The following is a 144,179-nucleotide window of genomic DNA, read 5'->3' on the forward strand; positions in this document are numbered from 1 at the left end:
TTGGACACATTTGCCAGGATATTAAGAGATGTGCCTGCCTGCCTGCCTGCCTGATGCGCAATTGATCATAGACAAACTGCGCATCAGACAAATGCTTTACCTGTACTTGGATACAGAGCCAGTACTGGGATGGGAACCCGGAAAGTTACACAGCTCATCTGAGTTATGGTGGGGCCTAGCTCTGTCATCCTCTGGGTTTTTTGTGGTTCATGTATAGGGTTACTTCCTATTTTATCCACTGTTCCATAATTGGTATATCAAAGGTTTGGAATATACTGTACTGTCTATGGGGAAATACTCATACAAGACCCATTGCTGTTAATTGGAAGTAGCAGCATGGGTTTGATTTTTTCTTATCTTTTTTTAAATATTCTAAACATAATACCTGCTATTTAAACAATGTGTTGGGATGTCATTAAATAAAATATCTTGTTATTTGGTAAAAAAAAAATAATAATAATAATAATAATAAAAAAAAATATATATATATATATATATATATATATATATATATATATATATATATATATATATATATATATATATATATATATATATATATATATATATATATATATATATATATATATATATATATATATAAAGATAACATTTTTATTGCATATGAACATTACACATATGGAACTGGAAGGAAATGTTTTATTTAACGATGCACTCAACACATTTTATTTACAGTTATATGGCGTCAGACATATGGAACTGGATGCAAAACATGTTATATGTATGTACAAACAAGACTCACACAAACATCATACTATCCTAATGGCTAAACAAGGACTAACTATTGGCAATACATGCTGTCTTGATTGTTTCAATTTGAATGCCCTGAAGAAGAGGAGGAGAGGGAGGAGGAAGAATGCCCCAATCTATGTACCCATTAAGCACTATTTTAATTATACACCAGTTCATTCAGTTTAAGGAGACCTTTACAGTAATTCACTGTCTTATTCAATATGAGACCCGCATCAAGAATAAACAGAAGCAGGACTAACAGGTACTGTTGAAGCCAGATAGCAATCATCTCTCCACACCAGGCAACACTGCTTTCACTTCCAGTAGTAAAGAACATTTATAATATATGGTCTTATCTGGCCATGCAGGTGCATCTAGGTACAGTTTTCACAAGCTTAGGCAGTTTTAAATCTTACGAGATCAACAGATCACTTCTTACTAGCAGGGACACAGAAATGTGTCAGTGCAACAGCATCCAAAGGTAAGGATGTCTGCTTCTTACAGACACATTCTTCGTCATGGCAATACAAAAATAATATTTTTTAACAGAACAGTCTCGTAGATCTTCAAATACAGAGATGACATACAGCCATGAAAATAAGCTATTATTACTTTAGCAAGGAGGTGTTAATTGCAGGTAGAAGTACAAGAAGCCCATGTGGGTTATTCTTTAAATAGGAAGGAAATGTTTTATTTAACGACACACTCAACACATTTTATTTACGGTCAGACATATGGTTAAGAACCACACTGATGAGAGAGGAAACCCGCTGTTGCCACTTCTTGCGCTACTCTTTTCGATTAGCAGCAAGGGATCTTTTATATGCACAATCCCATAGACAGGATAGCACATACCACAGCCTTTGATGTACCAGTTGTGGTCCACTGGCTGGAGCGAGAAATAGCCCAATAGGTCCATCAACAGGGATCGATCCTAGACCGACCGTGTATCAAGCGAACGCTTTACCACTGGGCTACATCCCACCCCGTTTTTAGACAGAATCTTTTATATGTACTATCCCACAGACAGGATAGCACATACCACAGCCTTTGATATACTAGTCATGGTGCACTGGCTGGAACAAGAAATAGCCCAATGGGCCCACTGATAGGGATCGATCCTAGACCGACTGCGCATCAGGCATGCACTTTACCACTGTCCCACCTGGCAGTGGAATGAATGGTTTAACCCAGCATGACATTACTAGTGGTGTTTATTTTTAACAACATATAAAAAAAAAAAAAATCTTATCTTTGCACAGAACTGAGTTCAACAAACAATTATTATACAATACATGTTTTATCACTATATACTCCTGCTATTGGCACTGCTCCAAATGTACCAGCATAACCCAGAAACATAAATATAAGAAGGCATCATCCACAGCCACACAGCTTACCTACAACAAATTCTCATTCACCATCTTGACCTTTTTTATAGACATACAGCGAGCTGGCATTTGATTTCTTTATTTTCTATACACACATGTTACATACAGAATTTATACCACGCTTTCCCAAAATGAAGATTAACACAACACATATGGATGGCAAACAATAAATGAATTACAGGTGCAGGGCTGATTATGTGGGATCAAATTAATGAACAACATGCACTTTGTTTTACATTGGATCAAATTAATGAACATCACGCAATTTGTTTTACATTTTTGTTGTTAGTCTGTGGTTTTAGTCAAACAAAAACATTTATTTTGTGGAGCAGACGTGATATTAGCCATGTTTCACACTGAATCTGTTCAGTACTGTAGCAAAAAAAGAAAGAAAAAAAGTTTGTTTTCTTTAATGACACCACTAGAACACATATGGTCATTTTGACAGAGTCAAAGAGATACATTTTCCTATGCACTATCCCAGACAGGATAGCACATACCACGGCCTTTGATATACCAGTTGTGGTGCACTGGCTAGAGCAAGAAATAGCCCAATAGGCCCACCGATGGGGGTACTGTAGCAAGTATCAATGATGAGGGATACAAATTAACAGAGAGCAAGTGACAATTGCCTCTCAAAACACACTATATGCTTTTTGATAATCAGTGTCACAAGCAGCTTTTGCATTCCATCATAAAACATTAATGTACAACTATTGAGATAAATAAATTAGGATGACTAATGTTAACTTAGATATCACAAAAAATAAAGAATAAGACTTTATGTAAAGATTACCAAATGTTTGACATCCAACAGCTGATGATTAAGGAATCAATGTGCTTTAATTGTGTCGTAAAACAAAATGAACTCTAACTTTAAAAATTATTTCTTTAAATTTACATAAAATGAGAGCAAAGTTTATACAAATACAAGTGATCAAGAATTGCAAAGTCTATTTTAGAGGGTATTTCCCCATTTCAATGTCATTGAGTCTTATTTCACTCTATTGTAACTTTACCCAGGTGTCTTACAGGTTTGAGGATCAACCAAACTCAAGTGTCCATTTTCAATGGTTTTTATACTTGAGATTATATGATAAAGATCATGTGTGTGTCAGCATTGTCAATGTCGTATGTTAGGAATACCAGTAAAAATAGTGTATTACCAGTATGCTTGCTAAATAGAGGCTTACATAGTATAATTTTTATTCTTAAAAGTGTAAATTTAATAAAATATTAGCAAAATCCAAATAAGTGACATATTAGTGTAATAGAACTTTAGCAAGGTCGGCATATCAGAAAAAAAAAGAAAAAAAAAAGCTTAAGTTGTAGGATCAGCTGAAATCATGTTGTTTGCTATCCTTTTGCTTTAATCAATAGTATGTAACTGTTAATCACAGACAAAACAATTGCTCAAACGTTTCTTGGAATAGTCTGTTGTATGTCTCTTTAAATTTAGTGTCATGACATACTACATCTTGTATGACCTTGCTAAATTAGCTAACATTTTATGCTTGCTATCATTTCTTGATTTACAGTATATGATAATGAAGATATATGAAAACACACTTATTCAAGATCCTAAAAAATCAACAAATTTTATCATTGACAGAGGATCTTCAGAACATCAAAGGATATTAAATCAAAACCATGAAGCAATGTTGTTAGCATTCTGATAACAATACCTAAAATAACACAACGTACAACAAACTCTGATACGACTGCAAGGAATATAGCATTTTGCCCATTCCCCTGTTGCAATAACTTAGAGCAATTCTTTTGTATTGTCTTCCACTGCACCGTGTGACTGCCAGTATCTAATAACATGCTTCATGCTCAGAGTACACTGGCATGTGTGTTTATGTCAACCACATCTAGCTAATAATTCTCACAGCCATGTCAGCAATGTTAATACAAATGAGACTCTTCTTAACCTGTCAGTTAGCTGATCTCTGCAGAAGACTAGTGTGCGTATTTACCAGACATCACGTCAAAATATGTCAGTGGATGCCACCAACAGGATCACGGAAGTGGAACATGAGAAAGACAACACCCAAGATATCATGGTATTGGAATTTGGATACTGGTTTCAGTAGTTTGTTACCATTGGGGTTTTGGGGTATAGTGCACCGATTAATCCAACAATGTGGATATGCATCTATGGAAACCACTCAACTTGTATGCACATGAAGTGAGGATTTCAGAACTAGCCATGCGGTACTATGGAACTGGAATGTAGATACTGGCATCAATATTCTGTTGTGGTTAGACCATTGGCTTTTTGCACTGATTGGGGCGAGACATAGCCCAGTGGTAAAGCGCTCGCTTGATGTGCAATCAGTTTGGGATCGATCCCTGTCGGTGGGCTTATTGGGATATTTCTTGCTCCAGCCAGTGCACCACGACTGGTACATCAAAGGTCATGGTGTGTGCTATCCTGTCTATGGGATGGTGCATATAAAAGATCCCTTGCTGCTAATTGAAAAGAGTAGCTCATAAAGTGGCGATAGCGGGTTTCCTCCCTCAATATCTGTGTGGTCCTTAACCATATGTCCGACACCATATAACCATAAATAAAATGTGTTGAGTGCATCATTAAATAAAACATTTCCTTCCTTCCTTCTGCACTGATCACTCCCAGTGTATGGACACACACACCTGGGATGCTTTTGTTACAGGATCAAATCTGATGGATCCATTTTCTGACCCTTTTTTTTCTGTCTCAACCAGTGCTTCATGACTGGTATATCAAAGGCTGTGTTATGTGCTATCCTGATGGTGCATAAACAAGAACACTTGCTACTAATGTAAAAATGTACTGGGTTTCCTCTCTAAGAGTATATGGGTGGGATTTAGCTCAGTCGGTTGAGTGTTTTCACTTCAGGTGCTTGCGTCACAGAATCGAACCACCTCAATTGATCCATTCAACTGATTGGGGTTTTTCTTGTTCCAACCAGTGCACCACAACTGGTCAAAGGCTGTGGTATATATTCTTTCCTGTCTGTGGGAAAGTGCATATAAAAGATCCCTTGCTGCATTAGAAAAAATGTAGCGGGTTTCCTCTGATGACTACAAGTCAGAATTACCAAGTGTTTGACATCCAATAGCCAGTGATTTATAAATCAATGTGCTCTAGAGGTGTTGCTAAACAAAACAAACTTTACTCTTCTTACATCAACTATTCTCTCAATAGCCACTAACAACAACCCATGTTCTGATAGACTGCTGAGGTATGTGTCAATGGGAGTGTGTTTGAACTTTAACAGGATATAAGCATGAAAATAAAGTAAAACTTTATTGAATTTGGCCTTTCACTAAGTGAGAAAAAACCCACTAAAACTAACTCATGCAAACTAGATCATTTGTTTTACAGTACTGCAGGAACATCAAAGATTTGCAACTAAAAATGATGTGCAACTGGGAATTGATCAACCATTTAAAAGACAGAAACATTAAAAGAGAAGTCAGCACTTTTTTTTTTTAACCAAGCCTTTTAAGACTAGAGTTTCAGTGAATATTAATCATTCATTTTTAATTTTTGTTTTAGGTTATTGACTGTATAACTTGCTAAAGTAGTCCATCTACTACATAAAGAAAGAAAGAAATGTTTTATTTAACGATGCACTCAACACATTTTATTTACGGTTATATGGCATCAGACATATGGTTAAGGAACACACAGATTGAGAGAGGAAACCCGCTGTCACCACTTCATGAGCTACTCTTTTCGATTACCAGCAAGGTTTCTTTTATATGCATCATCCCATAGACAGGGTAGTACATACCACAGCCATTGATATACCAGTCGTGGTGTACTGGCTGGAATGAGAAATAGCCCAATGGGCCCATAGATGGGGATTGATCCCAAACCAAGCACGCATCAAGCGAAGGCTTTACCACTGGACTACATCCCGCCCCTCAACAACATAAAGGATAATTGAATATTCATTTAATATATGGTCATCAGATAAACAGATTTTAGCTAATGACATTTTAAAGAAATATCACCTTTTACAGCTACATTAACAGCTTGACCTTACAAGTTTTTCATTTATGAATGAACAGTTGGTATCCTAAAAAAAGAAGAAGAAAAGAAAAAAAAGAACAAATGATCGAAGAGAAAAGTTTTGGATTTGATACTACATATACATTAATAAACAATAATAGATTGAAATGATCTTTAGTGCAAATAAGCAAAATGTACAGTCTTCTGTGAAAATAAGCAAAATGTACAGTCTTCTGTGAAAATAAGCAAAATGTACAGTCTTCTGTGAAAATAAGCAAAATGTACAGTCTTCTGTGAAAATAAGCAAAATTTAAGTAAGTCTGAAACAAATGAATAAATAAGCCAGAAATGTACTTAAACGTGTATGCAAATATGATTAAAAAACAATTCTTTAACCGTAAATGTAACTATACAATAGAAGAAAATGAAGATGGATATAGTAAAAGAATGAATTGGTATGACCAGCAGCAATCAAAAGGCACCTGGTAACCTCTTAGAGTGATAATTTAGTGCTATAATAAAGATGTTTCTGCCAGAGGGTAAAATGGGTATGGTGCCATACCCAAATATTTTTGCAGATTTAATTTCTTTAAGATGACCTTTTGACAAAATTAATAACTTATCGTTACTGTATGATTTTTTCTTAACCCTAACCCTAAACCTAACCCATTTTCTTTCTGGTGGAGGCCCTCCCCCCATACCCCCTGTCTACTGCAATTGCATTCAGCACACACAAATATTCAATTGCATAGCACCATACCCAAAAATGTCTTTCCAGCAGAAACCCTGAAAATATATTCTTGTTACGTAAGTGACATACTCATATAATTCTTTCACCATACCAATTAAAAATGTCTGAAAAAAAAGCCTTATTATTATAAAAACCATGTGAGCTGTACTAAAAAAACTAAAGTTCTCAGGAGAATAGTACATCATCCAACTGTCTTTGTTAAGAAGTACAACATTCCTTAAAAAACATAACTCATAACAAAAACAAATTAATTATTGTGACATAAAAATTAAAACAACTCTCTCAAATATATTCAGTGTTTTTGTTTTTTGTTTCTTTGTTTCTTTTTTTTTCTTTTATTGGTAAAAATATACTTATATCTATTTTTAGTCACACTGAACTATGTAAAATAATGAACAAGAACAGATATAGTATGAAAACCTATGCTATATCCTACCTTTATATCACACACCGTACTACCGTAGTGAAAAAATATTAGTTTTTATCTGCAGCCAGCCAAACCAAATGAGAGTGGTACTGTACGTGGTATTGCCCAAGTTCCTGTGGGCAGATCGCACGGGGAAGAACTGGCAATGTAATTAACCCTGGCAGGAAGGAATTGGGAAGCAACGTTTTATGGCAGCCAAATGACAGAAAGTGATGCCACTGACTTATCATGCAGGAAGCGGTAAAGAACATGGGTAGCTTTTGCAGGCAGAAGATACACGTGCCGGCAATTAATTTCCCTTTCCGCAGGCACTGGCCCGTGAGTGTGTGGTGCTCCAGGTAGAAAGTACAACCTACAGAATGCGTCTTCAGTTACAGACAAAACTTGTTTAAAATAGATTATCCTGGACACCTGTATTTCTTAAACTGTGCACTCCACTTTTATTTTCGACAATTTCTATTTTGTTTTTTCTTCCTGCTGTTTTTAAACCCATCATTTCTTACTCTCTCTTTTTTTATCCTAAGGCCTTGTAACCCCAACATTTTTCATACTCTATTTTGACCCAATTTATATCATCATATTATAAAATACAAGAAAAAATAGTGCCAAGTGAGCATTTTAAATTATACACATAATTTGACATCCAATAGCCGATGATTAATTAATTGATGTGCTCCAGTGGTGTCGTTAAACAAAATAAACTTTTTTTAAACACATAAAGAACAAATATAATTATTAGATCAAGAAAACATTCATTATAAATACAAAACCTAAACCCAGCCTGTGCAGATATTTTGTGCAAACGTATCCATGATTATTGGTTATTATTTGACAATCAGTTTAAGTTCTCTTTTTGTTTGTACACATCTTACTTATTCGTGTACATGCTGTATATGTTATCCATTTAATTTTGTTAATTTTTAATTTCTCACTCTCTTCCCTTTTTCTTTCTCTACCCACCCCCCTCTCTATCTCTCTCTCCCCTCTCTCTCTCTCTCTCCTCTCTCTTTCTTTCTTGTTCTCTCCCAACTATCTTTGTAATATTTACAAGCATAGACATAAACAGTCTATGATTCATCATCACTGTTGAATGCTTCATTGTTTATTTTAGTTTTATAAATAATCTATTTCATGATAAACTTGAGACAGTTACGTAACAAAACTTTCAAAGCTGATCTGGAGCTAAGGTAAATTCCTATATGCTGATTTTGCTGAATTAATATATAATATGGTTATCTTTCTACACACATGCTGAATGATTTGACACATACTGTTTATAAAAGTTGTAAATGCAAAGCCATGCTCTTGTAACCTTTAGGAATTCCTGTAGTTTACCATACACCTTTTAGACACATCTTGACTTGTCTGGCCAAGAATAATCTCAAAGGGCACAGTTTTATTTACCAATAGTTCAGGCTGGTGCTGACCAATATGTATGATATAACGTCCCATTTAATATTTTTCGTATTTAGTTCAAACCATTATTTAAATTTTCTTTTTCTCATCTCATACATGTATATCTTATACAAGTATATCATGTTATCATTTGCTCATTTTGATTATTAAGTTTGTTTTGTTTAACAACACCTCTAGAGCACATTGATTAATTAATCAACATTTGGTAATTCTGACTTGTAGTCATCAGAGGAAACCCGCAACATTTTTCCTAATGCAGAAAGGGATCTTTTATATGCACTTTCCCACAGACAGGAAAGCACACACCATGGCCTTTGTCCAGTTGTGGTGCATTGATTGGAATGAGAAAAACCCCAATCAGTTCAATGCATCCACCTAGTTGGTTCGAACCAGTGATGCAAACACTTCAAGCGAGCACTCAACCAACTGAGCTAAATCCCATCCCCATTTTTATGTGTTTTTTATGATGATTAATAAGGTTATTTAATGATGATTAATAAGGTTATTTAATGATGATTAATAAGGTTATTTAATGATGATTAATAAGGTTATTTAATGCAACTAATTTTAAAACAACTGGTTACTACAAACACAATAATTATAGGGTAAAGTGATCGAGAGTTGGACACCCTTGGCATATTAGATCACAGCTAATGTCTGTTTATTAATTTTGATGTGTTAAATGACTATCCACCGGACATACAGCTACTAGGTACTGGCTTCACAGCCAGGTACCAGCTCCCACCCAGAGCGAGTTTTAATGACTCAGTGGGTAGGTGTAAGACCACTACACCCTCTTCTCTCTCACTAACCACTAACAACTAACTTACTGTCCTGGACAGACAGCCCAGATAGCTGAGGTGTGTGCCTCAGGACAGCATGCTTGAACCTTAATTGGATATAAGCACGAAAATAAATTGAAATGAACTGGAAAAATTACTTGAACATATTTACATTACGTTGGGCAGTGTAAAGGGTATGTAAGTACCCATTTTCAAAGATTGTGTTCACATTTAGAGTAAACATAGCCCACATTATTAATCAAATTTAGATTAATTTAGTATGCAACATACAAGTTCACACAAAAGTATCTAAATAGATAATGTAATCAAATGCATAACAGTGGTGGACAAGAAGTCTGCATTGCACTGCCTTGGAGGTGTTGGCAAGGAAATTACTTTATATACTGAGTCAGACATTAACATTATAATCACAAGATAAATTTGAACTGTCTGACTTAAAGGTCTACATTTATGAAAAACGTAATTCACTATTGTTTGGTATTTACGTATACCTTTTACAATACATATGAAGTATCAATAAAATAAAATAATTTGTTTTACCCCTTTTTAATATATTCGCAATAAAAATCACGTTTTTCCCCCCATCGCTTGCCAAAAAATCTCTGAACTCCAAGAGTCAAGTCACGTGACCCCATGACGCGCTAAACAGCATAACATGAATGCGTGATTCGCAGCCTTTCGGTAATTTTACATGGAAGTGGAACACATGTATTTTTAAAATGCGAAAATGTTATTCTATTGAATTTAATTATATGTTTGGAATATTATTTTGAAGATATCTTTCAAATGTGAAACATGGTGAACCATTGGATGTACAAAAGCTGCAGTTAAAGGCAAAAGAAGTTTGCATATTTTTCTGAAAGATAAACTGACATTGTTTGCACGGAACCAGTTCTCAAACCGAACATGTGCATATTGGAAAGGACCGTCAAGGTGGGATTTGATTTGCAGTGACCACTTGACACCTGGGGATTACGACAATTATCTAAGATGGTCGATGGGAATGGCACTGAAACTTTTGTTAAAGAACTTGTCTGTTCCAAGCCTGTATTGCCCCTGTTCAGCCTATTTGCAGCCCGGAGCCCGAACGTCGCCTGGATACAAAAACAAAGCCCGAAAGTTTATGCCAAGGTTAACATTGTGCAATATTATTGGCACAAAGAAATACACCTCACACAATATTTATATATGTTTTTAACAAAATAAATGTATTAAAAATATTTTTTAGACAACATAGCATTTTTCATGTTCGGGCTGTACATGTTTCGTTTATCCCAAAATATGCCAAAAAGAAGATTTTATAGGCCTTCGAAGTTAATGCGATTTTTTAACTAAAGGCTTTTTTGCAAAATTTATACATTTCTACAGATTAGTCAGACATCGTTACAAGACCGTCATTACTATGACATTGACACAGTCCGACTCACTACAAGATCAACAAACATATATAAGTGTTATTGTGTGTACTTACAATGGAATTCACACCTATCTGATACTGACAATGTTGTTGTAAAGAGGTGCATCAGACGTCGGAAAACACCTCTTTACAACTAATTTGCTCTGTACAGTACCGTAGCATTGGCAGTACACACATTCACATTGTAATCTTGTAATGAGCCGACTGTGTATATGCTGTCTGCTACCGACGAAATCTGTAGACATGGTTGCTTGGTGTAAATAAGTCTTTAGTAATGACGGAACTTCGAACAATAAAATCTTCTATGACTATATTTTGTTAACAGGTAACAATGCAGAAGAAAAATATTTAATTTAGAAAAAAATCGCATTAACATATGTACGCCTATCTGTTTTTGTTTTCTTGCAATTTGGGATATATTTATGTACAGCCCGATCAGTTAAAAATTGCTTTGTTCCAAAAAAAATATTTTTCCTACATTTATTTTTTTAATATATATAAATGCATTGTGTTGAGGTGTATCTTTGTGCCAAATATGAACAATGTACACCTTGGCATTAACATTCGGGCTTTGTTTTTATCACCGGGCGACGTCCGGGCTCCGGGCTGCAAATAGTGTAACCGCATTTGGCTCGACGGATCATCATCAGTGTACTACAGTTCTCCTTCTTCCTTGCCAATCGAGGTAGCATTAGAATAAATAGACAAATGCGACAAGTCCAAAATAACGTCCGATAAGAATGAGCTATTTTCCGAAGAATCATTACATGCTGTGGCCATGCTAACCTACTAATGAATAAGTGGAATTCACCTGATGCTACGTCACAGGTCAGATCGACTGGATCGGTGTCCCCCCCCCCCCCCCCCCCCCCCCCCCCCCCCCCCCCCCCCACCCCCGAGTGTTTTACAAAAAGTTGCTTTATTAATAATTGGGGTGGTATTTTTGTTTTTTATGGTTAATAATGTAATCTTTATATATATTTTTTTATATACTGTGTATTAATAATGTGCCATGATTGTGGACCTTTAAGATCAGTAACATGGTGAATTTTACTTTAATTTGGTGGAAAAAAAATTCATGCAATAATTGATATTTGCTGGAAAATAACTGTGTTTTGCATTTTTGGAACTAATTTGGTGAAATGTTTTGCACACCCAGAGATAGCCCTGTGTATATAAATATATGTAAAATAATACAACTTTCATCTAAAATGTTTATTTAGTGTTCAAACATGTGTTCCTTTTAGGACACTGAACTACGTTTCTGATTATCTCTGGAGAAAGAGAAAGCAAACTTTTAAAGCGTATCTTATCTCATATTCAAAACTCTTGCTGTGGTGGCTTCCTTCTAGATTGCAATCAGGTAACGTTGAAACCAATGACAAATTGCACAAGTTCTTTAGCTAATCTTTGTAATTTATTTATTCTTTAATGCCTGTGTTATTGTAAAACCTTAGAAATAGCGCTTCAAAGTTGTGTGACTCACAATCGTCTGACTCTTGATCACTTTAGCCTACATTAAACAGGAATAGAAACTAATACTCATCCACCCACTCACCCAGGTGAATAGAAAATGCTTGGGGCGAGTACAATTAAAAGTTAAACTTAAACATTGTTTTGTTTTAACAATACTACTGGAACATATTGATTAACTAATCATTGGGTACTGGACGTCAAACATTGGGCATTTCTGACACATAGTCATCAGAGAAAACCCACTATATTTTGCTTCTATCAGCAAGGATCTTTTATATGCATTTTCCCCACAGAACAGCACATACCACAGCCTTTAATATACCAGTCGTGGAGCACTGATTGGGATGGGGGAAAAGCCAATTGGTTCACTGAGGAAATATTTATACATTTTTATTCCTGATTAATATGAATCTGCATACATGTTGTTATTAGTACTAGTGGGTGAGACGTAGTCCAGTAGTAAAGCGCTCATTTGATGTGCAGTCGATTTGGGATCGATCCCCATCAGTCGGCCCATTGGGCTATTTCTCGCTCAAGCCAGTGCACCATGCAGGCAGTGGTATGTGCTATCCTGTCTATTGGATGATGCATATAAAATATCCCTTGCTGCTAATCAAAAAGAGTAGCCGATGAAGTAGCAACAGCAGGTTTCCTCCCTCAATATCTGTATGGTCCTTAACCATATGTCTGACACCATGTAATCATAAATAAAATGTGTTGAGTGCGTCGTTAGATATACCATTTCCTTATTAGTACTATATATCATAACCCCAAGCCTAGTAAAGTATAATCATATTTTTAAGATTTTAAAATATTCTCGTTGCACATTTTCTACACATAAATCCAATCTTGGCAGGCTCGTCAATAAGATCCTTTTGATATTTGCACACCTGTATATGTTAAATAGTTGGCATCTTCTTTGGAAAATAAAATTTAGATGAAAAACACATTTTTGTCTGAAAATCTTTATTAACTAATAAAAGGTAAGTGCCTCCAGTACTGAAGCTAATAATTATCATGATTGTTTGGAATTCATGTGTATCAACATATTAAGTACAGCTGTATTGCTATTATTAGCAATTAAATTAAGTAGTAAAATATAGAATTTTAGACAGTCTGCATATGAAAATACTGCTTACATAGTATTTACATATATGCAATGTTTTAAATTGTATTCAACTATTAAACACATCCAGTTCTTTGTCAGATTCTCGTCTGTACAGTCTTGAATACTGGTTTTATTCAGTCAGTTGGTAAATAACCTTTTTGTTTTCCATCATTTACAGTATCAAATTTATATAGAAATAGCTCAGTAAGACTTTAAGTCACAGCAGACTTGCATATAATATACTTTGAATTTTGTATTTAGATTCTAGCATTCACCGATATGATGGGCAGGATGTACCCCAGTGGTAAAGCACTCTGTGATGCACAACTGATCTCGGGTCGATCCCTACTGGTGGACCCATTGCACTATTTTTCATTCCAGCCAGTGCCCCACAACTGGCTTTAATAAAGGTCATGGTATGTAGTATCCTGTCTGAAGGATGGTACATATAAAGATCCTTTGCTGTTAATCAAAAAGAGTAACACATGGAGTGACATTACCCACACAGCCAATCAGGATATCCACAAAAAGCTAAGCAAGATAATAAACAATTGTACATAGACATTTATGTGTCTAAAGATGAAAGAATTACAAATTTCACGACTGAAAACTAATGACGATACTGATATAGAATTAATTAATTCTGCTATGGAGCAGTAAAAATATCCTGGATGATTCATTAGTAATATTTAATATCCAAAGTCAATGTAATTTTCATTTATGATTCATTATTAGTAAAAATCAACCTTGACTCCATGTCACTATGACTTCAATAACGTAAGGGTGGGACATAACCCAGTGGTAAGTGCTTGCCTAATGCATGGTCAATCTAGGATCAATTCCTGTCAGTGGGCCCATGCACTGAGCCATTTCTCGTTCCAGCCAGTGCACCACAATTGGTATATCAAATGCGATGGTATGTACTATCCTGTCTGTGGCATAGTGTATATAAAATATCCCTTGCTACTAATGAAAAAATATAGCATGTTCTCTCTCTAAAATGATATGTCAGAATTACCAAAGGTTTGACATCCAATAGTCGATGATTAATAAATCAATGTGCTCTAGTGGTATCATTAAACAAAGCAAACTAACTTTAATAACTTAATAATGGTAACACTTCAATTGATCCCATCATTAATAACAATGTTTAGACTAGTAACAAACTGATAGCAGTTCTTGTAATACATATTAAATATTTTACCATTTACTGTTAACATAATTATTAAGATAATCATTTTAAAGTATTTATTTTTAGTTTCAAAGTGGTGTTATAATATTAACATTAACATGGAATATTCCAGTGGACTAATATCACGTACATCTCATACAGCATTATACTCCTAATTAACCACCATTTTTACTTTTTTATGTTCCAACAGGTGTAAATCTTACCCATAATACATCTTGAACATCATCCGCACAGATCTGGTAAGACATCGTACCGTCATGGTAACGGTGTGCCATCCCAAAATTCATTCTGTTATAATCCATTGCCATAAGCACAATACCTTTGATGATGAGAAAACTGGCAAATACTTCCAACTGACCAAACCCGGCGTTCACCCGTCTACTGGTGATTAACACACAACCTACTCAAACATGAATCATCATCATCATCCACAATACCATAGCTCCTACGAAATATTCAAACCATACACAGATGAAGAAAGATGGAGAGAGAAGAAACAAAAAAAAAGAAGAGGAGAAAGTTTGTAAAAATATATATATATAAATATATTTATATCTATACACAGTTCTAAACACTACATTCTATAATGGTGAGAGGCACCAGGAAAAAAAAGACAGCACATCCCACAGCAGACCGGGCTGGAAGATTTTGGTCTGGATCTCTGACAGGAAGGTGCGTGGTGATAGCCTCCCATTTTTGCCGGTGTTTACCACATGCGGAAAACAAAGCTGTGCTGGATGCATGTCAGTGGAAGGCACCGGCATGAAAGTGAAAGGTGCTCAATACGTCAGTCAGTCTCTCTCCTGTGTGTGTGTGTGTGTTTGTGTGTGCCATGAGCTGCTGCCAAGATGTTCCTCGATAATGATAATGTACATGATGAGGGAAAAATTCTAAAAGGGTTTTTGATTAAACAGCACCTCAGCACATTGTTTGACATACGTCCACACACCGGTAATAATAACGTAGATGATGAGGGAAAAGTTCTAAATGGGTTTTTTATTAAATAGCACCTCAGCATATTGTTTGATATTGCAATTAGACATACATCCACAGATTGGTAATTGTGATTCTTTGTCTACACACAAGAAAAGATTATTTATAATTACCAGATAGCACTAAGTAGGATTCCACAAATCAGGGCACAAATATTTCACGAGAACCATTGTTCTGTTCACGTGCCGGTTACACAACTTTAAAATCACGAGAACTGCCAATCGTGGTAAACAATTACATTCTAAAATTAAAAGTACCATACATCAATAATGAAAGTGAAAATCAGTTTATATTTTTGAACCACCAACGTAGCACAGAACCGTAGTTCAAGTGTTCTAGGATTACGAAGGCCTAACTCATCGGTTACAAGAACTATATTCACGTAGCCAAACAATCGGTTACCTAAATAAAACTCACGTGAACTGACTTCCAGTTACCTAAGATTTTGAAATATTGTCCCCTGCAAATCCACTAACCCTTGGACTGCATGGGCTAGTGAATTTGTGGTCTGGGCTGATGAAAATTATCAACTGTATTGTTGCTATATTACATCTGTCACGTGGGGGCTAGTGACTGTCTCAGACATTTAAGCACCAAAGTAGTAACTATTTGAAGGCATTAAAACATACATTCTTTTCAGGAAAGGTTTGTTTTGATTAAAAACACCATTAGAGCACATTGATTAATTAATCATCTACCAATTGATGTCAAACATTTGGTAATTTGGTAACGTAGTCATCAGAAAAAACCAACCACATTTTTCCATTAGTATCAAGGGATCTTTTATATGCACATTGCCAAAGACAAGACAGCACATACCACTGCCTGTGTCCATTTGTGGTGCACTGGTTGGAACGAGAAAACCCCCAATCAGTTGAATGAATCCACTGAAATGGTTTGATCCTGCGACACAAGCACCTTAGGCGAGAACTTGACCGACTAAGCTAATTACCCTCCCCTTGATTTAACAGCATCTCAGCACATTGCTTCACATTGCTATTAGAAATACTTACGCAAGGAATCTTTTATATGCACTTTCCCAAACGACCTTTGATATATCAATCATGGGGTACTGGCTAGGATGGGCAAAAATAATCAAAGCACCGGTCCACCAAGTGGGTTCAATCCCACAGGGGTGAGATGTAGCCTAGTGTTAAAGCACCGGTCCACCAAGTGGGTTCAATCCCACAGGGGCGGGATGTAGCCTAGTGTTAAAGCACCGGTCCACCAAGTGGGTTCAATCCCACAGGGGCGAGATGTAGCCTAGTGTTAAAGCACCGGTCCACCAAGTGGGTTCAATCCCACAGGGGCGGGATGTAGCCTAGTGTTAAAGCACCGGTCCACCAAGTGGGTTCAATCCCACAGGGGCGGGATGTAGCCTAGTGTTAAAGCACCGGTCCACCAAGTGGGTTCAATCCCACAGGGGCGAGATGTAGCCTAGTGTTAAAGCACCGGTCCACCAAGTGGGTTCAATCCCACAGGGGCGGGATGTAGCCTAGTGTTAAAGCACCGGTCCACCAAGTGGGTTCAATCCCACAGGGGCGAGATGTAGCCTAGTGTTAAAGCACCGGTCCACCAAGTGGGTTCAATCCCACAGGGGCGGGATGTAGCCTAGTGTTAAAGCACCGGTCCACCAAGTGGGTTCAATCCCACAGGGGCGAGATGTAGCCTAGTGTTAAAGCATCGGTCCACCAAGTGGGTTCAATCCCACAGGGGCGGGATGTAGCCTAGTGTTAAAGCACCGGTCCACCAAGTGGGTTCAATCCCACAGGGGCGAGATGTAGCCTAGTGTTAAAGCACCGGTCCACCAAGTGGGTTCAATCCCACAGGGGCGAGATGTAGCCTAGTGTTAAAGCATCGGTCCACCAAGTGGGTTCAATCCCACAAGGGCGGGATGTAGCCTAGTGTTAAAGCACCGGTCCACCAAGTGGGTTCAATCCCACAGGGGCGGGATGTAGCCTAGTGTTAAAGCACCGGTCCACCAAGTGGGTTCAATCCCACAGGGGCGGGATGTAGCCTAGTGTTAAAGCACCGGTCCACCAAGTGGGTTCAATCCCACAGGGGCGAGATGTAGCCTAGTGTTAAAGCACCGGTCCACCAAGTGGGTTCAATCCCACAGGGGCGGGATGTAGCCTAGTGTTAAAGCACCGGTCCACCAAGTGGGTTCAATCCCACAGGGGCGAGATGTAGCCTAGTGTTAAAGCATCGGTCCACCAAGTGGGTTCAATCCCACAGGGGCGGGATGTAGCCTAGTGTTAAAGCACCGGTCCACCAAGTGGGTTCAATCCCACAGGGGCGAGATGTAGCCTAGTGTTAAAGCACCGGTCCACCAAGTGGGTTCAATCCCACAGGGGCGAGATGTAGCCTAGTGTTAAAGCATCGGTCCACCAAGTGGGTTCAATCCCACAAGGGCGGGATGTAGCCTAGTGTTAAAGCACCGGTCCACCAAGTGGGTTCAATCCCACAGGGGCGGGATGTAGCCTAGTGTTAAAGCACCGGTCCACCAAGTGGGTTCAATCCCACAGGGGCGAGATGTAGCCTAGTGTTAAAGCACTCACTTGATGCAAAGTTGAAAAACATGTTTGTGGATCCATTGGGCTATTTCTCATTGCAGCCAGTATACCATGGTATGTGCTATCCTGTCTGTGAGATGGTGCATATAAAAGATCCCTTGCTACTAATGGTAAAATGTAATGGGTTTCCTCTCTAAGACTATGTCAAAATTACCAATTGTTTGACATCCAATAGCCGATTAATATATTAATGTGCTCTAGTGGTGTCATTAAACAAAACAAACTTTACTTTCAATCCTAATACATTGTTAATTGTGATCCTTTGTCTACACATACCAAAAGATGATTTATAATCAGGGAACATTTTGTTCAGTATTGCATTGCAGTTCTCTATGCAAGTTTCAGAGATTGCCACATAATTTTAAAACATTAAACAGTATAATTGCTAATACATTTTCAGTTGACTAGAAATATTGCTAATCAAGACTTGTAAAACAAAATGATCCCTGATAATTACCAGCTAGCAGGATTTGACAAATCCACTAACCCTTGGTCCAGGCGTAAGTTCAGTCAACCGCTTGCTGCTAACGTTCGCTAGACTGAATTTTATGCTACACAGTAAACCGAATTACAACTTCTGGGCTAGTGGAAATTATCAACTGTATTTTTATTACAATACATCTGGCACTGGAAGGCTAGTGACTTTCTCAGAGATTTGCCAAACACTGAGGTAGCAGTTGTTTGAAGGCAACAAAACGTACCGAGTATGGATGGGTATTATGCACATGTTTATATCATGATACATATGATTGATATATCGCAATAATAGTAATATATATATATGTATATGCTTTATAATAAATTATTTATGACAGCATTAGATCAACATTCTTTTGACACCATTAGAGCACATTGATTTATGAATCATTGGCTAGTAGAAGAAGGAAATGTTTTATTTAACAACGTACTCAACACATTTTTTATTTATGGTTATATGGCATCAGACAAACGGTTAAGGACCACACAGATATTGAGAGAAGAAACCCGCCATTGCCACTTCATGGGCTACTCTTTTCGATTAGCAGCAAGGGATCTTTTATATGTACCATCCCACAGACAGGATAATACATACCACTGCCTTTGATATAACAGTCATGATGCACTGTCTGGAATGAGAAATAGTCCAATGGGCCCACCGACGGGGATCGATCCCAAACTGACTGTGTATCAAGCAAGCACTTACCACTGGACTACGTCCTGCCCCTATTGGCTATTAGATGTCAAACATTTAATAATTTGACATAAGTGTTGGAGAAAACCCACTACATTTTCCCATTAGCAGCAAGGAATCTTTTATAAACAACTTTCCAAAGGCAGGACAGTGCATATACCACATCCTTTGATAGAAATATAGGGAACTGGATAGAATGGGGGGAAAAACAATCAAAGAACAGATCCACCAAGGTGGATTTGATTCTATACAACCCAAGCACACCAAGTAAACTAGAGAAAGAAATGTTTTATTTAACGACACACTCAACACATTTTAATTACGGTTATGTGGCATCAGACATATGGTTAAGGACCACACAGATATTGAGAGAGGAAACCAGCTTTCGACACTTCATGGGCTACTCTTTCCGATTAACAGCAAGGGATCTTTTATATGCACCATCCCACACCTTTGTTATACCAGTCATGGTGCACTGGCTGTGACGAGAAATAGCCCAATGGGCCCACCGATGGGGATCGATCCCGCGCATCAAGCAAGCACTGTACCACTGAGCTACATCCCGCCCCCTATCTTTTGAGAAAGGCATCTAACAACATAAGTTGAAGTTTATTATTTAAAACTTACAACATATGAGTCACCTCAGTGTTCTAAAGTTTATTAGAAAAGAAGGAAGGAGAAAATGTTTTATTACATAAATTTAGTGAAGTATCTTAAAATATCAGTGAAATAAAAGTGTTATCAGTCACTCAGTGAAGATAACACATTTAGAGTGAAATTTTCACTATTTCACTCTAAAATGTGTTATCGTTACTGTAGAAAGTGTTATCTTCACTGTAAGAAAGCCAGAACTATTTTGCTGCTGGCATTTTAAAAATAAAGGTAAATTGCCAAAAGTAATATAATAAATAGAAAATTTCATGTTTTTTGTCAAATATGATTTATATCTCATCTCGTGAAGTTTGCAATCATATCACACTCCATGAGATATAAATCCTATTTGACAAAAAACATGAAATATCCTCTATTTATTTAATGATGTACTTAACACATCTATTTATGGAGATATGATGTTGGATATATGGTTAAGAACCTCAGAAATAATGAAAAAGGAAACCCTCTGCCACCACACCATGGGACATGAAGTTATTAAATTTTAAAATAATCTTTGTTCAGTTGCACCTCAGCACCTGATTTTATCAGCAGCTATAATGAAGTCTATTTAACAATAACAAGAAGTCATGCTTAAAATAAAAATCTCATGTAATTAAATGTGTTGCAGTTTCTATTATGGCTCTTTTCTGGGCTTCCTCATCATCTTCATTCGGCATGCTGAAGTAACTTCGAAGGATTCGTCCAGTCTTTTCATGGAAAGTCACAATGTCATGTATCCCCTCACCTTCAGCTACAAATATCGAGTCTCCGTAGTGTTTCATCATTTGGGTCTTTAGATACTGATTCCCATAGACAACAGACTCGTTATTATTTAAATACTCCTTCATTTTATTTGCAAGGTCGCTAATAGTAAACTGTTCTTCATCATTGTCCTCAAAGAAAGCACACATCTTAAGAAATGCTTGTTCCTGGTCCGTGTCCCTTGGTCTCCCAACTTTCTTTTGTTTACTACCACTAGGATCTACTGCATAGGAATATCCCGAAAAGTGCGAAAATGTACATCACAAGAATGATGGTACAAACAGTCTGCTGCATGCAAATCTCCGCCATAATATTCAACGCGTCCTTTGACAGTAAATGCCCATTCATCACCACGTCTCGTACAGCTGACCAATATTTTATCTACAAATGAATCTGTTTTTACACAGCTATAGTCATCACAATTAGCAAGTTTGGTGCCCTGATTTAACTTCATAACTTTATTCCCACAGAATAAGCAGTCCGTTTTGCTATTGTAAGGGCCAACTGAAAGACGCGCTCTTCGTTTGAGAGATGGGGTGGAACACAACTTAGTTTTCTTGTGTATTGCAATATCTTTTTTATTGATGTAATTCAAACGACACGATTTGTACACTACAGTTCCATCTGCTACAATGATGTCATCACCTCTCTCGATACTTGAATTGTTAATACCTTCGGCTCCCTTTTTACCAATTTTAACGTAGTCTTCATTATCTAATTCCTTCTGGCATAAAGGACATTTTGCTTGATTTGTGCTCATTTTCAAGCCCTGAAATTGCAACGGCAGTATATGTCACTAGCTGTTGTTGTTCATCATATATGTACGTGGTCTATTCCTGCGAATGAAACTATAATGAAAACTTTACCTAAAATGATGCGGTTGGGGTAAGATCATCATCAATGCAGTATCACATTCAAAATCATAGAAGAAACTGTTCTATGGAGGTCGCAGCGATGACTGCGTGTGTCATCATTTCACGAATATGACTGAAGTGACGTCGTGGATGACGTCAGATTTGGATGTCACATTAGGATGACGTCACGTTTCTAGTTCAGCAATGATTTATATACTTTCTACTAATGCTAAAATATAGTTTGTGAACTTAAAAAGGTTGGAAACGGTAGAATCCATCAGCTAATAGTAGATATTTGCATTTTCCTCCCTTGGCAGCCATCTTTCTTTGACGTCATGTTTTGACCCTTTCCAGTGGTCCAATATCGTCCAACTTTTGATATGATGTACTCCAAATATAATAGTACAAAAAAACATCATAAAACGTTTTCTTGCAAATTTTTTAGGGTTTGGGGTATTTTCAGCTTATTTTGACCCTACTATTGCCAATACCATAAATGTATTTGATGTCACTGACAGTTGCATCCACTGATGTTTATCACAATAACTTAAAATTCAATTAAAATTTATTTTCATGTGAATTGTGATAAACCAAAATTTGAAAGTATTTCTTTAATAGTATGACAAACATTAATTTTACACGAGTCACAGATTTTAGGGTATTTTTCAATTAGTATATTAAATATACTTTGCCAATTATGAACTCAAACTGGTCAATATTATGTAATAAATTATATATACTCTCTGTATATTGCATATTGTTAGTGCCCTATCGAATATCTTACCTACATTTTTAGCCTTTTGTTTATTTGCATCTTTAAAGAAACAGAAAAAAATAGATACTCCCTGTCTCTGAAACCCTAGTAAAAATTGTCAAATTGATCCAGTGTTTTTCTTTTTCTCATTAAAAAAAAAACCCATCCTAAATAAAATCTGCAATCAGTAGGCCAGGGTTTACAGTATTCTTTCCTTTTCTGGAGAAATAGTAAAAACATTTTATTCTGTGTCAAAGTAGTTTAGTATATTTGTGACATTACTTCCATATTAGGCCAGCCTCTGTGGCATCGTGGCTGGTAGGTACTGGATTCAGATCCCAGTCGAGGCATGGGATTTTTAATCCAGATACCGACTCCAAACCCAAGGCTCAATGGGTAGGTGTAAACCACTTGCACAGACCAGTGATCCATAACTGGTTCAACAAAGGCCATGGTTTGTGCTATCCTGCCTGTGGGAACCGCAAATAAAAGATCCCTTGCTGCCTGTCGTAAAAGAGTAGCCTATGAGACGACAGTGGGTTTCCTCTAAATAACACTGTCAGAATGACCATATGTTTGACGTCCAACAGCCGATGATAAGATAAAAAATCAATGTGCTCTTGTGGTGTCGTTAAATAAAACAAACTTTACAAAACATTTTCTGATGATTAATACATAGAGTTGGTCACTGGCAATATCAGAGGTCAAACCCAGGATAGGCATGCCTGAACCTTAAGTAGACAGGGGCACGTTAAAAGAGTACATGTACCCATACCCGTGATTAATATATTTCACAATTTATAAGGTATAACAAAATACAACCCACCAGTGATTCCCTCTGTTGTACATTTCTATTTTTCCATAATTGCTTAAAGGTAGGGTCAACTCAAATAAGAGCCTTATGTGTTGGAAAGATGCATACGCGGACCACCAACACATACTGACACTTTAACAAATGAAAAATGTGTAATTTTAGAGTTAATTAAAAAAACATGATTATTCCTGCTAACTAGGGTGGCCATTTTGTTTCATTTTTGTGACGTCTGGTGGTATAGCTTGGGGCGAAGTGATGCCAGCTCTGTCCATCTCCATTATGCACAGTGTAAACACATGCTCTAATTTACGACAAGGCGCTTCGCTTTCATCAATCTGACTTGTAAAACAACATAAATGACTTGATAGTAAAATAAACTATTTAACTAAATATATTTCAATTTGCATCAATAGAACAAAATGGAGTTATAGTATTTTTCTTTTTTTAAAAATCCAAAGAAAAAATGCATATTATTAGGCCTATTGGTAGGGTAAGTTCGAGCAAAAACAACCACTCATGATACCCAAGTGATAATTTTCTTTTCTTTGGGACGACGTACATGTAATTGGTAAGTTTTGTGATTTTAGATGGGAAAGTCTATTTAATCAAGGGTTTTACAGAATTACTTACAGTAATAAAGCAGGATGGCTGATAATGTCCATTACGAGTTGAGGGGTATCTGTGCAGTTATCACACAATACCCTGTGATCTTAATAAAAGAGGCGCGTCTTTTTAGTGTGTCTAGACACAGTGTCTGGGGACTGTCTAAATATACACCTGCCAATCAGGAACCACAGGTACAGGCCACAGAAAGAAAAGACCAATTAACCAAGAAAACACTCCGATTATTATTTCAGTAAATGGGTTAATTTATGTACAAAAAATAATACAGTTATTACAACACTTTGACAATGGTGGTTCATTTTGTATTGAAAAATAATATATAATTGTTGCTGGCTTACTGGGATGGCTATTAATTATAGAACATTGCGATGCATCCGCAAAAATCAGTTATGTTTTGTTTCTTCAGTTCGAAGACTAATTCCTGACGTGACATGTTAGGTATTACGTAACCACCAGCTCGCCAGAGGGCATATTCACTGGGATGGTACAAAATGGCTGTGCCCATTATACATAATTACATATAACCGTTTTATTAATTAACTATACGATTATACTTGTTGATATTAAATGCCTTAATTGTCTCCTCCTTTAAGTAACCCACAGGTGATTCCCTCTGTTATACATTTCTATTTTTCCATAATTGCTTTAGTAACCCACAGGTGATTCCCTCTGTTATACATTTCTATTTTCCCATAATTGCTTAAATAGTTAAATTATGAATGAATCCATTGACATTTCTAAAAATATATTATGTTTGATACAGCAAAACACAAATAGAAATTCATCCTGCCAAATGGTTAGTTAATGTGCTGAGATTTGTTGTTAAAAGATGTCTGTTTCACATGCTTATTTTGGAACTCTTCAAGGGTAATAAATGAAAGAACTCTTACACTTCCTGGGTCTATTAATAGAACCTAATGTCAGCTTGCTGGCAGGCCAGTTTCACAAACCTGCTTCCTCAGTGTCTTGTCAGGTGGGTTTTATTACATCTTCAAACACATACCAGATACATTCAATATTGTTTAAAAATAACTCTACAGTGCTAAATGGACCAGTTTATTATGAGGAAGGAAGGAAATGTTTTATTTAATGATGCACTCAACACATTTTATTTTTGGTTATATGACATCAGATATATGGTTAAGAACCACACAAATATTGAGAAAGGAAACCCATTGTCGCTACTTTATGGGCTACTCTTTTCGATTAGCAGCAAGGGATCTTTTATATGCACTATCCCAAAGACAGGGCAGGACGTAGCCCAGTGGTACAGCGCTCGCTCGATGCGCGGTCGGTGTGGGATCGATCCCCATCGGTGGATCTATTGGGCTATTTCTCATTCCAGCCAGTATACTACGACTGGTATATCAAAGGCTGTGGTATGTGCTACCTTGTCTGTGGGATGGTGTATATAAAAGATCCCTTGCTGCTTATTGAAAAGAATAGCCCATGAAGTGGCGACAGCGGGTTTCCTCTCTCAATATATGTGTGGTCCTTAACCATATGTCTGATGCCATATAACCATAAATAAAATGTCTTGAGTGTGTCGTTAAATAAAACATTTCGTTCTTTTTCTTTCAATAGATCCACTGAAAGTGATTGATCTTATGACCTATAGCACCTCAGGTAAATGTTCAAGATGCTAGTGACATGAGGTTAAGAGATGACTGGATGTTGGTGGGTAACTGCCTGGCAAAACCCAGTGCTGAATATGTGTGTGACTATATGCCCGATATCTCAAAAGCAGTATGTATTATCCTTTATTACCTACCTGGTAAATATTTGTCATAAAAATATCCACCACTAAGTGCATATTAGAAGCTGTATTTTTGATTGGCTAACAATGAATGAAGACCATTTTGATTGGTTGGACAGTGACCTACTAGCTGAACAGGTCTATGTGTTTCATTCATATAAAATTGTATCATTAACATTCCACATTTATTATAAATGTCATTCAATGGAGTTGACATAAAACTCAGTGAGGCAAAAACTAATGAAAAGCTTACAAACAGTAATAAGGAATACCACAAATACTTCTCTTTTTATAAAGAAAAACATGTAATGTACTTCTTACAGGAATATACCAACTACATGTTATGATCAATGAGACTATGTGGTTTGGATGGTCCATACATCATCATACTAAGGCATAAATACAATTAGATATGTCATCCATCAGACACAATAAATGCAGTACGGTAGTTGCTTTAATTGACATATGTTTTTTCCAAATATCTGTAGCAAATGCTGAATAGTATATTTGTATAATGAAAGAACTTAATTAATTGTGGCAACATTTGGTGAAAATTTAGTCAACAGGCTTGTGTAACCAGTGCACCACCAGACATATCGCTGGGAACGATTATGGGTGGGGGGTGGGGTGGTGGGGTGTTAAACAGAATTCTATTTTAGGCAATTATATATATATTTTTTTCTACAGTTCTTCAATTTGGATAAACAAAAGTACCCTCAAATTTACCAGTTGATTATGAAACAATAACACCTTTCAAAAATGTCTTGTCATTTCCATGACCACAATCAACTTCTAGTATTGTTGTTGAGAGGTGGTTGGAGGAACCAAAAATGTTTGTTTTGCTTAACGACAACACTAGAGCTCATTGATTTATTCAACATCGGCTATTGGATGTCAAACTTATGGTAATTTAAAAGTTAGTCTTCGAAAGGAAACCTGCTACATTTTTCCATTAGTAGCAAGGGATCTTTTACATGTACCATCCCACAGGCAGGATAGCCTTTGATATATCAGTTGTGGTGCACTGGCTGGAGTGTTCAAGAAATTGGAGGAATCACAAAACATGTTTAATATTTTACTATTCATTCAATAGTGATGTCAACAATACTACAATTAACGTGATGTCACAATGTTATAAGACTAATATCTACATGTATAAACTGCACATAAATGACAAATATTTTATTCTTTGAAGCAGGATAATAATAAATAAAATATAACATTTGTTTTTATTACCCATATGGTTAAAACTATCTGGGTACATATCAAAGTGATATGTCCCAGTAGAATGCCAAGTGGAACATAACACTTCGAAGTCACACGATGACGTCATCGATTGGCGCACTACAACCTTACAGGAACGTCAACCAAACGAGTTGAGTGATATAAATTAACATTGAGTATGGGTAATAAATAGGATATTAAACTTGCCAACATTTTATATCATATTTATGCCCCTCGTGAAATCATTTTCATTATCACTGGCTAAATAAAGCTCAAGACAACTGAACATTATTTCACATGGGACATAAACACGATATATATGAAAGCTTGTTTAATATCCTATAATTATTAAATATTAATTTCATGAAACTCATTAACTTCCCTTGGTATCTAATCTCACATTCACTCCCTAAAGCCACAATAACCATTTGTTAGACACCAAAGAGCCACATTTTAAAATGTGCTGAGATGTCATTAAACAAATATTCTTTTCCTTTTCTTTCGGAAATCTGAAACTGTATGTTTTGTGCATCCGGGCCGAGCTGAATGAGAAGTGGTCTGTTAAACACTTTTGCACCTGCTCTACTTCTTTTTTTCACATTCAAGACTTCAGCAGCTAGTTTCTAAAACAAATTCTTTCTTTTTTTTCTCTCCTTTTCTGGCTTTTTCTTTAAGTGCTACTTTTTTTCTTTTTTTTAATGTGTGTTAACTGAGGTTGGCCTTGAAAGGACAACAAAAATTTAATTCAAGTTCAATCATTTTAATGGCCTGTGGGTGTGAGAAGGTGACTGGAGTTGTCTGATCAATCCTCTCAGTGAAAGACCTATCTGTTTATTCCTATTCCAACCAGTGATATGTCAATGGATGTGGTGCGTGCTGTCTTATCAGTGACAATGGTGTAAGTTATTTATAAGTGGAAAAGTCTATATCATAAGCGTGAGAATCACATCAAAGTGACATATCCATACAGGCAAAGATACAAGACTGTAAACAACAACTCTAAAGTAATGCTATAGTTATATTAACAAACAGTAATGGTAGATGAATAGATTTTAAACATTTCATCAAAATATTAAATATATAAATAAAAATAAAACTTATACAATCGCAAATGATTATACATGTTTATATTCATTAAAAAAGTATTTCTGTTCAGTACACTTATTTGTGCTTTAAAGCCACTTTATTACATGAAGTAAGAATTTAAGTACACCTCATTGTTTTCATGTTTTCTTTCTCATCATGACTAATATGTCACCTAAGTTAATAAAATCCATTTGTCAGTCCCTTGTAACACCACTAACCAAAATTTTTAACAAATCTTTCTCACTAGGTTGTGTGACACGGGACTGGAAGTGTGCCAATGTTACAGCCATATATAAAGGTAAAGGTGATATTAAAAGTCCTTCAAATTATAGACCAATTTCTGTAACAATTTACTTTGGCAAAATCTTAGAAAAAATTATATTTAAAAACCTTCATAATTATATCAATGATCATAATATTCTTACTAATAATCAATCAGGCTTCAGATCAAAAGATTCTACAACTAATCAGCTACTAATTATTTATGATATTATAATGAAAAACCTAGATAATGGCAAGGACATAAGATTTGTATTCTGTGATATTACTAAACCCTTTGATAGGGTATGGCATAAAGGTTTAATTTTCAAACTAATGAAATACGGTATCTGTGATAATCTTCTTAATTGGTTCAGCAGTTATTTGTCCGAAAGGAAACAAAGAGTAAAACTTGATGGTCACTTCTCAAATTGGAGGAATATCAATGCTGGAGTACCACAGGGATCTATACTTGGGCCATATCTTTTCTTAATATTCATAAATGATCTAGTAGACAATGTATCTAATAAAATAAAATTATTTGCTGATGATACTTCTCTTGATTGCATTGTCAATGACCACACTTCTACAGCCGAAACGCTAAATGAAGACTTAGAATCTATACATGAGTGGTCAATTAGCTGGGGAGTTGAATTTAGTATAACTAAAACCAAATCAATGTTATTCATAAGAAAACCACATATTGATATTCCTAAGCTAAGGAATTCCTCTTGATAATGTAACCTCCCACAAACATCTAGGGCTTACTTTAAACTCCAATGGTAGATGGACAGATCATATTAATGACATATATACTAAAGCTTGTAAATGACTTAACATTCTACGTATGTTAAAGTATAAATTAAATAGATATTCCCTAACTAAATTGTATGTTGCATTTATAAGACCAATCTTAGAATATGGTAATATAATTTGGGATAATTGTACAGCTGAAGAATCCAATACAATTGAGTCAGTGCAACTTGAAGCTGCCCGTATCATTACAGGACTTAGGAAAGGAACATCTCCAGACAAACTATATTATGAACTTGGTTGGGAACCTTTATATAAACGTTGCAAAAATAGTAAATTAATTATAATGCATAAAATACTTAAAGGCAAAACACCTCAATATCTACTGGATGAAATCTTGCCATATGTTAATCTCACTAATTGTTTTACACTCAGAAATCAACGTCCATTCACTCCACCAACATGCCATACTAATTCATATAAAAACAGCTTTATTCCTAATATTTTGGAGTTATGGAATAATCTTGACAGTTTAACTCAAAATGAACCATGTCTACATACCTATAAAAAATTAATAAAAAAGGGAAATCCCAATCCTTCATCTACTCTCTATCTTATGGAAATCGTAAATGTCAGCTTCGTAACTATGCTAGCAACTTAAACTATCATTTATTTTTAAGCCATCTTTCTGATAGCGCCAAGTTTGCATGTGGAGATAACTGTGAAGATAATTTTCATTATTTTTATGTCTGCCCTCTGTTCATCAGACAAAGATATGATTTATTTGCATCGTTACGGAATTACCTTGATATCTTAGACATTGATCTACTACTATCCGGGTCAATAAACCTATCAATTGAAGAAAACAATTTAATTTTTAACGCAGTACATAAACATATAGCTGAAAGAAAGAGATTCGAGTTGAACTAACTTATTATTCTGATCTTACTGCCCCATATAAGGTTAGCTCCAACAATAGGATCATTACTATCATATTTTTTCTCGACTATCCCATTTCTATTCTATCTACTCTCTACCTTTTATTACTATATACTAAAAAATATTAATTATGTTAAATATTTTATGCCATTAGACATTGTTATTATGCTTTAGATATATATGATTATGAATATTGTCTGATGTGCATCTTGTTTAGGAGAGCACTTATATAGGCTCTGCCTGTTGAGCAATCCTTTTGATTCTTTTTTGATCAATAAAATATCTCCAAAAAAAAAAAATTGTAAAAAACAAGATCAAGTAAAAAAGACATTAAACATCTATAATAAAAATATTTATTCTATAACTTACCCATGATATCCATGTCATAAACGCATGTGATAATTTAGTGTATTAATTTGTGTAATAATGGTATGCAAATTTAAAGTTATATGTATACACAAAGAAAAAAGTTAAGCACCCCTAGATGTAATTAGTACTGAAATAGCCCCATTCGTAAAAACTGCAAATTACATGATGAATATGTCAAGAATGGTGTTCCATCGAAATAATAGGAGAGTACAATAACAACTGTGACATCCCACAACAGAACAACATGCACATCCATCATGTCACCCATGCTTTGCTCAAAATGCAGTATCAATACACTGCAATTGTTGCCATTTAACATCACTGTCTTGCATTGTTGAAGTTTAATTGTTGAATATGGCACGTCGACGGTTATCAGAGGCCCAAAGATGGCGTATTATTGATATGCATGCGACTGGCATGAGCTTCAAAAGTATAGGACGTCAAATGGGGCATCATTACACCATAATCAGCAGACTGATACAAAAACACGGGCATATCAATGCTGTAAAGGATCTCCCATGGTCAGGGAGACCGCACATGACGTCACAGTGCGAGGACAGGGCCCTGCTTCGGCTCGTACGTCGTCAACCCTTTGCTACGTCTCCTGTTCTGAAGAACCAGTGGTTATCCAATAGACAGATGTCAGCCAGAACAGTGAGCAATCGTCTGAAATTTGTGGGATTGAAGGCCAGAAGGGTCATCAAGCGTCCCTTTCTTGCTGATCATCATGAAAGACGCCATTTAGCGTGGTGTTTGGCCCAGAGAGGTTGGAATCTGAGGTCCTGGCGAAGAGTCCATTGGTCCGACAAAAGCTGGTTCCTGCTCTATGTCACAATTGGCCAATTGAGAGTTTGGAGACATAAAAATGCTGCCTACTCACTCAGGAACATACGACCTATGACCTCGTATGGTGGAGGTTCAGTAATGGTTTAGGGTTGCCTATGATTGTAAGCTGGATCTTGTCACCATCCAAGGCAACCTCAATGGTGATCGGTACATTCGTAACGTCCTGCAAGCAGTTGTTGTCCCACATTTTGACAACCATCCACTCGCCACCAGACATGGATGACAAAGCTAGGCCACATCGTTCCCGAGCAGTAACAGCTTTACTCTAAACTAAAGCAGTGACGACCCTGCCCTGGCCAGCCAGGAGTCCTGACCTAAACCCACTAGAGCATGTTTGGGACATCTTGGGGCATGGAGTACAGGCACTGACCCCACCTGTACAGACTCTGGCACAATTAGAGGCAGCTCTTCATCGAGAATGGCAGCAGTTGCCCATGCAACAGATCAGACGACTTACTGGAGGGATGAGACGAAGGGTGGAAGCTGTCATCCGGGCACGTGGCGGGTTTACCTGCTATTGATGATTTGTGTCATGAATGTCATCTGTGAACTTCAAATGACATTTTTCATCATCGATCATGATGTTGACTTATGTTTCTGACTCTGCACCTCCATACTTATTGTGCCTCAGTTTTTGGTTCAAATACAGCATATTGGAATTCTTCTCAGAATAATGATTAAAATTTCAAAACTGGATACACTTGTTATGTTTTCTTACTGTCAAAGATATATTCTTGCAAAACACATTTGTTTTTCCGAGGTTATGTTATCAGGCTTTCAACGCCAAACCTCGTAAGACAAGTCATTGTGAAAAATACAGGGGGTGCTTAACTTGTTTCTTTGTGTATATATGCAAATTTGCAAGCTAGGTCTCTAGGTAATAATATATTAGTTGAAATGTGTGACATCAAACTAATTTGTGCTAAATATTATGATGTCATATTACCGATGGAGACGACTTTATACTGTCATTTACTAAATATTGGATGAAAATATTATTTTAGAAGTGTTATAGGATAACTAGAATTCGTTACTCATATTTTTTAATATATAAATATCAACCTCGTCAAATTAATCAATATATGTCTCAGCAGAGCCTTGACAAATACCAATTAGCATAGACTTGGTGGATATTTTCCATATTAAAAAACCACTCTATATATTTATACACACTCAAACAACACTTCTGTATCATTTTTTAAATTTAAAATATTTTTTCATGCACCACATCGGGTGAGATCACAAACACAAATCCCCAAGAATACTTAATGCTGACACACAGTTAAGCCTACTCATCCTTTGCTATAGATAGTGAATGATTCCACTTTGAAATAAAATCTATTAAATACATGGTGGTTTGTAATTAACTAAATTACATCCAATTACCATATACATCCTATACACATAGTTTTTGTTGGTGTTTTGCATGTGCAGTTTGACACTTTTATTCATAAACTGACATCATAAATACTCACCTCTAAGTGTCCTACCTTTACTTTTTATGTAACTATAGCAAAATCCCCGTAGTAGGTTGGGTTTTTTGGGTGTGTTTTTGTTTTTGGGGGGGGGGGGGGGTGTTATTGTTTTGGGGTTTTTTGGGGGGGTTTTCATTTTTTTTGGGGGGGGGCGATACCTGTGCAAGAACATAAAAACTAATTGCTTGCTGTATATATATATGGAATCTAACAAACCTCATACCGCATAAGCATGCCACATGAGCAAATTATGTTTACAAGCTTGCAGACTGTTGTCACAATTATATGAATCATAACACAGATGTAAGTTCAGCTTGTTAAAGGGAGATAAGTCATTAAATGGGAAAATAATAAAAACATTCACTGGTTGAAGAAAAAGATAAACACCGAACTGCATGGAAATCTCATCAAACACAGATCAAATTATCAAACAGAAAGTATGTAGACATCTCTCAGCCTGGCTCAGCCAGGCTTAACAGCTAAGCCTGGCTTCACTTGGAATAAACAACCCAGCAATATTTTGTCAGTAAAAATAACAAAGTACATGTCAAGTAGCCTTCAAAAAGGTGTTACAAATATATGTTTTTCATTCACTTCATCTAACTCAGTCAGTAGTGTGCTTGTCTGAGGTAACTTTGGTGACAGGATCACACCTTCGTGGTGAACCCATTCTCTGATTGGACTTTTTCCCCCATCCCATCTAGTGCCCCATGGCTGGTATATCAAAGGCCATGGTATGTGCTGTCCTGTTTGTGTGAAAGTGCATATAAAAGATTCTTTGCTGCTAATGAACTGAACAGAACAGAACAGAACTTTATTCACTCAGAACACCATCGTTGTTACATCTGAAGTGGTTTTGCGAACATGTAGCAGGTTTATTCCGAAGTGAAAATTACCAATAGCTGATGATTGATATACTCTTGTGGTGTCACTAAACGTTTAACAAACTTTAACTGTCCAGGTCAGAGGGTACTGATTAGCTGTCATGGTGAGTAGTACTCCACATTGGTAATAATTCTAAAAGTATTCCCTTAACTCTAATCCTATCTTGCTAAAGGTCATGTATGTGCTGTCCTTTCTGTGGGAAAGTGTGTTTCTCTGAAGACTACATGTCAGAAATTTAAACAAATGTTTGACATCCAATAACTAATGATTAATGAATCAATGTTAACAAAACAAACTCTACCCTCTCATACAATATTAGGCATTCTAAACAAATGTTTGACATCCAATAACTAATGATTAATGAATCAATGTTAACAAAACAAACTCTACCTCTCATACAATATTAGGCATTCTAAACAAATGTTTGACATCCAATAACTAATGATTAATGAATCAATGTTAACAAAACAAACTCTACCCTCTCATACAATATTAGGCATTCTAAACAAATGTTTGACATCCAATGACTAATGATTAATGAATCAATGTTAACAAAACAAACTCTACCCTCTCATACAATATTAGGCATTCTAAACAAATGTTTGACATCCAATGACTAATGATTAATGAATCAATGTTAACAAAACAAACTCTACCCTCTCATACAATATTAGGCATTCTAAACAAATGCAGATTAAATGGTGTCATAGGGCTCCCTTTTTGTAGAGAGGGGGCTGGTTTTGCCTGAATTAAATGAAAATCAACATTTATTCAGATTAGCATTACTACCAAACAGCTATATAGGGTTGCAAATGATTCACTATGCATTTTACATTTACATGGATTACAACTAATTTTGAGGGTAGAATGATGGAAATACATGGTAAAAAGGTATTAGGTTAGCACTTTTTTTATATATAATTTTTGCCCGAATTTGAGATTTTGCTCCAGTACTAGGGGAACAGTTGGCCCTCCTGACCCTGTCTCATATGCTTATGAATAGTGCGCTTCTGTGCTTATAGCCAATAAACAACCATTCCTTTCAATATTAAAAAAACAAACTATCAATGTTGTTACAGTAATTCAAACAAATAAAAGGGAAAATATTAATAAATTGGACACTAGTTAACATTACCAGTAAATAATCTCCGAAATATACTTCTTCCATTAGTGTGAAAATAGTCCAATAACGTTTCACTTTCACTGTATTGTAATTATCACACAAAAGGTATAAAGGCCAAACTCTTCTGATGAGTCCCAATAATAATACACTTTTATCTGTATTCGGGGAAGAGTCACTGCCTAAAGAAACGTGATATGGACATGGTGGATTGAGTTACCTCCACAGAATTGCTCAGGTCTATTCAGACAACGTAATGCTACCTGTCTGCATACCTGGTGCTTCATCAGTGGACAAGAAATGGGTGAGGACAGTGTAGGCAGTGACATCAAATGAAATTAATTGTAATTACGAGGGCAAACCAAGGCCAAAAATTCAAGATGCGAAAGAAGTGATTAAGAAAGAAAAGTTTGTTGATCAGGAGAGTCTAAGAGCACGGGCCCTTCTCATATTTTAAAAAACTATGGCCTGAAAGGCAATAATCTGGCATAGATCTACAGCACAAAATGGACACAAAAATGTTCTGCCATAAACATTAAAATGTGAAAAAGTTTAAATTTTAATAGAGAGAATAATACAACTACAATAAATATGTATCATAATGTAACCCTGCAAAATAACTGAATGCTTTTTGGAGTGATATGCAATACATTCAGTCACCGTCAGCATTATTTGTATTGGTACGAATTTCAAAATACTTTGAGCAAATAACTAAAATATGAAACATCCCAGTTATAAAACTGCATACAGTGGGTCATCTCCACTGCATATTTAAACACTGACTGTGTAAAGATCAAATCTGAATGACATAATCATATTTAAACACCGACTGTGTAAAGATCAAATCTGAATGACATAATCATATTTAAACACCGACTGTGTAAAGATCAAATCTGAATGACATAATCATATTTAAACACTGACTGTGTAAAGATCAAATCTGAATGACATAATCATATTTAAACACTGACTGTGTAAAGATCAAATCTGAATGACATAATCATATTTAAACACTGACTGTGTAAAGATCAAATCTGAATGACATAATCATATTTAAACACTGACTGTGTAAAGATCAAATCTGAATGACATAATCATATTTAAACACACTGACTGTGTAAAGATCAAATCTGAATGACATAATCATATTTGACTGTGTAAAGATCAAATCTGAATGACATAATCATATTTAAACACCGACTGTGTAAAGATCAAATCTGAATGACATAATCATATTTAAACACCGACTGTGTAAAGATCAAATCTGAATGACATAATCATATTTAAACACCGACTGTGTAAAGATCAAATCTGAATGACATAATCATATTTAAACACCGACTGTGTAAAGATCAAATCTGAATGACATAATCATATTTAAACACCGACTGTGTAAAGATCAAATCTGAATGACATAATCATATTTAAACACCGACTGTGTAAAGATCAAATCTGAATGACATAATCATATTTAAACACCGACTGTGTAAAGATCAAATCTGAATGACATAATCATATTCCGTGATCAAAATTATATCAGTGCAAAAGGCCGAGTTGAAAGAAAAAGAAAGAAAGAAATGTTTTATTTAACGACACACTCAACACATTTTATTTATGGTTATATATTATGGCGTCAAACATATGGTTAAAGACCACAGAGATAATGAGAGAGGAAACCCATTGTCGCCACTTCATGGACTACTCTTTTCGATTAGCAGCAAGGGATCTTTTATATGCACCATCCCACAGACAAGGTAGTACATACTACGGCCTTTGGTATACCAGTCATGGTGCACTGGCTGTAATGAGAAATAGCCCAATGGGTCCACCGATGGGGATCGATCCCACACTGACCATGCATCGAGTGAGCACTGTACCACTGGGCTACGTCCCGCCCCTGAGAGAAGGTTTTAGGTAAAGTTGTGATTGTTTCCATGATGCACTATTTTGCAGGTTGATATCTCTCATTTGAAAGATGAATCTGATTAATGACTCCCAGTCTCCACTGTTTCACCTCATGTGTGACAAATTTAATTACCAAGTATTCATTTCTTTGATTGTAACTAATTTGGAAATACATGTACATGTACATGCTCTAATATTTAAATGTTTGACTCTAATTGATTTTTTAAAATCAGTTTTCAATGACAAGCATGTACACATGTTGTGGTATACTTGAATTATTCTTCATACTGAATATCCTAAATTTATGTTTATATTAAAATGGGTAAAATATTGCACTATACATTCACTTGTATTAATTTAATATTTTTATTGTGTTAACAAAGCACAATTTTATGTTTCTGAAAGTCAATAAAAAATGTCCATATTTTACATTATATTATTTCAAATTGCACATCTCTTCCAGAGTTAAAACTCTGACATAAAAAAAGTCATTTAAAACAAGAATTTTGAGAAATTAAAAGTTTCACTTATCATAAAATATCATAAAGCATTTATAGATGCAACTATAAACCAAATTTCATTGACCTGGGATTTACAGTTTGTAAGAAACTGATGTACTGGTAAATGTAAAACTTTAAAATTAAACTTGAACACAGAAGTTGATAACCATCGTCACTGCCATTGCTGGTGTCAGAAAAGTAATACCTATATATGTAGTCTTTTTAATTCATAAAGGCGAGACTGTGATGAACATCCATAGGTGCAACTATAAACCAAGTTTCATTGACCCAGGACTTACAGTTTGTAAGAAATGTAAAACTTTAACATTAAACTTGAACACAGAAGTTGACACTGTTGCCACGGCCACTGCTGCTGTCAGAAAAAAAACCCTATATCTTCTCGTCTTTTTACATCACAAAGGCAAAACAAAAAAGCATGTTAACTGAAGGAAAGTTTAGCATGGTGATAGTGCTCAGTTCCATGTAATTTCACTGTATCAACAATCCGGCAGCCATGTCTATGAGAGGGTTACTCTCTTTTGTTATTTATGAAAGCAATGGCCTCATTCACAGACAGGTAAACAAAAATATACATCTTAGCACAATATGATCTTAAGCCTACAGGCAGAGTCAAAACATCTTGTTTGGTTTCATAATATTAATCAAATATTACCTACTTTCTCCAACTATTGCATATATGACTTGACTTCTAGAAAGGAGATTAGATCCATTTCTTTTATCAGTTCCACACAAACACTGCCTTGTAGTTTAATACTGAGCAGTAGACCTATATGCCACATGCAAACAGAATTTGAGATAAAGTGGACATCACTTTGCACACAGAGATATAGTGGAAGTATGCAAAAATTCCTCATGCAAATATATTAAAATACATGAGATGATTAAATATACAGAATAAATCAACCACAAAAAAAAGAAAATGATACCGTATGGATTATATCTGTATTTCTGTGTCAAATTTTTACAGCTTTCTACTTACTTTTATTACATGGAAACCATTTTCTAAAAGTAACTTTAAATTACACAAGATTACCATACTCACATTTCTACTCAGTCTGAACCCTGCTATATTAGATATACATGTATGTACCCAAAGAGTTGTTTCCCTTACCTAATACATGTATGTACAATAAATATTTAAGTAGAATTAATCAATTGTTCTCGGTGGCATCATGGTTAAGCCATAGGACATAAGGCTGGTAGGTACAGGGTTCGCAGCCCGGTACCGACTCCCACCCAGAGTGAGTTTTAAGGCCACTACACCCTTTTTTCTCTCACTAACCACTAACAATTAACAACGAATCCACTGTCCTGGACAGACAGCCTAGCTGAGGTGTGTGTGCCCTGGACAGTGTGCTTGAACCTTAACTGGATATAAGCACGAAAATAAGTTGAAATGAAATGAATTGTTTGATCTGGCCTCAGTGGTGTTGTGATTAAACTATCAGACATAAGGCTGGTAGGTACTGGGTCCACATCCTGGTACTGGCTCCCATCCAGAGCAAGTTTAACGACTCAAAGGGTAAGTGTAAGGCCACTACACCAACTTCTTTTTCACTAACCACTAACAACTAACCCACTGTCCTGGACTGACAACCAAATAGCTGAGGTGTGTGCACAGGACAGCATGCTTGAACCTTAATTGGATAGAAGCATGAAAATAACTATAAATGAATGAATTGTTCGATTCCTGTCTTGGACGAAGGAGCTGGCAGTGGTCAGAACTTATGTCCAAGACAGGCATGTGCTATAACAGTTTGTTCTAAATGTTAACATAAAACCAAATGATCTTAATTGCTTGATTAATTTTAAAGAAATTAATGAAAGAGATTGAATTAATAGAATGAATAAATGAGTAAATAAATGAATGGATGGATGTACAAATGTAGAAACGAATGAAGGAATAGTTTAGCAGTTATAATACTCAAAACCAATAACAACATCAGCTGCTGTTTGAACCTTACCTATAAATGGTTAGTAAATGAAGAGATTAAAGTACGTACCTCTTGATGCTTGGACGGAGCGACAACAGCAGACTTCTTGTTAGGAGTGGCAGACCCGTCACTCTGAAATATTGATAGTCATTCTCATCAGTGACTAGTGATTTCATATCAAACTCTGATACAGGCAACAAATTAACTACAACATTAATAATATATTAAAGTTTAGAGATACTTTAAACATACTGGCCTGGGCCCCATTCCACAAAGCGATCTTAGCCCTAAGATCAACTTAGTGCATAGGGTAGCTATGCGCCTAAGGTAATCTTAGGGATAAAATCGCTTCGTGGAACAGGTCCCTGGTGCTTATAAAACCTTTAAAAGTCTAGACTCAAGATTCTAATTCTAGGAGTGATATCCAAAGTGCATGTATGGGACAATCTCTAATGGAGGAGCCATCATAGTCTCTAGTACGGTGGGTAGGGTGGCATAAGCCACATTTTTACCTTTATTTATATAAAATAGAAAAAAACCCTCACATTTTCATCCTCAAGGAATCTCCCCACCCCCTCCCCCACATCGTACAGGCCTAAATAGTCTGAAACTTTATTGTTATGGCAATGCCATACAAATTGTAGGAAGCACTGGCCCAGGACTTATGGCTTATGAAAACGTATGTACCAGTAACGATGTGCTAGTAAATATAATCAAATCCATCTACTGAGCAGAAGTGAGAACTGATATAGCAAATACAAATAGATTGTTTAATTGTAAATTAAACAAAGAATACATGCTTCAAACCTCTTCAGTTAAGTGTCAATTCAGTTCAGGCTGCTCAACATACACATTCAGATCAAGCTGTTATAGTGCACACCTGTTATGGGTGCAAGATCCGACTACCGCCAGCTCTTCTGTCCCGGACAGGAAAGGGATGGGGTAGGGAGGAGAAGGCATGATTGCAGTAGCACAGGCAGCCCAACCAGTCTCAGAAGTCAGCAAGGGAGGTTTTTGGTAGTACAGAATTTGCACTGTTTTTGTTCAGGAATTATAGCTAAATATGAATGGTTTGGGTATAAATTTCTTAAGAAGATTGTGTGCTTAATTTGCAGTAGTTTAGCCTAATTGAAATAATCAAGGTGATATATTAAAAGTATTTGATGTCTGGAAATGTTAAGTGTAAGCCATTCTTGAATAAATCCACCCTGAGGCCAACAGCTAGCACCAGCTTTGGTGGAGTCGGGGTTTAGCCATTGGACTTAAGGCTGGTAGGTACAGGGTTCTCAGCCTGGTAACGCCTCACACCCAGAGCGAGTTTTAATGACTCAGTAGGTAGATGTAAGACCACTACACCCTCTTCTCTCTCACTAACAACTAACAAACTAACCTACTGTCCTGGATAGACAGCCCAGATAGCTGAGGTGTGTGCCAAGGACAGCATGCTTGAACCTTAATTGGATATAAACACAAAAATAAGTTGAATGAATGTGGCCATTCACGGGTATAGGCAGAGTGATCAAGAGGTTTCCAGTTTCTTTAATAAAAATGTGTTTATTCTATACACCCAAATAACCATTCTATACACCCAAATAACCATTCTATACACCCAAATAACCATTCTATACACCCAAATAACCATTCTATACACCCAAATAACCATTCTATTAGCGGTTATGTATTTCATTGTGTTTATACATGTTCACATGTTTTATTATTACACTGAAGAAAAGAAGTGGAATCAAATTTTAAAAAGACATGATAGCCTTGGTGGGTTAGGTTATTTCAAAGAAAATAGTTTTTAAATTAGCTTTACTTTGTACATAATATATTTACCAAAAGTTTACTTCAGTTAATGTTTTCCCAACTACATCTGTTTGTACTCTGAACATTTACTAATTATTTGCTGTAATTCTCTATTTGGGTTGTCTAGATCATTATTTTTAAATACATAGGTCACTAGTTTAAACTCTGGTGCTATTTCAGTTAATATCTTCGGGTTAATATCTAATCCACTGGTCTAGTGAAAAACAAAGCCACATATATATAACAACTAGCAAATGTTAATGATTTTTCAGACTTTGCTTTACTTTTTTTAGTCTATATTCTCAATAAGTAAAAACCTATCCATCTACACATTTACAATGTTTTCTTTTGCTGTCTGAATATAAAATAAATATACTTTTCCATCAAGCACAGTTTCTTATTTAGACAAGTAAATGTCTAGTTAACAACATTCTAAAATATCTAAATATGTTAACAATATGAAATTGGCAATTGCTAGTGTAACTGAACAAATGGAGAAACTCATATCAACATTTCATTATTATTACAAAATATTTGTTAAAGTTCCTTATTAAAAACTTATGGCCATAGTTCACAGACTATTGCCTTCTATCCTGTAATTCTAGAACCCTCCAACAAGAATTAACCTCAATGAACTGTGGCTGGATCTCAATAGCTGTCTCACAAGAGGCTGTCTGATATTTTATCAGATCCTTGACTGTGAAATACCACCAGTATATCACAGGGCACTTTGAAAGTAACAACCAGTCAAAACACTAATGAGCAACATTCAAAAGTCATAAAATATGAACAGTCACTCTTTATCTTATTCTCATGCAGTAAGACATATGTGCATATTATATACACACACATTAAAAATAAACATAAACCCTTTTTATTAAAAAAAAATGAAATAAAAATCAAGCCTTATTTAATAAAAAAAATTTAATGAAAATGTTACAGATTGGATGGATGGATGGATGGATGGATGGATGGATGGATGGATGGGTTGATAAGTAGATGGATATTTGGATGGAGATCACAAAATGGATTGATCGATGGATTAAAAATGAATGAACCAATGGATGAAAAATGAAATGAACAAATGGATAGATGGATGGATGGATGGATGGATGGATGGACAGATCGATGGATGGATCAATGGATGTGTTTGGGTTGATGGATGGTTGGGAAGATGGATGTACAGAAGGATGAAAGGACAGATTGATAGATTGAAGGATGGATGGATAGGTTTGGGTAGATGGATGAATGGATGGATGGATTGATGAAAACAGTGGTGCCATAATAATTGATATTGGTTTGATCTTCTATTTTTCAGGGGTATAATTTACATTATTATATAAACATATCAGGACTAGAATATTCATCTGGTGTTCAGTTTAGAGAAGTTTCTAGTTTAAAGGTATAGATTTTAGTGTTAAAAGATGAGTAAATCCTGGGACCGTGAAAAACATCAATTTTTTCAAGAAATTCTGTTTTACTGAGGGTCTGGTTTTGAGAGGTTTCACTGTACTAGACACATAACAGGATTTTTAAAAAAATTGGTCAGGTGTTGTTTAAAAAATCTCATCAGATTGTCTCCATTCACAAAGTTAAAAGTTTGTTTTGTTTTATTAATCATCAGCTATTGGATGTCAAACATTTGGTAATTCTTACATATAGTCTTAGAGAGGAAACCTGCTATACCTTTCCATTAGTAACAAAGGATCTTTTATATGCATCATCCCAAAGACATACCATGGTCTTTGTCGTGATACACTGGCGGAATGAAAAATAGCCCAGTGGGCCCACCGACAGAGATCGATCCCAGACTAACAATGCTATAGGTTGTATACTACCAAATCAAATTTCATAGACAAAAATAGTAACATATGTGGCTAAAACTCCCACCTGCAGTATATCAATCAACATAAACGACATGGATATAAATACTACCACCCCTCATCCTTAAAGTGAATCAGAAAAACTTGGGGGTCAATCTGCTCATTTCTGAGATAACGGGTAGCGTCTATGACTACCCTTGTTCCACACAAAATTTGAGTACTATAGGTACCCCATACATGTTCCAAGCACAAGGCTACTAGACACAATGGTACTAGATGAAATACAATTGCATACATTTTTTGCCCAGACGGAACTATTTTTTTTACAACCAACACACTCACATTTATCACCAATCACAGGACTTGTGGTGTTCTCTATCAAAAGTTCGGTGCACCTTGAACTTTGACCCAGCTGGAAGATATTTGGTTTAGTACTACCATCAGGTGAGTGCTTTAGCACTGGGCTACATCCCCCCACCCCCCACCCCCACCCACCATCTCAAAGCCGAGTGGATACCTTATTTTGAGTTAATGTTCATAAGTAGGAATGATACACAAACGTAGTTATTTTATCTTTCAGTCTTCAAATTAGCTTTTACTCCTTTTCATGTTTTACACAAAAGGGTTATGTTATGGCATGTACAAGTCAACTATAAATAAAACAAAACAAAAAAACAGAAAGAAGAAAAAAACCTCACACAAGCAAAAACGATCAACTCAGGATTGTACAATCTTCACCTGTTGCTGTGAGCTACAAAGCAAAGAGTTCAGGAAATGAATCTAATTTTTGGACACCCGAAGAGATGGCATCAAGTTTCCAGCCTTTGTAAAAGCCAGCCATTCTTATCTTCTTGAACATGTCAGTCACCTCTGCTAGGCCAGCTGTTCAAACTATTTTGCAGCACAACCACATGCCTGTTATCTTGACTTCTTTCTACATCTCTACCAACAGCCTATTAACAATGCACAAACAAGAGGCAGGAGACACTGTTTTCTCTCTTATGCTTTATGCTGTTTTCCATTCCAACGAGAGGAACAGGAATGCAGCCCAGTGGTACAGAGCTCATCTGAGGCACAATCTCTTTTGGTAAAGGAAAGCAGTATTTGTGTAATGGCATCTCAATACATTTTAATCCATGGTTACCCCTTGTTGAACTTGACATTTTTTTAATAGCAATCTGACACTTGGTCTAGAGTGTAAGAGAGAAATTTGCAACTAAGGATCTTTTATACACGGGTTTCTGAAGGCAGGACAGCACATACCATGGTCTTTCATATAGCAAATGTGGGGCATTAATTAGGATGGCAAAACAAAATAAAGTAAGTTTACCAAGGGGAATCAATCCCATGACCCATTGTACCTCGTGTGCTTGTTTTTACCAGGAAAATTACTCCTTAACTACTTGTTCCTTAACAAAGGTTGCAATATGGTTCGAAAAGATTGGATTGCATTGTACTGACTGGTTCCACATGCCTATGAAATCTGACGAAATTATTATATCTTGTAATGAGTAGGCAAAACCATGGAACCAAAGTCTGTTATTCATTAGTACATTGTATATAATATAATAAACCATTTACCATTAATAAATGAAAACAGTGTTTGATGGGTTCTGATATATAATCACATGGCATGGAATTGAAAAAGTGTTTACCATAAAACTTGAAATCCTAAGGCTTGTTTATAGCAAGTTATATCCTTCCCCCAAGTGTTTTTCTTTAAACCAAAACAACCATTAATCAGCACCTTCTAATACTGACGAATACTTCATATATCAAATACATGCACTGTGGTATGTACTTTCTTGCCTAATTGAAAAGTTTACCTGTTTGTTTAGTCTCACTGGGGGTTTTTCCTTCAATTCTCAGAAACTAAGTGAGTCACAAAATTAGTATTATTATCAACGATAAAATAATATACACAAAAGGCAACTAATTTATTGCCATATTTACTGATGGAAAGAAATAAGAGATCACACAAATAGTATCAGCAAAGAGTAACTGCAACCAAAACCCTCAATCCATAATGTAAGGAAAAATAAAATTTGTTTTGTTTAATGACACCACTAGAGCACATTGGTTTATTAATTGTTGGCTATTGGTTGTCAAACATTTGGTAATTTTGACATATAGTCTTAGAGAAGAAACCTGCTATATTTTTTCCCATTAGTACATGTAGCAAGGAATCTTTTATATGCACCATCCCAGACAGAATAGCACAATATACCAGTTGTGGTGCACTGGCTGGAATGAGAAATAGCTCAATGGGCCCACCGATGGGGATCAATCCCAAACCGAATGCACATTAAGCGAGAGCTTTACCACTGGACTACGTCCCACCCCATAGTATAATGAAGTTAACAGTATTACTGACATTTAGACCCACATTATAAGTCTGTATGTCATATAGACAATACTATGCTAATAGTTAATTAAATTTGATCTATGATACAAAGTGTTCCCTTATTTCTTTTATATCATGGAATATAATTATATTACTTTTGTTTGCATGTGTGCATGCTGATCATGAATGAAAATATTTAAAGACACCACAACACAAAAATACACATCGGCTATGTGTCACAAAAGGTAAGTAAGTGTACATTGCATGCATAATGGTCATATGAATGTACCAGGTATATAAAATTAAAGTAAATAATTTAATATTTAATCTTAACGTTTTGTTTTGTTACAATAGTACTATAGATTTTTACAATAATAATGGACTGAGACAATATAAAAAAAATCTTCCAAACATTAATGTATTTAAACATTTAGAAATAAAGTGATATACACAGATAAATCTCAGACCTACCTGGACAGTGAAAGAAACACTTGAAAGTGATATAGGGTCATAAACTGTTGGTAACTTGTATCTTAAACAACTACTCCTGACAAAATCAGTATAACATTGCAATTTACATGTAACATAAATGTCTAAAAATAATCATTACTTGAAATAGGCCATGGTGGTGCAGAGACTGATCCACCCTAGTACCAGGTAAACCTAGCTACAATTCTCTTGAACTTAAGTTTGCAAACCATTCACAATGACTATGTAAAAAATAACAATTAGAACAAAATCATATGCAAATTACTGAATAAAACATAATATATGGTTAACAACCCAATTATTACTAATAGGATGTATGTCAGTAGTTAGCCATCTAATAAATTATATTTGTCACTTAGTCTAACCTTGCATTAGAAATATCATTCCCAGTAGGAAGCTAGTTTAACAGTATATATGTATAGTTAGAGGACGGTGTATAATCTAATACTGCATAGAAACCTGACCAAAACGTAAACATTTAGGATCACAAATGGGGTTCCTACAGGTAGTACTAAACCAAATAACTTCCGGCTGGGTCAAAGTTCGAGGTGCACCGAAATTTTCATAGAGAAGTGAACACCACAAGTCCTGTGATTGGTTATAAATGTGAGTGTGTTGGTTGTAAAAAATAATAGTTTCATCTGGGTAAAAAAAAATTGCAATTTTATTTCATCTAGTACCAGTGTGTCAAGTAGCCTTGTGCTTGAAACATGTATGGGGTACCTGTAAAAAAAAAGTACTCGAATTTTGTGCGAAACTAGGGTAGTCATAGACGCTACCCGTTATCTCAGAAACGAGCAGCTTGACCCCCATTTTTTTCTGATTCACTTTAAGTGTAAGGGGTGGTAGTATTTATATCCGTGGCGTTTATGTCGGTTGATACGTTGCAGGTAGGAGTTTTAGCCACATATGTTACTATTGTCGTCTATGGGATTTGATTTGGTAGTATACACCCTACAGGCTTGAATATCATTTTTACATACACCAACACTTACCATTAAATTATACATTATTTACAATTTTTTCAGGCATGTGTGCATGTGTGCAGAATGTTATGCAGTGAGGGGTTTAGACTATGGCGAACAAAATTACAAACATTTTACTTGAGCTGCAAAGTGTTTTTCGACCTCTGAAACACACCCTCTGTACACATGCTTGTTCTTGCTTACTGGGCTTGAACTTAAGAGTATGTTACCTACCATACTACAATTTTTAAAAGGAACTGATGGGCCTCAGGGCTAACTCTGGCACTCACCACATTCGCCAATTGCGAATTTTGAAAGCAGTTGGTGAATTTTATTTTAATTTAGCGAAATAATTTCATGTAATAATTGACATTTTAAAGAAAATAACTGTTGATTTCTTCAATTTTTGAAGTTTAATAGACAATTTGGTGAAAATGTTTTGCATACCCAGAGCTAGCCCTGCCGCCTGATCTAAGACAATTCATATTTCAGCTTCGTTCCAACCAGTGCACCAAAACTGGTCAAAGACAATTCATATTTCAGCTTCGTTCCAACCAGTGCACCAAAACTGGTCAAAGACAATTCATATTTCAGCTTCGTTCCAACTAGTGCATTCGTTCCAACCAGTGCACCACAACTGGTCAAAGACAATTCATATTTCAGCTTCGTTCCAACCAGTGCACCAAAACTGGTCAAAGACAATTCACATTTTAGCTTCGTTCCAACCAGTGCATTCGTTCCAACCAGTGCACCACAACTGGTCAAAGACAATTCATATTTCAGCTTCATTCCAACCAGTGCACCACAACTGGTCAAAGACAATTCATATTTCAGCTTCGTTCCAACCAATGAACCACAATTCATATTTCAGCTTCGTTCCAACCAGTGCGCCACAACTGGTCAAAGACAATTCATATTTCAGCTTCGTTCCAACCAGTGCACCACAACTGGTCTAAGACAATTCATATTTCAGCTTCGTTCCAACCAGTGCACCACAACTGGTCAAAGACAATTCATATTTCAGCTTCGTTCCAACCAGTGCACCAAAACTGGTCAAAGACAATTCATATTTCAGCTTCGTTCCAACCAGTGCACCACAACTGGTCAAAGACAATTCATATTTCAGCTTCGTTCCAACCAGTGCACCACAACTGGTCAAAGACAATTCATATTTCAGCTTCGTTCCAACCAGTGCACCACAACTGGTCAAAGACAATTCATATTTCAGCTTCGTTCCAACCAGTGCACCAAAACTGGTCAAAGACAATTCATATTTCAGCTTCGTTCCAACCAGTGCACCACAACTGGTAAAAGACAATTCATATTTCAGCTTCGTTCCAACCAGTGCACCACAACTGGTCAAAGACAATTCATATTTCAGCTTCGTTCCAACCAGTGCACCACAACTGGTCAAAGACAATTCATATTTCAGCTTCGTTCCAACCAATGCACCACAACTGATCTAAGACAATTCATATTTCAGCTTCGTTCCAACCAATGCACCACAACTGGTCAAAGACAATTCATATTTCAGCTTCGTTCCAACCAGTGCACCACAACTGGTCAAAGACTGTGGTATGTGCTTTTCTGTCTGTGGGAAAGTGCATATAAAAGATCCCTTGCTGCATTAGGAAAAATGTAGTGGGTTTCTTCTGATGACTACAAGTCAGGATTACCAAATGTTTGACATCCAATAGCCGATGATTAATTAATCAATGTGCTTCAGTGGTGTCGTTAAACAAAACAAACTTTAACTTTCATCCTGGTCTTAGAAGTAGCTCCAAATACATTTTAATATTTGAGTCTTTTTAGTTAAACAAAAGTGGAGATAAGGAAGGAAATGTTTTATTTAATGACGCACTCAACACATTTTATTTATGGTTATAAGGTGTCGGACATATGGTTAAGAACCACACAGATACTGAGAGAAGAAACCCGCTGTCGCCACTTCGTAGGTTACTCTTTTCGATTAGCAGCAAGAGATATTTTATATGCACCATCCCACAGACAGAATAATACCAGTCAAGGTGCACTGGCTGGAATGAAAAATAGCCCAATGGGCCCACCGACAGGGATTGATCCCAGACTGACCGTGCATGCTTTACCACTGGGCTAAGTCCCACCCCTAAAGTGGAGATAAGATTTCAGTGTAAACATTCAGGTGAACATTGTTTACATCAGAGCCTTGTTTTTACTTAGTTATTTAGCATTGTGTCAATCATACCATATTTTTAAACTATTGCGTTGCTTATGAAATTATAACATGGGCAGAGGTGTTAATTTATTTTACATATGCTCTAAACTTTGTTATTTAATTAAAATAAAGTAGAACTTTTAAAGTAACAGACCCTAGTTTTTAAACACTACAACATATTTTTCACTATTAGAGTCATTTTAATAATTAAAATTAGAAGTTACTTATATTTTATCTATTACCCCCGGTATCTATTTTCATACATCCGAAGTGTTTCTGGTCAACCAGGTTTTTGTAATACCCCAAAATATATATTTCATAATTCTAAAATAGTATGTTCGTCTGATCTACACTCAACAAAAAATGTGAGGGAACTCTAATAAGAATTTACACTTGCCAAAATTGTAAGGTATATTAGCTGTGGGAAATGGTTATATGATAATAGTTAATTAACTGGGCAAACATTACAACTGGTAGTTCAGTATTACAGTAGGTTTTATGACCACCAAAGGTCTTGAAAGACGATTGGGGTCAGAAGTGAAATTTGAAAGTTGACATTTTTTTATCAGTAAATCGCAAATTCAAACAATAAAAATGACTAAAAACAAAACAATAACAACTGTATGATCAACAGAATGAAAAAGATTGACAGAAATAATGTTCCACAGTGATTATTTGACCTTCCTTGAAATTATCAAAATCAAGAATGACACCTCACACGTGTACGAAGCAACTGCGTGATGCATGTGCAAACTATGGAATGTGTTTCGGTGTGTTGATAAACAGACCTGAACATTCTTTACTAGGATGTCTGTGACCAAAACGTATGTTCGGTCTAATAGTTGGTATTAACATTAATATTTCAGGTTCCTCTACTTTTTTTGAAAAGTATATTTGTAGACATTATATTCCTGTTTAAACCTCACAGTCTTAAGTTTCACTCTATTAAACCTTTATCCCAATGTGTTACAGCTTTGTAGATTAACCAAACTTAGGGTCAATTTTCACAGGCTAAAATTTTTTACAGCTTTGTAGATTAACCAAACTTAGGGTAAATTTTCACAGGCTAAAATGTGTTACAGCTTTGTAGATTAACCAAACTTAGGGTCAATTTTCACAGGCTAAAAACTAGGGTCTGCACCTTTCAGTGTTTTTTCTTTGGGTAGTTTGTATTCAAAATCAATATTATTTTGTACCCCAAATTCTGTTCTAAAGGGTAATGACAAAAACACAAATATGGTGTTAAAACACAGGCGTTAAAAGTAAAAAAATAATTATAATTTTGTTTTTTAAATATGACTTACTAAACTGGTTTTAGGGTTTGTAAAGTTTTCTATCTAAATAGTTGTTTAAACTTTATTGTTGATGAAAATGCTTCTGAATTGTGAAGAAAAACGTTAATAATTAATTAACTACAAGCAGCCAGCAGAAAATCTGATGTTGATTGCACAAACCTTGCATGAGAAAATAAACCTCAGGGAATTTCAAGTATATCAGAATTAGGGGTATTGACAAATTTACAGGAGAATCCGAGAAATCCATTCAGGAACATTTGTGGCCTTTGGCCACATGTCATTGGTGCCCCCCCAACTTGATTTTCTGGATCCACCTCAGATTATATCCACTCACCCAAGGTCATGAACAGTAACACGGAAAAATATCCGCCCGGTCCCCCCTTCCCCTAACCCTAACCTTAACTCCAACCCTAACCCCAACCCTAGCCATAACCCCAGCCATAACCCCAACCCCAACCCCAACCCTAACCCTCAACCCTAACTAAAAATAATGGAGGGGACCGGGCGGATATTATACCAACATCTAACCCACTGTCCTGGACAGACAGCGCAGATAGCTGAGGTGTGTGCCCAGGACAGCGTGCTTGAACCTTAATTGATTATAAGCACAGAAATCAGTTAAGATGATGATTGAGGGTATGGGTCCCCTACCCTGCTGATCTGCCTCCTCAGAAAAAGTACCCAATAAACATACCACTAAAATATGATGCACGCCACATCCTACCCACTACCACCCCTATCCTGGAAAAGTTCCAGCAAACAACACTGACAAAATTGTTTTCATGATACACTCCCGAAGGTTTTTTCTTCTTCAATAACGTCCTTACAACCACACATGAACTTTATCTTACCAGAGTTTCCTCCCCCTTTGCTCCTGTCACTTCAGACTTCTTGATCTTGTATTCTTTGGACTGGCCCGACCCTCGGGAACCTTTCACGGGAGATTTTGTTTCAGTTTTGTTTCCATTCACCGTTTGATTTACATCATTTTTCTTGTCTTCTTCTTGCCAGCTTTCGCAGCAATCATCCGTTAAAGGATCGTTGTTCTAAAAAATATATACATAGGCCTAAACTAACATATAGATACTGAATAATCCACACATACACTATCATTCACGAAGTTGGGTTTTTTAAATCATTAAAAGTATATATTTATAACACATAAATAGGCTAACCCATTAGTGTAGGTCACGTACGAAAGACTGACTATACGGTAATGCTGAAAATGGGACAGTGATATTAGTTAGAACGAAGAAGAAAAAACCTTCTGTCAAACCTTATTTTTTGCACTCTGGAACTCTGGGTTCCCCACTTCCCCCATTCCCAGCACTCGTCTTTACCACTGACAGAAAACTATCACGTTCCCCAAATGGTTTCTTGCCTGTCAAAACATCCAAGAGCAAGCCGAAATGTTCAACTTAGCAGACGACACACATGGCACGTGCTATACAGCCAGCGCGGGATAATATTAACCAAATGTAATATAATGATGGAGAGTAAATATGTAACGTAACTGGTCCAGTTTCGTCTGGGACCAAAATATTGTTTCGCACCATTGCTGATAACAATACCATTCATATCACTTGGGAACTCATCAGGTTACATTAGTAATTACACAGCTTCAGCAAATAGCTTTACTTGTTATCACTGGTTTAGGATTGGGTTCCAAAGGCAGAACGTTTAATTCGTTTTGGGCATTCTAATTAATGCATCTGAATTCTATTATTCTAAATAATTAATAAAGCAAAGTTTAAAAGGGGTTACAGTACCATATGTAGGCCTAGCCTACGTTAATTAATACCACTACAGGCCCGTAGGAACGACTTTGGGAGTGTGTAGGGGGCACTGACGGATCGGGTACAAACTCTATATCAGGTTTTGGTTACAATGACAAACATTAATATGTAAAAAATAAAAGGGCTCACATGTCGGGGGGGGCAGCCCCCCCCCCCCCCCCCAGTTCCTATGTAACATTCTGACCGTGGAGATGGCAAACTATGAATTTAGAGGGTGGAAGAAAGAACCAGCAGCGACAATGCATACTATCTAAGATCTTTGCAATTATTTCTTTATATAGTCGTCCAAGATTAAAATCGTATATAAATATACGGGATTTCCCACATTAGTATTTTCTTTCGACTAACACAAATGCTGCCCTTTCGGATAGGGGTGTCGGATTTCTTCTTGTATCGTTTGTACTAGTCTCCAACATATTAGTTTCATGGTATGAATAAACTCGAAAAGGAACAAACATGAGTCTGTAGCGTGGTGTGGCGTATCATTTAGGAAAACGTGTAGGCCTATACATACTTTAGACACTGTAGGCCCCTACTTGAGACAATTTGGCTGTCTAAAGTTGACAGTTTTGTTAAAAAATTTTTTTTAACTAAGCGCGCTCTAGTACCGTTTTCACACATAAAAATACACACAGTAAATAAATAAATAAATAATTAAATACCCCCCCCCCCCCCACAAACAGCAACAGCAGAACTAAAACACAAAGCCAATTCCGTGGGGTGTTTTATTTTGACAAAAGTGGAAGGTCCCAGGCCCGTACGCAGAAATTTATATTGGGGGTGCGTAATCGATGGCCCATAGGGCCGGAGTTATTAAGGGGGGCCGGGGGCATGCCCCACCGAAAATGTTTTAATATGGAATGCAGGAGGTGCATTTTTCTGCATTCTGGGAAGTAAATTTGACTAATTTTTTTATATTTTTTTACACATCCACGGACGGACCTCGGCAGACTATGGGGGGTGCGTACGCACCCCTCGCACCCTCCCCCCACCTGCGTACGGGCCTGGGTCCACTGGTTCGTAATAAACGTCTAGTTAAACAAAAAAGTTAAACAATGTATAATCGAAATGATACCCTATCTAACTGGATTGAGATACATGTCCAGTTCTAACTGGACTGATATACATGTTCAGTTTGAAGACTAAATACTCGTTTGACGTCTGGTCCAGCTAAACCATCGGTGATATTCAAAGCATGCTCTGCTGGATTAAGGTCTGCTGATTTGGTAGATCATTCTATATGCAGTTGATGTTGTTAACCTGCAGAACATCATTCACGATACTAGTTCGAATTGAAAGGAAAATGTAGTGGGTTTCTCCTGACCGTGTCACAGCGACCAAATGTTTGACATCCAATAGCCGGTAATTTATTAATTAATCAATGTGCTCTAGTAGTGTCGTTAACTTAAAACAAAAACCTTTAAACTTTAACGACGTGGACGGACATTGTCATTAGTGAAGATGAAGAAACAAATATGTCGTTTTGTTTAACGACACCCCTGGAGCAGATTGATTTAATCATAGGCTCTCGGATATCCACCATTTGATAATTTTGACATAGTCTTAGAGAGGCAACCCGCACATTGTTCCATTAGTAGCAACAGATCCTTTATATGCACCATCCCACAGACAGGATATGCCAGTAGTGGTGCACTGGCTGGAACGAGAAATAGCCCAATTTCCCCACCGACGGGAATTGATCCCAGATGACATCGCAACAAGCGAGCGCTTTACTACTGGGCTACGTCCCCCCCCCCCCCCCCCTCCCCCGCCGTAATGATCAAATTAGGGCCATGTAACTGCTATATGGGTTGTCTGTCCAGGACAGTGGGTTAGTTGTTAGTAGTTAGTGAGAGAGAAGAGTGTTTAGTGGTCTTACACCTACCCACTGAGTCGTTAAAACTCGATCTTGGTTAGAGCCGGTACCAGGCTGCGAACCCTATACCTATCAGCCTTATGACCGATGGTTTAACCTCGACATCATCGAGGCCGGTTTATTATTGTCTAATTGGGTAAAGGGAGGTCATCGCTGATCTGAGAATATAGTTAGGAGTTGTCTCCCTTCCCTAAAAGTTCCACAGGCAGCCATTTTGAGAGTACCTGACCGGCCTCGGTGGCGCGTTGATTAAGTCATTGGACTAAAGGCTGGTAGGTACAGGGTTCGCAACCCAATACTGGCTCCAACCCAGAGCAAGTTCTTACGGGCTCATTAGGTAGGCAGTGTTTCTGTCAGAAAGAAATTTTTGGGTATGGCGCTATGAAATCGAATGCATCCACAGTCAACATGGAGTATAGGGGGCTTCCCCTAGAATGAAAATGGGTCAAGTTTAGGGTTAGGGTTAAGAAAATCATACAGTAATGATAAGAGTAATTAATTTTGTGAAAAAGTTGACTAGAAAAATTTAATTTGAATATGGCGCCATACCCGTTTTACCCTCTGGAAGAAACCCTGGTAGGTGTAAGGCCATTACACCCTCTTCTCTCTTACTAACCAACTAACAACTAACCCACTGTCCTGGACAGACAGCCCAAATAGCTGAAGTGTGTATCCAGGACAGCGTGCTTGAACCTTAATTGGATATAAGCACGAAAATAAGTTGAAATGAAATGAAAGTACATGTGATGTTTTGTAATCAGCCATGACATTGACAACTGAAAACGTAAGCTAATTTTTCATTGTTTTAAAGTGTTACTCTTGTTACTTAAAGTGTTACTTTTACGTCACAAAACATGTAGTCTGCTTTATAATATTATCTCAAAATCTAAACACCAGTTATTTGTGAAAAAGTGTTTTTGTATTTGCTGTGTCCCGAATGTGGAGGTTTTTTCATTATACTTACTGTATAGAAATTTTAATTTCTTTTGCAGAAAATTAAATGTTCATAAGATTTTAAGTATGTTAGAAGATGTCTGAGACTTTGAGGAAGGTTCAGTCTACATTAAACGACTTATGAGGACAGTGTGATGATGAAGTATCTTCATGTCAGTGACAATAGACATGTTCAATCGGATGACAAGATTAGTAAAGTCCGTCCCCTTCTGAGCATGCTCAATAAAACATTTCTGCATTACTTTGAGTTTCTTAAGACTCAGACGATGAGTACATATGAGTCCATGGTGCCTTACTACGGGCGGCATAGTACAATTTAACAAAGCAGTTTATACGTGGTAAACCCATCCGTTTTGGTTATAACTGTTCTGAAATTTGAGCCTTACCAAGGCATGGGAGGATCTAGATTGGCAACTCGTTTCATTTCACATTTGACAATCTTTGAGAATCTTTTCACATCTCTGAAGTTCGTGGACTGCTTCACTGTAGATGTAGCATGGACTGGAACTATACGTGACAACCGGATTGAAGATTGTCCTCTGAAATGTGTCACCGAGGCAGCTTTGATTACGCGACTGATACTAAGGCCTGGCTTGTGGTCGTGAGGTCGAATGACAACAGCCTCGTGAATGTGGTGTCAAACAAAGTTGGAATCCATCCCATGCAGAAAACGAGAGGGAAAACGAGTGGACATCGAACAACCGTTCCTCATAAAGCACTACAACAAGACGATGGGTGGAGTCGATCGCATGGACCAAAATGTTGAGAAGTACCGCATAGTCCGGTCAAAAACATGGTGGTGGCCATTGTTTTCTTACTGCGTGGATATGTGCGTGCAACAGGCGTGGCATCTGTACCGTGCTGTACAACAAGCCATCCTTTGCTGGAGTATTACTCGCTCGGGCTCCACGTCATGCTATTCCAGGCCACCCAAGAGGATTTGCTTAATCTGCCAATCGAGTTCTAGATCAGATTCGGTTCGACCGACTGGATCACCTTGTTCAGCCATGGGCCACACAGCTCAAATGTGCTTCTTGCAGAATGAAGGGTTGATTGTATTGATTAAAACTGCTTTATTCTGAATTGTTTAGTCTTGATTATCATTGTGAATATTGAAATAACCCCAACCGACTCGGGACCACGATCTCCTATTTATTTACAAAATCAACTTTTCCCATAAAATAATAAAAAATAAGTCCACTAGTGTATGAAGCGGGGGCAGCAGTGCCAGCGATGGTTTATATATGTGTGTGTTCCCTCCCCCTCCACACATTTTGGTACCTTCCTACGCCACTGATAACTATCTGATATGTTCATGTTACACTAAAAGTAATATACATTCAATAATTTTGATTGAAACAAAATGGGTTCCAAATGGGCATTTTCATATGTCCGTGAGTGTCCGCCACACGTCATCGGACTCCGTTTTTTTGCCTTTCTTTCCATATATACATCATCCGTCATATGTCATAGGCCTACGTCATCCATCAATATGAAAACACTTTCCATATACGATTTCAGCGACAGACGGACTATTCTAAAGGCACTGCAAAAATTGGGGGTAAGCTCGAGGTAACTGGTCGTTCCTAACTATTATTGATCGGCGTATGAGCAGGCTATGTTTCAGTGATCGTGTGTTCTGCACTCACGTGCATGTTTTTTTTGTGTTTCGTGTTTATTGCGTACGTTGCCCGTGCTGTGTGTAGAAATACTTGGCCAATGGCTGTTGACTTTGGGTTAGGTTGGGGTGTAAAAGGGGAGTGTGTTTTCTGTTTGCGCCCGAATTCCTCAATCAAACTTGCGCACCTTTTCTCTTTTGGCATAATTCTTGCTCCATTCAAAATTGCATAGCACCAGTACCCCCCCCCCCCCCCCCTCGCCTCCGCCTGCTACGGCCTTGCTCTGAATGTGCACGTAAAGCCCTATGACCTGACCTGAGGCCTTATTCACAAAGCACACTTAGCTGTTTACGCGCACCCGTAAAGTACACGTAAACTTGCGGCAGGTTCTAGATCTCCCGCAACAGATTGCGTGCACTTATTTGGGACACAATGGCGGCAATTTTTATTATACATCAGGCGATAAATAGGCGAGCTATCCGTCGTCAGCGAATATTTCGCGACCGTTTTAACCCACTGGATAGGTACGATGACCTAGAACTGCTAAAAAGATTCCGAATGCCTCGACATGTTATTCTACAAGTGATAAGACTTGATTGAAGGTGACTTGGTGCACCCAACACAAAGATCACGAGCTATACCCGCCCACTGCAACTGCTTTGTGCATTGAGATATTTTGCAACGGGAAATTTCCAACAAGTGGATGCAGACTTGTATGGTATCAGCCAGCCATCAGTTTCAAGAATTGTGACACGAGTGGCAAATGCACTTGAACAAAAATCTTCTCAAATAATTGTATTTCCAAAAAATCGTCAACCTCAAGATGTTTTTATCAAAATGGACAAAGGATTCCAAATGTCTTGGGATGTTTAGATGGAAGTCTTGTGCCAATAAAAATGCCATCTTACAATGAAGACGCATATGTATGCCGCAAGTTTTATCATGCGATCAATGTTCAAGGAATATGTTCCCATGACATGAAGTTTACTAACATCGTTGCCCGTTGGCCAGGCTGCACCCATGATGCTTTCATGTGGGAAAATTGCAATTTAAATGCTGCATTCAAAAATGGCTTTTGTGGTGATGATGCTCATCTTTTGGCTGACAGTGCCTACCCTCTGCGCCCTTGGATTTTAACCCCAGACAGAGGCTGAAGTACGTTACAATTCCCATCAACGCAGGACCCGACAAAAAATTGAATCAACATTTGGTCACTGGAAGATGAGATGGTTGTGTCTTCATAAATTTGGTAAGTAAATATTTTTTATTTATTTAAATATATTAAATTACAACTATGAGAAATAAAATTATTTAGAATTTTTAAATTGACTTATACTGTTTTAACCAAGCAATCCATGCCAATAATAAGTTTTGTTCATATTTAAATACTGTATAATATGATTGCTTAATTTTACATCCCTCTATTATATTATTTTCGCAGGGGGAGCCATGACTCTTCGACCTGAACTATGTTGTAAAATAATAATTGGAACTGCGGTCTTGCACAATATTTGTGAATAAAATGGTGTACCTATTCCACAAGATGTACCACAAAACGAAGATGATAACCCGGATGGAGACATAAACCCACCACAAATGCAAGATGAAATGAATGGTGTAATGAAAAGGGCCTCAGTTATTAGAGAACATTTCTCAGTGCAGTAGTAATATGTTAAATATAAATATGTATTGTAAAAAAAACAATGTTGAAACGTCAAAGATTTTATTGATTTGTTACGCCAGTATGTCATCATTTGTTTTGTTCACCTTGCAACAATTTTTCAAGGAAAAGCACGCCCTTCTCCAGTGACGTTGCTAACCTTTCTTCAACTTTTAGCCGTTTAGCCGCTATGTCTAACCTCTTTCTCTCAATATCAATAAGTTCAGTATTAATTTCTGATAGACTGGCTGATTCACTTGGAATAAGTGATTTGGTCTTGTTGATTTTGTTCTCCTTGTGTAAGGCTGAGGGTTCAATGGAGTCGATTGTAGACGCATTTAATTCTGAGGTACTTGGCATAATAGTTTCTTCATTATTTTCTGCTGCATACGGAAACGATTCTAGTTCTTTAATGGTACTTGTAGTATGGGCTGTTTCTCTCTCTACAGCTGACTTGCTAACTGTATCACTGGGTGTGTCCTTTGTGATCGTCTGAAAAACAATTTGAAAACATTAATAAAGTATTGTTAAAAATATTTGTGTTACATACGTTTTATTAAGTGTTCGAGATGAAATAAACAAAAACGTTAAAGTGTGTTTGTTTTAACATCTCTAGTGCAGATTGTTTTATCAATCATCGGCTATTTTGACAGGTATCCGAAGAATTCCGCTACATTTTACCATCAGTGGCAATGGATCATTTGCAGTGCCATATTAACCCATGGCAAGGCCCCTAGGCTTCGAGCTTCTTTGGGCCCTTCGACATCCCCCTCCCCCTTTCAGATAAATGGTTGCATGGACCTCATGCTTTTGGTGGGCCCCTGCTCTTGGTGGGCCCCTAGGCTTCAGCCTAGTCAGCCTTGTTGATAACACGGCATTTGAATGCATTTTCCCATATGCAGGACAATACATGCCACCGTATTTGATATGCCAATTGAGGGGCAGCGGGTGGGATGGAAAATAGCCCGTAACATTTTGTGGTCCATCGAACGGATTCGATCCTTCGAGCGACGCACCTCAGGCGAGCGCTCAACCGACTGAGATGGATCCTCCCCCATGAAACAAACAGTCAACCTATGAAACCTATACTGATTTTCGATGATTCACGATGTTTTAGGAGAGTAAACTCATAAAGACTTATTAAAATTTAACCTATACATTCTTTACACTGACTTGTACATACAAACACAACCACTCTCCCCCCCCCCCCCCCTTTGTGTGTGTCGCTTACACACATACATGTATACACACATACATACACCAATACATACACAAAAAGAAAGAAAGAAAGAAAGAAAGAAGTGTTTTATTTAACGACGGAATCAACACATTTTATTTACGATTATATTGGCGTCTCACATATGGTAAAGGACCACAAAGATCTAGAGAAGGAAACCCGTTGTCGCCACACGATGGGCTACTCTTTTCGATACGCAGCAAGGGATCTTTTATATGCACTTTTCCAGACAGAATAGTACATACCACTGCCTTTGTTGTACCAGTCGTGGTGCACTGGTTGGAACGGAAAAAAGACCAGTGTTAGACACCCGCCGAGGAGGATCGATCCTGCGACCTCAGCACCTCAAGCGAGCGCTCTATCGACTGAGCTAGATCCCGCTCCCACATACATACACAAATACATACATACACACAAACACAAACATACACATACATACATACATACATACATACACACACATACATACACACAGACACACACACATACATACATCACATACATACATACATCACACACATATATAAACGTCATAGTTATGTTGTTTAGTTTATTTTTACTTGTTTATTATTTATAAGACGTTATATTTATAATATCAATTGTGACCACACCACACCTCGTTATTTGGGAAAATTGTAACTAAAAGTAAAGTGTGTTTTATTTAACGACGCCTCTAGAGCACATTGATTTTCATCTTATCATCGGCTATTGGACGTCAAACATAATATGGTCATTCAAACATATGTATTTTAGAGGAAACCCGCTGCCGCCACATAGGCTTCTCTTTTCGATAAAGCAGCAAGGGATCTTTTATATGCACCATCCCATAGACAGGATAGTACATACCAAGGCCTTTGTTACACCAGTTGTGGAGCACTGGCTGGAACGAGAAAATTGTAACTAAAAACATAAAAAGAATTACCTTTGTGGATTTGGATGAGGTTGTGCTAGAGTCGTTAGGTCTGTCTGCTGTATGGGTATCCACACCACCTTCTATGCCAAACACCCTGGCAATTCCTAAGAGGCCAATGACACGTTGGTCAGCGTTTGTAAGATCGGCAGCCTGGCGGGGCGTGTTGCCAGTTTTGGAATATACTTGTTTTTCCTTATTAGCTTTTTTCTTAACTTTAGATTTCATATCTTCCCACTTTTTTAAAATTTCATCCACTGTTCGTAGACATGGCCAGGTGAAGTCGCGTTTATTTTTCTACATATTTCTTGCCACGCTTCTTGTTTTTTCTTGAGTGTAACAATGTCACTAAATTTGCCACTAATTACCTCATAGTCTTTCTCGATTAACTCCAAGAGACGTTTAATTTCATGTACTGTGAAATTTTGTTTCCGTTTCTTCTTGGGTGGTTCTTCAGACATATTTGATTGTGTTATGAATGTAACATTATGGTTAGACGCACGTGCAAAACCCACGTGCATGACCGATGCGTGTTCGTATCGTGCGAATTCGATAAGTGAACTCAGGTGTGCTTTGTGAATACCACTTAACGCAAATCTGACGTGTACGTAACTACATCGTAAGTGGTTACTTGCGTGTGCGCAACGCAAATATTTACGAACGCTTTGTGAATAAGGCCTCTGACCTGTTTGGTGAATGTTTATATTCTGGTTGGAGTTTGTTGTAATAATTGTTAAATATGAATTTTCAATGTAAACACTGTGAGATAAATAAGTAGTAACTGTTTATTTTGTTTGTTGTCTTTGTTAATCTAATCTTAATCAATGAACTTAATGAACCCAGTCGGTTTCATATGACTTGATCCCGGAGAATTCCAGGTCCTTCACCGAACGTCATCCGCAAAAACTCATCGAGTTACCGTTGCGTTTTAAAAAACGTTTGACGAACACTTTGGGACATATCGAAAGGATAGGTCTACAATAAGTTTAGCAAGTGAACGGATGATCGATGACGCCCAGAATCATATGGAAAGCCATATACATGCATTAAAATAACCCGTCAGTCCGTGAAATCGTAGGCTATATATATGGAAAGTGTTTTTACGTAGTAGCCTACGACAAATGTCACATATCGAACAGACAAGTTGGATGACGGATGACGTACATGTGGAAAGCCACCCTATGAATCCATGTGTATGCATTGTGCGCGTGATTCGTGGTGGCGTGCGTTTTGAAACGATCGGAGGAGTTCGGGAATTAACGTGTTACGCATCATGCCTTGCGTAGGCTACATATGGAAGCGCTTCAATCGATTTCTGTATAAACTACGCACTACGTACACGTGGAAGGAACTGTTTTAGGGACGGTCCATAAATATCGATGTGCTTCACAATCCGAACAATGTTCGGAAGGGGGGGGGGGGGAGCGGGTAAAAGCCATGTTCGGATTGCTTTTCAGGTAAAACATCGGTCCATCGTAGGTCAATGTTTCGTACACATTATATCAATGTTTTTATGTTAGGATTAAGGGGGGGGGGGAGGGAGGGGGTCAAACCCAATCCTAACATTGTTAGGATTATGAAGACCATTGACATTTATGGACCGTCCCTTATTTAACATTTTTTATTTAGGCCTACTATTATATGGCGTCGAACATATGGTTAAGGACCACACAGATATTGAGGAAATCCTGTCGCCACTTCATGGACTATTTTCGATTAGCAGCGAGGGATATTTTATGTGCACCATCCCACAAACAGGATAGTACATACTACGGCCTTTGCTACACCAGTTGTAGAGCACTGACTGTAACGAGAAATGACCCAGTGGGACCACTGATGGGAATCGATCCTAGATCGATCGCGAAACCGGCGAGCGCTGTACCACTGACATTAAAAAAAGAAAGAAAAAAAGAAGAAGCTTAAAGTGTTCGATCGGCTTCTAGAATTATCAGGGCTTCTAGAATTTTTACAAAATTCACTAGCCATGGGATCGGTGATTTTAAAAAATGTACTAGTGACGATTAAAAATTCACTAGCCCTACTTTACTTTAAGTTAATACAATTTTACTAATGTTAGTAAAAATCGGATGCCCCCTAAGGGAGGGAGATGATATAGCTTTAAAACGCTAACATTTGGGGTGGGATGGGGGCAGGATATTCATATTTACAAAATAGACTTAACTGCAGCATTTGACAAAAACAAATTCACTAACCGCCTGGCATGGCAATAGTAGCTATTCAGGGGTTTCCCCAGGGCAATTAGGCGTAGCGGCCCGACACGCCTTGGTCCGTAAAGTAAGCGCTTTGACGGCGTGGAAGCGCCTTAAATCAATTGCCGCTACGCCTTGATTTGAAGTGCTTTAGAAAAACAATTTTCACAAGTACGAGCGTGGCAGTCGACTACCTCTTGCTAAGAACTTGTATACCAGTATATCAAGCACACCTAATTACTATGACAGGTAAAACACTTCCTAAATACCTAACAATGGACCAGTCGTCTGCTCACAACTGGAGTTTAGTAATTTTACCACATCTACTGGGACCTCTAATCCGTCAGAAAGGCGCTTACGTGTAACGGGATTCCCGTGCCGAGCAATCAAGCTTCAAGGCCGATCAAAGAAGATGTCCATTGACAGGATCAACTGTACCATTTAACTGAATAAACGATAGGTGATGCACTTTTTAAAAGTACAGTTAAGTTGGCAATCAATCATTTCTATCCTAACACCCCCCTTCCCAAAACTCCCACACACTGAAAACATCCAAGGCTCGCGCTGTCAGTAGCCATATTAGCCATTGGCTAATTAAAAATTATTTGTAAAAAAAAACGGCTAATAAAATGTGCATGGCTAAACCATTTTCTATCTTCTGATATGAACAAAAACGGTTACATAATCTATCCGACAGCTCAAACATAATAATAATACCAAATATTCAATTAGCGTAATAGCGATCTCGCGACCGGTAACGGGAAAATCCAGAATACAGCGTAGGCGTTGTGATGTTTGTTTATTTTAATAATCACTGTTATTAATTTTAACGGCATGCATTCGACATGTATGACAACAGTGTGACGGTAATTCAAGGTCTGGAAGATCTGTAACTTTGAACGCCTTTGAACCAAGGTAACAAATCGACAATGCGTGTCAATTTGAATACGAATCCAGGACATTTGCCCCCCAGTCCAAAAATGGATAGGTGGACATTTGCTCCCCAGTCGAAATGATGGCTAGGACATTTGCCCCCCAGTAGAAATGTTGACTGGGACATTTGCCCCCCAGTAGAAATGTTGGCTAGGACATTTGCCCCCCAGTATAAAAATAACCCTAACCCACAACTTAAATTACTAACCCTAACCCTAACCCTAACCCTAACCCTAACCCTAACCCATGTGCTTTCTAATGTGCTTTTTCAACATGTGCTAAAAATGAAAATAAAGTTGTTCACAATATTTAATGTCCTAGCCATCATTTCAACTGGGGGGGGGGGGGGCAAATGTCCACCTATCCATTTTTGGACTGGGGGGCAAATGTCCGTATTCCGAACTGCCAGTTCAGAGCCGAAAGACATGTAGGCTATCCCAAGAGCTGTGTTCAGCTAGATCGAGTGAAAACAAAACGTTCGCTACACTGGTTTGTGCGCTTCACGTTAAACCAAATGGACACGACGGACACCAATCAAATAGTTCGCGAACGTTTGGAAGAAAGACATGTAGGCTATCCCAAGAGCTGTGTTCAGCTAGATCGAGTGAAAACAAACACCTAACTGTTTTTGTGTTATACTGAAGCGCCTTAAAAAAATCCCGGGGAAAGGCATGCTATTTACTAGCTCAATATTGAATATCACTAGCCGTGGGAGTGGGGTTACCAAAATCTAGAAGCCCCGAGAATACCTTTACAATATTTTGACATTGGGCAATGCGCAATGCCGTTGGTGGAATGCGGTGCTTTGGAAAATAAGGACGAAAATACTAGTACAGAACAAAACGAAAAAGGAACCAGCGATCGAAGTTCTTAAGTTTAGTTGCGACAAGAATAAGTTAATGTAACTATATTTAACATGCATTTCGCAGATGGTGGTTTAATAATCAATTACACTGGGGCACTTTGTTACTGAACATCTATTTGACGAGTTCCAGTTGCCGAAGATTTTCTAGAGAAATCGTGCTGCAATGCCAAAGGTTCCATTGTACCAAATCAATTCCTGTTACCGATAATGTTAACGTTACGGTTTACTAACAAAACCGATGTAAGCAGTGTATTAGCATATCTGTGCAGTACACTAATTAAAAAAAAGTGGCACTTCCGAACGGTCCAGCATACATGTTAATACTATGGCTAACCTAAGCCAGAATGAACTGAATGCTGGAACGCTCGGAAGTCTTGTCAAAGTGGCACCTCACAGTGATAGAAATAAGCAGAATTTTTCAATTCTCGGAACCGAACATACGAGTACTTCGACCCTGGCCGCCATTGTTTGTCAAGTGACGCGGTGAAGCTTTTCCTTAGTTACCTATGGTTTGATAGTGAAATGAGGCAACTTTAGTCGATCATTTACAGCAATTAACGGCCAAGATGCCTACAAAATGTTTCGCAGTTGGTTGCATAGATCATAATATGATGTTAAAAAAAATTGTTTTATAAATTTTAAAAACATGAGACCAGACGCCGCTTCTGGGTAGATGCACTAAAATGTGACAAACCTGATGGAACGCCATGGCTTCCCACACAGAATGTGACTGTTGAGTTTAATGTTATTGCTTGTCGACACTAACCGATGTTAATAGCAGCCAAAATGGTTAAAGCAAGTGCAGTGGTAAAATTTCCACATTATACTATAAATAAAATACACAATTCCATCGACATGAAAAAAACGAAATGGATGCATCCAGTTCTTGAATAAAGAGTATACTCATTTTATCATCAAATTTGTGTGGTCTTCATTTTTCATTTAATCTAATTTTATAGTAACTTGGACATTCTCTATATTTTTATTTATTTTGCCATACTTTGGCTACTACATCTTATTTATTATGAAGCCCAGGTGTGTTAGTAGCAGTGGCAGTTTGGAATTGATTGCGCAAATGCGTGTTCATGATATAGCGGTTTTGACCATGTGTTGTAACACGTGGACGTCCACGATGTGGCAAGTTGTTAGTGCTTCCTGTCGTTCGAAATCTTACGCGAAGATTTCGTATCGCTCGACTAGAACTCCCAATATGCCTTGCAACGTCTTCTGTCGACATGCCAGTCGCCCGTTTGCGTAAATTATTGGGTATTCTTGGCATACTAAAAATGCTACAATGTTAAAAAACATTAATTTTTTTACAAATTTTGAAGCGTTTTCGTTCACTTGACAACAATGTCAGTAAGACAAGTAAAACAAATTGACCGAATACTACACGGGACATGTCGAACCATGCATGCATGTGCAAATTGAATTTCACGTTGTCGACGATTAACAGTGCAAAAATAATCGCTAAAATTCATGAATCCTGATAATACAGCTCAAGGCTAATACTACCTATATAATTTCATTACACAATGAATTCTTTAACAATGTACAAATCGGAAGTTTCTTTTTTTGTTCAGTATATATATAGAGAGAGAGAGAGAAACGGAGAGAGAAGAAAATTTAACCTATATTTTCGTACTGTGGGCCTGCTACAGACACATTTGCAAGAAAACAAAAAAACTATTAAGTTTAAGCAAGAAATTATATTATAATTATTATGTATACTGAACAAAAAAATATATGGCTTCTCCCCCCACCCCTCCCAATACTATCCCTACTACTAGAGATTTTGCCCCTCCCTCACTCCAGATATTGTTCCTACGGACGTGTAATAGCCCAAATGTATAATGTATTAAACAAAAAAACTACAGTAATAGACTGTTTAGTATTTACTTAGTTCAGAGGGAAAATGTATGTGTGCCTTTGTGTCAGAATATATATATATATATATATATATATATATATATATATATAGAAATAGATATATATATATAGAAATAGATATATATATACATATAGAAATAGATATATATATGTGTATATATATATATATATATACATATAGAAATATATATATATATATACATATACATATGTATATATACTTATATATATACATATGTATATATACATATATATATACATATAGAAATATATATATATATATATATATACATATACATATACATATGTATATTTACATATATATATATACAGGGGTTTCCCCAGGGCAATTAGGCGTAGCGGCCCGACACGCCTTGGTCCGTAAAGTAAGCGCTTTGACGGCGTGGAAGTGCCTTAAATCAGTTGCCGCTACGCCTTGATTTGAAGTGCTTTAGAATTATTTTTTTCACAAGTACGAGCATGGCAGTCGACTACCTCTTGCAAAGAACTTGTATACCAGTATATCAAGCACACCTAATTACTATGACAGGTAAAACACTTGCTAAATACCTAACAATGGACCAGTCGTCTGCTCACAACTGGTGTTTAGTAATTTTACCACATCTACTGGGACCGCTAATCCGTCAGAAAGGCACTTACGCGTAACGGGATTCCTGTGCCGAGCAATCGAGCTTCAAGGCCGATCAAAGAAGATGTCCATTGACAGAATCAACTGTACCATTTAACTGAATAAACGATAGGTGATGCACTTTTTAAAAGTACAGTTAAGTTGGCAATCAATCATTTCTATCCTAACACCCCCTTCCCAAAACTCCCACACACTGAAAACATCCAAGGCTCGCGCTGTCAGTAGCCAAATTAGCCATTGGCTAATTAAAAATTATTTGTAAAAAAAAACGGCTAATAAAATTTGCATGGCTAAACCATTTTCTATCTTCTGATGTGAACAAAAATGGTTACATAATCTATACGACAGCTCAAACATAATAATAATACCAAATATTCAATTAGCGTAATAGCGAACTCACGACCAGTAACGAGAAAATCCAGAATACAGTGTAGGCGTTACGATGTTTGTTTATTTTAATAATTACTGTTATTAATTTTAACGGCATGCATTCGACATGTATTACAGCAATGTGACGGTAATTCAGTGTCTGGAAGATCTGTAACTTGTAAAGCCTTTGAACCAAGGTAACAAATCGACAATGCGTGTCAATTTGAATACACATGCCAGTTCAGGGCCGAAAGACATGTAGGCTATCCCAAAAGCTGTGTTCAGCTAGATCGAGTAAAAACAAAACGTTCGCTACACTGGTTTGTGTGCTTCACGTTAAACCAAATGGACACGACGGACACCAATCAAATACATGTAGTTCGCGAACGTTAGGAAGAACGTTCGTTGGCTGAACTGAGGAAAGCTTCCGACGCGAATATACGTCACGCTTCAGAGTCAGCTGACACCCACATGTCAAGAGGCATCGCTGCGGACATTGAACAATACGATTACACAGAAGTAAATCGTGATGTAAATTTGTAGAAAAACAATAGTTGTTTGCATCAATGAATACCTAACGGCAGTTTCATTTATTTCCTTTGTCTTTGTTAATTTTGTACCTATGGTCGAGAGAGAGTGATCGCGGGAAATGAATATGCAGTATTTATACAAATTGCAGTTAAAACGTACACTGAATTAGTTCACAATAATCATATTTGTTAGATATTATTAGACTGAGGTGACATTTAATAAGTTAGCAGGATTTTAAAAAAAACATAAATTTTAATTTTATTAACGTTTTTTTTGTTTTTTTGTTTTTTTTATAAGTGGAATATACTGTGAAGTTGGCATTCTTAGTCTAGGTATTTTACAAGCAGAAATCACAACAAGCATTTAACACGAAGCTGAAATCAACAGCAACAACATGGCACAAATTATGAAATTGATGGGTTACTTTAAAAAATAGTTTTTAAAAAAGAGCATGATTAGCTGGATTGAAGGCAAACACCTAACTGTTTTTGTGTTATACTGATGCTAAAAATGTAAGTGCCTTAAAAAAATCCTGGGGAAAGGCATTGAGCTCATGAAATGGCGACAGCGGGTTTCCTCTTTTAACATCTGTGTGGTCCTTAACCATATATCTGACGCCATATAACCGTAAATAAAATGTGTTGAGTGCGTCGTTAAATAAAACAATTCCCTCCTTCCTTCCCAAGATAAGGGTTGATGACAAATGGCTAGATGAACTTGTTTCTGGCTAAAGACTGTCCTGTCTGTGCAGGTGCAACTGACTAAGCAGTAAGCTTGGTAAATAAGAAATAAGATGCTAAGCATTTGCCAACAGTTCAGTACAGAGACCAATCATCAGTTTTACAGAGTGTGATAATAATAAAACTAATAATTTTTTAACCTTCACTGAAAATCATAATTCCGTTTTCAAATGTAAATTCTGTTTCACAATGCGAATTTTGTCCACTTTTGCAATCGCAGAAAATCACTAGGTGTACTAAAGCTTTGCATCTTTGCCACAAACATCTGTTCATTACTAAATTTGGTGACTCCAAACAATAAAATATAGAAAAGTAATTTGTGATCAGGTAATTTGATTGCCCAGTTTTTTAAAATTGTGTATTTCAGTGATTTACTTTGTTACTTTTTCACAAAATAAAATTCAACAATTGTAAAAGATTTTGGAGAAAAATAAACTGGAATAAACTTTATATAGTCTTGGTTGAACAATTCTTTGTACCAAATGCATGTCTCATAAGAAAGATAACATTCAAATTTCATGATTTTGATAAATTAGTTTTTATTGCAGCACTGAATTATGATGTCCAGAAAATCCCTTCTGACTAAGCCATTGTCTCTGACTGGATCCTGGTGTAAGAGAAGATGGCTGCACAACACTGTAACCAGGCACACCACGTCGACACCAGAACGCAGAAATGAAATTCAGATTCAGATGCTTTCACAAATGCTACATGATCAGATCTTCAGGCGCTGTGACAATTCTGTTGAAAACAATCTGGGCTTGATAAAAGATCACCTAAAGAAACACGGTCTCTGGAACAAGGAAACCACCACGCTGAATGATGTTAACCTCGAGCTACCCAAACTTTTTGGCACAACCATTGACGATCATTTCCGCCATCTTGGATTACAACAGGTTGCTGCTTACAAAGAACTTGCAGAGAGATTGATTCATTGCGATGTTCCACCTCTGCCTCCAGAGTGGTCTAAGACAAAAGGCTGGACTAAATACCATAAAGATGGTAGTACTGAGGTGGTCAGTTTTCCTGATGACGAAGCCTTGGTTTTTGATATTGAATGTTTAGTTCCTGAGGGTGATTTTCCTACCATGGCAACAGCTGTGTCTGACAAATTTTGGTACGAGTTTACAACCTTATATTCTCAACTTCCTGTAACTTACAGTTTGTTATAGCGTTAATATGAATATTAAACTAATTCTTGTCCATACATTGCTGACCAATGTCATCCAAGGGATACACAGAAAGTAGAATAAACTGATATATTTGTTTGAATTTTTTTTTTTTTAGATTATATTTTCTTTTCTGTTGAACTCCGTAACTGCCAGCATTATTCTTGAATCCTTAAAGCAGTCATCAGAGAGATGTCTTATGACCTGTGGTAGATGGTGGTCTCATAAAATGTCAGTATTGTGAAAGTGTTTATGATGACATTAGCAAGTACCTGTATGTTGCAGTAGTGCATTTCTCTTAAAAACACAAGAGATGAAAACTTTGTAATTCTGGATTTTCGTTTAAGACGTTACAAAGTTCTTGATATTTTTTTGTCCAAAGTCATGTTCATTTTTAAAAGAAAAAATAATATGCTAAAACATATTTAATACACCTGTTGTGCTTTGCAGGTACTCCTGGGTCAGTGATTATGTTGTGGATGATCGCTACAGGTGGTCAAAGCAACCAGAGTTATCAGACCTTATTTCTGGAAACTAAAAGAGGTGCTACAACACCTCCAGGTGGGAAGTGGAAAAAGCGACTTATTGTAGGCCACAATGTTGGATTTGATCGATCCTTTGTTAAGGAACAGTATTACATACAGGTGATTACCGTTTATATGCAGATATTTTATTCTGTTTTAGTTTAAAAAAATACTCTTTTATTTTGTATTGGTTTCAGTCATTCTACAACTTTAAAAATAATTTACGAAAAAGGACAAAAACACTAGAATTTTTAGCGATACTTGGGACAACATATTTCACTAAGTGTATTAGCAACTTGCAGAATTTATTTAGTTCGTGACTATAATAATTGCTTCTGTTTGTGAAAGAATGACTGAAAAATTACTTGGTGTAAAAACAAGTTTGTAATATATTTAAATATATTCATCTGTAGACTACAGAACCAATTTTTTCAGTTTGTGGAAACAAAGTTACTGTAAAATGGCATTGTAAAAAAGAAAAGAAAAAAAAAGATGTTACTTAATAATAATATAATGAAGTTGTAGATATTATAAATACCAATTCAACAAAAGTCAGTTTTTACATCTTGTTTCAGGGAACAGACTTGAAATTCCTGGATACAATGTCCATGCACATTGCCATATGTGGTCTGACGACATTTCAACGAATGCTGTACATGGCCAGCTCCAACGACAGCAAGAGGAAGGAAGTCCGGGAGTATAAAGAAAAACAGAAATGGCACAGTGAATCGGTGAGTTCTTGTTTTTGCATTGTAGCATTTATAGAATTTTTACTTTAGTGGATTTACAGACATTTAGAAAAAGAAAGGAATATTTGTTAAACATCTCGGCACATTTTCGATGGCTATTTGGTGTATATCATGTTAGAACATTATACATTTGGTCTTTTTCTACCTCCATACCATCAAATAGCAACAAAAGGGTCTTTTTATGTGGTTTACCTCACAGGTAGGACATTGCATCCTTGTAGGGTGTTGCTTGAAATGGGAGGAACACCTGACAGATCCACCATAGGCAATGGATCTTATGACCCATCACATCTTGACTAAACATTACTATCATGGAAAACATTTCCTTTTTCTTCAAAATCTTGATTATCGATATTTCTAGTCAATTCAAGTTTAATGTTTTAAAATTGTGTAGCAATCTCTGAAACTTGCATAGCTAATTGCGACATGATACTGAAGAAAATGTTCCCTGACCATTGAGGTACATCTCGCAGTTCTTTAGAAAAACCCTAACCAGAAACTGTCATTTTATTGATTTATATTCTTTTATTAGCACAGGACAGAAGTGTTTTTTAAATTACAGTCAAACTTCGTTATCTCGACCTCTGTAAACTCGAGTACCCAACATATCTCGAGGTCCTGTGCCGGTCCTGGCAATTTTCCTATGTAATGTTATGAAACTAAGCACTGTTATATCGAGCATGCTAATCTCAAGTACGAGACTTATCTCGAGCATATTTTTGTGTCCCTAGGTGCACTTTCCTGTTTTTTTTCTCGAGATACATAAACCTCCCCCCCCCCCCCCCCCCCCCATATAAAATGACTCCTTTTTTAGGGTATTAATTTTATATTATTTCATTCTTCCTTCTTCCCTAAATTCTGCCACTTAATAAAACACACTGTTGCATTAAAACAATAATATTGCTGTTGCTAGTATCGATAGCTTCCAAGTTTTATTTTAGTTTTTGTTTAGTGTTTTCTTCTTCATTTAAAATACCAGGTCGTCTCATTATATATTCTGGTAAATGAACGTGGCTGCTTGATAAGCATACAATCAAGTATTTCAGGTTGCCGCGTTACTAATACTGACTAATCACCTGTTTAGATAGCCAATGCGGGGATGATCAGAACCATTGAATCTTAATTAAATTCCTAACGGTACATACAATCAGGGTTCGTACAGGGCGCCGAAAGTCTTGAATGTTCTTGAATTTGATTTTTTCGTTCGAGTACCCTCGAATGTTCTTGAATTTGACTGGATTTTCTTGAATGTTCTTAAATCTGATTTTCACGAATATTCATGCACGTAACTAACAATTTATATGACAGGATAATGTTTATTGGCATTTTGTCAAACAATCATTACTAATGGTTGTATGAAAAAATCGGCAAATTGTGTCAAACAAAATAGCAGAGATCCGTGAATTGATGAATTAGTGGTAGTTTGATTCAGTAGATGGCGCCACTTGATATAGGCTAATGCTACATTTTCTGTTGGTTTCGTTAAAGAGCGAATGACCAATTAGGGTCGTGTTTGCTTTTTATTTTCTATGCGACACCATTTGGATTTTTAATTCGCACATGTTGGAAGTTTCTTGGAATGTTTTCGATCATGCCTCGCCAACATGGAAGTTGCAAGTTTCGGGATGAGTGGCTTGTTGATCCCAAATATAAAGATTGGATAGTGAAAGATTGCACAGATGACAAGGTTGCAGTATGCCACGCGAAGTCAGACATGCATAAGAAACGTATGCAGCAGCGAGCCTGTGCTGGTGCAACACTGTTTCAGCATGTTTAAATTTGTTTATTGTACATACACTCCTAAAATGTTCTTGAAAAAGTTCTATTTCCCCCCGCAAATGTTCTTGAATTTGTTTTCACACTTTCTGTACGAACCCTGCATACAATATAGCCTGTAATGAAGTGTAATGTAATCATACAGGTATTATTATCAACTGATTTAACATGCCGCTTTCATTCACTTAATATTTACTTAGATACTAGAACAAAATTAATCTGCAACAGAAAATGTCCCCCATCTATAAAACCAGTGCAAAGTTTAACATTATTAAACAGTAAAATATGCCAGTAGATGAACCACTTGTTGAAGGTCCCTTGCCCATCTGAGGGGACTGTTGAATCTAGCATTTAAAAGAAAACGGGTGTCAAATGAAAATTTATTGTTAGGACGATAGAAACGAAATTTGAAGCAATTAGTGCTGTTGTTTGGAATATAAAATCAAAGTCAGAAATAATGACAATTCTCAATTCCATCTATGTGAATAAAAAATGCTGACAAAATTAAAGAAGCATGTCTGCAATGTGCTCGATGTTTTACGCATGTTCAATCAGGCATGGGGAAATGTAACGCCGAAAACAATTAAGAACTGTTTCCGACACGCTGAGTTTGTTACAACTGATGACCAGACAGTGTAGCCGACCCATATGACAACATCCCATTAAGCAGACTGTGTATACCAACTGCCACTTACCCCAGCTTGGACGACCATTTAGACACATGTGAGACCACGACCGATCACAACATTACTGACACCATAATCTCTGAAAGAACCGTAACACCTGATGACGACGACGATGCTATGAATTATCTGACCACCTACTAGCAGATTTAACCTTATGTTTATCTCAAGCTACAGATATCTCGAGCTTGTTGTCCAGTCCCTTCAACATTGAGACAACGAAGTTTGACTGTATATATTTATAAAATTAAGTCTACATAGATTGTGTCATGTCATCATAAAATTTTCATTGTAATTTGTAGTAATGCATTGTTTGAAAATGACTTAATAGTTTGACTTTGTTTAGAGTGATAACTGGAAGTATGTGAGCACCATGAACAATCTGAATGATGTATATCAGCTGCACTGTGGTGCGGAACCACTGGACAAGTCAACCAGAGAGGTCTTCATGGAGGGAACCATGGCTGATGTCAGGGAACAGTTCCAGGTACGGGTCTATTAAATTGTTTCTGTGTGAAGTTAATAATGTTTTTGACAAATTTTATCTCTAGTTTTCATATAATTCAATGTGGTAAAAAAAACGTTAGGGAAAGAAATGATTGGTTAGCAAAACACCAGCTCTTTGTGGGCATTAGTTAGATTACACATGGACTAGAGTGTGAGAAAAAAGGTACACAACAGTACCATGGTCTTGTGTATCAAGAGGTTTATTATATATACACTTAGCGACAAAGTTGTTAGACCTTAACACTACATATATTACGAGGGAAACACTGATATAAAAACATTGAGTCTCTTCTAATACTTTCAACTGTAGGCCGATTCTTTTCCACTGAGTGGGTACAGGACATAGTCCTGTGGTAAAGTACTCGATGCAGTCAGTCTAGTCTAGAATCAATCCCCATTGGTTGACCCATTGGGCTGTTTCTTGATCTAGACAGTGCACCTTAACTGGTATATGAAAGGCCATGGTATGTGCTATTTAGCTACTATTGAAGAAATATATCTGGTTTTCTCTATGACTATAAATCAAAATTACCAAATGTTTGACATCCAGTAGTCGATGATTAATAGATCAGTATGCTGTAGTGTCGTCTTTAAACTAAACAAACTTTAACTTCACTACTGAGCAACTAAAATGTCTCACGTGAATAGTTGCCAAAAAAATACACATTTTGTTGGGTATTAAATAATTCAATGGATTAAGGTAACCAGGGGTGCAGAAATGGAAAATATTTCACTAGCCTGCAGGACCAGTACTAACTAAAATTTACTAGCCCGCCAGAATTTCTACTAGTCCACCAGCCTATAGAACGATATATTAATTATTATTGTTTATATATACAGTAGAATCTCGTTGGGTCTAACTTGGAAGCGTCAAACACACCGCTCGAACCAAAAACGAAGTCCCGGGTACACTTTATGCGATGCTGACCGAATGGTTAGGTCGGACTATCCGATGGGTCAAACACTTTCTCAAGCACCGACGGGGTTCGAGCCCACGGGATTCAGTTTTTTCATATAGATTTACAAAATTAAAGTGACATGTTGCAAGTATTTAACAGAAGAATCTGTTCAAAACACACCGGCAACATATACTAGTGGAAAAAAGTTCCTGTGCATGGTAAAAAGTTGAATAAAATCATAATCGCAAGTTGTAAAATAATAACATTTTCAGGAGACATGTGCCCAACCATTATGTTCAAAACTTTATCTTCAATATTGCAATTGCACGTGTTGCTCATGTGCCACACATGCACGACTCGTAACCTGATTTGCTGATCACGTAATACAGGTGCACATGTCCTTGTTAATTTTGCAACGGAAAACGGTAGAGGACAAAACCACTGGCTAGAAAAACAACTTAGATTAATTCTAAACGGCGTTGACGTCAAGCCACGCCTATCTGAATTTGAACGTCACTGCGTGGTCGGTATGCTCGAAACTGGAATGATGCATAACGAGATCGCAAGACATTTTGACGTGCATCGAAACATGATACAGAATTTGTGGTGATTTTACCAACAGCAGGGCAACACCAGAGACAGACCACGTTCAGGTCGTCCGCATGTGACAGGACAACCATATTCGGGTAACACATCTTCTGAATCGATTTCGGGGAGCAAATTTGACAACCAGAACCATCCCTGGGTTGAGAATAATCAGTGCCAGGACAGCTTGCAACCGTTTATTGGAGCACAACATCAGGCCGCGACGCCCAGCAATACGTCCTATTCTGCTACGACGTCACCGACATGGAGTAGACAGCACTTACAATTCACCCGTCGCGACTGGTCAGGTGTGCTATTCACCGACAAGTCCAGATTCCATTTGGACGGTAGTGACGGTCGAAATCGAGTCTACAGACATGTTAACGAATGCTACGCTGATGCTTGCGTTGTGCAGCGTGCAGGTTTCAGCAGTGGTAGTGTCATGGTGTGGAGAGGCATCACATCACACGGGAGGACACAGCTGGTGATTGTGGGTGGAAATCTGACTGCCGTACGCTACAGGGATGAGATTATAAGACTGCATGTGCTCCCGTTCCTTCAAGGTCAACGTGGCGCCGTCATGTTGCAGCAAGACAATGCTCGCCCTCACGTTGCAGCAAGACAACGCTTGCCCTCACGTTGCACATGTAGTGACTGACTTCCTGGGACAGCAGAATGTCAACACACTGCCTTGGCCCGCTGTTTCGCATGACCTGTCGCCCATTGAGAACCTATGGGACGAAATGGAGAGACGCCTATGTCTCCTGCCAAACCAGCCGGTGACCTTGAACCAACTGGGTCGTGACCTTGTTCAGGTCTGGAACAACATCCCACAAGGGTTTCTGAACTATCTGGTGTCATCAATGAGACGTCGTTGTCAGTCCTGTGCACATGCACACGGTGGCCATTTACAGTATTGACATTGTGAACTCACTTTCGATGCTACCCCTCTTCATGACCTCAGAGATTGGTCACGACAATTCCAGACATTTTTTTTCTGGATTTGGTATTGATCGTAAATAGCAAATAATGGACAGGAATTTTTTTCCACTAGTATATGTTCAACGTAAACAAATAATTTTAAGGAAATATTGACCACTGACCGGCTCTGTTTCTAAAGAATGAGCCTAAATCGGAATCACTATCAAAACGAACAATTTTCGTTGTTGGATTTTTATTGTTGTTGTTTGTGTGTTGAGGGGTTTTAATTTTTATAACTATAACGGCATTTCAACGTTGTTGGGGGTGTTAAAACCTGAACATTTTTGGTCTGAACATCCATTATTAAATGTTGAATCATGTAAACAACACATGTTTGTAATGTCGTTTTAGCCATACGTTTAATTTTTGCTTCCATTTAAGCCATATAGCCATAGATTGTAGTGCCATTTGAGCCAAAGCTAGGTTCCGTTTTGTCCAGTTTGGTTCCGTTTTTGTTTGGGGCAGTTTTGGTATGGTTCTGTTTTTGCTATAATCTGTTTCCGGTATGTCGCGCTTGTGCAGTTTGGAACTCAAAAGTAATCTAATGGCAATATGGTACATGTGTAGTTTGTCATCATATGAACCGTTTGTTTGAATGATTTTGAATTCTGGCATGGCTGACACTGATTCACGGATTCAATGCAAAACAAGTAAAATAATGAAATAAATTAATAGAATTTCAGTCAGTCAAAAAAAAACCCAGATCGCCCGTCGGACTGATAGTTGCTTTTTTAACTCGTCAGTCCAAATATCTACTCGCATTTGGCGAGCAGGCGAGTACTTACTGCACCCCATGTAACAATTTTTTAATGTGGACTTCTTATTTATGATTATTAATTCAAAATGTAATAAATTTACTATATGTTTTCAGCATCTGATGACATACTGTGCCAAAGATGTTATAGCGACTCGTGCTGTTTTACAGAAGCTTTGGCCAGAATATTTAGATAGGTAAGTTTAAAGTTTGTTTTGCTTAATGACACCGTGAGAGCACATTGATTAACAAATCATTGGCTATTGGATGTCAATCATTTGGTAATTCAAGACACGTAGTCATCAGATGAAACCTGCTACATTTTTCCAAATGCAGAAAGGGATCTTTTATATACACTTTCTCACAGACAGGAAATCGCATATCATGGCCTTTGACTAGTTCTGGTACACTGGTTGAAACAAGAAAACCCCCAATCAACTGCATGGATCCACCAGGGTGGTTTGATCCTGCGTCGCAAGTATCTCAATCGAGCACTCGACCGAATGAGAATATTTTTAGTTATTAATGTGTCTCAGATATTAATAGCATACCAGTATACACATATTATTTACATCTTTTTCTCGTTATGAGTTTGCATGTAAATAATATTTTACTATTGTATTACCAGTCGAGGGGTGCTTTTTTATTTATTGTAACACAAGAGGTGGATACAAGTGTTTGTGGTGTGATGTCATGGGTCTCAGAATTATTTTTAATGTTTGTCATTAGATCCGTTTTTGAAATACATTATTCATTGATTATGTAAGTAATGATAGTGGTAAAATGAAATGATAAAGTTTTAAGGAATAATTTAGCATGATTTTAGTTTATAATAAAACGTTGCCATTGACCTTATAATTTAATCGTTTTGTTTATTTTATATGATATTAAGAACATTTATTAGTCCCCTATGGTACTGGAGGGAACTATAGGTTTCATCTGCATCCATCATACAGTTTTTAGGACATTTTCCCCCACAATTTCTCAAGATATTGGTCTGAAATTTTGTTTATAACCTTATCCTATACTGTTACAGATCAAGATTGACTTTCATGACGATTTACCAATTTTTTTGCCAATTTGATATGAAACTTTGTTGGGCTCAGTAGAGAACACATATTGCCTTAGCAGTACTCTTAGAATGCTTGTTCTAACATGATTATAACACTACATACATTTCTCAGCTTTGTATATGATTAGGTATTAACTGTTTGATGTTTAGGTTTCCCCATCCTGTAACTCTTGCTGGAATGCTGGAGATGGGCTCGGCTTACTTGCCAGTCAACACAAACTGGCAGCGTTACATCCAGCAGTCTAATACGATGTATGACGGACTTCAGCACGAACTGAAGAACCAACTCATTTCACTGGCTAACGATGCATGTGAACTGCTGGAAGGAGGCTTGTAAGTGGTTACTGTTATTCTTTGATGGTTTAACCTTTAAAGTTACAAAATGAAATGGTGTTTGAATTAGATTTAGGGGTGATCTGTTTACAATGTGTTATGATTCTAATTTTTTTTACTTCCCTACTGGTCCAACCGGAGAGGATAGGTTTTCATCTCCATCCTGTCTGTCTGTCTGTCTGTCTCACATATAGTTTTCTGGATGCTATTTCTCAATGCCTTGAGATATTAAGCTGAAATTTTGTATATACTGTTACAGATCAAGTTTGACTTTCATGGTGATTTACCCATTTTGATATAGTTATAGCCCTTTAACTCTTTGAACCCTCAATTTTTTAAATTAAAATTCCCTTCACCCAGAGTTCCCAGCAGAAATTTCAGAATTTTTTTTTATAGAAACATTGCAAATTAAACACTGCTCAATGATGTACTAGTACGCCTGTCAACCAAACCTGTAGTGTCCCTAATCTACTGATATTGTTGATTATTTTCACTAATACTAAGTCCCCTGCCTCGCCCATAACCTTGCCCTCGTCTGCAGCCATGCCAACGACCATGCACACTATCAAAAACACCTGCACCAGAATCTTTATTTACGTTTTTGGATTCATTGGATTCACTGTCATTTTCGTAATTGTTAACACAGCCGACTTTTACATCAATCAATTTCATCATCACTTTCAGTTTCAAAGTCGCTTTCATTATCGAGCTCATCTTCATTTTCGGACATTAACTTTAGTGCTTCTTCAGCACTGACACACCCATGGTTCATATTTAAAATGCCAAAAAACTAATGCAAATTTACATTCACACAGGCTGACAACTTCTGCTAATACCTATGCTGTAAAATGAATTCTTATTGGTCGAAAATAACGCTGAACTGTTTTACAAACGTGGAAACTGGAAAATAGGCTTCTAGGGTATACATCAAGGGTTAACGTAGCAGATATGAAAAAAATTCTTTTGGACTTTGTTTTTGCATTGCCTCAAGGTATTAAGCTGACATTTTGTGTATAGCTTTATCAAGTTCTGTTCTGTTACAGACCAAGTTTGACTTTGATGGTAATTTACCCATTTTTTATGAATTATGGCTCTTGAATTTAGGATATACAAAAATTTGTTAGGCCCTGTAGGAAACATGTATTGCTTTTTATTACCCATTTGGGCTCAAATATACGGGGTAATATTTTATCGATCTCTGCACAGTGCAGATTGCTTCTACAGCCACTGATTGGATGGCTTAAAAATCACGACTATTGGTTGGTTGCTTGACATGGCTGGAACTTCACTTTTCATTCATATAATTGTTTCCATTCATGAGTCAGATTACACATATGTTATATGATCTACAAAGATTTACAAAAGCAAATGGACTCATTTGTTTCGTAAACATGAAATGGTATATTTTCATAAGCAGCGAGAGTTACAAATTATCTGTCCCTCGTGAATGAATGTTGTACAACATTCATTAACTTCCGACAGATAATTCATAATTCCTTGTAGCTTGTTAGTTATTCTCTAAAGCAGCACTCTCAGAATGCATATTGTTATTGTTATTTACTGATACCTATAATTCAGATACAAAGATGATCCGTGGCTGTGGAGCTTGGACTGGTCATCTGTTGATTATCGTCTTAAGAAAGCCGTTAAGAAATCTGTCAAACGGAAGTCACAGGACACACCAGATAACAGTTCTCCAGATCTTACGGAGGACAACCAGTTGATGACAGCAAAGGATTGTGTCATAGAGGTATAATATTCACAATGCAAGTACAGAAAGGAGTGGGTATTGTCTAAAAATCCACTAGCCATGGGATCAGTGATTTTCAAAATCCACTAGCCATGGTTAAAAATCTACTAGCCCTACTTCTGAATGTTCTGTAAATTAAAAAAAAAAAAAAATCACATTGAATTTTCAAATGCCAAGTTCTATCCTACGTTTTGCAAGTAAATAAAATATAAGGAACCACACTTTTTGTATGTACTGCCCAAGAAGATTGATACATTATTTCAGTTTCATTACATTACAAAATGTTAACTTTATCACAAGTGGAAACTAATTTGGTGTACAGTACTTCATTGGTTTCCATTTGCATTATGCCAACATTGTGTTACTTGGCTATGTACAGTATTTCTTAGAAATCTTTTTTGTCTGTTCAGCATGGGTGTGAATAAAATTAAATTGGTATATATACTCTTCAAAAAAAGAAACGCAAAAGGGTACAAATGGATTATAACTCCGATTTTATGTTTCCTACCGGTTCATGCTTTGTGAATATAAGGTCATTGCATGTCCCGAACACATTCCCACGGTTACATTCGATAAAACGCAGCTACTGTACAATAAAGTTCCAAAATGTGAATATTCGCAAAAACGCAGCCACGTGCAAACCATGTCACCACTGCACGTGCCTCGTCTGCACGTGCAACATGAACACCGACAGTATAAAAGTGCAGGGTGTTCGCTTGCCTGGCCTCTGTATCTGGCCGACAGTTGACAATCCAGGACATGCCACGTCTCAGTGAACCGCAGAGAAACAATGCCATCGGCCGACTAGACGCAGGCGAATCCAGAACGGCCGTTGCCAGGGCATTCCATGTGTCCCCAAGCACCATCTCCAGACTGTGGGACCGTTACCAGCAACATGGATCAACACGTGACCTCCCTAGATCCGGTCGACCACGGGTCACTACCCCCGGGCAGAACCGCTACATCCGGGTACGCCACCTTCGGGAACGATTGACTACTGCCACCTCCACAGCCGCAGCAATACCAAGTTTGCGCAGGATATCCGACCAGACCGTACGGAACCGCCTACGTGAGGTAGGAATTCGTGCCAGACGTCCAGTTCGAGGTGTCATCTTAACACCACAACACCGTCGACTCCGACTGCAGTGGTGCCAGATTCATCGACAATGGCCTCAACTGCGATGGAGACAGGTGTGGTTCAGTGACGAGTCCCGATTTCTGCTCCGACGTCATGATGGAAGATGTCGCGTGTATAGGCGTCGTGGTGAACGTTATGCGGCAAACTGCGTGCAGGAAGTGGACAGATTCGGCGGGGGTAGTGTCATGGTGTGGGCAGCCATCTCACACACTGGCAGAACTGACCTGGTCCACGTGCAGGGCAACCTGAATGCACAGGGCTACATTGACCAGATCCTCCGGCCACACATCGTTCCAGTTATGGCCAACGCCAACGCAGTGTTCCAACATGACAACGCCAGGCCTCACACAGCACGTCTCACAACGGCTTTCCTACAGAACAACAACATTAATGTCCTTCCTTGGCCATCGATATCACCGGATTTGAACCCAATTGAGCATCTATGGGACGAGTTGGACCGACGCTTCCGACAGCGACAACCACAGCCCCAGACCCTGCCCGAGCTGGCAGCAGCCTTGCAGGCCGAGTGGGCCACCATCCCCCGGGACGTCATCTGTACTCTGGTTGCTTCAATGGGCAGGCGGTGCCAGGCAGTTGTCAACACACGCGGAGGCCACACCCGGTATTGACTCCAGATGACCTTGACCTTGGTGGTGTGTCCTATCACTTACTCACAATGGACTAGAGTGAATTGTGAACAATCCTCCAACATTTGGTAATTATCGGACTCACCATTCAATAATTAAATCAATTCTCCAAATGTTACGACAATGTGGTTTTGCGTTTCTTCTTTTGAAGAGTATAGATTAATTTTTAGATGGTATATATTTATGATGATGAGATTTTTATATTAGTTTGTGAATGAAAATGGCGACATTTTTTAAAGGTTTTTTTTTCTTCTTTTTACTTGCCGTCGGGAATGGTGGAACAAACCTTTCACTAGCCCTACTATAAAAAACACTTGCTATTGTTCAGTTCATAACTTAAATGTAAAGAAACATTGACCAAATTCAAACATTTCTTTTCACATTACCTGTCCTCAAACAAATAAATAACAACCCCGAACAAAGGTTGCATCTTGAATTGAGGCCACACGGAACACGACAACCCGGACATAAGTCATGAGAGTCGCCGCCGGCAGTAAACTTCTTGCAGCGTAAACACGCTCGAACTAGTCGCTGAACATTATCAGACATGATAATAATAATTTTTCAATCTGTGAAAAGAAAGAAAAACCAACCATAACACAAACACAAAGCCAGTAAATAAAGACGGCGTCCGACACGACAACCGGCGATATAAACAACATTTCATGTAATTAAACACTTGGAAAGTCAAGCGAAAGACATACGAAAGCTAACGAAAATGAAGGTGAAAAACATTTCACCCAAACACGAATACAAAACCAAAGGTCTTATAATAAAATAAAAAAAATTGACTCCAAAACATGAGCCAAGCAAAAGGACGTCCAGACCCTTTAGCGAAGAGAAAAAGAAGGAAGTTACAGTCATGTGACCGGAACTAGAGAGCAGTATGCAGTAGAAGAATTTAGGCCATTTCATTGGCTGTTGGGATATTCGGACCAGACCACTTGCGTGGGGGGGGGGGGGGGAGGTGCCCTTGTTTGAGGACAGGTAATGTATCTATAAAAGAGAAAACACTCCAAGTTTTCTCCATTGTTCTTAGATTAAAAATTGCGAACAGTTGACCACATATGCTCATGCTTTCTTTAAACTGAATATAAATTATAGTTATTTCAGAAAATTCTATGAACTTATGAATACAACCTACTTCCCCTTAAGTTCTCAAAGACTGGGAAACAATAAGTTGATCAATGTTTGCTTGACATTTGATTTCAGAAGTGAAACCATTAATCAAATGCTGCCTTTCTTTTAATTTCTTTTGTATAGTGTTTTGCAGAAGGCTTAACTTGTTACAACTATAGTGGGTGGGATGTAGCCCAGTGGTAAAGTGCTAGCTTGATGTGCTGTTGGGTTGGGATCGATTCTTGTCGGTGGGCCCATTGTGGTATTTGTTGTTCCAGTCAGTGCAATATGACTGATATAACATAGGCTGTGGTATGTGTTATCCTGTCTGGTGCGAATATAAGATATCTTGCTACTAACAGAAAAATATAGTGGGTTTCCTTTATAAGACTAAATATCGCAATTACTGTATGTTTGACATCGAATAGCCGATGATTAATAAATCAGTGTGCACTAATTGTGTCGTTAAACAAAATAAACTTTGTTACAACTGTATGCAGTCTTTTTAAAGAATATTCTTTGTTTACCCTCTCATGCTTGTGAGGTACAAGACTAAGGGTTCAATATGTATGTGACATCCTTTGAAGGCTGTTTTACGACAACTGTAACAGTTTACAATGTTCTCACTGGCTGAAAATTAAAGGTGAAGGCAACCCCTATTCCCCTCCCCCAAAACAAAAATTTGTGACCTGATTTCCCACTGAATTAAATGAATGTACAAAGGAACAAACTAGAAACATTGGTTAAAACACTTTCAACACACAAACTTACTATAGATGTACAGTGGACTCTGCCAAAACAGGCATCGGTCGGGACTGTTGAAATATGCCGGTTTAGACAGATTTCATTCAGAATTACGGTTCTTGTAAACCTAAATGATCGTTGTTAATTACTATGCTGTTATTAATTAACAAACTACTTCGAAATCAATGATTCCAAGAAACGCATGCATGAACTGTCGAACATTGGACATACTAGTAATTGATACAATACAACCCCAGCAGTTATTAACTGTTACCAATAATTTTTGCGTAAAAACAAATTAAGTATGAGTCGTGATGTGACTGGACCACCGAAAAGGACAAGACTTGAAATTTGAAAGTGAGACCGTACTGACGGCTATCATTACAAATGGATTAAAAAAAAAAAATCCACAAAGTATTAAAAACATGATGAACATCTTACACAAAAAAGACAATTCAAATTGAATGAACAACAAATTTATTTAATTATTAAAAATACACCAAAAAAAAGCCTTTGAAATTTGGTTGTCACAGACTTCATTTTAACTAATGTTTATCGGTTGACCGAGGTGAAGTAATCTTTTAATGATGTTTGCGAGTTCTTGATGTTTCTCTCGAGTGCATACTCTTCTGTCATGGCTTCCAAACTCAGGATGGGTTGAAGAAGTCTATTCTTGTTCGTGGCTACAAAGTTTTTCAAATTTTCTAGCATTTTCAGCACATCTCTATAGCACAGTTCTGGCTTATGGTCTGGTTTGTCCTAAAGAACAGACCAGTCTCATTGCAATTTAAAATATCTTTTGGCTCAAAGTCTCCTATTATCATCGGTAGACGTGTTTTAAAATCATCAATGACGTCATGATCGACACCTGCACTTCCGCCGCTCACTGTGAACTGCCTCATATTGAACCTAGACTTGATGTCAGCCAACCATCTGATGCTTTAAAATCGGCAATACTCAACTGCTCCCGAACTGAGTGGCTTTTTCTTTTAGAATCAGTCCGGATATGGGTAGTGTTTTGGCCCGTACCTTCTGAAACTGCTGGTGCAGTAACATGTTCAGGATTTGAAACTTTGCATTTGTTACGCGTTTCCTGTCGCCGGATACATTGTCCTCGTATAGTTGTCGGTAGTGCTGACTATGTTTTAGTATGTTAGAGACCGTTTGTCTGCTGATCTTGTATTTATCTGCTAAATCATTGTGCATTAACACAGGATTTGATTTAAATTCTTCAATTAACTAGACTTTTGTTTTTAAGAATAATTCAATGCACTGTAATTTTTTCGGTCGTTCAGCCATAATAAAAGCATGAATAAAAGTGAAACGCTTTAGCATTCATATTTATGCGCGGTATTTTTTTGACAGTCTCAACATGTACACACACTAACACTAATCTAGTTGATCTAACAGTGTGAATACTGACAAGAGCAGTGACCATGTCGTTCATTTAGCTATCAGAGCTGATCGGTTGCGTGGCCATTAATTAACAGTTTTGTTTCGGCAGTCATCAAACTGGCGCTGACTGGATGCCAGTGTGGACAGCATTAATCACACCAAAACTGGCTTCTTTGTTCTTGATTTGGCATCTGTTGTTCTTGATTTGGCATCTGATATCCGGAATAGACAGATGCCAGATTAGGCAATAGTTAAGCCATAATAAATTAATGGTCACTGGACAAGACCATGAAACTGTGCCGCTTTACACAGAAATCCGGGTGAGACAAATGCCGGTTTTTGCAGAGTCCATTATATATGCATTGTATTGTGATTTATTAGAGTGCACCTTGCTGGCCAACACCTCTGACTTCAGCACTCGAGGTTTATGTTAGGGTTACCTCAATCTTAGTCCATATCAGTCCAATCTCTACCCATCGGCCAGTCCAGCTAGAATATCCCCAACAGGAGCCAAAACTCCTTCAGGCAAGCTCTCGGAGTCATTGAGACATACAAGCCCCTTCACTACATCAAGGAATGGACCATGAAGAGGACACAGAAAAGTCAATGTTCTGATTTTCTTCGGGATGCCATCTGTGTGCAGTGTCAAGGTAGAATGTCTCTTCTGGCTTTTCTTCTCCTTCAACATACATGAGCATGAGATTGTTAAGAATTCTTTGTGACAGTCGATTCCTCAGACATGTCTTTATTCATTTTAGTGCAGAAAATCATCTCACAATCTGTAAAGAATTAAAAATACTAATTAAAACGACTAAAACCCATTGACTTGTCTTACAATGTCAATACATTGTTACATGATTGTAGATCTGCTTGTATTAAATATGCTTATTTTCAATAATCTTTTTATAACCGTATTATAGACATACCAGCTGTTAACATTGGTAAGACCAGAGAAATCCTTGCAAGACTCTGCAACTCTGGTTGGTTAGTTTTCAGATGGCAGGAATGTCAAAATGTCATCAATAGTTTCTCATTTCTTTTTCTTTCTGTGGAGGAATGGCAGAAATCAAGTCCACTCAAGTTTGACTTTGTTGGTGAAGTGTCTGAAATTACACAACAGAAAGATTAAAACAAACACAAGTACAGGCAGATATATGAAATGTAGAAACTTTTGTTACTCAGCTGTGTGAATGATAAAAACTAATAAAAATTGAGTACGAAAAATAACACACTTATATAAATAAATTAAGTTGACACTTAATAGCCGATCTCTAATTTTGTGCTAGGATGTCGTTAAACATTCATTCATTCATTCAAAATAAAATCGGATGTATCCAAGCAAGTAGTACTTACCTCAATATCCGTATTTCCATAGTTGTCAAGTTTGTCCATTTCAATGTCAGGCATCACTTTAGGGTCAAACACTTTGAATGAAGACTGTATATCTTTTAATCTGAAGGAATTGAGAAGATACCTGTAAGGGACTAAAAAAGAAAGGAAACGTTTCAAGATTGAGTGGCAAAGAAAATATCTTCAGTGGTTTACAGTATGATGACAACATATACTCTTCAAAAGAAGAAACGCAAAACCACATTGTCGTAACATTTGGAGAATTGATTTAATTATTGAATGGTGAGTCCGATAATTACCAAATGTTGCAGGATTGTTCACAATTCACTCTAGTCCATTGTGAGTAAGTGATAGGACACACCACCAAGGTCAAGGTCATCTGGAGTCAATACCGGGTGTGGCCTCCGCGTGTGTTGACAACTGCCTGGCACCGCCTGCCCATTGAAGCAACCAGAGTACGGATGATGTCCCGGGGGATGGTGGCCCACTCGGCCTGCAAGGCTGCTGCCAGCTCGGGCAGGGTCTGGGGCTGTGGTTGTCGCTGTCGGAGGCGTCGGTCCAACTCGTCCCATAGATGCTCAATTGGGTTCAAATCCGGTGATATCGATGGCCAAGGAAGGACATTAATGTTGTTGTTCTGTAGGAAAGCCGTTGTGAGACGTGCTGTGTGAGGCCTGGCGTTGTCATGTTGGAACACTGCGTTGGCGTTGGCCATAACTGGAACGATGTGTGGCCGGAGGATCTGGTCAATGTAGCCCTGTGCATTCAGGTTGCCCTGCACGTGGACCAGGTCAGTTCTGCCAGTGTGTGAGATGGCTGCCCACACCATGACACTACCCCCGCCGAATCTGTCCACTTCCTGCACGCAGTTTGCCGCATAACGTTCACCACGACGCCTATACACGCGACATCTTCCATCATGACGTCGGAGCAGAAATCGGGACTCGTCACTGAACCACACCTGTCTCCATCGCAGTTGAGGCCATTGTCGATGAATCTGGCACCACTGCAGTCGGAGTCGACGGTGTTGTGGTGTTAAGATGACACCTCGAACTGGACGTCTGGCATGAATTCCTACCTCACGTAGGCGGTTCCGTACGGTCTGGTCGGATATCCTGCGCAAACCTGGTATTGCTGCGGCTGTGGAGGTGGCAGTAGTCAATCGTTCCCGAAGGTGGCGTACCCGGATGTAGCGGTCCTGCCCGGGGGTAGTGACCTGTGGTCGACCGGATCTAGGGAGGTCACGTGTTGATCCATGTTGCTGGTAACGGTCCCACAGTCTGGAGATGGTGCTTGGGGACACATGGAATGCCCTGGCAACGGCCGTTCTGGATTCGCCTGCGTCTAGTCAGCCGATGGCATTGTTACTCTGCGGTTCACTGAGACGTGGCATGTCCTGGATTGTCAACTGTCGGCCAGATACAGAGGCCAGGCAAGCGAACACCCTGCACTTTTATACTGTCGGTGTTCATGTTGCACGTGCAGACAACGCATGTGCAGTGGTGACATGGTTTGCACGTGGCTGCGTTTTTGCGAATATTCACATTTTGGAACTTTATTGTACAGTAGCTGCGTTTTATCGAATGTAACCGTGGGAATGTGTTTGGGACGTGCAATGACCTTATATTCACAAAGCATGAACCGGTAGGAAACATAAAATCGGAGTTATAACCCATTTGTACCCTTTTGCGTTTCTTTTTTTGAAGAGTATATTTTTTAAAAAATATGTACATACAAAGATTAAGTGTTGTTAATAGTTTTCTTTTGAATGTATTCGTTTCCTCTTGTTTCGCATACGGTTGCCTCGAATTGGACCCACTGTCCTTTACGTCCAACAGAACTTCCAGCAGTGTTTGATAAAATTTCTTTCTTTTACCTCACTGAGGTCAACTCCAGCTTGCTCTTAATAAAATAGGAATAAATTAAAGCATTTTAACTTTTCTATTGGAAAAAGGTGATAAATTATTCAGACCTATTGCTACAATGAATAAAATAGGAATAACATGAAGTGTTTTCTGTAAACATAATACAGATTTCAGCCCAACACCAGTTTGCTACAATGATTAATAATCATAAAAATATATGTATAAATATGCATTTTATTAACTAGTAATCCAAATTAATAATGAATGAACCAGTAAATTAAAGAATTTACCTAAAAGTAGAAAGTGAAGCAAGATGTGGAAGAATGTCGCACATCATCAGTAGGATGGCAGTGGATCTCCATGTCTTCAGTCGTTTAAACAAACCAATGGAATGAAGGAATGAATGAATGTTTAACGAAACCCCAGCACGAAAAATACATCAGCTGTTGGGTGTCAAACTATGGTAATGCAAATAAATAAAGTGATGATCAACATCAACATAAAAATTCAAGGTTTAAACAATAACAGTGTAAAGAACTGTGCAAAAATACAAATACAAATATCACAGAATTTTACGGACACCGAATTTTACTCTAAACTTCAGTTTGTGCTGTATTGGCCATTCTCAAAGAGAATGTTACACCCCTGCACCACGGTGTGGTTACAGCACTCGCAGGGGCAACAAACCAATGGCTATAACCTTCTGTCTCTCACTGGCTTCACGTTTGAGACTGACCAATACTGGAAAAAAAAATTTGCTTCATTGTATTACAGACCACATTATGGCTCAACCACCTGACAGCTTTAGCCTGCTTCCGTTTCAACTGCTTGGTGTTCAGAGCAGTCTAAAATGGTCCAGTTAGGACATTTTTAACTGAAAACAAAACATGATTATTTTAAATTGTGCAGTACATTTTGTATTTATATATAAATTTAGTGATAAATAGTTTTGATAAATTAATTAACTTCAGTACCTGTGTCTCTATAAGGGCATCCATGCTAACATCTGTAGCAGATGATCATTGAGTTGTTTAATCGGCTCAATCTCTATTGCTGTTTGAGCAAGTTGTTAATGCAAGTCTGTTTGCTATAGTGTGGTTGGCAACCAGATTAGGACATATCTGAAAATATATATAAAAATGGCAAAAGCCTATTAAAATTTTTATATGTAATTAATCCATGTCGCTGGAAAAAAATAAAATTATGGAACAAATGAAATGAAACAATAAATATAACTTATTCAACTTAGTAATGACCCTCTATTTCAACAATGCTGCTACACCATTTTGTTTTCCAAGCATGCCTTTGGCATCATCAATTTCAAAAGAATCGGCTTTTCTGCTAGAGGAATTTTCAATTAGCCCAAAATGTTCACTACATATGGTTTCAGATTTCCCATCTGGTAACTAAAAATTTATATAATTATAAAAAATTACATTATTTTATGTTTATCCAATTTTCAATCCCTTTGTCATAAAAAGACAAATAAAACCAAATATGTATCTCAGCTAAAAGCAGGGTCAACTTATTAATACATTTCTTTATTATCTTTAATAATCAATAACAATAATTTAATTATATTTGAGTAATTTACCTCAGTTAAAGTGACAAAGGCTTATTGTCATGAAGGTACTTTACATAGGTAAACAACATTTTTCACCACTGCAATGTCAGTCATTTTATCAGTCAGGACAGCTATAACTGGACTGGCTTGGATTTCCATAACAGTGCTGTCAAGTATGTTGTTATAATTGAATGGAATAATATAATGTTGCTTACCAAAAGAAGACACCATCTTTTGAACTTCTTCCTCTGATTAGTAGGTCATATTTGATTGCATGTTCTTGTGGTTGATGGGTGTGCAGCAAGGTTCCTTTTTAGTTTGAGCAGTTTTGGATACAGGGGTGTGGGAGGTTCTTCTTTCAATAAGAAATACATACACCTCATACAGGACGTCATTGCCACAAGTTTCATTTTAATGTGTTCAGACCGCCAACAATCCTATAAAAGTAAAATATCATATTTGAATTCAATCACATGGTTATTACGCGTGGTTTAACAAATATGTCTTGAAATTGGATTAAATTAAAGGTTTTTAAAAAGAAACTTAAATATAGTGTTAAAACATAATTAATAAATAAAACATTTGTAGTACCATACAACTTGTTTTCTTGCTATCTTTGGCTTCAAGATCCAAAGATAAGACTACTTGGTGAATGGTTGACTTCATATCCCACTGAAGCTTGTCCTCCCACTATGATGATCATGTACAGCCCTTTTTGATCCAAACATCACACTGACTTATGGTTTTCTGGTTTTATCTCAAACACAAACTGCAGAACATGTATGAAAATAAAAATATAATTTATTACAGTATTATTTATTGTAAATGTAGAATGTTTTGCAAGCAACAAAGTCCTGTGAAAACTGCAATGAACTAACAATCATAATACTTTATCTACGCAGTAGTATATATATATATATTTTTTAATTTGAAATAAAACATAAAAATATCAAAATAATTTTAAAACATTGCTTTATTTAATTGTCAACCATTTTCAGTCTTCATCAAACGGGCAGTTACTCACTCAATAATCCAGACAAAGGCCAGCCATGGAGAACGATTTCTTTGTATTTTGATAACTGGTCCATGCAGGCCACAATCCACTGAGCATGAATAGGGTTGGTCACATTAATTCTTAAATCAACACCTTTGTCATTCGTTTCTTTCAAGTTCTTAGCCACAACTTCAGCATACCACTGGGTAAACTTTTCCTTCATAACTTTATTTAAAATCTCCATTCACAGCTTGCCAATGCAGCCAGCTGAAACAAATCTAATTTCGAGTGAACGCTTGTGTAACAAATCCAGAAAAGATTTACACCTGTGAGCGGCAAAAACATCAAATATTGCCAGAGATTTCTGTGGTTTTTTCACTTTGTTAGTGTATAACACGAGCACAGAATCGACATACTCCAACATGGTTTCTTCATTGCTTCAATGATTGGCAGAATGGGTTATGTACCAGTCCTCAGGGAAATTGTACTGGCGTTGACATTAGTCAGTTAGGCCTTTGTAAATTACTTGAGTGGGGAGAGAGTTTCCACTTGCTGTACTGGCAAACAAGATCGTGATTTCTCTCTTAGCTATTTTTTTCCTAGCCTTTCTCTGCCAATGTCCAGTTTCAAACTGGTTCAAGTTTCATGCCGACTGTTCAAAGTTAATGTTCTTAAGGAATGTACTTACTTTCTCTTATTTCTCCCACAGAACGAATGAACTCGTCTTTTTGTTTAGCAAAATCATCTAGTAGTTTTTTTACTGCTTTCTTCCTTTTTGTTTAACAAAACCAAGTCTACGTAAGAAAGAATCGGATCATGCCTTAGACAGGGAGATTACAAGCAGAGATCTGTTTTTGCCAAAATAATGTCTGTTGAAAATTCCTACAGAAATTCAGATCGCAGTTGCCCATGTAGCAGGGCTCATCCCACCTTTTTATGTACCGGTACTGCAATCTTGTTGTCTTTCTTTGTGGATAGGTAAGCCATCTTAATGAATCATACAGAGTTTTCAGCAATGGTAACATTTAGCAAACTGCTAAAATGTTTACTGGTTTGTGTGTTGCCTTTTTTAGTTACGTAGTTTGCGATTTTTACCCTGGTTGTTGGAGAGAAGTGATTTGTTATCACACTTTTGTTTCACACCACGTTTAGTGGTAACTTTGCTAGACTCGGCCCATACCTGAGTACTTGTGGAGACCCTATTCTTCCAATGTTTTGTTGACAGCAGTCATTCTCGTTGCGTTCTCAGGAGTCAAGGTCTCCCAACAGTGCATCGCTTCTCAACAGTAACTCATTTCAGCATTCAGCATAGACATAGCAATGGTATTGTGACATTAACAAATGTTAATCTACAGTTTGAAAAAACGCTACTTGTGACAATGAGTTACTTATTTCATTGAGTAAACATGGTGCTTTTGATGTGTTTACATTTAACACTACACATCAGCTTTCCAATTATTTAAAAACAACACATGGTCTCAGCTTTCGCGCCACCTCACTACTAAAACAGCGTTATTGAGTTTTATTAATAAAGCTAAAGAAGTTGAAGATACAATACTTTCTACATGGAGGTTTGGCCATTGTTGATCACTCGCAATACTTTCATGACACAATACATAGTAGATTTACAGTATTTATTATCAAAATCATTGTTATGATTTATTACACTACTTAATACTTTGTAGAATGAATAAATAAATAAAACTGATAATGATGATAGTGATAAGCGTATTAGAAATCATTACCACCACCGTATGACCAGTCAAAATTATGCACATATGTTCATTCATTGGGTTAATAACAGAATAAATGCAGTTTCCGAAATTGCCTATTCACAGGGGTTTGTAACATGCATTCAAACCAAAGACAAAGCAAACAACTAATTTGTAGGGCCTATATATTTATCCGTCTTAATTTCTGGACCATATTAATAAGAACGAACACTATATATTTTCTAAAGTAAACCTACACATAAAAACAGCAATGAAAACATGATCATTTTTATCTGTCTATCTGACATATAAAGAAATATATATATTGTTATAATGCAACACACGATAATAAGCCAACCGTACCGCACTTTCTCTGTGCTATAAACACTTTGCAAAACTCAAAGGTGGGGCTGCAAAACACAAAAACGTGGTGATAAAACATAGTAGCAGGCGGCCCGCCCTCCTTAAATGGTGCAGTAAGACTGATTTATTTAGGTCTTAGAAATAACATGTTCACTTTTCCTTATTTTAATTTGATATTTTTAGGCAAATATAAATATATTTTAGAGCAGAGAGAACCAAGAAGAAGCAGAAGAGCTATATGAAAAGATTGTTGATTCGGCTTCGAGAATTCCCAAACACGAAACATTCAAAGCAGGTTACCCCAAGTAAGAATTCACTCAAGATTAGATACACAATGTTTTTATGGCATTTAACTATTAATTAGCTATTGTATAATAATATTTTTAAAACCTCTAATTGTAAATTAGTTTTTTGTCTCACTGTTACCAAGTAAAAAGGAAAGATATATCTATGACTTCTGATGGTAGCAGCAGAAATGTCACCGTATGCATTAACGTTTTATAGTTGCACTCATGGATGTTCATCTCCCACAGAATTCTTGTTTATGTTCATATTAGATATATGTAGTAAACATTGTACACAAGGTGACTGATATCTGCCTGACTTAATAGTTCAATTAAATAATACAGCAGTATTGTTACATAAAACTAAATAAATCTACAGCTACAGTGTATGCATGAAAAGAATGAATTATTTTCCAGGTAGACTGTATTAGGTGCTAATACTTAAATTAAGTTGTTGCATTAGACTTGTAAAAGCAGTGATTCATTTGCACTATATTTATATGTTTTCATATCTTTGTTCTGTTTACATTTGGGGTATTTTAGTTCTCAAATTTGGGTTACCGGTACATGTTTTCAACCTATGTTATGTTTTAATTTTACTTTAGTGGTTTTGATAGAACTTTTAACTATAATTATTTAGTTGGTATCGAGACCTGTGTCCACGATATGGAGTAGAAGACTGGTACCCCGGTCCAGCATTAATCAGCACCCAGGTTCGGGTGACTCCAAAGCTGCTTAGGTTAACATGGAATGGATACCCGGTGCATTACAACGACACACATGGGTGGGGCTATCTTGTCCCTGATTACAGCAGCAGTGATCTGGTTGATGACCAAGATGAAGACTCAGAAATGATGTCTAGTGCATTTCCTCGGAGGTATTTTTGACTATAACATTTAAAATGAAAGAATCTTGATTCTTCTGTACATTGTATATATATATCCTTTAACTATATTTCATCCCCATTGAAGTAATTTAAATAAAGATCTGTTTTTGCACATTTCAGAATTATAATGCTTAATAATTACGAATAAAAGAACGTCCGTAATCACTCCATGTTCATTGTGGACCAATACTTAGAGTTATAGTGAAATAACTGAAGCAGCATTAAAGAAATCTGGATCATCCAAGATATGTCCCATTTATGACTAGAGGTTTGCCTGCAATGTAATTTACAATAGCTGATAATGTAAGTAATGTGAAATGACTCATTTAGGATCATAGCAAGTCAAAGATGATTAAAACTGTTTTCTTTTTAAACTTTTGCTTTTTAAGAAGTGTATAATTAACATTTGCTTCTTGTAGAATGGAATAAGGGATCCATCTATATCATAATTGGTGCTTGAATTCTGTTTCCAGTTTTCATTGTCAAGTATGTCACTACTTTCAAAAATGACTGAAGTAAGCAAGCCCTGACTGTATATATTACATTAGATCACTGGAGGAGTTTCTGGTAGCAACTCAACCTCATTATTACGAAGAAGATACTTCTTCAACCAGCATTAGCCCAGGCGATCCACTGGGACGAGACTTTGACCGTGAGGCCATGGATACAGCAGAGAAGAGCAAACATTGGAAAGCCACTAACATCAAGAGGAGGCAACTCCATCCAAAGGTACATGTCGGATAAGATAAATTGCTATAGTGAAACTTGTGTTAAGCAGCCAGCAAAGGGAGTATCAAAAAGTGTCCTTTTAAGAGATAGGTGACTGCTTAATACAGGTGAGTTTATACTATATTAGATTTGAGAGAATGTTGTTTAATACAGGTGGCCACTAGAGCAGGTTTGAGTAATTTGTTACTCAAAATCTATATATAAGTTGTACTATACCAAATAAAATCCTATAGGTGACCATGTTAAATTTGTGTTTAAAATCACTATATGCAATATATCAACAAGACTATGACCCATACATATCAGTACTGCAACCCCTACCTCAAAGTATTAACTGAAGAAAATGGTACCTTTCATGGCTCATTTTCGGTATAACCACATGTTTTTACAACACAAAATTTGAGTACTTTTTTTACAGGTACCCCATACATGTTTTAAGCACAAGGCTACTTGACACAGTGATACTATATGAAATAAAATTGCATATTTTTTTTGCCCAGATAAAACCTTTTTTTTTACAACCAACACACATTTATTACCAATCACAGGACTTGTGGTTTTAACTTCTCTACCAAAAGTTTGTTGCACCTCTAACTTGGACCCAGCCAGAAGTTATTTGGTTTAATATTACCTGTGGTAAAGCTGCCCAGTTTAGTCCATGTTGTTTATATCTACTCTATTGGTTTAAAATGTATATTGATACTTGGCACATATATTAAAGCTTTTAAAATGATCATTTCACTTATAGTCGGTCTCAGCCTCCATTCACAAGGTTTTTGGTGTATAAAAAAAGAGAAAAAAAGTAAAAGTGTTTTGGAAATAACAAAAAAAACCTCACTATTTTGAAAACAACTGGAACAGAAATAAATAACTTGTAGTACATATACCATAGTAAGAAAATGGCATTCCCAGTGGGACTATAGGTTATAATGGATTTTTACAACAGTTAAATTTAATTTAATTTAAAATAGTGGCTCATTGTTACTTTTCACCTTTGTTTGAATAAACATTACAAATTTGTTGCATGTTTATATTAACAGGTTCTTCATTATCTGAAAACTGTTGGTGGTGGACCACATAATATTGGCATCCCAGGTGTCCACTTTTATCGAATCCCTCACAAGAATGGGTTTTCAAACCGTGTTGGCAACCCACTTGCCAAAGACTACCTGCATCACGTAGAAGATGGAACACTGAGAGCTGCCACAGGGGCCAGTGCGAACAGAGTTCTGCTTCTCGGAAAGATGTGCTCGTACTGGCGGAACAACCAGCAAAGAATTGAGTATGTTCAGTTTTGTCAGTATTTAGTTTATTTATATCAAACGTTTAACAATAATGCTTTTTATAATATGTCAAATGCTATGTTATGTCTATTGAAAAGGGTGTACTATATATACCCTTGTGTGTTTGAATGGAAATTACGTCAAACTTCAATGACGTTATTTTGGATGTCCTTGCATAAAAATAAACTAGTGCTTAACATTTTTAGTTTTCTGAACGCTGGACAGCTTTCAATGTAAAGTTGCTACTTAAATGTTTTTATTTGACACTGCATGCATACGTGAATTATGGAGTGTCACTGTAGTAGGTTTGTTTAAATATCAATAACATCTAATTTGCAGAGTTACCAAATTCTGAAAGTATGATCTGAAAAGTATCACATTCTTTGATTACACTGGATATGCTAACTATTATATGATAAATATATATACGTATTAGAAGAATCCTTCATGTGGGACAGGGCTATTCCACCTGAGGGTACATAATTGATTGTCAGGGACGAGGCTTGCCCTGTGCTACATGGATATATAATGGAGGATTATTTTTCTCCTATCCAGTAGACGAAAAACAAGCATTTTGGGAAAATCTGAAAAACCTACATTTTAAATTTTTTATCTTATAATAAAATAATCATTACCGTTGAAAATATCGTACCCAAAAATGGTTTATACTAAAAGTATAAACCGACAATGATCGTATAATTTCATTATGACAGCAAGTTTCCTTGTTTTTATGAAATATAGAAAGCATTTCTTGCGTTATTTTGCCGTTTACGTGACATCACCCAATGTTAATATCAGCTCTAACAACAGATGTCTCGTGGTCATGCAAGACCGATTTATTGCGCATGGGCTGACGTCATGGGATACGCCTGTCTTGCATGGCTAGGGATGGGAGAAATATGCGTACTTCTAATCAGGTGTTAGAGAGAGCAGATTAAATAGTACAGGTTTTGATTTTATGCCTGCACCATAGACTATGGAATACAAGGTATGGTTTTACGTTTTTTTGCTAGCCATATGGTTAATCTTTGTGCTTAGTCTTGCATGATGTTTATGTCTTTACTGTAGTTATTCTTGTCATTAAAATTTTAAGAATTTATCAGTTTTACAATATAATTAGTAAGGACATTGAATATTTTATTTCTAATAATATGGTAATTTATTTTAGTTGCCTCATAGGCACCATTAACTTGTGTATGTTTTTTTCAGGGGACAAATGTCGGTGTGGCTGAAGAAAAGCGAATTGCACAGATCTATTACAAGGTATATTTTATGATAAATATAGTATCAGTATTTTGATTGGAATAAGATTATTATGAATACATTTTAAAAATTAAATTAAATGTAATATTTGGAAAAAATAGCTAATTAATTATATCCCTAAACAAAACATTTTAGTGCCAATATATAATGTGAGAATTATTTTAAGCTGTTAATTAAACAAGTATACTTCAAAAGAAATACTTTTCTACAATATATGGATATTAGAGAAACTTGAAATAGTATAAAATATGAAGGGATTTACTTTTACGATTTTGGATCGGTGATCTATCATTATCCAGAATGAATTGTGACATTCATTTCAGTGTTTTGAACATTAATTAAAACATTAAATTTCAGCCATGAAGATTATATTGAGGATATTCTCTATGGAGCTATTGTACCGAGAATTGTGTCAGCTGGGACAATCACAAGAAGAGCTGTAGAACGAACATGGCTGACTGCCAGCAATGCCTATGTAAGTGTTGTGCTGTCTTTATTCCAAATAACCATTTTAAAAAATATATATATATATGTATGTATGTATGTATGTATGTATGTATATATGTATATATATGTATATATGTGTGTGTGTGTGTATATATATATATATATATATATATATATATATATATATACTTAACAACGAAAGTTTAGCTAATATTAAAAGAAATGGCATAACATTTATAAATTAACCTATTTTTATTAATTAGTATTCACATCTGAAATGTTTACAATTTACAAACAACATAAACTCATCAACCTGTGGCTTAACACAACAAGAAGATCTGGTTTTCTTACGTTTATTCAACCATGACAAATTTAGACGTCACAAAAGATATTTGCTAAACTTAACGTTGTTGAGTGTATGTATATATATATATATATATATATATATATATATATATATATATATATATATATATCGTCGGTGAAATGACAAAAGGTCGTAACTACACTTTTGGCGAGAAATCACTTTTTGGAATTTCCAGAGTTAGAATGTTCATATTCTGCTTTTGTCAAAAGATCGTAACTATCGGCCTATTAGAAAGTGGTTGACTGTCACATGACAAATAGTCGTATTATAACTGGTCCAAGAAACAAAATGACAAAACGTATCTACATGTGTTAAATTCTAGATCAAAATGTCATAAGTGACATTTTCAACATTTCAGGTGTAAAATGTCGTAACTACATTTGTAGACCTGACACCAACAATTAAGTAGTTATCACTATTAACTGTTAATATGTTCGCATAACAACGACTATAACAAAATAATGTATTTTTCGAAAAATATTAAGTTTTTTTGCTCTCCTGTAAAATTTTGAAAAGTGTAGTTAAGAGGTTTTGTCATTTTGCCAACGATATATATATATCCTTTCTTTTCTCTCCATTAAATTCTATCTTATTTCTACTGATCTGGGGCGGAACATAAGCCAGTAATACAGCACTTGTTGATGTGTGATTGGTCTAATATCAATCTCCATCAGTGAGCCCATTGGTGTAACAAAGGCTGTGGTATGTACGATCCTGTGCATATAAAAGATCTCTTGCTGCCAATAAAAAAATTAATAGCCTTTGCAGTGGTAGTACCAGCTTTCCTCTCGCTATCTTTTTGATTCTTAACCATGTATTTAATGCCATATAACCATTGATAAACATGTGTTGAGTGTGTCGTTAAATAAAACATTTCTTTTTTCTGATCTTGCAGTTCCTATCTTTGATCTTCTTTCACTGTCCACCTCCACGTCACCATTAATTCTACTTTGTTCTTGGTCATTGCCTGTACTAGTGGTATATAAGTTTGTAAAGACACATTTGAAGAAATCGGTTAATTGTTATGTGATATTTGTTGAATGATCCTATAGGTGGATGCTTGAGAAACTTACGATTAAATCATTTAATCAATGTTATTTCATTTAATATTATATAACCATTACTGCCACACAATGCATAAATAGAACTATATTTCTATGGTCAAGTTAACACTTTATATTTATTTTTAAACAAATTTAGGCTGACAGAATTGGCAGTGAGTTGAAGGCGATGATTCAAGTTCCACCAGGATATCATTTTGTTGGTGCAGATGTGGACTCCCAGGAAATGTGGATAGCTTCTATCATAGGAGATGCAACCTTCCAGAAAATTCATGGTAATTTCTGTCTTGTCATATAGAAATAAGCTTTATTACATCCCTATTCAATCTTACTATAGTGATAAAGACATTTTCAAACCGTGTAATAAATTTATTTTGTATTACACACATGTGGAATCTGGACCGGAACTTTTAAATGGGGAATTCCCTTTTTACTTTTACTGCAGTGGTATATATTCTTGCGCGAAATAAACCCATGCAATAAATAGGAAGTGAAAAGAACGTATGTGAAGTTCTGTATAGTTATTAGCCAGTGAGCAAGTTGAGCACTTTTGTCACTAACGTTTCCTTGGAACCAGTCAAAATAATTTGCAAATGTTAACTTGTCTCACTGTTTCTGAATCAACTCATTCCACAGCAGAGGCTACTTTAATACAGTTTATCTTATAAACATTGAGGAAAACAAATCTTTTGAGTTATTTTATTTTCTTGAAAACTGTTCCTGTTCTTGTTCTTAAATAAATTACATTGAAGACCTCACAGTAATCACCACTTCCAGTATTTCCAGGTAATTTTCATATGTGACCTCACATAATTTGTAAGTTGATATTTAAATATTACAGGATGTACAGCTCTTGGGTGGATGACGCTGCAGGGAAACAAGGCAGACAAGACTGATCTGCACAGCAAGACTGCAGAAACTGTCGGCATCAGCAGAGACCATGCCAAGGTACTGTCAAGTGTGTTACTATAATTAATAGTGTGGGGAGTTGGCAGAAATATTGTAATCAGTCGTCGGTTTGTACTCGGGCCTAAAAACTAAATATGTGTGTTTCAAGTTTCATCCTTGAAAACAATAGGGTAGGTAGGTAGGACCTTTTTTCGTTTTCTTTTTTTTAAATTGAATCAAACTGAGAAACCTTAATCCGCCAAGGTGTTGCTTGATTTTTAAAAATCAGTGATGATTTTTTTTTTTTACTTCAAAATCTTTTTAGGTTTGCTACATAAAATTAGGGTAGGTCGGAAAATCAGAAACACACTTCTTTCTTTTTTTAGGGTTTATCAAGTTCTTGTTCATATTTTTGTGTTTTGTTTACGAAACTTACCCATTAGATGAAATGAAACTGAAAGCCACACAATCAACAATTATTTATTGTTTGAATTCAAGGGAGAATGGATCTCTTTATTATTATTAAATACAAACAATAATTAACTGTAATTAAGTTTGTGACTCTATTTTAACCGCGGCTTATTTTAAAGTGCGTTTTTTATGGTTGGACGAAGTTAGGAATTTGGTCTAAAAACAAGGGGTGCGGTTTATAAACCAGTGCATGTAATAGGCTGTAAAATACGGTATTAGGAAATAAAATGAAATTGGAGCTGCTACAAATATTAGGACATTGTGCATCACATTGAATATATAATTAATAATATAATTAATATTAAAACAGATTTTTATTATTAATATGTAATTCTAGTCCATCAAGGGGCTTTGTTAGTTTGAATAATCTTAACAATGGCAGAACGCTCGGGACAGTCTCTTTAGATGATTAAATATGTTCTAAATATGGGTGCATGCTTGTTTTATTCCACTTCTGATGCATAAAAACAATCCAGTCTTGTTTATAATCAGAAAAATGGGTCAGTTACATTGTCATCCCAGTACGTTGATGTTGCAGGTAATGAATTATGGGAGAATTTATGGCGCAGGACAAAAGTATGCTGAGAAACTGTTGATGCAATTTAATCCTAAACTTTCGGTGGAGGAAGCGAGCAAAAAGGCCAAGAAAATGTACTCTGCTACTAAAGGCAAAAGGAGGTTTGTAAAATTTGGTCTGATACTATTTTAAATTTCATCTGTATGTAGTCTTGACATTTTGGATAACCAAAAAGATCATTTCATTCATGTACACACACATTCTGAATTGACTAATGATTGTGTAAGTGGAATTTTTATTTTTTTAATCTATCGAGGAGGATTGATTCGACATTATTAACCATATGGGCTCAAATATACGGGGTCATATTTTTTCGATCCTTGCACAGTGTGCAGATTGCTTCTACAGCCACTGATTGGCTGCCTTAAAAATGACGATGTTTGGTTGGTTGCTTGCCATGGCCGAAACTTCACTTTCATTCATGTAATGTTTCCATTCATGAGTCAGATTACACATACGTTATACGATCTACAAAGATCTACAAAAACAAATGAACTCATTTGTTTCGTAAACATGAAATGATATATTTTCATAAACAGTGGCTTTAGCAATACAGTGGACTCTGTCTAAACCGGACTACTTCGTACCGTCGAAATAGTCCGGTTTACATAAAGGACCGGTTTAGACAGAGTTTCACCCAGAGTTATGGTTCTTGAATGATCGACAGTGACATTTGATCCCATGTTTTGACTGCGGATTTGAATCAAATTCTTGTATTAATTTGACTTTAGTTTCTAACGAAATTTCGATACGTTGCCGTTATTGGGGTCGTTCCGCCATTATAAATGAAATAAGATAACACAAAATATACGAGCGATTCGCACCTATTTATACATGCGTTAGGTTGACAAGTATAACTCGCCGAATTCATAAGTGTGTAATCTGTTAGGTATCAACACACACATTAATATTAATCCGATTGATCTAACGACCTACTGCAATAAGAGTAAACTTCACACGTGTGCGATTACATTTTGTATTTGGCGTCCTGATTACTTGGCAATTGACGATCATTGTTCAACTAATTAAGCAGCCCGTCATTCAGTCAAATCCCAATCTGGTGTAGACAGAGGTAATTAATGCATGAACGGTTCTTTCGTTCTTGATTTTTGATCCGGAGTCCGGAGTAGACAGAGTACGGATTAGGCAGAGATTTATATCTAAGAGATAAACGGTAGCTGGACGGGACTTTAGAAATGGACCGGTTTACGCAGAATCCGGTTTAGACAGAGTCCACTGTATATAAAAATAATTATTTTCAAATGCAAATACAGTTGTATTATTTTGTACTGTAAACATTTAGCTGTAAAAAGAACGCCGTTATACTATGACGTCACTTACATTACGTCATGTAATGCGCGCAATACTATATGGCATAATGGCTGATGGCTTTGTTGTAGATTGCAGAGGAATTTTTACATTAAAACTCGGTTAAAATTGACAATGGGTAATAAAGAGAATAACCAACTCACTACGAGGAGTTACGAATTATCTGTCCCTCGTGAATGAATGTTGTAAAACCCTCGCCAATGGCTCACTTTACAACATTCATTCACTCGGGACAGATAATTAGTAATTCCTCGTAGCTCATTAGTTATTCTCCAAAGCCATCATACCTCAAATTAGTGCTCTCTATTAGGCCAAAAAAAAGAAGAAGTTTGTTTCAGGTAACATGGCCAAAAAAAGTAGGGTAAGTAGGTAGGATTTTTTTTTTTTTTTTTTTTTTTTTTTAGTTCAAAGAAAGGTTACCCTACCTTAAATGTGTTTGCCAGAGAAAAACTCAGTCTCAAGATGAAAGACATGAAGGCAAGCTGTCTGAAAAATCTTAGTTTACTCTTTGCAGACAGAGAGAAATAAAAACAATCTCACTGTCAATAGGTACCGGCAGTCAAAATTTCATTTACTGATTTTCACTGTTAATATACATTTTTAAAATACTGTAAAGAAATACAAGCATTTGACAAAAATAATTTTTTTAATATGTCTATTATTTTTGAAGTTATGCCCGTTTTTCCAAAAACACAAATACAAATCGCGTTTTTATGCTATGGGGTGCACCTTTTGGCATGAAATAACATAAAATACAGATAAATGACAATTACTCTTTTATGATTATTAAAATGTATGTATTAATCTGTAACAAAAATAAATGAAATGGGTTTAATACAGTATTATTTATAAAGTGCTTTTTACCTGTAAAAATTAAAATTATATCGATAAAAAGGCACAAAAATGTGTCTCGACACCATTTTTATGGGGTCACAAAACAAAATGTGATGTTACAGGTCTAATGCATTTTAATTTATGTATAACAAGTTAATTCTACCTATTTTTTTTCAGCTTTGTAGGAGTGTAACTTTATAAGTTACAGCTACTTGAAAATTACGTAATGTTAAAAATTGGGAGCGGAAAAAAGGGCCCCAAAATCAAATCTTCAATTTTCATAAATTTATAATTGTATTATAACTATGTACATGAAATTTGGCATGTGGATTGGGTTACACAGGACCAGCATCTGTGTTAAAAAAGATTATTTGTCATATAACATACCTGGAAGTCCATTTTTCGAATTTGTCCATCGGAAAACATGTAGAAAAAATAACAACATAAAATAGTCACATTAGTCTTTTGCATTTAAACAGTGAGTTGAAAAGTAGTCTGGTATATACAGAATTAAAAATGTATCAACATATATGCCATTTTTTTTTTTTAACAATACATCTTTTTTACAACAGATATTTCTTGCACAATTTTGAATATGTAGATCCATGTAGCAGGTAAACATTCTTTTTTTTGAAAAGTGATCAAGTCCAAAATAATTCCAGAAAGGGTATGACATTTGATCTACATGTACTTGTTTTCAGCTCAGTTTTTGTAATGCTATGTTCAGATGTTATTTCTTTCTCAAGAAAGTGATCAAACTGCCAGCTGTAAAGTTTTTAATGTTTTTTCAATTAATGCAATCCTGTTTTTTTCGGTATTTAAGAACTGCACTGCAAACTCAGAAAGTTAATCCCATGATGATAGAGTTGAAGAAGAAGTCTGTTGGTACAGGAAACCTTTGGCAAGATGGCCTACGCCCTCTTCCGATGAAATTAAATAATCCTTTCAACTTTGTAAAGTTTTCATCATCTAAAAGTAAAAAAAATTGTTCAAATAGTTTAAGGCATACTTTAACTTTCTGAAACAGTATAACAGTGTGTAACACTGATTGTCAGCACATGTGCAGGGGTCTATACTGTGTTGAAAGTTTAAGGCAATGATTAACAACAATCACTAGTCCCCTAATCGAAATCAAATAAATAAATAAAATTTACATGTACAGACTTTCAGTAAATATTACAGCAAAATAACTGTTTCTGTGTTGTCACATTTGTATTCCATTTGGAAACTTCATTGTTAAAGACATGGATGACAAAGGCATCATGTAACATAATGAACATATTTGAAGAATGTAAATTGATAAGCAATTTAATTTTTTTGTTTTTGTTTAAATATTAAATTTTAAATGAGTTACATGTTGATGACTATAGTTTAATGAAATTATTGTAGCTATGGAAGTTCAACATAAATACTAGGCAATCTATTGGAATGTAACTGATAAAAATAACGAAAGTAGATGTCCGACATTTTGGAATTGTTCGATTTTATTTTATTCTTAAAAATTGTGAAAATACAGTCATAAAAATAATAACTGGTGTCGATAAAAAAAATGAAATGGTGAAACTTAAGTTATTTCTGTTATTAAATGCGATAAAAGTTTACAATTATAAAAGACAAACGACCGTTAACGATTTGTTTACATTTTCAAGCTAAAAAAAGCTTGGTCCAGTATTTGGTGCAAACAGATAATTACCTAGTTTGTTGATCGTTGACGTTTTCAAATTTTCTGCTCACATTTTTCAGCCATTCCTCGTGGTCCGCACAGTTATTTTCCAAGAAAGTAGGAATAGATAGATGTTTGACCACAAAAGCTTTTTTTAAAGGCAATTGAATGACATTCGTTTGATTCGTATCCAGCCGTAGTAGTCATTTAAAAAAATTGTAGATTTTTTTGACTGCATCGTGCAATTAACGAGTTACTTCACAGAAATCGGTTGTCTGCAACTTATATTGGAAATAACAAAACAATACTAACTTTGCAGAAAAAGATTTGTGTGCTAGAAAATATAGAGATAAACGCAGGGGAAAATTGCCAATTTACTTCTGCTGGTACCTACTGTCAATGTCGATTAATCGGCTTAGAAATCACCAATAAAAGTCAGTAGATGACTGCACAGAAACTTGTAGTGAAATTTGGTCAATAGATAGTTAGATTTATCCAGCCAGTAGAATGCACAAAAACTTCACGATTTGTCCAACTTATATTGGAAATAACAAAACAATACTTTGTGTGCAATTTACAAATTAATCGGTAGAAATGAATAACTTGATTTCATAGTAATAAAAAATGCGTTCCTAAGACGGACATTTGGACATAAATAATGAGAGCGTGTTTATGTTCAAATGTCCGTCTAGCTCTCTTACAGTCAGAGTACTCGGGCTAAGGCGTTCCCTGTGGGACGGACTTATAGTTTTAATGGTTATTAGCCTATTGAACGGACCCATGCTAAAATCACTCAAATTAATTTATTCCCAATTAACTGAAACACTGAAATAAATGTGAACTGTTTAATGTTAGTGGTTATTCTTGAATATTCCGTTTATTTAATTATTACCATCAACTGCTATCTACATCTAGGTCTACATCACTGGCATAGGAAGCGGCATCGATGGTTTATATATTAATTTTATACGTGTGTGTACCCACCCACCCCACTTTTTGATATCTTCCTACAGGCTACACCCGTGTATATTAACAAATTCTGGGTACTAGGCCTAAGCAGTAGCCAACAACGAAAATTGTACCAAGTCTTCTTCAAATGACCTTCACCTTTGCATGTGGAAAAAATGCAATGACTTGTAGTCTTTGCATGTGGTATCGAGAAATCCTTTGTTTTGTTGAGATCGCACGTTGTTGTTTTTGGAAAATAAACCTACATTGTATGAGATGACTGGAGTTACGATAATACGATATATTTTCCTCTATAGGCCTACAGTATTTAGCAGTTTGTAATAAAAGCCGTTTAATCGCCACACACGTTACCGTACTGTCATGCGATCTCGTGTGTCACCAATTACTGTGGTACCTAATAAGAGCACGTGTTATTAACAGTGTTCTACACTCGGTTTTATAACTTACTCTTCTTTGGCTAGTGGACAAACAAAATTTACTAGCCAAGCTTAAAATGTTACTCGCCACAGTGCGACACTACTCATTTTGTATCATTTATGAATGTGTTGTAAGTATCTGTATTGTTTTCGCCAAATTACTAAAATCAACGATGAGTTCCGAATTGTACCGACAATTAATACGGAATTCACAGTGATCAATCGGACAACTTCGTAAATAGTGAAATGTTCCGACTGCACAATGATGTCAACAAATTTCATTTGTTTTCGCTGCTAGGACTCTGAACGCACATGGCAAATAATTTAATACTTAGACGTTTTTGGAGTCAGTCGCCAGATGGCGATGATAATAAATTCAATCGGTCGCCACGCCAACATTTTGGTTGCATTGGCGACCATTTTGGTCGCAACGTAGAACACTGGTTAATGATTCCAGTTTCAGTGGGGTGTATAAAAACCATCGCTGTTGCCCCCCCCCCCCACGCACACACCCCCCTCAACATCCATTTAACACACACTCTGACGTGTAAGAGTTATCCTACTTGAGTAATTCTGTCATCTGCTTTGTCGATCCGCGACCACAACTTCTCTGTGTGCTTCCCCCTACCCACCCCACTCCAGCAGGAAAAAAAAAGTTCAGGGTCATTGACAAAATTTAAGGTCAGTCGGGTGACCGGGAAACAAACCATTTTTTTTGTTTGGCCTTAGAGCTCTAAATCCCATCCCGCTTAATGGTGTTATATTTTGTTTAGTATTCACCAAAACAAAATTAAGGAGGGTAAATTATAGTGGATCATTTACATTAAACTGGCTGATATAAATCACTTAAAGTTCTCATTTCCTATTTCAGTAACATTGGAGAATGGGTTGGTGGAAGGTAAGTTGTCAATTTATACTTTATATTTGAAATATTTTATTAAGACTTAAAGCTACAATACGCTGTCTGATACTTAAAAAATACACACACACACACACACACACACACACACACACACACACACACACAAACTTAACAACACAACCAACCTTTAAAATAGTATTGTATTTTTTTTTTTTAATATCAAATTAATCTTCTCCAGAATTAACATTTTTGGCTTATCATTAACAGTAACATAAGACTATAGATTATATTTACATATGATATTTTACAGTAGAGTACATTGTTTAATTAATTATTAGCTATTTAATTAATTATAAGACATTTGGCAATTGGTTCAGTCTTCAGAGGAAACCCACTACATTTTTTCATTAGTAGCAAGAAATCTTTAATATGCACTTTCCCACAGACAGGAAAGCACATACCACAGCCTTTGATATACCAGTCTTGGGGCACTGGTTTGGATGGGAGAAAAACCCAGTCGAAAAATGTGTCCACTGAGGGGACTTGATTCTTGTGATAGTCGCACAGTATTCTAATTATATATTTGCAGTGAAAGCCACATGTTCAATGGGCTAGAAGCAATAGCCAAGTCTGATGAACCTTCAACCCCTGTTCTAGGCTGTCGGATCAGTAAGGCTCTGGAACCAGAGTATGTTCTCAATGATGTAAGTTAATTTTAAAATTTAAAAACCCCCATTTCTTTGTCTTTTTTTTGTCTTTTTCGTGTGAAATAACTAGATTAATAATAAATTTCACATCACAAATAATTTCTTTTATAAAATTAGTAAATAATACATGATAATAACAACTATGAAAAGAAAGGTGAGACATTTAATTCCAAGGAACCTTTGTTTTGTGAATCCATAACTTGAACATTGCTCTGTTAGGTCAGACATTTAATTCCAAGGAACCTTTGTTTTGTGAATCCATAACTTGAACATTGCTCTGTTAGGTCAGACATTTAATTCCAAGGAACCTTTGTTTTGCGAATCCATAACTTGTACATTGCTGTGTTAGGTCAGACATTTAATTCCAAGGAACCTTTGTTTTGCGAATCCATAACTTGTACATTGCTTTGTTAGGTCAGACATTTAATTCCAAGGAAGCTTTGTTTTGCGAATCCATAACTTGTACATTGCTGTGTTAGGTCAGACATTTAATTCCAAGGAACCTTTGTTTTGCGAATCCATAACTTGTACATTGCTGTGTTAGGTCAGACATTTAATTCCAAGGAAGCTTTGTTTTGCGAATCCATAACTTGAACATTGCTCTGTTAGGTCAGACATTTAATTCCAAGGAACCTTTGTTTTGCGAATCCATAACTTGTACATTGCTGTGTTAGGTCAGACATTTAATTCCAAGGAACCTTTGTTTTGCGAATCCATAACTTGTACATTGCTTTGTTAGGTCAGACATTTAATTCCAAGGAACCTTTGTTTTGCGAATCCATAACTTGTACATTGCTGTGTTAGGTCAGACATTTAATTCCAAGGAAGCTTTGTTTTGCGAATCCATAACTTGTACATTGCTGTGTTAGGTCAGACATTTAATTCCAAGGAAGCTTTGTTTTGCGAATCCATAACTTGAACATTGCTCTGTTAGGTCAGACATTTAATTCCAAGGAACCTTTGTTTTGCGAATCCATAACTTGTACATTGCTCTGTTAGGTCAGACATTTAATTCCAAGGAATCTTTGTTTTGCAAATCCATAACTTGTACATTGCTCTGTTAATATCATTGTCCGTTAGATAAATGCTGATAATTTGAATATACATACATAGGCATTCTACAACGGTTACTTTTGATATTTCAACTTTGTATACAGTTAACATTTATTTAAAAAAAACAAAAAACAACAAACCCCCCCACAAAAACAACAACTTTGTATACAGTTCATCACCAGCCGAGTGAACTGGGTTGTGCAGAGTTCAGCGGTGGACTACCTTCACCTGATGCTGGTCTCTATGCGGTGGCTGTTGGAGGAGTTTGGAATCCGGGGACGATTCTGTATCAGTATCCATGATGAGGTGCGATACATCGTACGCAGTGAGGATCGCTACAGAGCCGCCCTAGCTCTCCAGATTACAAACCTGCTGACCAGAAGCATGTTCGCATATAAGCTTGGAATGAATGATCTGCCACAGGTATAGTAGGACTTATTTTGGGCAGGGCTAGCTCTGGGTGGGCAAACATTTTCGCCAAATTGTTTATTAAATTTTTAATGTGGTAGAAACACACTGTTATTTTTCAACAATAAATAAATCAATACATAAAAGTATTTTGCCAAATTAAAATAAAATTGGCCGAAGTTTTCTAAAATTCAGTATTGGCAAATTTGGCGAGTGGCAGAACTAGCTTTGCTTGAGGAATAAACAGACCTCACTGTTTAAGGGGAGCTATCACTCCTTCAGACAAGTTCAAGTAGAGTCATTCTTAGTGTCCCTTGAGGAATAATCAGACCTCACTGTTTAAGGGGAGCCATCACTCCTTCAGACAAGTTCAAGTAGAGTCATTCTTAGTGTCCCTTGAGGAATAATCAGACCTCACTGTTTAAGGGGAGCTATCACTCCTTGAGACAAGTTCAAGTAGAGTCATTCTTAGTGTCCCTTGAGGAATAATCAGACCTCACTGTTTAAGGGGAGCTATCACTCCTTCAGACAAGTTCAAGTAGAGTCATTCTTAGTGTCCCTTGAGGAATAATCCGGCCTCACTGTTTAAGGGGAGCTATCACTCCTTCAGACAAGTTCAAGTAGTCATTCTTAGTGTCCCTTGAGGAATAATCAGACCTCACTGTTTAAGGGGAGCTATCACTCCTTCAGACAAGTTCAAGTAGAGTCATTCTTAGTGTCCCTTGAGGAATAATCAGACCTCACTGTTTAAGGGGAGCTATCACTCCTTCAGACAAGTTCAAGTAGAGTCATTCTTAGTGTCCCTTGAGGAATAATCAGACCTCACTGTTTAAGGGGAGCCATCACTCCTTCAGACAAGTTCAAGTAGAGTCATTCTTAGTGTCCCTTGAGGAATAATCAGACCTCACTGTTTAAGGGGAGCTATCACTCCTTGAGACAAGTTCAAGTAGAGTCATTCTTAGTGTCCCTTGAGGAATAATCAGACCTCACTGTTTAAGGGGAGCTATCACTCCTTCAGACAAGTTCAAGTAGAGTCATTCTTAGTGTCCCTTGAGGAATAATCCGGCCTCACTGTTTAAGGGGAGCTATCACTCCTTCAGACAAGTTCAAGTAGTCATTCTTAGTGTCCCTTGAGGAATAATCAGACCTCACTGTTTAAGGGGAGCTATCACTCCTTCAGACAAGTTCAAGTAGAGTCATTCTTAGTGTCCCTTGAGGAATAATCAGACCTCACTGTTTAAGGGGAGCTATCACTCCTTCAGACAAGTTCAAGTAGAGTCATTCTTAGTGTCCCTTGAGGAATAATCAGACCTCACTGTTTAAGGGGAGCCATCACTCCTTCAGACAAGTTCAAGTAGAGTCATTCTTAGTGTCCCTTGAGGAATAATCAGACCTCACTGTTTAAGGGGAGCTATCACTCCTTGAGACAAGTTCAAGTAGAGTCATTCTTAGTGTCCCTTGAGGAATAATCAGACCTCACTGTTTAAGGGGAGCTATCACTCCTTCAGACAAGTTCAAGTAGAGTCATTCTTAGTGTCCCTTGAGGAATAATCCGGCCTCACTGTTTAAGGGGAGCTATCACTCCTTCAGACAAGTTCAAGTAGTCATTCTTAGTGTCCCTTGAGGAATAATCAGACCTCACTGTTTAAGGGGAGCTATCACTCCTTCAGACAAGTTCAAGTAGAGTCATTCTTAGTGTCCCTTGAGGAATAATCAGACCTCACTGTTTAAGGGGAGCTATCACTCCTTCAGACAAGTTCAAGTAGAGTCATTCTTAGTGTCCCTTGAGGAATAATCAGACCTCACTGTTTAAGGGGAGCTATCACTCCTTCAGACAAGTTCAAGTAGAGTCATTCTTAGTGTCCCTTGAGGAATAATCAGACCTCACTGTTTAAGGGGAGCTATCACTCCTTCAGACAAGTTCAAGTAGAGTCATTCTTAGTGTCCCTTGAGGAATAATCAGACCTCACTGTTTAAGGGGAGCTATCACTCCTTCAGACAAGTTCAAGTAGTCATTCTTAGTGTCCCTTGAGGAATAATCAGACCTCACTGTTTAAGGGGAGCTATCACTCCTTCAGACAAGTTCAAGTAGAGTCATTCTTAGTGTCCCTTGAGGAATAATCAGACCTCGCTGTTTAAGGAGAGCTATCACTCCTTCAGACAAGTTCAAGTAGAGTCATTCTTAGTGTCCCTTGAGGAATAATAATACCTCACTGTTTAAGGGGAGCTATCACTCCTTCAGACAAGTTCAAGTAGAGTCATTCTTAGTGTCCCTTGAGGAATAATCAGACCTCACTGTTTAAGGGGAGCTATCACTCCTTCAGACAAGTTCAAGTAGAGTCATTCTTAGTGTCCCTTAGCATGTGAATAATATTTTTAAAAACCTGGTACTACAAAAGGATTAAATGGTTTCCATTATCCATAGTCAAAGTTAAGGGAGCAATAAATCACTCCCCATAGTATTTGTCATGTAGAGGTGACTATTGTGTGAAAAGTGACTAGGTAATTACTTGGTCTTTATGCATTGTATTCATTAACATGTCATGTATTTTATTGCTAATACAACAGTTGTACTTATTGAAACAACTTCACCTAATTGCAGTGTATTAGTGGATGTTGAGATAAATGTGTATTGGCTGTTAGGATGTTTCCTTGAACATGAACATGATTGTAGATAATTGTGGGTTAACAATTGATGGTATGAATCATATTAATTAACATTTATTGATTAGCAGGGATTTATCCAGAATATTTCAACACGGTCTCATGTCTGATGGGATTGAGAAAATTAACACAAGTAAATAATTCTTGTGATATGTTTTCAGGCCAATGAATGATGCAGGACACTACTGTTAAATTAATTTATTACAACAGACATAATTAAATACATATATACATTGTGAATTTTTATTACTGGTACAGAAATTGAAAATGTTCAGCCCCACTTTCTCTTGAGAAAGGACCTGTATTCGGAACCACAGAACATCTTGATAAATCCCTTGTTAGTGTACCAGTGATGTGCAGTGAGAATATTTAAGCATTTGACAATATTTTTGTTAAGGCCTCACCTTAAATTGTTGCATAATACATACATTAGCTTTTTCTAATATTGATTTTGTTTTTTCCTGTTAGTCTATTGCGTTCTTCAGCAGTGTTGACATTGACACCTGCTTGCGGAAAGAGGTAAACCTCGACTGTCAAACTCCGTCCAATCCCCACGGTTTACAGAGAGGGTACAGTATCCCTCAAGGTAAATAGGGTTTAAGTTGTGGTTTACCAAATGTGAATTAATGTTGAATTTGTTGAATATATTTCCAGGGTTTGACAAATTCACTAGCCCTTGATCCCAGCTAGTGAATTTTTGGTCTGGACTAGTGGAAATTATCAATTGTGTGACTTTAGTTACATAGGGCACTAGCCAAAGCTACTGTGAGGGCTAGTAATGTTCTCAAGCATTTGTTGAACACTTTTTGGTCTGGACTAGTGGAAATTATCAATTGTGTGACTTTAGTTACATAGGGCACTAGCCAAAGCTACTGTGAGGGCTAGTAATGTTCTCAAGCATTTGTTGAACACTTTTTGGTCTGGACTAGTGGAAATTATCAATTGTGTGACTTCAGTTACATAGGGCACTAGCCAAAGCTACTGTGAGGGCTAGAAACGTTCTCAAGCATTTGTTGAACACTTTTTTGGTTATTAATTTGACAAAAAGTTCTTGAAAGTCAAATGAATCAATTCTTTAAAGAGCCATGATTTTTGTTTGCTAACTCTTGACTGTAATTGCAAATATTTTTACCAATAATTTTTATTATTGTTATTGTTTTGTTCAATTGGTTAATAGAAAGGTATTGATACTACATATTATTTAATCTTTACAGTACTGGATTAATTTTTGACAAAAACCATATTGAGTGGGTATAAGTTTATAATTTTTACTCACATATATTCACTTAAATGTTTTATAAATACATATTTGAATTGGTAAGTATCATTTTCTTGGTTTTTAAAAATGTTTATGATATTTTAAATCAGTTAATGTTGATTAAAATTTGTTTTAAAAAAAAAAAGAACTTCAATTCATATCCCAATATTTGGTGATTTTCGTTATTGGTAAAACGATCAAATTAGCTGTCACAATTGGCTATTGATCCCTGAAAATTACTGTGACATGCTGCCATTATTGACAAGCGGAAATACTTGCCGAAAACCACTTTTTCAACTCAAAATTACAAGGTAGTTTCCATTGAAAAACCTAAAGATACAGGAAACCGAATTGTTTTCCGTTTACTGTTATATAAGTATTTCCGGTGAGTGTCGTGTGCAAAACGGCAGGAAATATGCATTAGAGAATACACTGTATACAGTGTACAGTATGTCGACAGGCGTGAAGTTGGACAAGATATCTCGCCTGCAGTAGTTAGGTTAAATGACTATCGATGGCAGTTTTTACAAATTTTTTGTCCTGTATTTAAAATTTGGTTTGGCTACATGTTGATATGTTCTTGTTTTCCAAAATTTTAAAACTGAAGTAAATAATACTTTGTTTCTGTGGAATCCTAGTTTATAATGACATTTTTATTTTTATTTTGTCCAATCTTAATTTTAACACCATTATTTGTTTTCTGCGTTTCAGTTATTAAATGAACAAGTACCTAAAGATGGAATCCTGAAATTAGCTACTGAAGTTACCTATCTTATATTTAACAGATCATAGTTGGCATGTCATTGATTAGATAATGGTCTTTGTTACAGGTGAATCTCTTGATGTTTATCAAATCATGAAGATAACTGGGGGATCTCTGGATGCAAAGAGAGCCTGTCAGAATCGCACCAAAGTCCATGAAGAAAAAACCCCGGCTAATGTCCAAGTTTGAAGAAGTAATCTGTGAAACACAGTGCACAGGCACCATAAAGTTTGTTATATTTTGTTTGTTAATCCAAGTCCCCATGAGAAAAATGAAAATCAATGTTGTTTAAGGAAACAGTTATTTAAGCACTGCGATTAGATATATGGAACGTGGTTATTGAAACATTTGGTCTCTTGTACTATATATTCTAAGACTAACCCATTCTGATTAGCTTTAAGAAATTCCTTAGTACTCATAATGGTATTAGTGAGTTTGTTTTCAAATGTTTTAGGCCATGTATTGCAGTTAACAAATTATGTTAGACAATAACTTGTTAGACAATAACTTGTTACTGTCTTAAGATATTGGCTTTATCCTGTGACAATTAGAATAGCAAATGCTGCAAGGCTCTGCTGGGTGGCATTCACTATTCGACCTGAGCAGGATAAAGCCGATATCTTAAGGCATTAACCAGTTATTTTATTTATCCTGCAATCATACTGGAATAGTCGTAAAATCATTATTTATTCTAGTTTTTGTATACAAGTAGAGTAACATTAAGTTAGCAATGCTTTTGCAGTATGATGTCATGCAAGATACATAACGTAATTTTTTGGAAAATGCTAGCTGCATTCTGTCGCATTCAGAAAGAGCTTCTAAACTAATTCATAAATAACGATACCTGTTTTGTATCTTTTATTGTCACACTAAATGTTATTTGTATACACCGTACTAAAAAGAATGATTTAATTTAAAAGAGTATGTTTATTAAAAATCTAGTCTGAAAAACTTCGAGCCCGGCTTATGTCACGTGACCTATATTTTTGTTCAGTGACAAAAAATATTGAGAAATGTATCTAGTCATCGTATCTTGCCAATGAATATAGTAATTGCAGGATAAAGATTAAATTTCAGTTTGATGATCAGTTGTAAACAAACTTCAGGTCTCTGCAAATTGCAAGAATAATTTTTTCATCGTACATCACACGTGCAAATAGTTTTTTGTTTGCACATTAAATTAAGGAGATCATTTATTTGGAGATATTAGGCTACGCAAAAAGGAAATGTGTTACATGCAGTGTTCGAAATAAGCACTTGTCCGTTTGTCCCGACAAGTGAAAATCTATTCTGACAAACAAAATGTGCCTCGGTGGTTGTCCAGTGGACAGGTAAAAAATTACAGTGCAGTTTCGTTTTAAGCAATTACAAACATCATCCTGGTACTTGAATAAAAAAATCTGTTTATTTGGACAAGTGAAAATATTGGTGGACAAGTAGATTTCTAGATGTATTTGTCCAGTGGACCAGTAACATTTTATTGCTTATTTCTATCACTGACATGAATTTATTTTTTTGTAACCCATAAATAGGTTACACATATTTTCAATTCATAAAGGCCTGAAACATGTTTTATCATAGTGTATGAAGCTGACACGGACATAATGATTTGTGGTAGTTTTGTTTGTAGATTGTTATAAATTCCTTTTTATGCTACATACATTATATACATACTTTTGTATTTGTTTCAGTCAAAAATGTTCTCCCAATTTGAAAGAAAGAAAAAATCCAAAGATTCCCTTTGTTATATCTGAGGTATGGTACATATTCCCCAATTGAACCGTTTTTTTCATAACATCTCATTGCATGGTGACTTTAATAGAGTTTTAAAAATAATGGCACATCGGATAAGTGTAATGTTATAACATTTTGTTTTTGATGGAACTAGAACAGTGCCTTTTATGGGTTTTTTCCCGTATGCAGCTAAGTTCATATTATAATTTCTGCTATATACTCTTTTTCTATTATATTAAAAATATGTTGTCAGTTTTGAGAGATTGGTGTTTTTTCTACACATAGGGGGATATGTACCATTAATTAGTGATGTGATTAGTAAGTGTTATTGTGGTGTTAATTTTAAAACAAATTTCAAACAAATGTCACATTAGGTTTATGTGTTCATGCATTTTTTTGTTTTGTTTTGGGGGTTTTTTCATTAAAAAAATTTCAATTTTGTCCTGGTTTCAATATATATTTTTAATTGGAGTCAAAAATTAAGTTTTGAGGTTTAATTTAAATCATGTTTATACAGACGTTTGTGTGAGCATTTTGTACTTTTATTGTATTTTCTATCACATTTGTTACTCAGTAAGTGTAGTTAAATAAATCCAAAGCTTGCAGTTGGCAACTTAATAAACATCTGAAATGTTAGTTACTACAGATGACTTGGTTGCAACATACTTAAAATATTAGGATTTATAATAGTTTTCAGTCCTTTTGTTTCTAGATAAAATCTGAAGAAGAAAAACAACAACTTGTTGATAGCCTGAATATTTTGTTATATATGTAACTAGCAACCCCAGATGAAAAATCTTAAACTTAAATTAGAGCAATGAAACTAGAAGCAAATGGTAGATCTTAAAGAGATCTTTCCTAAACAGTTTAAATTATCTTGGTAGCTCTATTGACCGGCCTCGGTGGCGTTGTGGTTAGGCCATCTGTCTACAGGCTGGTAGGTACTGGGTTCGGATCCCAGTCAAGGCATGGGATTTTTAATCCAGATACCGACTCCAAACCCTGAGTGAGTGCTCCACAAGGCTCAATGGGTAGGTGTAAACCACTTGCACCAACCAGTGATTCATAACTGGTTCAACAAAGGCCATGGTTTGTGCTATCTGCCTGTGGGAAGCTCAAATAAAAGATCCCTCGCTGCTAATCGGAAAGAGTAGCCCATGTAGTGGCGACAGCGGGTTTCCTCTCAAAATCTGTGTGGTCCTTAACCATATGTCTGATGCCATATAACCGTAAATAAAATGTGTTGAGTGCGTCGTTAAATAAAACATTTCTTTCTTTGGTAGCTCTATTGGAACCAAAGTTACACAGAAATTAGGTGTCGGAAATCTAACCATTTTTAGAAATCGTGATGTACATTATATTAAGTAAACTAAAGGCCAAAGACGGCACCAGTGCCTAAAATTATTAAGACTTTTCCCTTTAATTTGCTTAATAACTGACAAATCATAATAAAATTTAGCAATTTAGTGTCATTTTTCCTGCTGAATCCATTTCTAGACATTAAAATTAAATAACTTGAATAGGTATATGTGAAAAAAGGCAAAATATAATTTGTCAAAATTATATGAATACATATTTGATGAAAAATACTCGGTTACTGTTTCTCACCTTTTATATCCGTTCATTTGTTACACCAAGAAAGTAATGTTCTTTCCTAAATATAACAGTTATATGTGATGTATACAATACATAGTATTTAGTAAAGTAATTTTCAGTTCTGTTATGTACATTTATTCAGTGGAAAAATCTTCCTTCAAGAACTAGTGGTGTGTTAACAAAATCCATGTCATTCTTCGATATGACCAATTACTTGACTGAGATATTTGAGTTAATTATTTAACATATAGCTTGATGGTTTGGAATAAACCACTGACGTCCAGAGCCAACACAATCTGGGATGAATCCTTTCTGAATTACAAAATGTTTTGCTACTTGTTGTCTGTCCTCTCGAGGTGGCCACTGAAATGTCCCTGATCTTTTACAAGGTGCCATAAACTTCACTTTGGCTTGTTCATTTTCTTCGACCAATTCCACAAGTCCTGGATACCAGTTGTCTTGATATGCAACTGCTATATAGTCATTAACTGAAAACATGTAATCTTTCAGCAGTTTGGTTTGCAGTTCCAACTCCAAATTTATGGCTTCTTCGTCAGATTATGAATCTGATGTTTGCTGCTTTCTTTTACTTTCTTGCTGGTTGTGTTTCGTTGCATTCTTTCTCTTTCTGGTTTCCTTTTCTCTGATCATTTCCTCATGTATCTCGATAACAACATTTCTCTCATTTGCCATGTGAACTTTTTTAAGTTCCCTGCCTCCTTTCCTAGCGTTTTTAAGAACACAAGTTTTTTTTTTTTTACGGCATTTTTGCCAACCACTGCATCATACTGACACGGTTGCACTTTAGTAGCTGAATGGAGGAATGATGATGCATGGATGCACTAGGCCGCCGTCTTTGGCTACTGTCCAAGTCTCCAAAATGGAGCTTACAACCAAGGTTTGTAATATGGCCAAAACATTTTCTGCGAAGGTCTTCATCAGAAATATCTTTGCAAAATTCTCCTCGATGGCGGCCGACTGACGCTTCAATGAAGGGAAAAATTTGGGGGAATATGAAACTTTGGCAAACGATGCAGCATCGATAACTTGGGTTGCAGATAATATCAAATACATCAAAATAAAGTTTGAAGTGTCTATTATTAAAATATATATGAATCATTGTAACATACCTTGAAGTTTTCATACAGTGATCATTCTACTTTGGGTCTTTTTATCTTCAATTGAGGAATTCCTATTGATACGATTCAAACGCCACCACAACAGGCATCCTCTTTTCTGATTGGTTGCAAAATTTCATGAATATTAAGTAGGTGTAACCCAGTTGCAAGTGAACTTGAAATAGCCACATGCAGTGGGAAGCTTTGCCAATCCTACTTACGCGCAGTGAGCCGTGAACAGCCGCTAATTACAGAATCAAACACAAATAACTTAAGATACAAATAAACAACAAACACACATTACATGTTGTTTAAAAGGTAATTTTATTGTGTTTAAAATAATAGTGAAAATATTATAGAAATTTAATAAAATATTAAAGAATAATAAAAAATGAAAGACAAAACCAACAAAAGTGGCAATTCCAGATTACAATAGGCGTTAGCTGGGGTTGCTAATGTGACTAAAGGCAGTCAAGCACACTCTTTATACATATTTAATTTTTAGATCCAGCTACATAGATCCACTTTCTGGTGATCAGCTGTTTCTCATACTATTTCTCAATGATTATTTAATAGAGAAGCTGCTCTCATGGGTGCCACTTTCTAGTGATCAGCTGTTTTTCATACTATTTCTCATTGATTATTTGTGTGGCTGCATGACAAAAGGTGCCACATGGTCGGGAAAAAAAGAGAGGTATAAAGCACATTCTACAGAGCAAAATTCTGTTTTAATTATGAAAATCGGATGAAAACTTTCCGAAATATTGAACTTTTTGTACAGACAATTATGATTTTTTCCAAAGGACTATCTTTGAGAAAATGAAGTCCGAAGTTTTACACAAAAAACCTGATTCATTATTGCTTGAAATCTTCATTAATAATAATAATATATGCCAACCAAGTTATTCTGTACTCTGTAACCATGTAATATTTGTTTTAACAGTATATGCCATTGACAAGAATTTATATTGAACCTCCATTATACATCCCCCCCCTCCTTTAAAAAAAAAAAAAAAAAAAAAAAATGCACAATAGTATCCACCATCAATAAAATGAGAAACTATCAGTACTCCACCAAATTTGAATGCTATGACTAGACAGGAATATTTAGTCAAACATAAGTCAATAGTTCTCCAGCTTTGAACATACAGTAAGTTCTCACATACCAGGTTGTAACACGGCCAGAGTAATGAGCCCAATGACCACCTCGATTTCAGTAAATAGAAATGAGCACAATAATATCCACCATCACTGAATACTATGACAAGACAGGGATATTTAGTCAAATATACATTTAAATTGATAGTTCTCCAGCTTTGAACATAAATAAGTTCTCATATTATCAGAAGCAATGTTTCTCATACTGGCATTGATGTTTAACTCTTTCACCACTAAGTATGTGATGTGTGTTATTTCCCTGCACACTGAGTTTAAATAGCACATTTTGAGTCAAACTGGATAAGGGTTAAAATTGATTAAATTGTCAGTAATTTTGGTTACAAACTATACATTTTCAGAAAGGAGAAAGGCTAGCCTGTTAAAATATTAAATAATATTTTGAAATAATATAACCCAGCAGGTAATAAACAGGTAAATACAGGTAAATTTTGCATATCATTCATATATTCACAAATTAAATAGAGAAAAAGTGTAAAAACAAATACAATGTTGATTAATAAATTGTGCCTAGTTAAACAGCATTTCAAACATAGTTTTAAAGTTGTACTTACAGTTTACAGGATGCTCAGGTTAATTACAGGTTCTGAACATTTCCAAAGTTCCAAAGAATATTTATACTGTTCATCAGTCTTTTTCAACACAGAAAATAACAGTTTTGCACACAAAATATATACACACATAATTATTTACAGTTAACACAATTATTTACATGAAGAGTTCCAGTACTCTACAGGTGTACTTGGGTGTGGAAATCTTTAAAACAGGTGTTTTTGGGGTTGCAACACAAGTACACATCACATTTGTCACATTTCATGGAGGTCTTTCTCTGTTTGTGGGGATTTTCTGAGTACCGTATATCTTCGCCTATAAGTCAAATTTTTTTCACCCAAAAATTATTTTATAACTTGGGGGGTCGACTTATAAGAGGGTAAAAAAAATTCAACAAAAAATATTACTGTTTTGGGGATTATTTTACAAGTTTTATTGTTGAAGTATGCCATGTATTTATACTCAAATATGTTAATTTGACACATTTATTTTTTATAACCTATTTTTTTTGGCATTAGAACGGTTTTGGTTATGCGAAAAGGCGTACGATCTCACTCACATGCCAAGACAACAGTCCACTTAGTTAAATTAACAGTCATCACTAATAGTAAAAATGTAAACAATACTAACTACCTGTTGCCCGAGTTTATTTTGAAATATGGTCACTGGCATTAATGGTTGTTCAAACAATGTTTTGGCGGTGATTAACTTCATGAATATTACTGAGCTTTCCCTTAAAATAGACTGATCTCTGCAGTTCACTATCTAGAGCAATAGGGACACACATCATTTGGTACAAAAACCAGTGTACTTTCCAGAGTTATCCTCCTTACATGTATTAATATGGCGGCAAAACGTGATACTTTCAGTTTTATCGTAGTGATCTGTTGTCAGTGTTTATAAATAAAGTTGTTGTCTGTGCACAAAACCATCTGTACAGTACTATACAGTAACAGTCAAACAGCTTTCACTCTCTACTAAGGGAATATTTCGTTTTGATGCTATGTAATAATGATAGTTTGATTGGAATAGTCTGATTATATTGCGATGTACAAAACATGAAAACCGAAGTTTGTAAAATAATTTTCTTTTGTTCAAATATTATTGTTCTCATGTGCTGAAAATAAGAAATATTTCAATATTTATAAGTAGTTTTTCATGGGTCGACTTATAAACGGGTCAATAAAAAAATACGTTTTCAGGGCTTGAAATTAGGGACTCGACTTATAGCCGAGATCGACTTACAGGCGAAGATATACGGTAGTGCACTCCAGGATTTGCATTGTTATAAACTTTATGCTTCAAGTTACACACATAACACAGGTGATTTGTACCTTCACCTGGCACAGGTAGATGATTTTTCCCATCTAGTCGAATCAGTGCGTTTGATGCATCACTTCTTGGTCGACCCAGCACAGCTCTTTGTCGTCCTTGGAAACCTTCAATGAGTTGATGCGCCAAGTCCAGCTTGAAAGATAACAGGTCTCGCCGTCTCTTCCCAGGTAGATCGTGGTCGATGGTGTGTCCCTCTATGATGTAAGCGTTGTATGTTGATATTTCAAGCAGTTTCCGCTCGCCTCTCCTATACCATCGCATTGTCTTCTTCTGTTTATTCAGTCTCGTCATCTGGTCCATTCGGTCGACACCACCCATATATTTCTGGTACTGCGACGAGGCTGGGGGGCAGGGGAATTCCACTCTGGTGCCATCTTTCTTTTTTCTTGTTGTTGTCAGTCCTTCCTGTTCAGGTATGAGACCGGTACTAAGGTAGTACACAGTACGATTGTCTTTCCAACTGTGGGCGATTAGTGAACCACTCTGTCGCCATTCCATGTGGCCTCGGGGTTGTCGGTTTTCTTCGGCCTTTGATTTAACCAATTCCACAGGAAAACCTTTCCTGTGACATCTCACTGTGCCGCAGATGTAAATCCCCTTTGATTCCAGGTAATGAGCGAGAATTGGACTTGTATAGAAGTTATCTGTGTACACAGTTCTTCCTTCATTTTAAAGATGTTCTGTCAGTGCTATCACAACTTGACCACTCAGACCAAAATACTTGTTGACACCTTTCGTAAATCTACCAACATACACATCAAAATTGTGACAGTAAGCGGTAACTCCATCGGCCAGGACCCACATTTTCAATCCAAATTTAACAGGTTTATCTTTCATATATTGTTTGAAACTTAGCCTTCCTTTGAATGGAATCATAGCTTCATCCACCGAAATATGTTCATGTGGAACATAATTTGCTTTGAAGGCATGACGCAAGTTGTCGATCATGTAGCGAAATTTAAACAGTTTATCATTGTGATTTACTGTGGCGTCATCCGAAAAGTGCAGGTACCTGCGTATTTGCATGAATCTGTCTCTTGAAAATATTTTAGGAATTTCAGTCCGGATAAAGGGATATTCTGTACCTTGGTACCAGTACAATTCATCTCTGTCACAAGTTACTATGTCCATCAAAATCAGTACGCCATAATAGGCTTTCATTTCCTGAACTGTCACATTATACCACACTCCTTTGTTGTTTCCGGGATCTGTCATTCTTTTTCTGGTGGCATTCATGTTTGTAAAATCTACAATTTTTTCAAAGATTGTATTTGAATAAAACAAGGAAAAATAATCAATGACCTTTGTGTTTATATCAAACATTTTCACGGGGCCCGGATTTGTTGTAAAAGTTGATCGGCACCTCACCAGATATGGCTCACCTGTCCAGGTAAATGCAGGTGCATGGTAAAACAGTGGCAAGTCATCCTGCAAGTCATCGTCGGCATCGCTGTCTTCCATGTTGGCCTGTTGTATTATCTCTCGTTCTCGCTCACCAATCTCGATCAAATCAAACTCGCCAAAATCCATATTGTCCCACATTTCATCGTCTGAAAACTCATCATCCGAATCTCCGCCATTACTTCCAACACGTGAATCTTGTTCACACGAATCCATGGTTAAATATGACCAAAACAATGATAAAAACTTTGAAAAACTATTAGCAAACTCGGAAAAACATGGGCGCAGCCATTACTGAGTGTTTATGGTCGCGCGAGATTTCAGCTAATTATTATAACGCCGCGTCACTTGGCGCCAAATATGAACAGGTGTAACAAGCCGCTATACCGGCCTGTCGGGGTGAAAGGACTCGGCGATCGTAAGCCGGTATACCGGCCTGTAGGGGTGAAAGAGTTAACAGCGAGTTCAACTGGCGAGCCACCTCAGCTTCCTTTCTCATTACACATGCTGGTCTCACGGGCGTCGCCATTTTCTCAATTGATACCGTGAATCGAGCAGGCACTTGTTTTTTTTACATGTTCGTCTCGATTTAGCTCGATTTAAATACGTTTCACGTCTCGCATTACAACATACACAGTCTTAGTACTACTTCAAATGCATTTTTACTTCATAAATTGAACAGACGATCGCACGTTTTTCTTATTTTGTAGTTTGGAAAAAAGTAATTGTTGAATTTTGCCACGGAAATTGTCTCAAACGCATTACTCCTACGTGACAAATATATCTGCGCACTTGCTATATTTAGAAAGTAGAGTTCACAACCTTTCCAGTGGTATGCAATACTTGGTGTTGAAAAGTCCAAGATTTTATAATAAACTCAGCCAAATAAGTGATTAATTCTTGCGTAATTAAAGACAATTAGAATTTGACAGGTTGTACACAATCACCAAATAACATGTTTTATTGTTTTATTTTAGGAAAAACTATGTATTAGTATGAAAGTTAAGTTGTTTTAAAAACTGTTTGTGCTAAAAACTAAAAAAAAAAAATGTTCATGTATTTTATTGTAATTGGCTGTTACGCGATATTACAATGCGCGACATCTGGCACCTTTTGTCGTGCAGCCACACATTTAATAGAGAAGCTGGTCTCATGGGTGCCACTTTCTAGTGATCAGTTGTTTGTCATACTATACGTGGCACAAAAAATAAAGGAACCCCAGATTTACTACTGGAAGTTAACTTTATTTGAGAGGCAAACAAAGATTCACTATGTAATGTTCTCAGTATCTTGTGTGTCCACCACATGCAGCAACACATGCACGACATCTAGACGGCATGCTGGCTATCAAGCGACGGATTGTCGCCCTTAGAATGCGCCGCCATTCCTCCTGAAGTGCAACACTAAGATCGTCAAGATTGACTGGTTGAGGCTGTCTAGCACGAACAGATTGGCCTAAAACATCCCACAAATGTTCAATAGGGGACATGTCAGGAGATTTGGCTGGCCAGGGAAGTGAAGCGATGCCTTGCTGTGTGAGGAAGTCGGTAGCAACACATGCCCTGTGTGGATGTGCATTGTCATCTTGGAAGACAAAGTTCTGTCCAATCCTGTTTGCCATAGGAGCAACTACAGGTCGTAAGATCTCGTTAACGTATCGCTGCCCTGTCATGTTACCACGAATGACAATCGGATCAGTCCTCCTGTCGTAGGTGATGCCACCTCCATAAGAATCGTGTTCCATGATAGTTGCTCTGACATAATGCTCACCACGCCGCCGCCAAACACGTTTACGTCCATCTGTGAACCTCAGACAAAACCTGGATTCGTAGGAAAACATGACATGATGCCAGTGACGCAAAGCTCGTGTCTGGTGGTGTTGAGCCCATCGGTAACGTTGACGTCGGTGATTCAAAGTCATGATCACGCCTTTGAATGGACGTCTTGCCTTCAGTCCAGCAGCACGAAGTCTGTTCCTTACAGTAGAGTTGGACAGTTGTATTCCCGTGGCAGTACGGAACTCCCTCTTAATCTCCGGTGCAGAGACGAACCTGTTCCGGAGAGCAACAATCCGTATCAGCCGATCTTGTTTGACGGTTGTCTTTTTGGGTCGTCCCCTTCCTCTCATTGTAACGTTACCAGTCTGGCGGTGTAACGTTACAAGCCGGGAAATCACGCTTTTTGATTTTCGAAAGAATCGAGCCACCTGATTCTGGGACTGTCCCGCCTGCACCATCCCAATTGCTTGCCATTTTTGTTCCTCTGTCAGGTATTGTCGTGGAGGCATTTTTACTGCAATGAGGAGTGCCGGTTATCGTGTCCAATTTATACCCTACAACGCACGTGCAATGCATGATTCTGCTGAACCATGAAGGGTAAGGAACGCTGCATCTGTGTGGGACAACACTTATAGCCAATGGACCTGGGTTTGGATTTGGCTGGGTCAAGTGTAACATGGTCCTTTCAGATGTAAAATATACAGATATAGGGGTTCCTTTATTTTTTGTGCCTAGTATATTTCTCAATGATTATTTAATAGAGAAGCTGCTCTCATGGGTGCCACTTTCTAGTGATCAGCTGTTTGTCATAGTATTTCTCATTGATTATTTAATAGAGAAGCTGGTCTCATGGGTGCCACTTTCTAGTGATCAGCTGTTTCTCATACTATTTCTCAATGATTATTTAATAGAGAAGCTGCTCTCATGGGTGCCACTTTCTAGTGATCAGCTGTTTGTCATAGTATTTCTCATTGCTTATTTAATAGAGAAGCTGGTCTCGTGGGTGCCACTTTCTAGTGATCAGCTGTTTGTCATACTATTTCTCATTGATTATTTAATAGAGAAGCTGGTCTCGTGGGTGCCACTTTCTAGTGATCAGCTGTTTGTCATAGTATTTCTCAGTGCTTATTTAATAGAGAAGCTGGTCTCGTGGGTGCCACTTTCTAGTGATCAGCTGTTTGTCATACTATTTCTCAGTGCTTATTTAATAGAGAAGCTGCTCTCATGGGTGCCACTTTCTAGTGATCAGCTGTTTGTCATACTATTTCTCAATGATTATTTAATAGAGAAGCTGCTCTCATGGGTGCCACTTTCTAGTGATCAGCTGTTTGTCATAGTATTTCTCAATGATTATTTAATAGAGAAGCTGCTCTCATGGGTGCCACTTTCTAGTGATCAGCTGTTTGTCATACTATTTCTCATTGATTATTTAATAGAGAAGCTGGTCTCATGGGTGCCACTTTCTAGTGATCAGCTGTTTGTCATACTATTTCTCATTGATTATTTAATAGAGAAGCTGGTCTCATGGGTGCCACTTTCTAGTGATCAGCTGTTTCTCATACTATTTCTCAATGATTATTTAATAGAGAAGCTGCTCTCATGGGAGCCACTTTCTAGTGATCAGCTGTTTGTCATACTATTTCTCATTGATTATTTAATAGAGAAGCTGGTCTCATGGGTGCCACTTTCTAGTGATCAGCTGTTTGTCATACTATTTCTCAATGATTATTTAATAGAGAAGCTGGTCTCATGGGAGCCACTTTCTAGTGATCAGCTGTTTGTCATACTATTTCTCATTGATTATTTAATAGAGAAGCTGCTCTCATAGGTGCCAGCATCTTCTCGATTCTGTCAATCAAGCTGGGACTTTTAAAATTTGTACATGTTAGTCTTGATTTAAGCAATTTAAATACATTTCATGCTTTGTATTACAATAAACACTGTCTTAGTAATAGTAAAGATACATGTTTAGTTCATAAACTGAACAGATGATCGCATGTTGTACTTAATTATAGTTTCCACCTTCTCTGGAGCATGATATAGTTCTCTTTGGAACCAAATTTCTTCTTGTCAAGGGGTTTCACAGCCATCCCTTTTTCTTTCTTTTTTTAGATTTCTTTGTTTCAGGGTTTAGGTCTTTGTATATGACAAAGGCCTGTACTACTATACAGTCTGTATACAGACAGGCGTAGAAGATGGTCATTTACTTGGAGGTACCAAGTAAGGGGTTTCATATGTCGCTGATATGTACCAACACGCTGATATGACAAATCACCCCCACTCCCCCTGTAACAATTGTAGGTGTGGATCGCAACCGGTTTCTTAATGGATCCATCTTTGGTTTTATCTCATCTCTGTCCTATTTCACCTACCGTATATCTTCGCCTGTAAGTCGATCTCGGCTATAAGTCGAGTCCCTAATTTCAAGCCCTGAAAACGTATTTTTTTTATTGACCCGTTTATAAGTCGACCCATGAAAAACAACTTATAAATATTGAAGTATTTCTTATTTTCAGCACATGAGAACAATAATGTACAATATTTGAACAAAAGAAAATTATTTTACAAACTTCGGTTTTCACGTTTTGTACATCGCAATATAATCAGACTATTCCAATCAAACTACCATTATTACATAGCATCAAAACGAAATATTCCCTTAGTAGAGAGTGAAAGCTGTTTGACTGTTACTGTATGGTACTGTACAGATGGTTTTGTGCACAAACAACCAACTTTATTTATAAACACTGACAACAGATCACTACGATAAAACTGAAAGTATTACGTTTTGCCGCCATATTAATACATGTAAGGAGGATAACTCTGGAAAGTACACTGGTTTTTGTACCAAATGATGTGTGTCCCTATTGCTCTAGTGAACTGCAGAGATCAGTCTATTTTAAGGGAAGGCTCAGTAATATTCATGGAAGTTAATCACCGACAAAACATTGTTTGAACAACCATTAATGCCAGTGACCAGATTTCAAAATAAACTTAGGCAACAGGTAGTTAGTATTGTTTACATTTTTACTATTAGTGATAACTGTTAATTTAACTAAGTGGACTGTTGTCTTGGCGTGCAATTTCACTCGTTCTAATGCCAAAAAAAATAGGTTATAAAAAATAAATGTGTCAAATTAACATATTTGAGTATAAATACATGGCATACTTCAACAATAAAACTTGTAAAATAATCCTCAAAACAGTAATATTTTTTGGTGAAATTTTTTTACCCTCTTATAAGTCGACCCCCCAAGTTATAAAATAATTTTTGGGTGAAAAAAATTCGACTTATAGGCGAAGATATACGGTAATGCTAGAGGTCCTGGGAGATTAGAAATAAGATTCACAATTCTTGAATCCCTCCAGGTGGCAGCAGTCCTACGACCCTGCATCAAAACAATCCTTTCTCTGCATTTCAGTTTTTTCATTGCAGGTGCAGTCCTATTCTATAGAGTCTGAACAGTGATTTTTTTGTTTTTAACGGGATTTCCCATTCAATTGTCGGAAAGAGTTAAATAAACATCAGATCTCCTTGCCTGATCGAGCAAGAGATGCATAATATCCTGTATTTGGAGGCCTGATTGACTGGTTGGCTTAAGGTGGAACTGTTTTAAGTAAATTGTTTGAATGTGAGGAATATCTGTACACCAGCTGCATCTGATTCTGCCTATCCCACCTGCGAAGTTTGCTACTGACCATTGGTTTGGAGACATTGCCTCTAACTTGAGTTTAGCTGGGCATGACTTGTATCCTATTTAGCTGTACTAGAAATAAATTCTTCTGACATGACAGCCTCAGATATATTTACAAATGCAGGGGTAGAATTTAAACAATTTCAGGGCAAGGCCATTTTGGCTTTGGGTTTGAGGAAATGTTTTGGGCACCAAGGCCAGTGGGCAGGGCACCAAGGGCAACATTTCTTTCAAGGGTAGGGCACCAAGGCCACTTTCTGTAAAGTTTTCACTGATGCGAGTAAGAGATGAGGTTCCATTCCACAGGACACACAATGAATGAAATAAAGTAAGTGATGATTTTTCTCTCAACAAACGAGTAATTAGTACTATAATTTATTTTTATACACCTCACCAAAATTAGAATTCAAAATTTTCTATTTCAAGTATGTGTTTTTCAATCATCATAATAACCCCACCAGTTATAATATTGAATAGGCCATACAAGCAGTGAAAGCACTCTCTGTCAGTAGTTAGGGACATTTTAGAAAAAATTTGAAATTTATATTTCTTAATCCTAATAAATGTCAACACTAACAGGACATCAGAAAGTCACTCAGCTGCACTTGGTAACACTAACAATCAACTTGATGAATCAGAATGTCCCAGTGAGTATGTCAGTCACTCTGAGTGACTCAGTCTCAGATATCTTGGCCACTGGTGGTACAGTCTCAGAGTCATCATCGACATCAGATATGATCTCGGCCACTGGTGATGCAGTTTTACTGTAGTCCAGGTCTGAAATAGCTATTGTAGCTGCAGCAGCAGCTGTTGTCTTCCTTCGTTCATGACCATAAGGCTTGATATGTGGTCTCCTGGGTCGAATTGAAGAAGATCGCCATCTGTTGACAGCACGCTCTGGTTGGAAGTCTGATGGCTTTGGTTCCTCAGTACAGATGCGGAGCAGGTGCTTAATGGTATGATGACCTAGGTTGAGGCACCAGTCTCCAAGGAATCGTTTAATGTAAGAACTGGCGCTCAACATGTGCTGTGGCTACTGGACATACCAATAAAATCCGCACAAGGTGGAGCACATTTCTATATCTTTGCTCCTTCTCTGTGAGGATCTTTTTCCACAATGGATAGAAGTCCTCCTCCTTATGGTTTCTGGATATATCATACTTCAACCTTGTCCATTCTCTTTCAACTACATCAACATCACAGCCTTTGGCAACAAGTAGATCTTGAAAATGATCAATCAGAGTAGTGATTTGCTCCACCCCGAACACTGCAAGGGCTTCTGCTTCAGTGGGGTAGTTTGCTGGGTCCAGGATGTCTGCAGCTGCGAGCACTGCATCTTCGGTGAAATTGGAAAATCTGGTTGAGATGCAGCTAATGATCTTCTCGATAACTTCTTTTGACTTTTTTTGGAATGACTCCACTGCTTGGGGATTACTCTTCAATGCAACACCATTATGAAGAATCACACCTTCAGCTTCTTCGGTTGCCTCTCGCAGTACCCTGCACAGATTCCTGCCTGGACTGTTTCTCATCGAAATGAGGCTGTCCTGGGCTACCTCAATGTTGGCTCGCACTGAGGATATAGGGATGGTCTCATCCTGCAATGCACGAGACAACTCAGCCAAGTCCTCGACCAAATCCTGGTAGGAAGCCAGGTAGAGGACAAAGTGGTGTGAAGTCATTAATTTAACATAGCCCCTCATCTTGGCTCAATCTGCAGCAGGGATATCCTTGCGCAATTCCGATCCCATTTCTTGGAATTGCGACACAAGGCTTCTGTAGTCTCTGGTCAAGGCAGTGATGGCTTTCCGACGGTGGTCCACCCATCTTGTTCCCTGGGACTGGGATGGCTTGATGATGTGCTCATCAAAGACTTCTCCTGTTCTCTTCAGCTCCTTCCATTTTTTTTCAGACCGCCGGTACATGTAATAAAGTTGGAGCATCAAGTTGTCAATCTTAAAAATATGAGACAAGAACAAAATATTTCTGTTAATACCAATTGAATTTTTATTCAATTCCAGGCAATGGGCAACGCAGTACATCTTGATAGGCCATGGCATTGTTGCTTCAAGTCTTGTAAGCAGTGTTTTTGCCAAAATTAACCGAAGCCCCCATCTGCTCCAGATAAAATGATAGATCAAGATTAAGAATTGATGTTTGTTTTTATTTTCCCAAATAGAGTATGGACTGGCTGGTACAGATTAATACCAATGGATAGTAACTCTGACTGTACTATTACTAACTGTCCTTGTGAAATGAGTGCCTTATAAATCTGGTTTTTGTTATTATTTATTATAACTGAACCTGACCAGGGCTGGCAAAAAAATGCCCACAGTCGGGACCATGTGCAGCTTACTTATGTTACTATGTAACTATGATTAATAGCATACTCACAAATTTAACTTACCTCGACTTCATAAAATGAGCCCAGCTCCAGGCGATGGACAACGCAGTGCATCTTGATGAGCCATGGCATTGTTCTTCGAGTCTTGCAAGCACACCAGTGTTTTTGCTGAAATTAACCGATGCCCCATCTGCTGCAGTTGCAATACAGCTAGTCTTTATGTCAAGCTGCATCTCTTCACACTTTTGCATGACAGCATAGTGGATATCCTCTGCATCAGTTCATTCTGGTTCTGTGATTCTGAAAGATAGAAATAAATTAAATTCAAACTTAGTTTTTGTTTGTTGTTATCAATAATGTATTTGAATGATTGTCATTGATTACTATAAAGGCAGTAGTCTGCACAGTCCCAGTGAGTGACAGCAATGAGCAGCCTACCAGGCTTGAAAAAGGATGGACTCTTTGGAGGGTATTTAATACAAATTTTTGAAAGTGAGATTAAATTTTTTCAAAATTTCCCAAATATCTACCAAAGATCACTGAAGTGAAATGACATCTTCAAAGCTAATTTTGACACATGGTCAAGAAATGAAACCCTCTACCGCCACATAGGCTACTCTTTTCGATTAGTAGCAAGGGATCTTTTATATGCACCTTCCCATAGACAGGAAAGCACATACCACAGTCTTTGATGGACCAGTCGTGGACCACTGATTGGAACGAAACAGTCTAATGGTTCCACTGAAGGGGATCGATCCGACAACCCATCGCACATCAGGCGGACACTCTACCACTAGACTACGTCCCGCTCCTAAGCCAAAAGAGTTAAGAAATTTACTTTGAAAATAGTATTCACACTGTCTAGTTAATAATGTACCAGATATTTTAAATAACTTGCTGAAAAAATGTTGCATAAGAATTAAAGACCTAAACAATTTCTTTCCAGTATGGTCTGATGATCTGCATTAATGATTTTGTATTTTTGGTGTACTTTTTTATTTAGTAGTAAATGTCAGGGTCATCACCCATTCCCATATTCTTGTACATGTATATCGGAATATACAAGAGAAATATGTGTAATTAATAAAAGCTTGAAGCTTTTATTAATTACACATACTTCTCTGCTTCTACGGAGTCTTTCATGCTTGTTTTAATTAAATTTCTACACTTTTTCCACTAAAAATCTACAGCCTGAAGCCACACAGTTAATAATACCTACCCAGTAGTTTGATTTTAGGAACTCCATCTTCCAGTAGTTTCACACTGACCACCTCTTTCTCCGACATGCTCTTGTCAGTGCTCCCGTCGAATAATAAAGCACAGTAGAATGGCTTGACCATGAAAAGTTGTTGCAGATCATCGGACATTATCCTGCCAATTTCCTCAATGAACATTTTGCAGGCCCTATCATTTCCATATGTATTCCCCAAGTTCACCCTATGCTTTTTCTCGACACTGACAAGAATCTCAAAATCAGTGAACGGAAACTCTGAGTAAGCTACTGTATATGCCCAATCGAATAGTTTACACATTCGACTAAAAGTCTGTTTATCCATTTGAGTGAGCTGCTTGTAGATGACAGGAACAGCTGAAGTGGGTTTTGTCACCTTTACAGTATCCTCATGAAGTTTCGTTCCATTATGGCTCCTGACAGTATCCTTCTTAACATTGTCTGTCCCACTAATGTAAGCTTCCAAGTCACATAACTGTGCCTGTCCTGATTTTAGACTGCCCTTTCCACCAGCTTCATGGCTGTAATGGGCCTTGCAGATCTTGCACCAAATCAGCGTCACATATCCATCTTTCTCTTCATACTCGATCCAATCCCATTCAGATTTCCAGGAGACTACCGTTGCCACCTTACATTTCTTGTTCCTCACTGCTGTGGATGTGGTGCCCTTACTTTTGCTGCCCTCTGCCTCGCTCTCGGGTGGATTCTTGTGGACTGTATGATCTTCTTCATCATCATGGGTTGACTCGTCAAGAGGTTCAGGCATCGAAGCTTCGCCACCCACCTTTGGTTTCTGGCTGAAAAAAAATTGGATAGTTCTGATATAGTGAAAGCTTTTATTATTCAATAAACATTATGTTAGCTTAACTTAAGCTACTCCCAGCTGACCATCAGTTAGTGAATTAATGAGAATGACTATCTGAATAAATATCAAATTTGCAATTTATTAATAAAAAATATATATTTTAACAGTTTGCTATACAGTGAAGACAAACCATGAAATCCCTTAAGAGTAAGCTGAGGAAGGTTTTTATCAAATTTAGTTTTCAAATTTTGCCAAAATCACCTGTTTACTACAGTTTTTCTTTCGGTTTAGTTTTATTCTTAACATTTTCAGAAAACTGGCTATTCACTAAAGTTGATCTTTTTTCCTTTTTTATGACCAGATTTACTCTTTAAATTTTTATTAAACTGGCTATTCACTAGTTTTTTGGGTTTTTTCATTTTTATGACCAAATTTACTTTTTAAATTTTGATAAAGGAACATGTACATCTGGTGATAAAATCAGAAAAGAAGGTAAACTAGTGAATAACAAGTTTTATCAAAATTTAAAGAGTAAATCTCATCGTAACAAAGGAAAAAAAAGATAAACTGTAGTGAATAGCCAGTTTTATCAAAATGTAAAGAATGAAACTAAACAGGAAGAAAAACTGCAGTAAACAGGAGATTTTTGCAAAATCTGAAAACTAAATTTCACAAAACGGAAAAGATAAACTATAGTGAATAGCCAGTTGTACCAAAATTTATATAATAAATCCGGTCAAAAAAAGAAAAGAAAAAACTTGTGAATAGCCAGTTTCATCAAAATTTTAAGACTAAAACTGTAAGCGAAACAAGAAAAACGGTAGTAAATCGTTGATTTTAGCAAAATTTGAAAACTAATTGTAATAGGTTTTTAAAATTTTGATTCAAACTGGCAATTCACTACAGTTTATCTTCATTTTTCCCTTTTTTATAACCAGATTTACTCTTTATATTTTGAAAAAAAAATCGAAATACACAGCAATACAGCCAGTTTACAGTGTTTTGCCAGCCAAATGGCTTCAGTCGATCACGTGACTCGGCGCGTGACGTCACCGTGAAACGTCCTATAAAAAAAGTGTGTCTCTCCCATTATCGCTTTTAGATCTTGGCTTTGTAATTCCCTTGTAGCCGGTATTGTTTTTATTTTGGAGCCAATCAATTGCTCAATCAAAAACTCCCTCTTTTAGGGAAATACTTTTATTTTATAATTTATACCCTTTTGACCTGAGCACAGAAAAAATTATTTAGTCCTGACATATAAATATTTAGATTTCAAAATTTTCATAATAAAAAGTCCATTAATTCAATAAATGATTATTATTAAAGCAATAGCAGTCTATTTCGCCTTTTCTCCCACACCCCACACCCTCCCGTTCTGGGTAGGGTCTCTGGCCCAGGAGGGGCGTGCTTGAAAACCCTTTGGTTGATTTAAACACGCTGCTAGCCCCTGTGAATGCAACACTGAACAGCATGCATGATTGTCGCTAAGCAGCGGCGCAAACAAGTTGAACTATGCCGCCCACCGCTGCTAAACTTCACTCATGGAAAGTATTGTGTACCTGAAGAAGCTAGATACTTTCATGCATCTTGCTGCAGCAAAGCTGAGCTCATGTTCTTTGATTTTTTTAATACGGTCTTTACGCGGCATTGTAAAACAAAACAATATTATATAATCATGGAGGAATGGCTAATCAACATAATACTGACCTTGACCTGGCATGATCTTCCCTGCGCAGAACAGTCTTTATAGAGCGACTGCGCAGTTACTTCTCGGTGACCACGTGGTTCTCGGATCTGTGGCTTGTAAACAATAACAATATGGCTGCGCCCATCGAAATTGCGTGTCTGAGAGTTGGCAATAATTTCTTTGGGTTTCTGTTCTTATGGACGAATACACGGCAAGTGACAAATGCTGCAAAGTTCAATTTTGTTGGTACCAGGCATGAGAAGGGCACTAGGGCATACAAGGAAGGCAGCCACGGCTACTTATGGCCGTGGACAGTCCAATTTATCAGGGCACCGCGTCCAGTAACAAGGGCACCTACGGCAATAGCCGTAGTGCCGTGGGCCAAAATCGATCCCTGCAAATGTACAATATCATGGTGAACAGATTGCGGTTTTGGTGCAATTAAAGGTTTTAAGTATATTTGTGAGTCTTGCCCTGACAACATATCTTCCTGGCTTAAGGTCTGTGGTGTCCTGCTTGGCCTGTCCACCACTCTCACTGTTGACTCTGCTGTTCCCCCACCTGATTTAATGTTTTTTGAACAATGTGGTCCCCAGGCTCCGGCTCTACTGTCGTGGATCATCTTGCCTCTGGCACAGGTGTGGCAACTGGTGGCTGTTCAGGTATATTGGCTATTTCCTGTAATTGGGTGAAAGTATGATTAATTTTTTTTAATTTTTAAAGGGGTACTGGAGCGTACAGGGCTTCATATAAAATGGATTAATAGCCTTACAAAGTATAAGGGAAAATTATATATAAATTAAAAAAAAAATATTTATATTTAAAAACAAGCTCAACCGTGTACGAAAGTAAAAAACGGAACTCTTCTTTTTGTAACACTACAACAGTCATGCGTGACGTCACAGGTGAAACAGCCATGTGGGGAAAACACGTAATGGCCGCATAATGGAAGCTCTTATCATCGATTAAGTTAATTGTTATTACATCTTTGTTCGCGAGAAATCGCGTTTCTATGAATGGAAAATGGTCCTTTGTGCAGCTGTCAACTGTAGTAATGACTCAAGAAGGGTCAAAGGCATTGGGTATTACTCGATACAGGCGAGAGAGAAAACGTACCAAAGTATATATGGGTACATATGGGTAACGTGTGACAACTTCACCAACATAAAAATGCTACACTGAGAAAATCCTGACGATCTCGCCACAGCCTGAAAAAGTGAAATAATAAGAAATGTAAACTTAAAAAATGTTACATTACATGATGAAACAAACCATAAATGTGTACTTTACGTGTATTTATTATAATAAACTGTAAACTTAAACAAGAAAAAACAAAATCGACACGGGGCGAGATCGCCAGGCTCCGTTGGAAAATCCTGGCGATCTCGCCCCGGCTTGCAAGTGAAATCGTCAGAAATGTAAACTACCAATGTATTACATTTTACAACAAGAAAATCAAAACATGACTACTGCACATGTATTTACTTAATGAAGTAAACATAAAACAGCTTGTAACTTGAATATTGTTGAGTTATAATGTACTGGCGACTTCGCTAAACAGACATGCAACACGGAAGTAAATATGGCGATCTCGCCACAGCGTGTCCCAACACAAAACTAGTAGTATAAGTGGTATAACCCTGTAGTTTTGGCACAAAAACATGCTGATAATGTTAGTAGATATATACTATAATATATGTTGTAATATATGTCTTCTAGCAAGTCTAATATGTATGATAACTTCGCCTAACGATGAAAATAAGTCCTGGCGAAGTCGCCCCGGGCGAGATCGACACGGGGCGAGATCGCCAGGCTCCGGTGTTACAAGGTCAATATAGATGTTTCACAATAAATTAGTATATAAAAATGTATGTAAAGCACATATTTAGTCTTTAAGTAATAAAAGATTACATAAATCGACCACATTTTAATAATTTTCAAGGAAATGTACCAAAATTTGAATTTAAAACAAAAATGGGGCTAATTCAGTAATTGCTGTTTGGTTTGACCTAAGAAGAAAGGTAAAAGCGTTTTAAAAATAACATTTTTTTTTTACTATTTTTGTGTGCAAATTTACAAACCAATCGGTTCAGAAATAAATAACTTGTAGTAAATTGTATAGTATGAAAAAGGGCGTTCCCTGTGGTACGGACCATAGTAAGCTACATACCTATTTGGTACTGGTTCTGTGTAGTCATCGCGTCGTATGTCGGCTCTGGCTACGAGGGCTGTCCTGAGCACTTCTGGATACAAACATATAATCGGGAAATCATAATGTTCTAGAATGCACTGCAAGTTGGTGGTTTGCATTTTGTCGCCGATTTGGTCTACCAACAAGACAATAAATCCGGCTCTATCCATACTAACAGGCATGGGATGGCTTCTAGCTTCAGTCCTTAAAGAACCTTGGTAGTTATGTACCTGAAATACAAATTCAAATATAATATTCATGTAGCTAAGCTTGATATATTTTGCTCTTATCTTTAAATCAAGAAATATGAAAGAAATATCATAACAAACATGACACGTTTACATGAAAATGGCTATGTTGGTTTACAGTAGGAAAGAAATATGTACCAAGCTACATTAGTCCACATTTTTCCACAAAAACCAATGAAGAGAGGCCAATTCCGGGTTTGGTTTACCCAGCTACATAAGCCAAGATATGGAATGGATACCTTGGCTTGCAATACCAGAGACCCGTTTTACAAAGCGATCTTAGCGCTAAGATCAACTTAAGTGCATAAGATATATATGCACTTAAGGCGATCTTAGCGCTAAGATTGCTTGGTAAAACGCGGCCCAGTTACGATTGTTTTTCCAATAATGCACAGCATAATTATTTTAGTTACTTTTCATGCTTGAATTGTGGCAGCTTCTTGTAATTGCAATATTTTAATTTTTTTAAACTTTTTGTTTTAAAAATATTTATTACCAAATTATAATGGTCATAGATCAGTCAACAGGCCATGCCTATATTAAAACATCATAAAGAATATACAGATGCAACAATCAAGTGATATGATAAAATTAGAGCACCTTATTATTAGGGGTGTAACGATACAGTAGGGTTGCGATACGATACATATCACGATATTCACCTCATGATACGATAAGTATCGCGATATTAAATTTACAATTAAAAATGCTGAATTGTTGGCCTAGAAAATTATTAATGTATTAATAATAGATCACAAACAATAAAAATAAATCGAGACTTATATTTGTGAGGATTGCAAGGAACATAACCACAAATGGTTCACAACTGTGTTGAATTATTTGTTTTAAAAAACACGGGCCTGATTTAGTTGCAGTTGAACCTGATCTCGAACCTCTTTATAAAGTTCTGGAATTATTTTGGTACTAATGTCTGCTTTGGATTTGATATTTAGACTCGAGCACATGCATGAATAAGCTCAACAAACCCAGCATTTTCAACATCAGAATATGGTCGCAAATCGTGTGCTATAAACTGGCATTTGCTTTTTGTTATCGTTTTACTGCGATAACAGTTCAGTGGCATTTTTTTTTGAACAAATACTTCATTCAACTTTGCAGCTTTTTGCAAACATTTGACGGACTCTAGTCTGTTTTACGTTTCGTAGGATTAGGGGAATCCAGCAATCATGCAATGATGGATGATGGCGAGTAATGTGTGATATATTTGTTGTGTTGCCATTGTAATTAATTACGGACTTGTATGTCTGACACACTGTTTTATTTTTACGCACTTTTCTAATACCGTTCTCATAATAAATGGGAAACTTTAAAAAAATGCCACATAGCAGACTTGTACTTCACAGGTGGATTTTGAAATTCGTCTGCTAAGAACGGCATGCTTTACAAAGATGAGGCACATGTCAAACAATATTGATGAAGTGCTTGGTTCAAGCAAGCAATTGGCCACAAATCTGGATATCAGCCAATCAAAATTAAGTTAACTTAACGCTATATACAGCTGTGTGTGGCCTGGTTTCTGATAACGATAACTGAAACGGAAACTAGGGCAAGATATGCGGTTTGCCTATGGTCATATTGAACTTAAATTTGACAAAACAGTAAGTATCGACAAAATAGTGCATGTATCATGAATCGTATCGTAGAGAGAAATATCGCGACATGTCAACTTACCGATAAATCGTTACATCCCTACTTATTATCTGATATGTCAAAAAAGATAGAGAGACAGAGAGACAAAGAGAGAGAAAGAGATTTTTACATTATACATCAGACCGTTTACTTTCAATAATAAACTTCTGAGTAGCCTTAACCATAACTTCATTCTCATGTGTTGAGTAATTTGGATTTCCAGAAAGAATAGTAGTGGAATCAAGATTTATATATTGAAACATGATCTTGTTCCGAAGTTCAGTGTATAGGGGGCAATACTGATTAAAATGATCAGAATCTTTAATATAATGCCCACAGCCACAGGTTGGTTCGTCTGCTATAAAACATAAAAACTTATGACCATTTAAATTACTAATACCAAGACGAAGTTGACAATGTAATATTTGCTCTCTTCTAGTACCCAGGTAGAGATATTTGGGAACATGTTTTTCCTCATTTTTTAATTGTTTAAAAAAAAATTGATAATGATTGTCTAGTACTGATGTCTACAGAATTCCACAATTTTAATTCCAGAAGGGAAAAATGAATCCGAGTATAATCTGGTACGTGAAAAAATTGTTTGAATTTGTTCATTATGCCTCAAATTATAAGGAATTGTTTTAATCAATTGACATGGCATTTGGAGGGACAAATACCTGGGTGTTAAGTTGTTTATGATTTTATGCATCATAATAACTTTGTGACGTTTACGTGTTTCTCAAACAGTGGAATAAAACCGGTTTCAAGATAAAGTTTTTGGTGGGAAGTGCCTTTCATGCACTGCTCCACATATAGTACGTAAAGCATCTAATTGAACATTTTCAAGTTGTTGTGACAGCTCCAATGTACAGTTATCCCAAATAACATCTGCATAATCAAATACTGGTAATATAAACAATCTATATATTTTTTCCAGGGCAGACCTTGACAGCCTATACTTGAAGGATCGAAGACAATTTATCATTTTGTTAGTTTTTATTAATATTGGTTTTCCACTGTCCAGTTACTTCAAAAGTAACTCCTAAGTGTTTGTGACTTTCAACTACTGATATAAGATGATTATCAAAATACAAAGGTCGAGAAGAGAGAATTTTTCGAGTTAAGAACATTGTTTTAGTTTTATCTGGACTAAATTTTACCAGCCATTTTTTGGCCCATCAATATTTTCTAAATCACTATTCAAAATATTTCCACATAACTGGGGATTCTCAACTTCAATGTAAAGCGAGGTGTCATCTGCAAGAAAGACTTTACTTTTTGATGCCTGGATTATTTTAACACAAAGTGAATCCATTCGAATATCAAAGATATATGTGTAACGATTTTGCTTTCTCAGCACGTGCCCACGTATAGATAGGTGCTGGAATCAAATTAAAAATGGTTCTCAAAATTCCTTGCCAGGTTCGGCTACCCCTTTCGGTTGTAGACTTCAAAAATCAAACTTCAATATAAAAAAAAAATCACAATCAACCTTCCTCACTAACTAATGAAGTAATCACATAAGACGTTCTTCTTCACAGTGTTTATTTAAGGGTTTGGGTCAATCATCAAAATTAATTACAGATTAATATTTCCTGGTGGTATATATATTTTAATTAACAACAAACAAGTTTGGTTTTGGGTGACAAGTATACCATAGAATTTTATTTATTAATACATGTTAGTTACATGTAGAGGTGATGAGGATGCCTATTACATAATACCTCGATATACTACTATGGTACTCCATAACTAAACTAAACTATTATATTAACTACTTAAGTAAACATGGTGTGTGGTGGGTGGGTATAAAAATTTCTCAGCAGAGAGATACGTTTAACAGTGAGCTAGCCAATTCAAAAAGTGATTGGAATTGCGCGCAACTAGGACGTGTGTGCACCACACTGCAACATGGTTGGTACGTTAAAAAAACGAGTGAGGAATTAACCAATGTCGAAAGAGGGTGCCAAACAAGTGCTGTGGAAAATTTCGTACATTGTGCGATTGGTTAGTTTCGAAAGGTTCTTTGGAGACTGATCAATCAGCAGTGGGTATCATCCGGAAATGTTTCCCCAGATTGGAATGGTTAGCACAAACTAGACGAAAATAGAAAATATTGTATGCCGTCGCACAGGACCAACTAAGCGATAACCAATTAAAATTATATTTTCCCATGCGTAAGCTGCTTCACCCACCACACATTAATAACATATTAACACATTAATAATAACATTAATATTTCCTGGTGGTATATATATTTTAATTAACAACAAACAAGTTTGGTTTTGGGTGACAAGTATACCATAGAATTTTATTTATTAATACATGTTAGTTACATGTAGAGGTGACGAGGATGCCTATTACATAATACCTCGATATACTACTATGGTACTCCAAATTCACCCAAAACCTGTAGAAGTAGGTACTCAGTTTGGTTTGTCTGGAACTAGCAACACAAGTTTACAAATACATTGTTCTGGCTGGAATTATAATGTTCAGCATAGAGATGCAGTGGTTCCTACGTCAAAGGAATACAACTACTACTGGGCCACACATTGTTCTGACTGGAACTATAATGTTCAGCATAGAGATGCAGTGGTTCCTACGTCAAAAGAATATGACTACTGCCGGGTCACACGTTCTGACTGGAACTATAATGTTCAGCATAGAGATGCAGTGGTTCCTACGTCAAAAGGATATGACCACTGCCGACATTAAGCATACTGGGTGTGCATGCTGTCATGGGTCAAGACCGCCTACCTTACACCACCAAGACACACAATCTGTTCTCTAGTAAGAATTAAAATATAACAGTTATAATAAATTTTTATATACACATACATCACCAAGTTTAATCAATACATACCTGAGGCTGTCCTACCTAAGAATGAAATTTTGCTATTTTGGAAGCTAAAGTATTGACTACTTGTATTCTCATGGCTAGGGAGGGGTCTAGATAGCTTTGGTAGGCATTGCTAAGCCAGTCCCCCTGGGATTTAATGAGATCAGGTGCCAGTCCACACTCTAGCGCAAATGTTGCACCCCCTCTACGAAAACTATGGCCTGAATACTGGGTTGGGGATATACCTGCGAGCTGCAGACATTGCTTAAGGCGTGAAAGGAAACCTGTGTAGGTAAGTGGGGTCAGCCCTCTGAGAGTACTGTATGCAAACGGGGTAGGGCTTTTTCTTTGTTGGTGACATCTTTATAGACAGAAGTAAAGCCTGTGCTGGGCAAAGGAAGGACCCTGGAATATGTGGCAGGGGAATATGCAAAGTACGTTGTCGAAACTGGATAGTCTTTGTCCAAGTAACTGCCATAACCACCCCTTTTTTATGGAAGGATATGGATTTCCTCGTGAGATGTTGTGTGGGTTTGAAATCTGTCAATGAGTGTACAAATAAATTCGATTTCCGAAAAAAGGAAAAGAAGGCCACTAGGCATGCTGCCCAAAAGGTTATATCACGAGGATTACGGAGGTCTAGATGAGAAAAAATACTTTTTAGAATGCTGGGTGTGATGGGGAGTTTGGGAGATGAAGTGTCTCCCAACACCCTCTTAGCTCCCTTAATAAGAGAGAGTATATAGTGTGACTGATTTGGGTCATCATAGCCTGCTTCCACATGAAGTAACCTTATAATAGACAGATACTGCCGCAGAGATCTAAAAGATAATCTACTGGATAGGTAGGCAATATATCGCCCCAAGTTAATTGGTGTAAGGGGAACTAGGGGAATGCCGATCTGTCTGCAAAAGACCCTATATGAGGTTAGGTAATGTCTGTATGTCTTTTTCGTTGACTGCAAAAGTATTAGAGCGGAAAATAGCCACAGTGTTGTCCAGAGCTCTGGTCAGGTTCCCCCTGCTTGTAGTGCCTGTGCAAAAGAAAAAGGAAAGTCCCTTGTGACATGTGCGGTGTCAAATCTCCTAAGCCGAGGGGTTGATTTAGGGACAACATGACCTTATTGAAGGCAGAAACCTCGTGCATTCTAGATACTGCATCGGCCCTATCATTATTTTCACCTGGAATATGCCTCGCAATAATACGAAAATTAAAGCAGGCCGAGAGCCAGAAAAGCGATCTAATAGCATGCATAATGTTTTTGTTTTTTGATGTGCCTTTATTAATAGCGCTTACTGTAACACTGTTATCTGAAAATATGTAAACTCTACTGTCTCGGAAAAGTGGTGCCCACCTGTACACAGCTAAGACAGCAGTTATGATTTCTTTCTCATTTATGTGCATATGTGCCAAAGTTGGATAGTCTACATACCAGTTGGTGTAAAACCAATCATTTGCTAAACAACCCCCCCCCCCCCCCCCCCCCCCCCCCGAACACAGGCATCTGTGTAAACTGCCGATATGGGGCGACTGTCAAGCAAAAGATATTTGCCATTAAAAAAGGGCATAAACTGGATCCACCAGAGTATGTCCTGCCTAATATCTCCAATGAGCCGTATCTTATGGAAGCTATAATTGAGCGCTGTGATACCATTAATAAGTCTGCGGATGAATACTCTACCACCAAAAATAATGGATGCTGCCCAATTTAATTTTCCCACCAAAGATTGGAGTTGCTTTTTTGATGCCCGTGTGCGAATAGAAAAGACTGCCAATTCTTCCCTCAATGCTTGCAATTTTTGCTGCGGAAGCTGTAAACACATAGCCACTGTGTCAAATTGCACACCTAAAAAGGTCAGTGTTTGTGTGGTGCCTACCACTTTAGACCAGTTTATCATAAACCCTAGATCCCTGAGCAAGGAAATTAGCGTGTCCACTGCTAGTGCACACCTATTTCTGTTCGTTTCACATAAAAAGAAGTCATCTAAGTATGCGACTATTGTAAACCCTTTGCGCGACATAATGCGTTTAACTGCCTGGGACAACCTATGGAAAATGCCTGGGGCTGCCTTGGACCCAAACGGCAATTTGTTGTCAACAAAATACCGCACACCATCTGGAAAAACCCATTTAAAAGCTGTGACTGATTGACTATGCGCACTTATAGCCACCGATCTGTATGCCGATTTGAGATCTACCTTGGCCATGTAACAGCCCTTGGTAACCAGTTTGGCTGCATCATCTACTGACTGAAAATGTTGCTTCTCCAAGTCACCAACATAATCATTGACAGCTTTTCCATGAGGGCGACTGCAGTCATGAATGAGCCGAACACCCCCATCCGACTTGGGAATTACCCCCATAGGGCTAACTATAATGGGAGGAGTGTGGACTTGGACATAATTGCCATGTTGAATTTCATGCTCAATTTGTTTGGTAGCCAAATCGTACAGTGGACTTTTCTGTGATGCCGAATTATGGTTTTTTCCCTGGGCCTGTCTGGGACTGGAATTTGGGTCAATGATGTCGAACCCCTTTTTAATACCTGACAAAATAAAGTGCCTGTCTTTATCCAATTCCAATTCTAATTCTTTTTCCCAGGCAGACAAACGCAATCCCGGCAGAGGGTTTACATTTAGTTTTTTGTTTGTTTAGCATATGTGTGGCTTGTTGATGGGTGGGTTTGGAAGCACCCTTTTACTGAACAAACATGTTCGAACCTGCATGTAGTGAGTTTACAGCCCCTCCTGCCATTAAATAAGCGACAGATCTCCTT

The 144,179-nt window shown here is 36.9% G+C and overlaps 3 protein-coding genes across 8 annotated transcripts in view; 1 reads left to right on the forward strand and 2 right to left on the reverse strand.

Annotated features, from left to right (window-relative positions):
• The window catches only part of LOC121380513 (RNA-binding motif, single-stranded-interacting protein 3-like), a 282,378-nt gene extending 243,240 nt beyond the window's left edge, over positions 1-39,138 (reverse strand). For 2 of the 6 annotated variants that reach the window (XM_041509354.1, XM_041509352.1), the window contains exon 1: positions 14,944-15,101. In XM_041509354.1, the coding sequence (XP_041365288.1) occupies positions 14,944-15,048 (105 nt within the window). In that variant the 5' untranslated portion in view covers positions 15,049-15,101. Of the gene's footprint in view, positions 1-14,943; positions 15,103-39,079 lie in introns of those variants that run through there. The other 4 variants (XM_041509351.1, XM_041509350.1, XM_041509356.1 and 1 more) reach the window with 3 other exon arrangements.
• Positions 39,139-63,971: 24,833 nt separating this feature from the next.
• On the forward strand, positions 63,972-116,390 carry LOC121380688 (DNA polymerase subunit gamma-1-like). Its single transcript, XM_041509634.1, is given in 24 exon segments — positions 63,972-64,158; positions 68,714-69,282; positions 69,785-69,859; positions 69,861-69,978; positions 70,434-70,589; positions 73,413-73,553; positions 76,910-76,989; positions 78,015-78,197; positions 79,776-79,947; positions 93,043-93,143; positions 93,763-93,999; positions 94,557-94,737; positions 95,778-96,019; positions 97,230-97,283; positions 97,641-97,758; positions 99,298-99,433; positions 100,000-100,106; positions 101,056-101,195; positions 107,177-107,203; positions 107,757-107,871; positions 109,099-109,350; positions 112,468-112,585; positions 114,088-114,248; positions 115,712-116,390. Coding segments are annotated over 22 exon segments (3,435 nt in total). The 5' UTR covers positions 63,972-64,158; positions 68,714-68,722; the 3' UTR covers positions 114,210-114,248; positions 115,712-116,390.
• Positions 116,391-141,442: 25,052 nt separating this feature from the next.
• LOC121381777 overlaps positions 141,443-144,179 on the reverse strand; it is a 3,667-nt gene continuing 930 nt past the window's right edge. The window contains 3 exon segments of the mRNA XM_041511130.1: positions 141,443-141,734; positions 141,736-142,361; positions 143,602-143,948. Of these exon segments, the coding sequence (XP_041367064.1) occupies positions 141,443-141,734; positions 141,736-142,361; positions 143,602-143,948 (1,265 nt within the window).

Source organism: Gigantopelta aegis, chromosome 9 (assembly GCF_016097555.1).
Source record: "Gigantopelta aegis isolate Gae_Host chromosome 9, Gae_host_genome, whole genome shotgun sequence".
Taxonomy (NCBI): domain Eukaryota; kingdom Metazoa; phylum Mollusca; class Gastropoda; order Neomphalida; family Peltospiridae; genus Gigantopelta; species Gigantopelta aegis.